This window comes from Acartia tonsa, chromosome 7 (genome assembly GCF_053477335.1).
Source record: "Acartia tonsa isolate MP-2025a chromosome 7, ASM5347733v1, whole genome shotgun sequence".
Lineage (NCBI taxonomy): Eukaryota > Metazoa > Arthropoda > Copepoda > Calanoida > Acartiidae > Acartia > Acartia tonsa.
In genome coordinates, this window is record NC_137266.1 from 6,310,633 (window position 1) to 6,420,500 (window position 109,868).

Sequence of the window (109,868 nt, forward strand, 5' to 3'; positions counted from 1 at the left end):
CCTACTCTAATCAAAAAACCTTGTGTATCTTATTTTTTATTAATTCATTTTCCAATAAAATTTAGCTTTTTAAAATTATCACTTTAATTTATTTATTGGTATATTTGTCCTTATATCCTACATCTCCTACTTTTTAAACTTTATCTGATACATTTTGACACTAATCGTTCGTGATTGGATGGGTAGTTTTTGGAGGATTAAATTTATTTTATAGTATTTTTTATATTAGTTCGCCTACTCTATGAATTTGTTTGCCTGTAAAATTAGAATTGAAATCAGTTTAATGAGATTTTTCCTCAGCAATTAAAACAAGGATGACAACATCCATAAGTAGCGAAGCATAAACAATTGAATAAGAATTTAGATATAGTTGACAAAAGCATGTATATTAGGAAAAAATCACGAAACCTTTTCAACATTTGTTTTTAATTTCTTAATATTTATTTATATTTCAGTACTATGACTAACAGACTGACGGTCAAAGTAAATTACATACTGGATGCTAAAAAGCGGTCCTATCGCCATTGATGTTTTATAGTTAATTGTGCTCCTTGATAATGTGGGCCTACCTCTAGCTTCTTAAATAGCATAAAACCCAGGGGCGTCCAAGCTTTTTCATTTAAGGGGGGTAAAAATTTGAAAATAAAAATTTTGGGGGTGCCTACGGCACCCCCTAGTTCATTTTTTTTTTGGGGGGGGGGTAATATTTATATCAAAGAGGCAAGCTTTTTCATTAAAGGGGGGGTAATCACCCCTTTACCCCCCCCCCCCTTGGACGTCTTTGATAAAACCTCCCATTTATTATAATGCCAAACATCTATTTTAAAATTTTACTGCTATTTACGTGTGTATTTAGAGGCTTATTATTTCTAAAAATCATGTTTGTAAATGATTATTTGGCTAAGCTAATTCTAGATGATACCATCCTTGTTTCTAAATATAGAAGTTTTAACGAGTTAAACCTTTTCTTGTAAAATTTCTTTACAAAGATCTTGAAACTTTCTAGATTTTTAAACAAAGTTTTTATTTATTTAATTATCACGCAACCTTTTAATTAAATTTTTAAAAATATTTTTTAATATGAATATATGTATTTGTTTTGAGTTTAAGATCTTCTAAACTGCCAAACCTGTATTCAAATATCATTTGATATACATCCACAATGATGATACACAAAATAATCCCGTTTACAGATTACAATTAGTGTTTGAAACGTTAGGACCGTCATTTTAATAAACCAACTAATCAAAATTCAATAAAAGTTCCAAAGGTTGTTAAGCCAAAAAAATAAGAAAACGTTATTATTAAACTTTGGAGTCTTGTATAATAAGCAGCCCAATGTCCTCTCCCTCCCTTATACCAATAAATTATTTATTTACAGAACAATTGTAAATCCTTTAGTTTTATATTTCAGTAATATAACTTTTTGACAAATCAGTGTTTTTACGAAAATACTAAATTTTTTGATAGCAAGTTTTTTTTGTTTTTAAAGTTCTAAATATCAAACTGTTTAACTTATAGAAAACTTCACTAAAGATATAACTTCAGAAAATCTTTGTTTATAGATTCAAATAACCAGACACTGTCTACAAAGGGATAGTTGCATGAAGTGCATTTAAAAAGTTTGATTGCAAGCATAAGTTACAAGAATACCATCATTTATGTTGCCATATATATCAAAAAATTATTTTCAGGTCTTGATTTTTTTAAAACTACCTGGTAGAAAATTAGAATTCTTTCATATATATGTCCTACAGAAAAAAAGTTCACTAAATTTAAGTTTAAATGCACTTTGTTAGTTTATTTTTGGTTACATAGCATGCGCTCCGATTTAAATTTCCCCCCATTTTCTTATTTGACTATCTACCCTTTGTTTACCGTATCTATAAACGTTCAAGACGTCAATCCACCCCGCCCCCCCCCCTCGTCACAATGAACTATTTATGGAATTTTAATGATGTTGTGTTGTCTTAACATTCCGTACTCCTAGACGTCAAAGTTTGAAAGATTTTTAGGAAAAGTAAAAAATAAAAAGGGATCTTATTTAAAGTTTGGTAACAATTAGTTACCAACTAATATGCGTCTTCTAAGTGTTTAAGCCAACGAAAGAGAGACCTTTGTTTAGATAATGTAGATAAAATCTTTAGATTTTTTCAAGTATAGTTGAGCATACAAACTACATTTAATTCAAATATGCTTTGGTTGTATGTTTTAAGAATTGTTCAAAATTTTCACTGTGCCCGAACCCTACATTCCCCCCTTTTTCCATTTCTATTTTCCCCTTTCTATTTCTTGAAAGGCACATATAAGAAATAAATACTGCACATATGCCCATATGCAGTACTTAGGAGCTTTTATACGGAGTTCCCATAATTCAGTAAAAGTTTATTATTAGCAAAATTTAAAGTCTGTTCAAAGCGAGTATAACATACATACAGTCGTTAGCGAAATCTAAATTAACGGATAGACTGAAAACCTTAAAAGTTATTACACCATCAATTCACTAAGATTCACCCAACACAGACGACGTAAAAGAGATTTTATAACGAATTTTAAAGCCAGGTTTTCAGCAGCTACAAGACTGAAAAATGAAAAGCCTTTAGTGGCTTTTCATAAAGAGTTAAAGACTTTAGGGGGCTAGGTGTCGCTTGGGGTACTAGACCTCTCTCCATGCACCTTGGAACATGCGTACAATACTTATGATTGCGGTGTTAAGCGTCCATCTCACAAATCAGACAACCAACTCTCTGAGATGCACGACCTTTGCCTGAGAAGTCCCAACTGTGCATGGTAGCGAGTTGCGCCTGTTTTGGGCCAAGGCATTCCCCCCACTCTAACTCTTTACGTCGCGCATCTGACATAGTAGCAGTGGGAACCATTTTTAACATCATTAGTTGTGACGCGGTGTCGGACCGAGATTCAAACTTAGCACCTTTCCGACGACGAGTGGATGCGGTACGTGTTGAGCCACGGTCGCGGGTTTTTAGTGGCTTTTCATAGTAATATTTCATTTTTAGTATGGTAACTTTTTCTGCTACATTAACAAAAGTATAGTTTTGAATTTCTAAACTAACTCTTTGTTGCATCGTGGAAACACCTGGCGTTTACACTAAGATATGAATGAGTTATTTATTCTTCACAAATATATATATTTAACAAATTTAGTTATTAGTAAACACTTTAGGTGACAACTTTCCAATTGGAAAGAAAATCGTCAATTGTTTTAACAATCAAAAAAGATAGATTTTTCAGTTTTAGTAAAAAACTTTCAGTGAAAAAGACAAAATTACAAAGACCCCAAAAAGTGACAAAAATGAAAATTTTGTTATAAATCTAAAGTGATTCAAAATGATTTTGGTGTTATTTGTCCTGAGTTTTTCACATTTAGTTTTGTCAGGTATATTTTTCAATTCCCATATTATAAAGTATTATTTATAAACACAGGTTATTTTTTAACATTGTATTTATGGAAGACAATTGTTTCACTATTAAATAGATCATCAGTTCCAATTAAGATGTATAAATAAGAGTTTTAAAAAATATATGTCTTTGCATTTTGAATCCTTTGTAAGCTTTTTTGTCTTTAGCAAAGGATCTTGTTAACTGCTTAACTTGTTAATGGTTCTCTTTTACAGAGAAGCTTCATACAGGTTCTGAGAGGGTTTTGGGCTACTTTATTATAAAAATAAATCCGGGTATGGATTTAGGCTATTTTTCTGCCCTTCCATATCCCTTCAAATATGCTAGGTGCACAGCTGCTAATAATATATGAATGCACATCTTCTGCTTAATTCGTTTTATATGAAAAATTAAGCATCTACTTTATCTCCCAATTGAAATTGCTCCTCTAGATATAAAACCCCTTAAATTTAGGTTTAACTTGTTTCGTTTTTATTAAAAGTCAAAGTAGAGGGTAGATGGCACATCGTAATTGTTCTTAACTATTTTTTTTTATTTGATAAAAAAGTCAGCAAAAGTCCGTTTGTTAAGCCTTATAAAACTTTTCTGTTCTTACTTTAACCTAAAGGTTTTCTCTCTTATTCTGAACGAACTATCAAGGCTGCATTTTCCAGGGAGGAAGTGGACATTGGTCTGTAAATTATACTGGTCCCCAAAGTATTTGTAAACAAAACCCCTCATTTGTAAGCTTCAAAAATAGGTTCAAAGTTTTCAACCATTAATTTAACCTACAGAAGAGGTTTATCATCATTGTCTTATCCCTTAAGATCCCTGCCATTTTCACTCTCATTGATAAGAGTGAATGGAAAAATACATCTGAATTAATTGAAATGAAAGAGTCCTTGCAAAATATTATATTTGCATGTATTATTTTATATTTTCTTTGTTTTCATGTTTCTGCGTTTTATTTAAGTTTTTCTTAATATAAAATCAAAAATGGACTTTAATTTAACAGGATATAAAATTTTCACTTATTTAGAGATCGAATGATGAAAACATTTATTAAAGCAAAGCTTCCAAATAAAAACATCAATAGGCTTATATTACTAAGACTAAGCGATTATATAATTAAAATTGGGCTAATACAATAGTTTCTAATATTTAAAGTCTTATTATAAAAAAAATTAAAATATTGACTGACATACCCTTATCATAGAATTGCTGTGCTACTAAACCTTATTAATTGTTTGTAAACTGACCTTTATGAGTAATATTTCCTTTCTCTTGGAGAGGTAAAGGGTTCTTTGGATGAGAGCGGGGGAGGGGGGAGTCATATTCTACTAATTCTTTTTTCCTATTCCTTCGACTTCCAAAGCAATTTACATTTATTTATTTAAATTCTAAGAATACTTATGCCCATTGCACCGAAAGTTTGTGAGCTAACGAATATTTTCAAATTACTTAAAATAAAACTTTGTGTACCAGAAGTAATGTTTAGTCCAATGTCATCTTCCTTACTGCCTATTTAAAGATTTAATGCGCTTGAAGACCAGGGAGTAAGGGAGGGGACAATGGATCGAATATTCAATTTTTAAGAGTCACAGGCTTTGGGTACTGGCTTAAAGGGAATGTGCAAGAATTCAGCAGGTCATACCTGACTTTGGGTACTAGCGCATCAATGCCCCGCTAACTAGCTAAATTAGTTTTGAATATAGCAGACAGAAAAATTTGTTGTTAGATAGCTGGTTTTAACAAATATTTTTCCCAAGAAAATGTCATTTCATGTATAGAAACTCTACTGTGATAGTTATGTATTAACCCTTACAGATCGGGCCCCTATTCCCACCTTAATAGATCGGGGGGGGGGTCATATTGACCCCCCCCTCTATCTCGGCTTCTGTTACAGATAAAGACGTAAAATTTTTTTCTGGTGGTTCATGTGTATTTTTTGAGAAAATTACTTTTTCTAGTCATAGCAGTCAGGCCGCTCCTTAGCCGCTTTTTAGCGGCCAGCCGCTAAATTTTAAAACAGCTGTAGAGCGGCCAATTTTGCTGCTAGGATGGCAAAATTTTAGGACGAACTTTTATTTTTCATAACAAAAAAATTACTTTTTCTGATCATCGCCGAAAAACGGCAAATAACGGAAACTGCCATTTTCGGCGGTTACGGCGGTAAAACGGCGGTTGGCGGCGCCAATTATTATTTTTATCTGTTTATTGTTGCTCAAGGATTTACCAAAAAAAATTATAGGTCTCTAGCTGTAATAGAAGCCACGATATTCATGATGTATGTCTGTAGTAAAAGCCGGACAAAAATCGGTCATAAAGTCGGTCAGGGAGCGGTCAAACGGTCATAACACCACTTTTCTCATAAGGTCATTGATATCTAAGTATTCACCAAAAAAAATTTAGGTTTCTACCTTATACACAAAAGTCATAATGTAGAAATTAAGATTTATTTAGAATTTTTTTTTAATTTTGTTGCTACCCAACCGACTTTGACCGGACACCACGACCGACACAGACCAGCTATCCTTATGAGATCAACTCTTGCCGACGTATAATTACTAAACTTAAAAAGTCATAAAGTCACAACTCTCTATCTTACCTACAAAAAAAATGACATTGAAAAAACTAGAGGGGGGGGTCAATATGACCCCCCCTCCCGATCTGTAAGGGTTAAACAATATAAGACCCCCTTAAATTTAGGTGGCATATAAAAATATATGAGAAGGGTTAACAAAGTTCTAAACACAATTTTTCTTGTGATTAATTACAGAATATTACTACATTGGATGTACTGGTAATTTAATTTTCACGTAAATAATTTTTTTTTAGAACTAATTTTGTTCTAAATTATATTACCATGATCCCTTTACAATTTTGGTCAAATTTTCTGGATAAATCTGGTTTTCATTGCTTTTCAGCGAAAACTCTTATATTGAATTAATTGCTCATTGTCCCCTCCCTTACTCCTTGCTTGAAGACTCTATTGAAATCTCAAAATCTTTTTAAAAACTAATTTCAACCAATCTTTTGGCCAGAAAAAAACATTTTACTATCTTCTCTGTTGACAGTTATAGCACAACATTTCAAGAAAGCTAAAATTTTAATGACAATAATTTTTTGTACAATTTAATTTGTATGTGAAATATCCGTTGCACTATGATAATATTGAAGTGCGAAGTTTATAGATTTACCGCGATTGTAAACAATTTGACCTTTATAAATCTGCCCCAAACTAGAACTAAACCTGACCTTATTTTACCTAACTTAACGTTTGTCTAAAACATTTAGAATCACATAATTGCAATCGAAACAAGTTTGAATTTATTATTTAGATTTTAGCAATAAAATAGAATAAAAAGTTGTTTATTTATTTACATAAAGCTTAATTGTTTTTTTAACAAGAAAAAACATACTCATTGATTTAAATTAACTAAATAATAATTTTAAAAAATAACTCTTTTTTATCATAGTTACTTTTAAAGATGTTATTGGGCGAATACAAACCAACTCTACTTAATTTTCTCACTGTAAAATAGCCTAAAACCTATCCAGAAATATTGCAATATAAATTTGAAAATTTAAGATTTAAGAAAAACAAGGATGACAACATCCATAAAAGCGAAGCACTGAAACGGTAGGACAAACGGACATTAAAAATCGGAACATAAATGTATAAATGTATAAATGTCGAATCAAAATTGTAGGAAAATTTGTTGAAAAACTGCTTTAAAACAGGATAATGTTTATGGACATACTTACATTTTTGGACTTGATTATAGAGTTGCTTCGCTTATAATATTGTTCTTTGTTGTCCCAGGAATCAATATACCAAAAATCAGATCAAACGGATAATTAAAACACTTGAAAATTTGTTGTTAAAAAAGTAGAAGAATCAACATGTTTAAAATGGACGTACGGACATTCTGGTAATGATTATAGAGTTGCTACGCTTTCTAAATCGTACCCAACTACTACAGGAATCATCATGCAAAGTTTGAAATCGATAGGACAATTCTAACATGCCTAAATTAACGAATAAAAGCTATCTATCTCGGACGGACGGACGTACGGACGGACGGACGGACGGACCGACCCTAATTATAGAAAAGCTTCGCTTTTAAAAAACATTTTAAGTCACACACACAGACAAAGATAGTACTAGGGTTGGGCTGGATACTTTTTTTTCTGGAAATCCGGCCGATTTATAATACCGGATATCTGGTATCCGGCTGGATATTGAAAATGGCCCCATACCCGGCAAATTACCAGAAATTAGGACGGATAACCGGATATCCGTGATTATAAATCAGCCAGATATCCGGCCGGATATCCGGTCAAACTCTAAACGATATATTTTACTTCCTTAATAAATGAGACAGTAATTAATGAATTATAGAGCATCTTTATCTTTATTACTGTAAAATATTGACAAAAAGATCAAACGATCAAAAATCAATTAATTTAATGACTTATTTTGTAATTAAATTGGCGTATAAAGTGAGTGTTATTTCTCTTTAAAAAGAATTTCTTTTATAAATATATCTTATTTTAGAGGATATTTTAAATTAAATATTTTTTACATATTTCTTTTTAATTTCAATACCATTTCCCGTTTTTTCCGTAAAATTTGCTTTGAATGTTTTACTAGAAATTCAGTGTAAAATAATTTGCACTAATCTTTATTTTAAATTATCTAAAGGCATGTCGTTTGGTCTGTAAAGTTTTTAGTTAAATCTTGTGTTTTATTTAAGAAGGTTTTATGCTATTCTATGGGTGTAGGTTAAACACTCCTGGAATTCTTAAAAATAAATTAAGCCAAGGAAATATACTTCCTTGCACCATTTTAAAACAAATAATATATCTATAATACAAAGTAGAATGATGTCTGTCTGTACGTCTGTCTGTCCCTAAAGATCTCGGTAACCACTGAACCAATAGGATTCTACTCTTCAGGGAATATACCTACTGGTCCTGTGGTCGTTTTAGGCTATTTTCTTGGGGGGTGGGACTCCCCCAACACCCCTCAAAAACAAAAAATCCCCCCCCATTTTTTTTGCTTAAGATTTCCTTGGTCCTTTTTTTTGCTTAAGATTTCCTTGGTCCTTTTTTTTTTTGCTTAAGATTTCCTTGGTTCTTTTTTTTTGCTGAAGATTTCCTTGGTCCTTTTTTTTGCTTAGGATTTCCTTGGTCCTTTTTTTTTGCTGAAGATTTCCTTGGTCCTTGTACGAATTTTGCCAAAATTAGTTTTTTTTATCACTTCTTGGGGCAAAGCCCCTAGAGGCTAGGGGCAAAGCCACTAGTTGTATTAAAACAAGGATGACAACATCCATAAAAGCGAAGCACTGAAACGGTAGGACAAACGGACCTTAACACTTGTATAGTATCTGAACTGAAAAATCGGAACATAAATGTAAATATGTCGAATCAAAATTGTAGGTAAATTTGTTGAAAAACTGCATAAAAACAGGATAATGTTTATGGACATACTTACATTTTTGGACTTGATTATAGAGTTGCTTCGCTTATAATATTGTTCTTTGTTGTCCCAGGAATCAGTATACCAAAAATCAGATCAAACGGATAATTAAAACACTTGAAAATTTGTTGTTAAAAAAGTAGAAAAATCAACATGTTTAAAATGGACGTACGGACATTCTGGTAATGATTATAGAGTTGCTACGCTTTCTAAATCGTACCCAACTACTACAGGAATCAGCATGCAAAGTTTGAAATCGATAGGACAATTCTAACATGCCTAAATTAACGAATAAAAGCTATCTATCTCGGACGGACGTACGGACGGACGTACGGACGGACGGACGTACGGACGGACGGACCGACCCTAATTATAGAAAAGCTTCGCTTTTAAAAACAGAGTATGAAAAGCTGTCTTCCTTTTAAAATGTCATTAATTTTAATGTCATTACTACACCCTTGTTTTCTCCATTTCATATATAAACAAGGATGACAACATCCATAAAAGCGAAGCACTGAAACGTTAGGACAAACGGACATTAACACTTGTATAGTGTCTAAACTGAATTATCAGAATATAAAAGTATAAGAGTTGAAGCAAAATTGTAAGTAAATTTGTAAAAAAACTTCTTGATACAGGATAATGTTTATTGAGTTTATGGACATACTTACATTTTTAGGATTTGATTATAGAGTTGCTTCGCTTAAAATATTGTTCTTTGTTGTCCCAGGAATCAATATACCAAAAATCTGATCAAACGGATAATTAGATCACATAAAAATTTGCTGTTAAAAAATTAGAAAAATCAACATGTTTAAAATGGACGTACGGACATTCTGGTAATGATTATAGAGTTGATACGCTTTCTATATCGTACCTAACTACTACAGGAATAATCATGCAAAGTTTGAAATCGATAGGACAATTCTAACATGCCTAAATTAACGAATAAAAGCTATCTATCTCGGACGGACGGACGGACGGACGGACGGACGGACGGACCGACCCTAATTATAGAAAAGCTTCGCTTTTAAAAATGTTCAAAGTTTTTAAACAAATAAGCTAATCATGAGAAAGCAAAACTATTCTTTTCTATAAAGTAGTAAGATGAATGATTTTTTAAGCCCCGAAAGATCTCAAAAATTTTCTGGACTACACGTTACAAAATGTTCAGAAATTATTATTAGTATTTTTCCAGAAATGGTTTAGGTAATGGTTTGTCTGAAGCAAAGCTATCTCAATAACTATTTAACCAATTGGGTTCTTTATTTTAGGTAATCATCACATAGGTCCTGTGATGGTTTTTTGGCTATTTCATTTTCAGTTACAAGTTTGGGGAATGTTTTCAGCAATTTTTCTAGCCCTCTCTGCCCCTTCGAATATAGAGCCGTAGATGCCAAGGCCATCGTCGCTGGTATACAAAACAGTCATTAATCATATTAAAGTTTTAGGCTTTTTTATGTAAGCTAATTAACAAAAAAAACAAGAGAAAATAGTGTATTTATACAGTAGTTTTACTTCTGAAATACTTTTTTTTTCAGCAAACATTGAACCTAAACTACAAACATGTTTCCAATAATTTATCAGGAAGATAATTTTTCTTTCAACATGGACATTTAAGTAGCTTTATCCATAAACAGAGATAAGGATTAAGGAATTGGATAATAAAAAAAAATAGCAACTGCAACCTTACCATCTAGGGGCGTAGTCTTTAAAGGGTAAAAGGGGACAGAAAATATTCTAAAACCATCCTGGGACCCTTAAAAGGAAACCTAAATCAGTTCCATAGTTGTCGAAATCTTAAGCTTCAAACAAACAAAAAACCTAATATTTTAGGATTATTTTTTATTATATTATTGTATTCAGATATAATAATTTTTTTAACTCATATTTTGAATTCTTTTCCATGTTCCTGTATATACTGATTCTCATGACTTATACTTATTGCTTCTCGACAATTTACCTCAAAATGTTTAGTTGAGCAAAGAAAAAGATATTCTCCAAGTTTATTTTGGTTCTAATTGGTAAAGGGTAGCCCCGCAGGTCTAGGACACTGAAAATGTAGACCCAAATGGTCAAGCACCCGCTGTGTTTAGACTTAAAAAGAAAAAAACTTACCCCTCCTTAATTTCAATTGAAGGAAAGGATCTTCTTTATGACAACGGCAGATTGATAAATCTCCCATGCATTTAAAAATGCAGATTTATGTTTTTTAAGCTTGAAAATGCAGTCGCGTAAAAATATTTTTAAAAAACTTTTTAATTGGAATGTCATCCTTGTTTCAGCTTTGACGCAAACAAAACAAGTTAAAAAGTTCTAGGCATCAACTATAATGTTTTTTTAAAATATAAATTATCCTATTATATAAAGTAGTAAGCGTTTTTGTCTGTCCCTAAGGATCTCGCTAACCGCTTAAATTATATTGTTTTCCTTTACAGTGAAGCTTCTTATAGGTCCTGGGAAGGTTTTAAACTATTTTTGTGGAGGGTGTCTTCATCCCCCTCCCCCCAAAAAAATATTTTTTTTTACTCTTTTGAAACTCAAATTTAAAATGGAATGAGGTCGACTTTTCCCCCTCCTACCTTAAGTACCCCTAGAGGCTTCTAGGGGCGTAGCCGCTAGTAAGTATATAAAAGGGTACATGTTGGGTTTAAGTCAATAAAAATATGAGTTAATTGAGATTCCTATAACAATTTACATAAGAAAATTTTAAACCATAAAGTCAATTGTCAATATAAAAATGAGAATTGTTATTTTGGTGTGTGCTATCATAATTCCTAAAGCGATTAGGAAAGAATAAAAATATTATAAGCAAGTCTTCTTTTAGATTAAGTCTTAAAATGCAAGGATGTCCTGATTACTAATAAACATCCTCTATTTAAAAAGTGCTGACAATATACCATTGATGATATTCGTTTGTTTGATTACCTTGTTGGTTAAGCTTCGTTTTTATGCATTCTATCATCCTTTTTTTGCATACTCATAGTTATTTACAAGAATGACAACATCCATAAGTATCGAAGCACAAAAACATGTGAATTGAAGAGCAGATTTGTGAAGAACAACTGAATTGAAGAGCAGATTTTCATTGGGTATAAATCAAGAATAAACATCTCACTTATGTGTGCATATATGTTATTTGGTATAAAATTCAACCTACTACCTTGAATAGCAGCCAAGAAACCACATTCCCTGCATAACTGGCTGTCGGTCGGGGTATACAAAGTAAAATTTAAAGTGTCTTCTTTACTAATATCTTAATATTTCTTATTTGTTTAGAAGACGAGTGTATTGTACCTGAATTTAAGAATGGACAAATAAATGCGCAAGGAGACACCAGGGCTTGGAGTGGTAAGATTTATATTATTATATTAATAGTAAGGTTTGATTTAGAAACAGTAGCACTCTTATAATCGCAGGTTACTTAAGGGATAAGACAATGGACGATAATTTGATTACATTCCTAATGATGATATACACAATGTAAATTAGAATTATAGGTGGAAACGTATAGACACTATTCACTATTGGTTAAAACCAACCTATAAAAACCTAATTAAAGTAATCAAAGTTGTTTAGCCAACCAAACTGATAACGTGGTTGTAAAACCAGTGTAATCAAATTGATTATGCCCTTATTATTTGGCTTAAAAACTTAAATATTGATCAGTAACTTTATACTTTAAACTCTAAACTAATGCTATAAATATTTTTAGAAAAAGACATGTATGCATACCTTTTATGCTAAAAAAAGGCTTTCTGCCTTTTTTATGCATTTTAAGTGTTGTTATCCTTGTTATTTTGTTGTTTTTTAAACGTGTAAATGTTAGTGTGTGGGTAGGGTGACACATACACAACTTCCCAGTAGCTTAAACTTTTATGAATACTCCATTTTGTATTTCAATATCATAAAGACAAATTATAACTTATTAGTTCAGCAGAATACAGTTTAAATTAAAAAGAATAGTAATATATAAGACAGCAATACAATTTTTAGCAAGTGCAATTAGCTCTGTGTATGTACCGGCCTATATTTTAAGATGCGGGACAGTGCGAAAGTGGATGAGAATGCATAGCTATATCATTAATTGGCGTTCTCCTCTTATGTCTTATTTATTGTCTTAAAACGTTGGGTACTTTGATTCAGCTGTAAAGCCTTCAATGTTCAAACTGTTCCACCAAATAATAATTAACATAAGGGAATATTTGTTCATTGTTTTATCCTTTAAGGTTCCTGGCATACAGTCGCTCTTTGCTTGGTGTGGTTTTTAATTTTATTTGTAATATAAGAGGTTTACTTGAATTTAAAAGGAAATTGCATCTTATTCTTTGCAAATTGAATGCATGACATTTACTTTTACACTTATACTCCCCTTCAATTTTTTTTCTAAAATAGACGTAATGTTTAGAAAATCAATTTTTGATTAAAATGGACTTGAAAAACTTAATAAGGGCATTTGCACATGACAACACAGAGTTACCAAATTATAATTTATAATAAATCTCTTTATTTATATAGTCCGAAGCCGGAGCCGTTTTTAACAAAAATTACGGCTCCGGCTCCAGCAAAATATAGCGGCTCCAAGGCTCCCGGCTCCGGCTACGGCTCCGCAACTCTGCTTCTACATATGATGTTTGATTATGTTTATTATTAGCCTAGAGTGCCAATTAAACACTTCATAGCCCATAATTTGGTCAGATTGGTCATATACTATGTTATCATTGATCCAATTAGGAGATTTTTCATCCAGACTTTCTGCGTGTATTTTTCAAAAGCGAAGCTTTTCTATAATTAGGGTCGGTCCGTCCGACCGTACTTCTGTAACGGATAGCTTTTTTCGTTAATTTAGGCATGTTAGAATTGTCCTATCGATTTCAAACTTAACATGGTGATTCCTGTAGTAGCTAAATACAATTTAGAAAACGAAGCAACTCTATAATCGTTACCAGAATGTCCGTATGTCCATTTTAAACATTTTTTGTACTTTTTTACTAATAATTTTTTATGTGATAAAATCATCCGATTGATCTGATTTTTGGATTACTGATTCCTATTACAATAAGGTACAATATTATGAGCGGAGCATCTCTATAATTAAGTATTAAAAATGTCAGTATGGCCTTAAACAGAATTCTGTATTTAAGAAGTTTTGCAACAAATTTACGTATAATTTTGTGAAACCTTATTTTTTCATATTTTGTATATTTAGTTTTGACACTCAACAAAAGTTAACGTTCGTCTGTCATATCGTTTCAGAGCTTCGCTTTTATGGATTTTGTCATCCTTGTTATGGATCAAGTATAGTTTAGTTAAACTATAAAAACTAAGAAGAAATTTACAAATCTATAAGAATACGTCTATTATTTTCACACTTATAAAACACATTTTACATAATACACAAATATCATGCACGGCACAATATTCTAGAAAATAGCCTTAGAACAAGAATAAGATAATAAAATCCACAAGAAGCAGAGCTTAATGTAAAGATATGCTGAACAATAAAGCAAAGGTCAAAAACAATAATCCAGAACATTATCAATTTTGGAAATAAAAAATTTTGAATGCTCATCTTCGCATTAGCATAATGGATATTTAGACAGACAGAAGGACAAAAGTATTTAATAATGTGCATGTTTTTTAATTGGAGGAAAATATTAATAAAGTTCGAAATCTTATATAGCAGTCGTGAAAATTAAATATCTTACAAATTTTGTTATTCTCCATGGCCTTAGAGACAAACGGACAAATATTATTAGTAGATAATTCCGTTAACCGTTACAGACGAACATAAAAAACGGCGGTCTCTATAAGCAAAGATTTTGCATGTTTGATGTTTTCAACTTACTTAAGTTTTGTCTCTATCTCTGCAAATGTTAGCATGCAACTTCTTTACATGAAAAACAAATTAGTTCACTGCTCAGCCAGGGAAGTAGGCATTTGTAATTAAGCAAATTATGCAACAACAAAAAATTGTTTTCAAAGCAAAATATAAATTTTACTATTTTCTCTCTGTATCGTCCAAAATAATTAACGACGAAGCCCAAAATACATAACTTTTGCACCAAGTCGTCTTCTTGTGACGTCATATTCTTCGTCTCTTTTTTTAGGGATTTTCTTTCCTACTTCTCCTCTCATCTCCCTCATTGTATGACATCTCAGGAAGACGACGTGGTGCAAAAGTTAAGTATTTTGGGCTTTGTCTAATTCAATAAACAAAGATATTAATGTTTGGTCAAATTTTATTACTAACTCTTAAAGTTGCTAAGTACAAAATTTCTGGCACTACAGCCAACATTAACAAAGCAAAGCCGCTTGCAACTTAAAACAAATCAACATTACCAATTTAAAAAACAATATTTGGATGCTCATTAATATATTGATCCTTATATTCCTGTAAAAAAAAAGGGCTGGGATAACAAGAACAATGTATACATGTGTAAAATCTAAACTTTTTATGCCCTTTAAAATCTGTCAATCTAAGTTTCTTTAGATAATAGGCAAGATGACTAAAAGGGGTGATACAGCAAAACTATGTTTGTCAAGTAAATCTCACGAGTAAGAATTGTTTGATTGTCTTTCAAGATCTCACGAACCGCTGAAGTGATTTTTGTAATTTTAGCCTATTGGATTATAAGTTTAAGCCGTGGTTTAGTCCATTTTTCAGTCTTTATCGAATATTGAGCCCCTTGGGGCTAAAGTGTATAAAAAACGTTTTTATATCTCAACCAACTCCATAAGTAATTAATAACCATTAGTTTTGAAAATGTACCAATTAGTCACCTTTAAATTGTACCATATTTTTAAAAGACTTATTTTTCTATATTAATTTTCCAATCTGAACATAAAATCTATAAATGAAATTGTTATAAAATTTTGCGTGCAGAAACAGCAATTAAAAAACATCATACAACTTCTTAACAAATATCCTCCCACTTAGTTTTATAACAAGGATGACATCATTCATATCAAACAAGAAAAATGTAATGTGAGCATATTAATAGTTATTTCTTGCATCGTATTATAAACAGCTTTCAGCGGACATAAAAATGTACAATTATAAGATTAAAACCAGTTTTTTAGTCCGTGCCTTCGACTTTAATCTTATGATTGTATATTTTTAAAAGCGAAGCTTTTCTATAATTAGAGTCAGTCCGTAAGTCCGTCACAGAGGGATAGCTTTTTTTCGTCAATTTAGGCATGTTAGAATTGTCCTATCGATTTCAAACTTTACATGGTGATTCCTTTAGTAGTTAGGTACGATTTAGAAAGCGTAGCAACTCTTTAATCATTACAGGAATGTCCGTACGTCCATTTTAAACATGGTGATTTTTCTACTTTTTAACAACAGTTTTTATGTGATCTAATCATCCGATTGATCTGATTTTTGGTATGTTGATTCCTGTGACAACAAAGTATAATGTTATAAGTGAAGCAACTCTATAATCAAGATCTAAAACTGTAAGTATTCCATAAACATTATCCTGAATCAAGCAGTTTTTCAACAAATTTACTTACAATTTTCCTTCGACTCTTATACATTTATATTCTGTTATTCAGTTCTGACACTATATAAGTGTTAATATCCGTTTGTCCTACCGTTTCAGTGCTTCGCTTTTATGGATGTTGCCATCCTTGTTTATATTCGTAGACAGCTGGATATAATACGATGCTTTTTCGTATGGATGAGAACCGGTTCTTATCCACCGGATTCGAATAAATACGCGAAATTTTATTCTTCACTTTTTTTTTCTTCCTACCTTTTCAGACTATTGAGTATCTATGCTACTCCCTAAGTCTTTGAAAGCTTTTCATTAAGATTTTAAATTAAATGTGTCAAAAAGATTTTTTCTAAAAGAGTTAACAAATCTTTTATCAAATATCGGGGAGAGAGAAATTGATTAGTTTACAATTTTTTTCAATTAAAATTTTAAATAGAAAACAAGAGAAGTTGTTAGAGGGAACAGTTCTTACAAAGAAATAAAATTTTACGGAAAACAAGAATGACATTTTATAAATTAGCGGATAACGGATGTTGTATTTGCAATTTAAGGGAACACAAATGTCAATGCAATATTCGAAAATAATTATTATGCTATAGAAAATAATAGGTCTACAAAAAAACATATCTAAATTCTATGGATCATTTTACATCTACTAATCACTGAAAGCACCGACTAGCTGTTTTTTAGAAAATATCACAAAAGTTAGAAAACCTTCTTTGCTCGTAAATTGTTTTTACTCATCATTACAATAGCCATTAATCTAAGATTTAAAACGGTTTTCACGAGACTTATGACAAATAGATTAGTCGACTGTAGAGTAGCTTCGATATTTAAAAAGTTATAATCTTAAAAAGAAATCTCTACGTGTAAAAAGTTACAGGTATTCAAAAAAAAGATAATTAATCTTTTAAGTTCTAAAGTGATAGACAATATTGAGTTAACTACAAGATGCAGGGGATGGAAACTTAGATTCAAAGAAAATTTCGAGAGAAAAAAATGAATTTATAAATGTACAAAATATAACTATAGATGACAGTCAAATTCAGGGTATGGTTTTGTACAGTATATATTTTGTACATGGATAATTTAATTGCTCATTGCACTTATTTTGCGGATATTCTTTGACTTGTAGACATGCAAGAGGGGGGGGGGGGGGTAAAGGTGTGTATACTCCTCTCAAATGTTCAAACCACTTATTTTATTCCTGCTCAAAATTTTCAAAATATACATTAGATTACCTCCCTCAAACATATAAAATATCTCAGTTTATCCATATAGAAATAAAAAGCTTGGACGTCCCTGCTTGGAGTATTGGATATTTCTCACCTATCTTAATCTAAAATTTGTTTATCAATATTTAAATATTTGTCTCTGTTAGCATGTGAAAGAGTTTATAAGCTATATAAGCTTAATATGTACAGTAATACATACAATATGTATGGAATCTACATAGAGACACTTATAATAGAGTATACATTTTCAAGGTTTTGATTAAAAGTTTAAATATTAATTGAGATACATATATTTGAAACCAGGATAAAGGTATAGCCAACAAGCAAAATCTAAAATAATATTTGTGGGGCAAAAGGTCGTCAACAGCTGAAAATCACTTTTATTGTGATTTTTCAAAAATTAAATTTGATGATGGTATAAGCAGAATTGAAACAAGAATAATAATATGTAGCTGCAAAGGCCAGATTCTTCAAAGGCCAATTCAGCTACCTATCTTTTAACACAACCAAGAAAATAAATTTTAAATTTGTATGTGGTATTATTATCCAATTGATCTTATTTTTGGAATACTTATAGGACAACAAAATACAATGTTTTAAGCAAATAATCTCTAAAATAAAAACCAAAATATGTAAGTATCTCTTTGAACACTATCCTGTATTTCAGCAGTTTTCAACAAATAACTTACATTTTTTTCGACTTTTATAATTTTATATAATGATTAATGAGTTCTAATGAGTTTGTTTGTCCTACCATTTCAGAGCTTCGCCTTTTTGGATGTTGGCATCCTTGTTTTATATAAAACTTACACACCTACAAAAGATGTAAATCAATCATCTGAAACTAAACTAATCCCTCTGTGTAAATTGGATGCAAATGAGGACACATTGTAATCAAATCATTTAATTCCTGAGTAATTTTCAGAAATTTGTATGATGTATGAGCACTGCAAATATTACAAAATTTTCCAATATTTAAAAATGCCTCATAGAATGAAAGGTTTTAGATAGATTTATAGACTTTTCATACTCATAAATCAAATCTTGGTTCTTCCCTCAAATTCATTCTTGATTGAATAGAGAGACATGCCCCCATAGACGTCCAAGGGGGGTGGTAATGGGGCGATTACCCCCCCCCCCCAATCGAATTTGAGGGTGCCGTAGGCACCCCCAAAATTTTTTTCATTTTACCCCCCCCCCATTTAAAATTTACCCCTACCCTGGGGGTGCCGTAGGCACCCCCAACCATTTAGGAGGGGGTATTTACCCCCCCAAAATAAAAAAATAAAAAATTTTTGCCCGTTTCGCGTGCATTTTTTATACTAAATTTTTAATAAAATTTAAATTACCCCCCCCAAAAATTTTACCCTGGGGGTAAATTTTGGGGGGGGTAAACAAATTTTACCCCTGCCAACAGATTTTAGGAGGGGTAATTACCCCCTTCAAGCAAATTTTCCTGGGGTAAAAATTTTGGGGGGGGGGGTAAAAAAAATTCGCAGCACGCTTCGCGCGCTATTTTACCCCCCCCAAAACCGAATTACCCCCCCCCCCAAAAAAAAAGCTTGGACGCCCCTGCATGCCCCCCTCCCCTTTATTAAGAAATAGATTTAAAATAATAGGTTCTTTAAAAAAAGAAACATTTATGGAAAAGGTTGGCAGATTACTTTCTATACCCCTTTAAAGTTACAACAATCTTGAATGGAACCAAGTACAACTTAACAATAGCAAAGTAAAAAAGAAACAATTGAAATACAACTATTAATTAAAATCCTGTGTGGGGGCCTTTGACCCTCTGGGGCTTCTCTATTTTCAATATAACCTAGCCTATTTTAGAGTATGAAAAAGTTAGAAAAATTATATAAAGAACAGATGGGTGGTATGTTGTGGTCACTTTACGGAACAACCATTTACAATTTTGTTCACCTTGTGCACTAAAGTTTAAAGAAAAGATAATCTAAAATAACTAAGTTTTAAATCTGGTTTCACAACATGTTAATATACTCATCTCTATCTAACTTTTAAATTAGATTTTTAAATAGCTGGATGTTTCAGCAATGACACAACTTCCATTCACTAGATTAGAGGATAATCAACTCCTTTTTGCATTGTGATAACCTTTGATATATACAGACCATTATAAATAGATTTTTACCATAGATGGGATATATATAAATCATCTAACTGTAGAAAAATGATTGTTGCAGAAAAAGATTGAACACAGAAGGGAGTTTCATGTGGCATCAACCCCCAACTGAAACAAGTAAAAATGAATAATTCCTTTCCCTTTTTTGACCCTCAGTTATATATAGCTAATTTCTAGCCTGCTGCTTAAAAAAATCTTTCATCCAAACTTTTTTCTTAGGGGGGGGGGGGGGGTAAATATTTGTCAGGGTTCCCTAAAATGCCTTAAGGAAAACTGATCATTTATGAGTGCACTTGTGTAGCACTACGTTGCTACGCCCCGTAGTTGTAAATGGATGAAATAAAAAGTAATAACATTCCTCCAACTTAAAATGTGTACTTTTTCTAAACAATAATATGGCTAGATTGTTACTAAACTTTATTCTTATTGGTAGAATTTTCTGAATAAAGCTCTTATCTGTTTATTTCTTAATAATTGTTATAATTTTAAGGCTATAAATGTGCTTTAAACTGTGTGCATATTTTAAAGGAATAATTATAAACTATTAACCCTTACAGATCAGGCCACAATTCCCACCTTAATAGAAAGGGGGGGGGGGGGTCATATTGACTAAAATTTAAAACAGTTGTAGAGCAGCCAATTTTGCAGCTAGGATGACAAAATTTTAGGACGAACTTTTATTTTTCATAACAAAAAATTTCTTTTTCTGATCATCGCCGAAAATGGCAAATATCGGAAACCGCCATTTTTGGCGGATACAGCGGTAAAACGGCGGTTGGTGGCGCAGCTAATAATTTTATCTGTTTATTATTGCTCAAGAATTTACCAAAAAAATGTATAGGTGTCTAGCTGTAATAGAAGCCATGATATTCATGATATATGTCTGTAGTAAAAGCCAGACAAAAACGGTCATAAAGTCGGTCAGGGTGCGGTCAAACAGTCATAACACCACTTTTCTCAGAAGGTCATTGATACATCAGTATTCACCAAAAAAATTTTAGGTTTCTACCTTATACCTTAATGTAGAAATTAAGATTTATTTAAATTTTTTTTTAATTTTGGTGCTACCCAACCGACTTTGACCAGACACCACGACCGACACAGACCAGATATCCTAATAAAATCAACTCTTGCCGACGTATAATTACTAAACTTAAAAGTCATGAAGTCACAACTCTCTATCTTACCTACAAAAAAATGGCATTGAAAAAACTAGAAGGGGGGGGCGTCAATATGACCCCCCCCACCGATCTGTAAGGGTTAAGACGTTTTACATAAACAACAGAAAATATTTTTCTTAAATTTTGTCCATTCTTTAAACAAATAGATTTAAGACTACTTAATTCTGAAGAAATCTACTATTTTGAAGATTGTTATTTGACATATTAAGATCTTATCAATCAACGAGTTTTTTTCTTCATCCGTCAATTTTGATGTACAGACAAGTTTGAGAAAAAAATGAAAAATAAGGATTATATAAATGGGATTTATAACACAAGGATGACATCATTACATAGTTGTTATTAAGTGTTATCTATTTCTTTTTCACCATAAATGTGAAGCTACATTATAACGTGCTTTGTTCGCCATCATAAAATAAGCTTTAATCTGCTGCTACATAAAACAGACTTTTATTGTTACAGTGTGTCTTTCAGTTTATTTACTTTTATTATTTCAATAAAAAATTTGCTTTGTTCTGTTATGTTGTCATCCTTGTTTGACATAAAACACAACATTAATGTAACATAATTTCAATAATAACATAGTGATTTTAATCAAATCTTTGCCCTAGTTTTCTTTTATCTTTTGTTTATGCATGATTTTTTTTGCATAGACATGTTAACAATTTAAGTATGCCATAATGTTATTATCTTTGAAGATTTATTCAACGTTTCAAATACTGTGGAAATTAAAGCCTCTGGAATTAGTCATCAATTGGCAGTTTCCCTTAAAGTGACAACAGGACACAGAAACGCCTTCCTTATTTGGGAAAAAAAATTAAAATAAGGAGAAATGGGTATTTTTTCCTGCGTTTGTGTTTTATCTTAGGTTGGGTTTGTATAATTGGCGTGTGCAGGTAGGGGTGTGAAGGGGGGGTGTCATCACTCACCTTAAAACTAAAATCGGGTAGACCCCACTTTCTTTATTTTACCACCTAATGGGACAAAGACTAAAGTGTGTTACAAATCACCCATTTGACGTCATAAAAATAAGGGAGATGATACGAGTAGTGGGAAAGAAAACCCCCCAAAAAAGAGATGGATAATCCCCCATTTTTATGACGTCACATGGGCGATTTGTAACACACTTTGGTCTTTGTGCCAAATGGTTTTATATTCTTTGTGAATAGCTATGCACTCCACTCTGGTTTGGATATGTTAAATTGGGTTAGTTGAAACCCCGAAAGGCTTAGGAATGAAGTAAAAATAAAACTTTACCCCCAGTTATTCTATATTTATTTTGAAAATTTAATGGAAGGGGGGGGGGGGATGTTGGATATTCATATGTCGGATTATTTTACCAATAATTTTTAAACTTCTCAGTATATAGAGTTTCTACCATTAATCATTTACCTACACACAAAAATTAAAAATCATTACATGGCTTTAAGTACAATTAAATCAGTGACACTCCTAATTTTTTAATGAACAATATCAACAATTAAACTCTTGTTATTCTAAACATACAGTAAATGTAAGAAACAGTAAATTAAAGATAAAAAGCTTCTCCTTGCCTGAAAGCATTATTAAAAAAATGTTAAAAGTCATTAAATCAATTTTTGAAAACCCTCAATGATAATAAGCTAAATGGTTTGAAAGTTTAGAAATTGCTATTTTGAACCAACCAATCAAGATTAAATAAAAGTTACCAAAGTTTTTGGCCAACCCTGATTTAGGACTTTGGGTACTAGTATAATAATCAATCTCAAATGTCCTTTTCATATCCAATATTTGCTTTACGGATAGAATCACTTATATGTCTCAGTAGACAATTTAAATGTACAGACTATTAGTGCTAAAGATGAATCACTACATCTCCCACATTTATTTCTTAATGGGTAACAATATTTAAATTTCTCCTTGTTGCTTAGCACTTTTTAATAGCGAAGCTTTTCATTACTTAAAGTCGGTCCATCCTCCCGTCCATCCGTCTGTAACGGATAGCTTTTTCGTTAATTTATTTGCCCTAGAATAAAGGCGTATATGAAAAATTTAATAGGTATTAGGTATTGCTATTGTGAAATAGTCATTTAACAAGGATAAGAACAACAATAAAAGCGAAGCTCAACAAATTAACTAATATTATTATTTAAAAGTCTAAACGAAGATTTAGACTGTGTACCAAAATTATATTTATATACAGATTAAATTATACATAGGCATCGTTAATCAAATAATGTCCAATTTTCAAAGGAATTGACATTTCAAAAATCTAGAATATAAGATAATCAAACCATATGATAAAATTTAATAGTAAATATGTGGTTAAAGTGGACATGCGACAATAATAGCTATCCACCACGAACGTACGTTCGTTTGAAAGTACTGACGAACGAGGTCTAATTGTAGTTAAGCTTTCACTTTTAAAATGTACATGACTTTAGTGCACAAGTTTGGTTTCTTGCATTTTTTGTTTTCATTTTTCAATGAAACATTTGTTTCACACAAGTTTCTTATGGAATAGGAGTTTTTGTGATTGTTTTCAAGATCAAAAGATAATTATTGATGTCACTCTATGGCGTTTAAATCATGAATTCATCACTTATGTATTACTAGCGGCTACGCCCCTAGAAGACTCTAGGGACACCTAAAATTTTAAGTTTGAGTTTTGATATTTTTTTTTTTGGGGGGGGGATAGGGGGTGAAGACACCCTCCCCAAATTGTTTAAAACCTTCCCAGGACCTATATGAAGCTTCACTGTAATTGAGAACAATATCGGTTCAGCGGTTAGCGAGATCCTTCGGGACAGACAAAAAACGCTTACTACTTTATATAATAAGGATATAATAGAAAGATTATTCAACCCAGAATGACAACATCCATATTCCATAAGACAACAAATTATACTACATATTACATATTCATCGCTTTATAGAAATCTGAAAGACAGGCCACATAACTATATTCCGAAATTACTGTTCTTAATATGAAAATACTTTAATTTCAAGACTTGATTATTGAGGTGCTTTGCTGATAATAGTGTAACTAATAACTCTTAGGAATTAATATTCCAAAAACCAAAAAATAGAGGACAATAATATAATACATGTTTTTAAATTCAGGGCATTAAAATCATCATGTTGAACATAAACATTGACGAACTATTTGCCAATTATTATAAAGTTGCAACGCTTTCTAAATTGTACCTAACTTTAACAGGAATCATCTTAATGGATATTACATGAAAGAAAAAATACGACAATATAAGTAAAGAATAAACGAACGGACCGAACCTTTAATGTATATGATATGATTCTATAATGTTTAGGTCATTTTGAGTGTGATCCTGGCTACCTGTTGTATGGGCGCAAGATTCTTAAGTGCCGGGATGGAATATGGAGCTCCAATCCTCCTGTTTGTACAGGTAATAGGTTTTTGATAATAGATGGCCGGCCAATTAGAAACAATCATCTGTCCAACTTGGAAAAGAAACATTTTGACAATAAAAAGTTTTCCAAAAAAATCTTTACCCTAAGAAAATTGTTTATAGCTGAATTATTTATTAGATTAATAAATGAAATAAAACTGCCCTATCGTAGCAATATGTGTCATTGTGTACACTTTTCTACAGTTTGTTACTATTGGGTTAATTTGTTTTTCTAGTCTTTATATATTTATTGTATGGTTGCTTTGTTTTCGTAGAAATGCTACTTTGCACTATGTTCCACGGGTGACAAAAAATCGTTTTTTACATTTTGAAAAAATACACTTTCAAACAATTGTTTAGTAATATACACAAGTTTTTGTAAATAAAGCCGAAAGAATTAGCTCTTTACTATGAAAAATAAGAATTTTATGTGTAATTATACCAGAGGTATGGAATTAAGTTCCTTTTCATCATTGTAAACAACTATTTTTAAGGTCAACTAAACTACATTTCAAATCATCGTGGACCCTTTATTTTTAAAGCTATTTTTAAGTATTATATATTTTTGGAATCAGTATGTAATAATTTATACGTTTAGTCTTTAAAAGAAGTCAAATCTCCATTTTTTGTTGTAATTGTAGATGGTTTTCTTAGCATACCCGATTTCTGTAAGATAGACAATTTTCTTCTAATGAAAATTTTACGTTTGGTTCCAGATCTTTTAAGACCAAAAAAGTCCAAGCAAATCCTCTTACATGGTGATATTAGATGTATGTATAATATCAGAGAACTTTACCTTGTGTATGCGAAGCTATGCGAAGTTTGTTTTTTTAAGCCCTAAAGATACCTGGTCTATCAAAAAATAACAATTTTTTAAGATAAAAAGGTAATTTATTTTTCTATTTATTTCAAACACATATTCAATAAAATTAAAAGTAAAGAAAAGTTTTAAAAACAAATAAAAGATTATCCAGCGACGGCAGTCGGCAGGAAAATAGCGGCAGATTTTAATGAAATTTTAGTTGGTCGTGTATAGTTGTTAGAATAGCTTAAGTTTAAAAATTGAGGTATCTAAGTAAAAAATTGAGGTAAAAGGAGTTAATTAAAGATTTCTGGAGACCTGCAGGATCATACCTGGAACCGGAAATTGACTTGAACACCTGTATGTAGTAATATAGGATATTTTAGTATTTTGGTAAGATGAAATGTTAAGTTTAAGTCATAAAAAAAAAATATTTTTGCTCTTTACCTGTATGATTCTGCCAGGTATCCTGGCATCCTGTGCCCACCAGGATGGAGATATTTAACTTTCAGTTATGTGTCGTACCCATTTTAAACAAGTCACTCAGTTATAGCTCTCTATCTTTCACACAAAGAAAATGAGATAGAAAATACTAAAAGGGGGGAGGGTCGCCTCCCCCCCCCCCCCCCCCGACTATTAAGGGTTAACAAACATTGTTAGTTGGGTTGTGTAATATCTTTTGATATGATTCCCGTCAATGTTGCTTAGAAATAAAGGAAGTTCTGAAATGTGCTAATTAGACTAGCTTTACACCCCCCCCCCCCTTGACGCCCCTTGTGTAAAACCCTTATTATAAGTATTTTCACCATTATTTTAAAAGATATATGTATACTTATTGCTATTTAAATAAAATTTCATCCAAATTTTCAAATATACACTCTCTATGATTTTTTGTCATTTTTCGGGATTTCTGGAATACAGTGCTTTGGACATTTTAAATTGGGTACAATTTTTGTTGTACTTGAAGCAAGATCTTACCCAATGAACTAATCAACTACATGGCCAAATGATCTACAAAGTACCAACCTTTTAATTGAAAGGCCTTTGAACAGAAGACCTTATTATACCACAGCCTCAATCTAACAGCACATTTTACATTAAGAAAAAAAGCAAACTGCTATACAGTAAACTAAAAATCTAAAAACTCTCAGAAAACTTTAGAATCAATGAATTAATATCTTGCTTAATGAAATATTTAATATCTAAATATAAACATTATACATGACATAAGTAAAATTGTAGAAATCTGATATATTAATAAATCAAACTTTAAAATAAAATATTTATTAATATAACTCTCAAGAGACCTTCAGATTTATCTTATTTCTATCTGAACAAAAATTATATTAACAGTTTCTAAGGGTGTCCCATAGTGTAGTGGTTAGCGCACTACGCTGTGGTTGGGAGAAACCCAACATAGACTACACTTGGTTGACAAATTCTGTCGCAATTTGTCAGATTATGATCAGGCAACCTTCCCTAAGATGCCCTAGGGTTGTAATGGGGGAGATTTGTAGGAAGTTAGGATTTTACTAATCAAGCAGCTCTAACCATGCTTTCCCTCATCCATGCTCCTCGTATGTGAGTGCCATTAATTAGGGTGGCTTAATATGGTACACCTGCCAAAACTCTAGGCCAGGGTGATGTAATAATTGAGTAGCTTCTACGAGAATTACGGGTCAGCTTGTAATGTAACATAGAATACAATCAGCTGTGCGTAAAGCTTACCAATCTAAGATTGGCCAAAGGATTCTCACTTCCAGTCTCCGTGTGCATCTGAATCCTAACTTCAGAGAATCATAGCTACAACAACAACAACAACATTAACAGTTTATTTCTCTTGGTTTTAGTTGAATTTTTTTTCATTCAATTACTCTATAGCAGCACTTTTTATATCAGTTATCTTCTTTTTTTTTATATTTTCAGCAATTGGAATTTGTGATCCCTCGAAGCTGCCTGAAATCGCGAATGGAAAGAAAACTGAAATAAAACAGTTTCGTGGTGCTATTGTAAGGTAGGATGAATTCTAGGAGCAATGTTACTCTTCAAGGCTGGAGGTCAGTCTGTTTAAAATTTTATCTGCAAATCTGTAGCTATTTACAAAATATCAGAAAAAACTGCCTTCACTATTTTTTCAAACCAATAAAGGTTTTTCACCCACCACTGGTTAGGATACAGATTATGCACTTTTCTTCACTTATCCTGCCTATTCCCATCTTCTATCTTTACTCTCCCCTTCCCATCCCTGTTTTTTGATTATCCTTTCCTTAACTTAAATTTCACCTTTAATTTCCCTTTGATTTCTTTTTCTATTCCCCTTCACTTCCATTTTCCCTTCACTTCCGTTTCCCCTTCACTTCCATTTCCCCTTAACTTCCCCCTAAATTTCCCCTTTACTTCCATTTCCCCTTCCATTCCCATTCACTTCCATTTCCCCTTCCATTCCCATTCACTTACATTTTTCCTTCTATTCACATTCACTTCCATTTTCCCTTCCATTCCCATTTACTTCCATTTCCCCTTCCATTCCCATTCACTTCCATTTCCCCTTCCATTCCCATTCACTTCCATTTCCCCTTCGATTTTCTTTAACTTCCATTTCCCCTTAAATTTTCTTTAACTTTTATTTCCCCTTCGATTTTCTTTAACTTCCATTTCTCCTTCCATTCCCATTCACTTCCATTTCCCCTTCACTTCCATTTCCCCTTCCATTCCCATTCACTTCCATTTTCCCTTCCATTCCCATTCACTTCCATTTTCACTTCCATTTTCCCTTCCATTCCCATTCACTTCCATTTCCCCTTCCATTCCCATTCACTTCTATTTTCCCTTCCATTCCCATTTATTTCCATTTCCCCTTTCATTCCCATTCACTTCCATTTTCCCTACCATTCCCATTCACTTCCATTTCCCCTTCCATTCCCATTCACTTCCATTTCACCTTCCATTCCCTTTAACTTCCATTTCTCAGACTTCTTTTTTCACACTTTTAATTTTGTACAATTTGTATTGTAAAACAAGGATGACAACATCCATAAAAGCGAAGCACTGAAACGGTAGGACAAACGGACATTAACACTTATATAGTGTTAGAACTGAAGAATCAAAATATAAATGTATAAGAGTCGAACCAAAATTGTAAGTAAATTTGTTGAAAAACTGCTGGATACAGGATGATGTTTATGAACATACTTACATTTTTAGGACTTGATTATAGAGTTGCTTCGCTTATAACATTATACTTTGTTGTCCCAGGAATTAATATACCAAAAATCAGACCAATCGGATGATTTGATAACATGAAAATTTGTTGTTAAAAAAAGTAAAATAATCGACATGTTTAAAATGGACGTACGGATATTCTGGTAATGATTATAGAGTTGCTACGCTTTTTAAATCGTACCTAATTAATAAAGGAACCACCATGCATAGTTTGAAATCGATAGGACAATTCTAACATGCCTAAATTAACGAAAAAAGCTATCCGGTACGGACGGACGTACGGACGGACGGACCGACCCTAATTATAGAAAAGCTTCGCTTTTAAAAATATATAATTTGTCTCTTTTTAAGTGTATTTTACAGAAATTCTAATTTTTCCATTTATTTGCATCATGTTCCAAGAATTTGATTTTAATTATTTTTCTAATTTTCAATTTGTTTTACATGCACAGTTTTCAATGAAAGGAATATAACGTATGTAATTTAATCATGATTTATTTTTATGATCAAATTAAAGTAATCTTTTTTTCAATTACTCTACATCTATTCCTTTAAAACAAGAAAATTTTTTTTTTAAATAATGTAAAAATCAGATAAGGTTTGAAAAAAATACATTTCATATACATATTGTGCTTGAGAAAATTACAAACAGAATTATAATTGAGCTTCCCCTAAAATAGATTGAATTGTAATAAATATTTTAAGGATTTAAGAGGCAATGAATTAAAGAACTTTAAAACTTCGCCTGCAATTAGAATTCATATGCAAATATCCTTCCAGCTTTCAGTGAAAATCAATCGAATTCTGAAATTAAAGAATAGCTTTACAAAATAGTACATATCAAAAATGTCAATATCAAAAAAGTCGATTATTATATTAATAGATACAGAAAAATGCTTTTAGCTCTAGAGAAATACATTTTAGTTTTATTGACAGAACAAGAACAAAATTGTCATAAGCAGCGGATTATTGACTTGCTATTTGGCAAAATTAAAATTAGATATAAGTAAACTAAATTTCAAATTTTCTGATTAATATTTTGGCGTTTTTGTTTTTGTTTGGATGAATGAATTATACAAAATTGTGTGCATTACAAAAATGCTATCTATAAATCTTAAAACATAAATGTCAATATTTTTTTTTTCTTAAATATGATGATATTTAGTTTTTTTCTTGTATAATTTCTATGTACTTATCTTATGTTTTATTCAAAAGAAGAGCACAAAATTATACAAGTTGATTTTAAACTTCTTTTCCTTTACCTAACCTTTCAAATAAGTTTAGAAACAGTTTTATAACAGATTATGACATTTAAACTTTGCATAGTTACAAAAGGAACAAGGACAAATATTTTAAGATTTAGATTTAAAATGATTCATAAAAATGAAAAATAATAATATAATTTCTCGTATTCATTTGAATCCAGTGGATAGGAACCGGTTCTCATGAATACGAAAAAACTATGTCTAGCATCGTATTATATCCAGCTTTCTACGAATATAGAAATGTACAATCATAAGATTAAAACTAGTTTTTTTAGCCGGTGACTTCGTCACCTCGGGGCTAAAAAAACTAGTTTTAATCTCATAATTGTACATTCTATATCCGCGGAAAGCCGTTTATAATACTATGCGAGAGATAACTATTCTTGTTTTGTTGGCCTGAATGGGCCAAAAGACCGGATTAATAAAAGGAAATTATTCATTTTTTTGCTTTTTTAAAAGCGAAGCTTTTCTATAATTAGGGTCGGTCCGTCCGTAACGGATAGCTTTTTTCGTTAATTTAGGCATGTTAGAATTGTCCTATCGATTTCAAATTTTGCATGGTGATTCCTTTAATAGTTAGGTACGATTTAGAAAGCGCAGCAACTCTATAATCATCACCCAAATGTCCGTACGTCCATTTTAAACATGTTGATTTTTCTACTTTTTTAACAACAAATTTTTATGTGATCTAATCATCCGATTGATCTGATTTTTGGTATATTGATTCCTGGGACAACAAAGTATAATGTAATAAGCGAAGCAACTCTATAATCAAGTCCTAAAATGTAAGTATGTCCATAAACATTATCCTGAATCAAGCTCTTTTTCAACAAATTTACTTACAATTTTGCTTTGACTCTTATACATTTATATTCTGATTATTCAGTTCTGACACTATACAAGTATTAATGTCCGTTTGTCCTACCGTTTCTGTGCTTCGCTTTTATGGATGTTGTCATCCTTGGTAGGTAAGGTTGGGTAAGGAAAATGAAAGCATTTGAACTAGGGTCTTATTGGACAAGAGCTTTCATCATATGTATTTTTTATTCTTTTTTTGTGTACGTTTTATATTTTTAATAAAATTGAAGTAAGTTTTACAATTTACATGCATACTTTGAATATTATACAAAAGAAATATTTGAATTCTTTGTAGAATATATTGTATAATACTTTAGGTATGAATGTATCCATGGATACCGTTTACATGGGCAGAGACAGGTTCACTGCACCTCGGAGGGATGGAATATCGAAGAATATCCCATTTGTGCAAGTAAGATTTAGTTTAGCAGTTTCCCTTATTTAAGTTAAATTCTTAGATTAGGTTAAGTAAATGTTAAAAGAGCCCCGCAGAAATACTTTCCTTAAGGAAAAGACCTTGCAGGTGGTAGAACTTTTTGAGGAGAGGGCTGGGGAGTTCCGTTGTACAAATATATGTTAGAGTAAAGCAATTCTATTTTTAGTTTCTTTATTCAACTGCCTAACAGTCAAAAGTATACTATATACCTTGTAAAACACCAAAATGGTTTAGCCAACAAACATCACTTTTGTTAATTGTAAGATGAAATAAGTATCACTTTTTATGGGTAAGGTATTTCCTTGGGGGACACATGTCTTTGAGGAAGTTGAACCGACTACTAAAAAAAGCTTAAAATCTGGTAAGGGACTAAGCTGAAAGGGGCTTGTATTATAATTTCTGTCCCTTTTAATATTTTGGCTTTTAATAGGTTTGGATTGTGATGGATCATTAGTTGAAAGAATAGAACATGGACAAAGCAAGAAGTTGTCTAAAGGATCCGTCTATAGGTAGGAATATATTTGTAGATAGATAGATAGGTAGATAGAAAGATAGTAAGTACTGGTAGGAAGTTCTCTAGTGCACTGTAACTACAATATTATATATAAATTTCCAGGTATAAATATGAACCTGGATCAGTACTGGTAGGAAGTTCTCTTGTGTACTGATATAATAATATTATATACAAATATCCAAGTATAGATGTGAACTTGGATCAGTACTGGTAGGAAGTTCTCTAGAGTACTATAATATCATTTATAAATATCCAGGTATAGATGTGAAACTGGATCAGTACTGGTAGGAAGTTCTCTAGTGTACTAATAATATTATATATAAATATCCAGGTATAGATGTGAACTTGGATCAGTACTGGTAAGAAGTTCTCTAGAGTGCTATAATATTATACATATATAAATATCCAAGTATAGATGTGAAACTGGATCAATACTGGTAGGACGTTCTCTAGAGTACTAATGATATTATATATAAATATCCAGGTATAGATGTGAACCTGGATCAGTACTGGTAAGAAGTTCTCTAGAGTGCTATAATATTATATATAAATATCCAGGTATAGATGTGAACCTGGATCAGTACTGGTAGGAAGTTCTCTAGAGTACTATAATATTATATATAAATATCCAGGTATAGATGTGAACCTGGATCAGTACTGGTAGGAAGTTCTCTAGTGTACTATAATAATAATATTTTATACAATTATCCAAGTATAGATGTGAACCTGGATCAGTACTGGTAGGAAGTTCTCTGGTGTACTGTAACAATAATATCATATATAAATATCCAGGTATAGATGTGAACCTGGATCAGTACTGGTAGGAAGTTCTCTGGTGTACTGCAACAATGGAAAATGGAATGATACGGCTCCTAGATGTACAGGTGAAGAAAATGATGGATTAGGATAGATGCAAAGTATACTTCTATATTCCTAAAAAGTTGCTTTTAAGTAATAATAAGATACAATTTGAGTTTTTGGCTATGGACCTTAATGGAAATTTTCAATATTTGATTTCCTATTACTTTAGTTAGATGGACATTCACAAAACGCTTGCCCTATCTTAGCTTTTATAAATAGCTGTAAATAAATGTACTTTTTATGTTAATAAGGAAAATTCTATTTGAAATATTTGTTCTTAATTTTTTTGTAATTGATTCATATTTATAAAGGATGAGTTTCTATTTTGTAAATTGATATTAAAAGCTTTTTGTAGAGCTGTCGTTCAAATTTATATCTTTTTCTTTTTTATGCAATCTATACAATATAAAATAGACACTTTTGTCCATAAAAAATATTAACATACAGATTTACAGAGTAGTACAATTCGAGCATGCCTTAATGAAGTATAAGAGCTATTTGTTACAGACCCTAATTATTGAAAAGCTTCGCTCATAAAAAAAACTAATATTGTTAATGCTTTTAAAATCATATTGATAATTATCTATCAAAAGAATTTTGTTTTATCTCTTTAAAGATAAAATCAAGATTAAATAACGACAATTAAAAATGCAATCCAATTTAGAGTCTGTTTTTGAACAGTATATATTCTTTACAAATGGTTATTTCTCTAGCTTACTAGTTATAGAATGTAAAAAAATCTATTATAATTGGATTTTTGTTAGTTATTTGTACTTGTACTTTCTGTACTTTTTATATTTTCAGACCAATGTTTTTTAGTCGTTAAAATGTATAACTATGGAAGCATTGATTTTGAAAATTACTTAAATCAAAGACTAAAGACACCTTAGTTAGAAATATTTTGTTAATTTATAATTTGAAAATCTATAACAGGGTATCAAAATACAACTTAAATAAAACCATGGTTGGAGGGTACATTGAACTCTAAATTACGCTGGTACTCAAAGTTTTATAACCAAGTCAGCTCAAAAACGATGGGTACTTTAATTGAATTATGATTGGTTGGTTTCCAACTAGTAGTGTCAAACATTTCAACCAATAATTTTCATCTACAGAACAGTTAATTTGGTTTATCATCATTGGGAATGATGAGCAAAAAAGCTAAGCTGGAAAGATATAGGTTAAATAAATAATAATGAATAATACCACATCGTGATTATAACAATATTGTAATACAAAAGTTTTGTAAAGAAAAATAAGTAAATAATTATCATTTAATTATCATGCAACTGTATATAAATCTAGAATAGATGGACATGGAGTATTTTTATTGAATTTTTATATTTACATTTGATATTATATAATTAATTTAAATTCTTATAATTGCTTTTATCTATAATACAAAGTAGAACGATGTCTGTCTGTCCGACTGTCTGTCCGTCTGAAGCTTAAGATCTCAGTAACCACTGAACCGATTGGGCTCTGCTCTTCAGGGAATATACCTACTGGTCCTGTGATGGTTTTAAGCTATTTTCTTGGGGGGTGGGACACCCCCAACCCCCCCAAAAATTAAAAATACTCTCCCCCCAAAATTTGTTTTACTTTTTCTTTTTAAATCGAAAATACGAAAAATTAGGTTGAGCAAACCTTTTGGGGCAAAGCCCCTAAAGGCTAGGGGCGAAGCCGCTAGTACCCATATATAACAGATCTATAGTAGATGTTTATACAGATAACTACCGCCCTTCATTTTCAAAGACCTTATACGTCTGCTTCCAAATTTGTTTTGTGCTAATTGGCTGTGTTAAATTGTTAATATACACCACACCATTGGTTGATTTTCAATTTCCCAATTTTTAGTCGGCACAAGGACAGTGCGTTGGGAACATACATTTACCCCCTTTCCCCCTCTGGTGTTTTATTCTAATCCCTATACAACCCTCTTGGCAAGGGTCTACACCCATCTGATACACATGCCTAATACAGTCAAGTGGGTATTAAAAAATTAATAATTTAGGAAAACTTTTTATTCTGTTAAGTGAGGGGTGTGATCTACCCCCCCCCCCCTTACATTTAAAATACACCCATCTTGTTGTCTGTAATAAGGGGGGTGTCTAAATTTTTTATTTCTTACACATAAAGTAAGAGTTTCATATTTTAAGGTTTTAGCATTGTCTATAACTTAAACTTACTTCTTCCGTTCGACTTTATGTCCGCCTGTCTGTGCTGCAATGGGAAACAATTTTCTCACTTGCTATTTAAGCTAGACCTCAAATATTATTTTTTATTCCAAGTACCTTAGATATCTGACAACAAAATAAGAAACAGACAGAATTAAGAGACAAAATAATAATTAATGTGCAACAAGAATAAAAACTTGATAAATTCACTGAGTGAAAAAGTCTTTGATACTTCTTAGTTATTTATTGAAATACTAGCGGCTTCGCCCCAAGAGGTTTGATCAAACCAATTTTCGTATTTTAGATTTAAAATAATAAAGAAAAAAAAGATAAAAAAAATTTTTGGGGGAGGAATTTTTTTTTTTTTTTGGGGGGGGGGTTAGTCGACCCCACTATTTTAATTTTAGTTTTAAAAAGAAAATTTTTTTTTTTTTTTTGGGGGGGGGTATTTTCATTTTTTGGGGGGTTAGAAAATAGTTATAAACCTTCCCGGGACTTATGAGAAGCTACCCTGTAAAGGAGAACCTGATCGGTTCAGCGGTTAGCGTGATCCTTCGCTGCAAACAAACAGATAAACAAACAGACAGACATCGTTCTACTTTGTATTATAGATATTTCAGTGAACAATAACATGGCACACTCTTCAGTTTTGTAGTTTAGCTGGATGTTTTCACTATATAGAGGCTGCACCCCTAGCACTTGGAGTCTTTGTATTAGAGAACATAAAATAGCCTAAAACCATCTCAGAACTATATGATGTTATTAATATGTCCATTAGATAATATTCTTATCAGACAAACAAAAACATTTATAATTTGGTAAATAATTCTTTGCATTTAATAGATGAAGTATTGAGTAAGTTTTAGAGAAGCTACGCCACTTACTAGAGACACAGACAGAAAGTGTATCAGATTTCAATTAAAATAATAAAATCAAATATAAATTATATACATACATAAGTGTGTTCCATATTTATTTTAGCAGAAATATGATTTAGGAAACTTAAATATTATAAATCTTTCCATTTAAAATTAATTTTAAGTTAAGCTTCTTATTATTTGTTCTCTAAAATAATGTCGGTGGGGGTTTATTTCAGGGTTCAATTTTGTACAGCATATATATTAAAAACATGTTTGGATAATTTTTCTTAAAAATTACAAACATTTAAATGGTTTGCAAGACTGTAAAACCTTATTTCAATTACTAACGGCTTCGCCCCTGGCACCTAAGTATATCAAATAGGTAAGTGAAAAAGGGCTAATTTATAGCCTAAAACCATCCCAAGGCTTCAACCTAAAATTTAATACCATAAAACCATATCGGGACCTCTTTTAAGCTTTCCAAAAAAATAAGAACTCGATCAGTCCAGTTGTTATCAAAATCTTAAACTACAAACAAAACATAGGAATAACTCAACTTTTAAAGGCAATATTTAAGTGGTTATTTGCCCTTATACTTTTATTTGGACTAATGGGTATCTGTCATCAAATACTTGGGTAAAAATTGGATGTAATCGTCCTTGTTCTACTCAGTATTCATTTTATTTCATTAAAAAATTGTGTACTATTGTTAGTCAGTTACGATCTCGCTAACCACCGATACGATCCATTTATTTGAAGCTTTGTATAGGTCTCAGTATGGTTTCAGGCTATTTTACTACCATGCCTTCCCTATATCCAGTTTCTAGGATAACAAAATCATTTAGTTTTTTTTAAACTTTGGATTTTCCCATTCACATTGTATCTAAATCTTTTCAGATAATGCAATAAAAAAACTCTTTGGTAATTTTGTTCAATAAAAGAAAATTAAAAATTACCTAACCTAAATAAAACCATCAAATTAAGAACAAATTAAATTTTTTAGTAAAGAAAAACTTTGAGTATAGAAGTTTCAAAATCATAATAGACATGAGAACCAATTGCTTTTGTAAGATAAAGAGGACTATCCACGGACCAGAGCAAGTGATTCTAAGCATCTTCCAGCATTGACCCATTGTATATTTTAGTGAATATACTAGGTTTATATTTAATATTTGCTTTATCAACTGAAAAGTTAGTTTTCACCATGGTTTTATATGAAAAAAACTTTGAAATGTAAATCATTTTTTAAAGCAATATCATCAAATTCTTTGTTGAGTTCAAAGGACAAAATAAAATAACACTGCAGAAAAGCATCAAATGTTGTAAATTGCAAAAGCACATTAATTTAACTGTTTACAAGATACCAACCCTTTTTCTAAATATACATTTTTAATCACAATAATATACTTTGGTGTCAAAGCTTTTAAACAACAGTTTGAACTCATCAAAACATTCGATGATATTGCCACTAACGATGCTTAACATTTCAAAGTTTTTTTCATATAAAACCATGGTGAAACCTAACTTTTTAGTCGATAAAGCAAATATTAAACATAAACCTAGTATATTTACTAAAAAAATTCTATGGGTCAATGCTGGAAGATGCTTATAATCACTTGCTCTTGTTCGTGGATAGTCCTCTTTAATCAAGTTATAAAACGAATAAACTATTTATTTTTGTATTAAAGAAAAACAATAGAAGGGGAAGGGGTTAAATAACCAAATGTCCCCACCCCTGTGGGTCTTGTGCCGATTTTCAATTGGGTCTTTTAATATCAGTCATTTGTTAAGTTGGACCAGTGAGTGTTACAATATCTGCTCCTGACTATATTCACAGAGGAAAATCTGCTAGAATAAGGTAAATATCTTCCAGTATGGCTTTGTAACAGATCTATATTCATTGGATTAGAACTGGTTTTAGTCATACTGAAAAGTCATGTTTAGCATCGTATTACAGAATTTTTTTTACAATATATTAAAAAGTACTTCAAAATTTTAAATATAAAAAATGCTAGAATAGAATTAAAAAACAGTCTCGGATTATGTAATATATTTAGCAGGGCATTTTGAGTATTTCAGCTGCTTGATAATCCTATTCATAATTCTTATTTATAAATGCATAATAGATATAGTTATACAAATGTTCTTAAATTGTTCTGGTTATTTTTTTGCAAAAACTAATTTTCTAATTAGGAAGGTTGACAGTCTACTAACTTTCAGAAAAGTTTGAAACTTTTTCATCAGGGAAGAAGGGTACATTGAACTGTAAATTATTCTAGTTTCCAAAATTGTTTACTTTTTTGGCTTAACAAAAATTTGTAATTTGAATAAATCTTGATGTGTTCTAACTAAAAGTTTAAAAACTTTTAAACCAATTCTACAATTACATACTGGATAATTTGGTTTATTATCATCAGGGATATAAATAAATTTTTATTTCATTCTCATATCCTTGAGATATCAATAAATTTTAGATTTACTTACTTCTTTTTATGTTATGACAAAAAAGATTTGATACTAGGTTAAAAATTTATCACTATATAATAACGACATAAGTAATTAGCAAGCAACAACTTTAGACACTAAATGATTTTATAAAATAATATGTAGTTTCAGACGTATTTTGTTTAGCAATATTTAACTGCAGCCTTGCAGTTCCAATCATTTGCGGCTAGCTAATCTAACCATTGGCGGCTAGCTATGCCTGTCTTGACGTCTTAATTTTGTAATAAAATATTTTTTTTTGTTTAGTTGTGAGAGTTCTGAGTCAAATCCACCAGCAGAGATAATTTGGCAAGTTAGAGATCAACATGGACAAGATATAACAGAAGATATGGAGGTAGATACATAGATAGATAGATAGATATGTGTATCTATAGATATAATATGGCAAGTTAGGGATCAACATGGACAAGATATGCAGGTAGATACAAAGATAGATACATGGATAGATAGATACATGGATAGATAGATACATAGATAGATAGCTACATAGATAGATAGATACATAGATAGATAGATACATAGATAGATAGATACATAGATAGATAGATACATGAATACATAGATACATAGATAGATAGATACATGAATAGATAGATACATAGATAGATAGATACACAGATAGATAGATACATGAATAGATAGATACATGGATAGATAGATACATGGATAGATTGATACATGAATAGATAGATATAGATAATATGGCAAGTTAGGGATTAGCATGGACAAGATATTACAGAGGATATGCAGGTAGATACATAGATAGATAGATGAATAGATAGATACATGAAAAGATAGATATAGATAATATGGCAAGTTAGAGATCAACATGGACAAGATATTACAGAAGATATGCAGGTAGATACTTAGATAGATACATGAATAGATAGATACATGGATAGATAGATACATGGATAGATAGATACATGGATAGATAGATACATGGATAGATATATACATGGATAGATAGATACATGGATAGATAGATAGATGGATAGATAGATACATGAAAAGATAGATATAGATAATATGGCAAGTTAGAGATCAACATGGACAAGATATTACAGAAGATATGCAGGTAGATACTTAGATAGATACATGAATAGATAGATACATGGATAGATAGATACATGGATAGATAGATACATGGATAGATAGATACATGGATAGATAGATACATGGATAGATAGATACATGGATAGATAGATGGATAGATAGATACATGAAAAGATAGATATAGATAATATGGCAAGTTAAGGATTAGCATGGACAAGATATTACAAAAGATATGGAGGTAGATACATAGATAGATAGATCAGGAAATAATAAGTGCATTTTAATGTTTATATATATTAATGGTATACATTTGGAAACTTAAAGTATTTTATACATAGTTGTAATTTTCAATAAATAACAAATATTAAAACATTTACCTAGATCATAATAATTACTGTATAGAGCTATAGTAACTAGTAATATTATAAAAAAGGAAGAAATATGTTTTCCTCTCTAGATAACGCCAAGTCAAATAGATTACAAGCCACTGCTGAATGGCTGGACAGCCAGAAGTCAACTCGAGGTTCCAGACTACCTTACTTGGCAGATAAACAGGATCCAAGTCAAATGTACAGGTATGATTTCTATTTTCAGGTATCAGAAGGTCAAAAACTCTTTTTTTTAAAACCTGCATGTATTCGTTAAACTTCAATTTACCTTTATGGACAGTCAATAGAATTCCAAATATTATTGATTTAAAAAAGAATAAGCTTAAGAAATTCTACAGAAAAATGTATTTTACTTCATTCAAGAATAGAAAACTATTACAAGCAGCTGTGATTTAGCAAATTATTTCTATGCATCTGAAATTGCCGAAAATTTGAATATTTCAGTTGCATAAAACTAAATTTTGTGATGTTAACATAGGGAAGTGGGTAAGAAGGGAAGGGGGGGGAAGATATTGTGTTTTGTGAGGAAATTTTCATGTAGAAGTGTTTGTCAGAATCCTGGTCCCTTGTTCAGGGAAAAGGGAAAGTGATTCTGAAAAACAATTTTAACCCCTTACAGTCGGGCCCCTTGCCGCACCTTAATCGGTCGGGGGGGAGGGGGGGCGTTCAACGCCCCCCCTTATTATCTCAGTTCCTATTAGAGCTAGAGGGCTAAATTTTTTTGTGCAAGTCCATGGTTTGATAATGAATTTCCATAGAATAAAGAGGAATAGAAGTGAAAACCCTAAAAATTTCTGGGAAATTTGAAGGAATCTTTGACTTGCGCAGTAAAGACAATAATGTTAAAGTACAAATCACAATGACTAGTTGGACAAAATAAGAAAAAAGGAATTTATATCAAAATCTAATATATACTGTTAAAAATTGTTTTGATCTTCATGATTTAACAATATGAATTGTAGAGTAACACACTTGACATTAAAACAATATTAAACATATCTCTGTGATTAGAAGGTAATTATTTACCCTTTAACATATATATCTAATAGACTCTAACATCTCTGATACACACCTCAAAATGAAGTGAAGACAGCAAAAACTGCTTGGTCGTTTTAATATTTTTTGTAAATTTTCTTACATAATTAAATTTTTTAAGGCTTAAAATGCACATCAAATTCATTTTTAATCTATTGTGAATAGGGAAGAGAAAGGTGGAAGCTTGGCTACAAGGCTTTTAGTAAATTATTTCAAAAGGAATTTATTTTGAATATTTTTTTTGAATAATTACTGAAATCATGTTATTTACTAACAGCCTTATAGCCGTTTTTGTCTTTCAAATGTTCCAATTTTATTTCAGGCTAGCCAGGCAGAATCTTCTACCTGGATTCTATTCTATACTTTATCTTCTTTGTGAATTTCCGACCTTTTATAAGTCTAAGTCAATTTTCGCTTCCTTCACCCTTTTATTTAACAACCTTTGTTTTTAGGTCTTGTTTTACTTAAAAATTTCAAACGGCTGTAACTTTCTTATTTTTGAAGCTAGAAGAAAATTTTTTTTCCAGAAAATGTTTTTTTATGTAAATTTTACATTAGAAATATCAAATATAAGTTTCAGCGGCCGCAGCTGTACTTAGCAGCTGCCAGCCGCCGCAGTCGGCGGTCGGCGGGAAAACGGCGGTAGATCTGTATGAAATTTTAATACGTTATGTAGACATGTAAGAAAAGCTTAAGTTTAAAATTTGAAGTCTCTAAGTCAAAAATTACGGCCACAGGAGCCTTTTAAAGATTTCTGGAGACCTGGAGGATCAGGAACTGCAGGATCATACCTGGAACCTGAAAGTGACTTGAACACCTGTATTTTATATAAGGATGTACTACTAGAGGATTTTTTTTGTATTTTGGTATGATAAAATGCTTTGTTTTAGTCAAAAAAATATTTTTGCTCTATACCTGGATGACCCTGCCAGGTTTGCTGGCATCCTGTGCCCGCCAGGATGGAGATATTCAAAAAATTCCAACTCTCAGTTATGTGTCATACCAGACATATGTCTACTTGAAATCAATCCAATATATCTTTGACGATGGAAATTTGAAACCCACGGGTCAATATTTCTCAGATATTCCCCCTATTTACGAACTGTCCAAAGTCGTTGATAATAATTAGGGAAAGGGTTGAATTTGGACATGAAACAGAAATATTAAAATCTTTTCTAAATTTTTACGATCCTGAAAGTTAATATTTACTGATATTTTCCAATAAATTTTTTCGTTCCGTCAAAATTTGGAAAAATAGCCAATATAGCTGTCTAGAAAGAACACAAAACCTCTACACCTAATATTTTCTCAGTGTTTTTTTTTACTTTTTATACAATTTTTTTTTTAAAATTAAATATTGATGAGTTTTTTATTTTTATAGAATGAATTATAAAAAAAAATAATATTGGTTGATTGGTTTTTGTGATATCAGAACCATATTTTGTATCATTGTTGGGGATGTACATCAATTTATTGGCTATTGTCTTATCTCTTAAGATCCCTGATTTTTCTTACTTTTAATTTTTATTGCAAGATATTTTGACTTTTAGACTGACATAACCTAAAACATAAAAAGGGAGGCGGAAAAATTAATATCCAGGGAGGGAGGGGACAATGAGCTGTTGATCACACTATTCCTATGTTCAACCCCTTCCTTTCTTTCCCCCCACCCCCCATTAATTATTTATGATGATGATAATCCCATTTTATGGGGGGGGGGGGGGGGAAATGTATGACATGTATATACTCAGTCATGGAAAATTTTAGAAAGGATTACAAGATCCATAAAAGCGAAGCACTGATACAGTAGGACAAACGGATATTAACACTTGTATAGTGTCAGAAGAGTCGAAGCAAAATTGTAAGTCAATTTGTTAAAAAACTGCTTGATATCTCAAACATGCCTAAATTAACAAAAAAAGCTATCCATTTGTGACGGATGGAAGGACCAACCCTAATTATAGAAAAGCCTCGCCTTTAAAATGTCTAAGCTATGATGAACATAAGCCTCCCCCCTCCCCCCCCCCCCCAAAAAAAAAAACAAACAAACCTAATAATAGACTTCAGATGGACAACTCATATCATATTACCTTAGATGGGGGGGGAAGGGGTTGGAGGGGCTGTAGTCCTGTATTCTTTATATGAGATCTAAAGGGATAAGACAATGGCAGATAAATTGATTCACATCCCCAATGATCATACACAACCCCTTCTGTAAATTACAATTTTTAAAGTTTAATAATTATAAGTTTAACACATAATACATCTTAAGACAAAGATAATAAAAAAAACATGTATAGAGTCATGAAAAATTAAAAGTATATTTCTGTTTTCAATATCTATTAAAATGTTTAAGTTTTTAACCATGCATAATATTAGTAATGTTATAAGCGAAGCATCTCCCTAATCAAGTCCTAAAAATCTTATATGTCCTTATATTTATTTATATTCTGCCCTCAGTTCTAACACTCTACAACTTACAAGTAATTATAAAGTTTATTTGTCCTACCATTACAGAGGTTCGCTTTGATATATGTTGTCATTCTTGTATTAGTTCTAATTTTTCTAAATGTTAGCGCCTCTTCTTATTGTAGAAACTAGAAATCTTTCTCATTTGTATTTTGAAGCTAGGGAAATCAGAAAATTGCTTCAAAACATCCCAAGACCTAAACAATAAATTGAATTTTGATTGGTTGATTCATTTAATTTAGTGTCAAAATGTTTTAAACACCAATTGTAATCTACATTTGCCTATTGTAGAAAAGGATATATACGTGGATATTATGACAAGGGAGAAATAGTGGTCTATTTAGATTGCTAACAGTGAACTCCCTTGGTGGTTAGTTCGATAATTCATTAGGAGGGGAGGGGATGGGGTAGGGAAGGGAAGGGGAAGGGAGAAATCATTACTTAGACTGCTGCGTAATTGCAACCTAAATTCAAATTAAAAAGCTGAAATGTTATATGAGTCATTATAAAAGGCTTGAAACAAGAAGGACGTGTCTATCACCCTAAAAATTAATCTGTTATGGGCTTTATGGACAAACAAAATTATATATAGAAACAAGGATGACAACATCCACAAAAGCGAAGCACTGAAAGTGTAGGACAAACGGACATTAACACTGATATAGTGTCAGAACTGAATAATCAGAGTATAAATGTATAAGAGTAAAAGCAAAATTGTAATTAAATTTGTTGAAAAACTGTTTGATACAGGATAATGTTTATAGACATACTCAGATTTTTAGGAGGACCTCATTATAGTGTTGTTTCTCTTATAATATTGTACTTTGTTGTCCCAGGAATCATTATACCAAAAATCAGATCAATCGTATAATTAAATCACATTTGTTGTTAAAAAGTAGAAGAATTAACATGTTTGAAATGGACGTACTTACATTCTGGTAATGATTATAGAGTTTCTCAATCTTAACTAACTACTACAGAAATCACCATGCAAGAAATATATAGGACAATTCTAACATGCCTAAATTAACGGAAAAAGCTATCTGTCTCGGACAAATGGACCGATTCTAATTATAGAAAAGCTTCGCTTTTAAAAATCAACTGATGTTTAACATTATATTAAATTATATGAAAATAATTTTGTCTTTAAAGAAAATGAACAATAATAGTTATTTCTCGTATCGTATTATAAACGGCTTTCCGCGGTTATAGAATGTACAATTATAAGATTAAAACTCGGGGCTAGTTTTAATCTTATGATTGTACATTTCTATATTCGTAGAAAACTGGATATAATACGATGCTAGACATAGTTTTTTCGTATGGATGAGAACCGGTTCCTATCCACCGGATTCGAATGAATACAAGAAATTATATTAAACTAACTAAGAAGCATGGAAAAATAATCATGGTGATAACTTTAGTAGTTAGGTACGATTTAGAAAGCGTAGCAACTCTATAATCATTACCAAAATGTCCGTACGTCCATTTTAACCATGTTGATTTTTTTACTTTTTTAACAACAAATTTTTATGTGATCTAATCATCTGATTGATCTGATTTTTGGTATTTTGATTTCTGATTTTGATTAATGAAAAAAGCTATCCATCTCAGACGTACGGACGGACGGACGTACGGTTCAACCCTAATTATAGAAAAGCTTCGCTTTTAAAAATTTAAACTTATAAAATCATTAGATTAATTTAATATCCCTCCCATATTTCTTTACTAATACAACAACAGGAAGTTGAGGTTTTGATATGAGCAAGGGGTCCAACCTTACTTTTTATAAAGCAGGGCTTTTCTATACTTAGGGTCGGTAGGTCTGTCCTTTTAACATTATTCTGTATTTAACAGTTTTACAAAAAAAATAACGTATAATTTTGTCAAAAATAATCCAAAAATATTATGCTTAATTTGTTCTGACACTCTACAAAAGTTAATATCAGTCATTCCATTTTAGAGCTTCGCTTTTATGGATGTTGTTATCCTTGTAATTTTCTCAAAGTAGATAGTGTAAAAAGTAATGATAAATAATTGGAGGGGGGGGGGAGCAGTATTTTTAATTATCCTATTATATAAAGTAGTAAGCGTTTTTGTCTGTCCCGAAGGATCTCGCTAACCGCTGAACCGGTATTGTTCTCTTTTACAGTAAAGCTTCTTACAGGTCCTGGGAAGGTTTTAAACTTCCCCCCCAAAATATTATTTTTTTACTCTTTCAAAACTTAATATTAAAATGGGATGAGGTCGACTTTTTCCCCTTCTACCTTAAGTACCCCTAGAGGCTTCTAGGGGCGTAACCGCTAGTATATGTATATTGTAAAACTACAAAAACATGTGTTAGGTGTGATTGGGAGAAGGTTGGAACTTGCCCTGATTAGTTCTGCTAACAAAATATCACATAGGTTTTGGGGGTTGTTGATGGTGTCCCCCCCCCCCCCACACAATACAAATAGCCTATAACCACCACAGGACCAGTAGGTATATTCCCTGAAGAGTAGAATCCAGCAGCTACAAAGATCTTAAGGGACAGACAGACAGACATCATTCTACTTTGTATTGTAGATTGTGGGGGAGGAAAACTTTTACTTTTATTTATTATCCCTTCATTCTTCTGGGTTAGACTTAGGAGTTGACTTTCCAAACTTTCGAAGCTACTCTATATTTTGAAATGTCCTTCTGTCTTTCTATTTTTGGTGTTTATGGTCGGAATATCAAAATAAGCATAATTTAAATGTACAAGTGTACATCTAAATCACATTAAATGACCCGTGTATACATGTCATTCCCCCCCCCCCCCCAAATAGACGTCATATTGTAATTTGATAATTATAACATGACCTCCCCTCCCCTCCCCCATCCTTTCATGCAATAATAAAAACAAGGTTGACTAGATCCAAAATCATTGATAGAAATACATACAACAAGATTATTTGTGTATTGTAGTTTAAGTTATTTAATCTAGAGAGTGACATATTCATAGAAGGTAATTTTGTGTATCATTGTTGAGGATGTACATCAATTTATTGGCCATTGTCTTATCTCTTAAGAACCCTGATTTTTCTTAATATTGATTGCAAGATATTTTGACTTTTAGACTGACCTAACCTAGTTATAGAGCAGCTGTGCCACTAAAAAAGGGGAAAACAATTAGTGAGCAAAACTTAAAAGGATTTTGTTTCTTGTAACTAAAATTTGTTAGGGGAAGGAGGGGAAACTTTCTAACTTACTAGTAGCTTCGTCCCATGTTCCTAGGGATATCTTATATTTTATAGAGAAACTAGCTTAAAACCTGACCATTGATATTATTTATCTTCTCAATATTTCAACTACATACTACTTAACTTTTTAATAGCAAAGCTATTCTACAATTCTATAATGTATAACTCCTAACATTCGTCTATAAAAAGGTTACTATTAAAGATTTATGTCGGATTTTTTTACGAAGATTTTCATCAAATATACTTTTCAAAGTTCAAAGAGATAGGGGACAATGGGATGTTTATTACACTAATCCCAAAAGTTTTATAATATTTTCTTATTTGATGGCTTAACAACATGTTACTTGTAAGTGCAGCGCTGCATCTACAAGTTACATGATCCGAAGTTTTCAATAGGAAGACAATATCATTAATGATCAGTCTACAATTTTCTGGTCTGAATTATTGCTCTATCCCTGTATCTTAGGAATGCAATCTTAGCATTTCTTGGGGGGGGGGGGGGGGGGGGGGAGGAGTTAAATAAACACTCACTCTCTCTCACTTCATACATCCCCCCCCCCTAATAATTCTTCCTATAGGACAATTTTGTCAATTCAAAGTTTTATGATAACGTTTACTTATTCATTGGCTTAACAACTTTGGGGACTTTAATGGTTTGTTCATTAAGTTGAGCATCAATCTTTGGGGATGTAAATAAATTTATCGCTCATTGTCTTATCCCTTATGGTTTCCCTTAAACTATACGGGGACCTATATGAAGCTTACCTAAGATGGATAACTTAATTTTAAGGAAGCTGTTTAATGATTAACTGGCTAAACCTAATTATAGAGGAGCTTCGCTTCTATGAACTATATAAATGTAATATTTTAGATTTTATTGGCCTTGTTAGAAACTCTATAATCGTTACCAGAATGTCCGTATGTCCATTTAAAACATGATGATTTTACTTTTTGCCAAATTTTTTATTTGTGAAATGATAACTAAAATAGACATGTTACAATTATACTATCGATTTTAAACTTTACATGATGATTCCAATAATAGTTAGGTATAATTTATGAAGTGTAGCAACTCTATAATCATTACCAGAATCACATCCATTTAAAAACATGCTGGTTCCTTTTCAAAAATTCAAACAATGTTCAATATTATAAGCGAAGCATCTGTATAATCAAGTGTTTTCTTTCTTTATCTTTTATATTCATTTTATCTCTTTTTCTCTTTCTTTCTCTCTCTTTCTCTTTTGTTGGTTCTTTTCGTTAATTTAGGCATGTTAGAATTGTCCTAATGATTTCAAACTGTGCATGATGATTCCTATGACAGTTAGGTACAATTTAGAAAGCATAGCAACACTATAATCGTTACCAGAAAGTCCGTATATCCATTTAAAACATGCTGATTTTCTTGACACTTTGACAAAACAATTTTGTATGACATAATTATCTTATTCATCTGATTTTTTAAATAATGATTCTTAGTACAACAAGGTAAAGTATTATAATCAAATCCTAAAATTGAAAGTAAATATTAGAGAAAGGGAACAATGGGCTATTTATATCACATGTCCCCAAAGTTTTATAAAAAGCATTTTCTTATTTGTTGGCTTAACAACTTTGGGGACTTTTCCTGAATTTTAATTGGTTGGGATGTACATGAATTTAACAGCCATTGTCTTATCCTTTTAGATCCCTTCCTAACCTAAAAGTATAAAAGTCTGGGAGGTGCTTGCTTACATGTGAAGACCGGAGCACCGAAAACCCCCTCCCCCGCTTAGTTTTGACAAAAATCAAAAATAAGGGGGGGGTAGTTTTTTAACCCCCCGCTTAGTTTTGACAAAAATCAAAAATAAGGGGGGGGTAGTTTTTAACCCCCCCCCTTAATTTTGATGAAAATCAAAAATAAGGGGGGGGTAGTTTTTTCACTGTACAACACGCCAGAAAGTTGAGTGAGGTAAATCAAGTAAATCTAGTATACCAGAAGGGAAACCTTATTACAGGGATATTCATGTTTTGGGGCATAATTTCCTTATTTATTTATTTATTTTCCCAGTAAAAGGTTTTAATTTTGTGCGCACAAAATTAAAACCTTTTACTGGGAAAATAAATAAATAAATAAGGAAATTATGCCCCAAAACATGAATATCCCTGTAATAAGGTTTCCCTTCTGGTATACTAGATTTACTTGATTTACCTCACTCAACTTTCTGGCGTAATGTACAGTGAAAAAACTACCCCCCCCTTATTTTTGATTTTCTTCAAAATTAAGGGGGGGGTTTTGAACAAAAAGTCTTTGCCTTTCCCTGCACTTTTCCTCCTTGCCATTTTCCAGACATTAAAAAACTACCCCCCCCTTATTTTTGATTTTTGTCAAAACTAAGCGGGGGGGGGGGGTTTTCGGTGCTCCAGTCTACCACATGTAAGCAAGTACCGTCTGGGACTATAAATTAATAACTGAAATATCTTTAAAATGATGTTTCTTAGTTAGGGAAATTGATGGGTGCTTTCACACAAAGTACCTGTTAAGCACAAATACACCCCCCCATCCTCCTTTACTTATCATTTCTATAAATATGAATAAGGACCTAAAGAAATTAACAAACAGACATGGGGGTTTATCATTAATACACTTTCAGTGAAAAATCTATTTATATAAATCAGGGATCAGAAGGAATATGACGATGGCCTGTAAATTAACACACATCCCTAATGTAGATCACAGTTAGTGGTTGAAACGTTTTGACACAACTAAATGAACCAATCAAAATTCCCAAAGTTGTTAAGCCAACGAATAAGAAATTTAAAACCCTAGAGACTAGTGTAATAAACAGCCCAATGTCCACTTCCTCCCTGCCAAATATTTATTTGAAATTGCCGTGGTTAAAACGGTCATGAGTGTATCTTAACGGTCATTGGAATGTGTGTTAATCCCCGCCCCATATTAAAACGGACATTAATCTCCGCCCATTTATTTCCTAAAAAACGAAACGGTCAGGTATTAATCTCTATTAGAATACGGTCATAGACTATTGTCTCCGCCCATTTATTTTTATTTAATGGTTATGAGTTAATCTGTACTTGATTTTTAAAAATTGGGGTTAAACTACCCTCCCCCCCCCCTCTCTACAATCAAACCAGGAGAGGTTAAAAGCCTGCCCAGGATTTATATAATACATAATTATTTTAATAGAGATTTTGAACATTGTTGTCATAGGAATCAATATTCCAAAATTCAGATGAATATCACACAAAAAAATGTTGCAAAAAAAACGTTAAAAATCACCCTATTTTAAATGGACATTCGGATTTTCATAGAGTTGCTATGCTTTCTAAATCGTACCTAACTGTTATTGGAATCATCATGCAAAGTTTGAAAACAATAGAACAATTCTAACCCATCCAAATTACAAACTGATGACCGTGCAGACAGAATTAGAAAAAAATCTTGTCTAAAAAAAGGTTTTCAAGAAAGAAATTTAAACAGTATAATGTAATAATGGAGCATGTATGAGATCTAAAGGGATATGACAATGGCAGATATATTGATGTACAACCCCAAAGATGATACACAAAATTACCCCTTCTGTAGATTACAATTGGTGGTTGAAACGTTAAGACACTTATTGAACTAACCAACCATTATTCTTCAAAAGTCCCCAAAGTTGTTCGACAAAAAAACTTTGTGGACAAGTGTAATAAACAGCCCAATGTCGTCTCCCTCCCTGGTATAATATAATAAGGGAAGATGTATGTAGCCTTGATGTGCATAGGTCTTACAAGTTTTCACCAAAAATTTTAGCTTTCCATTTTAAATAGTAGTCAGGAAATTTATGTTTCCCCTTAGCCATACAGATGGACAGACGCACTAAGTTATTTCTAGAGTAGCTTTGCTAAAAAAAATATAACATTAAATGATATTTAAAGATTTTTTCATAACAAATTGTTATAATTTAACGAGGGCTCTAAAGGGATAAGATAATGGCAGATATATTGATGTACAACCCCAAAGATGATACACAAAATTACCCCTTCTATAGATTACAATTAGTAGTTGAAACGTTAGGACACTTATTGAACTAACCAATCATTATTCTTTGAAAGTCCCCAAAGTTGTTAGACAAAAAAACTTTGTGGACAAGTGTAATAAACAGCCCAATGTCGTCTCCCTCCCTGGTATAATATAATAAGGAAAGACAAATGTAGCCTTGATGTGCATAGGTCTTACAAGTTTTCACCAAAAATTTTAGCTTTCTACATTAAATAGTAGTCAAGAAATTCATGTTTCCCCTTAGCCATACAGATGGACAGACGCACCAAGTTATCTCTAGAGTAGTTTTGCTGCTATAAATATAACATAAGATGCTATTTAAAGGTTTTTGTATAACAAATTGTTATAATATAACGAGGGATCTAAAGAGATGAGACAATGGCCGATAAATTGATGAATATCCCAATTTATGATACAAAATGTAGATAACAAATAGTGGTTGAAACAGATGGACACTCAATTTAATCACCCAACCAATCACCCAATTCATTAAAAGTCCCCAAAGTTGCTAAGCTAACGAAAAGAAAATGTTATTATAAACTTTAGAGACTTTGGTTTACCTCGTAATTACCTCGTACGGGCGGAATTACAGTCAAGGACCTTATCAACTTGATGTACTGTCCAGGTCCTGGTCCAGCAATCCAGGAGAACTAAGGATGACTTTAACGCACCCTTCTCTGTCCAAACAATATTAGGTTAAGTAACATCCATCAGACAACCAACTCTCTGTGGTGCATGACCTTTTTCTGAGAAGTCCCAACTGTGCATGGTAACAAGTTGCGCCTGTTTTATATAAAAAATAAAAAACCTTCATTTTATCATAAAACGAGCAAAAATCGAGCTATCTGGCTAATTTTTTAATATGTTAGAGATTTTTTCATGCTTAACAACTTTGCTTTTATATTTTGTTTTGAAAAAATCATTTTAAAACCGGTTTATTTGGGCTTGAAAATTGATGTACCTAAAATCGCATATTTTTTTGTCCAAAAATTTAAATCTAGCCTAAAACCTGCCCAAATTGATTTCCTCTGATGGTATATGATAACCAAACATAAAAATATAGTTTTTAAAAAAATCGAAGGCTATGAAAATTTTAAGAAGAAAAAAAGCACAGTACCCTACCTTAACATTTAAAAAAATCAATTTTTGACCAACTTACGTAAGAGATAAAACAATAACCAATAATCCTAGAAGGCTAATTTTTTTATATGTTGTACTCAAAGCAATTCCTAACAACTTTGCTTTTCTATAAAAGTTGAAAAAAATCACGCTAAATATAATTTTTTTCCTTCGTAAGTTCGTATGGTTTATAAATTTCTTTAAAATGCAAAAATCTAATATTTTTTTATTTAGCGCCTATATGAATGCTCATCTGTCATTGGTTAATTTGTTTACCGCTGAAATTTTCTATTGGTTAATATAGTTTAGTGTGAGTGAGTTTCTCCGTCAAAAGTTATGCTAACTCTCTCTCTCTATCTCTCTCTCTCTCTTTCCTTCTAACTCTCTCTCCCTCTTTCTCTCTTTATGTTATTCTCTCTCTCTCTCTCTCTGACTCTCTCTTTCTCTTATTATCTCTCTCTCTCTCTGTCTTTTTCTTTCTCTCTGACTCTCTCTCTATCTCTCTCTGTCTGTCTCTTTCTCTCTCTCTCTCTTACTCTCTCTCTTACTCTCTCTCTCTCTGAATCTATCTTTCTCTTATTCTCTCTCTCTCTCTCTCTCTCTTTCTCTCTTTATGTTATTCTCTCTCTCTCTCTCTCTCTCTCTCTCTTTCTCTCTCTCTCTCTCTTTCTTTCTCTCTCTTTCTCTCATTCTCTCTCTTTCTCTCTTTCTCTGACTCTCTCTTTCTCTCTCTCTCTCTCGTTCTCTCTCATATTCTCTCTTTCTCTCTCTCTCTCTTAATTGCTTAACTACTCAATATTAAATTGTTAGGGAAGCTAAGTATTGTTGTATGGACAGGTTTCAGGCTATTTCTTTTTATTCGATTCTATCTATCTATGGGTTTATCTATCTATCTAAAAAGAACCTAAAAGTCTAATATATTTAGTAAATTTTATTTCGGAATTGTTTAACGAACATACTTCATTTAAGATTGCGTGATTTATTTCGAAATAGAAATATAAAACGTAAAAATTTATTATTTTTCAAAATCTTCTATTTATTTACGAAGTACTTCGTAAATAAATATTAAGAAATTTGAATATTTAGAAAAATAGAAATAGGGAGGTATTTTTGAACGAACGGAGAGGGGAATAAATATCATATTTTTGAAATAGAATTCTTGCCGACGTTAATTAATATTCCCCAATTTCAATATTTTCATGGCTCTAAATTCCCTTTTGATTTTTCTCGAAATACGATATGTTTAGGGTTTGGAATACTTAATATTTTAAATATGTAGTAGACACATCATTGTGTCATACCCATACTTAAAAAGTCAAGCAGTTTGGGCTCTTTATCTTTCACACACAGAAAATGAGATAGAAAAAACCGGATGGGGGGGGCGTTCAACGCCCCCCCCCCCCCCCCCCCCGACCGTTAAGGGTTAAAGAAAATTTCCCCCACAACACCCTTCTCATTTTCCTCCCCCTCTTACCCACCCCTCTTCAATTACATGAAAAACAATATATACTTCCACCTTTCTTTAAGAGGTTTCGTGATTTTTTGTAGAATTAATTGTTAGAATAGCTACCCCTGCCAAATTTACCAAAATTACTTGTATAGCATAATGAGTAATGCTGTTAATTTAAATATTATGAAATTTACAGTTATATAAAATACAGTATAGAAATAATGATACTGTTAATTAACAAGGATGACAACATCCATAAAACCAAAGCTCTGAATAAGTATAGTGTCAGAACTGAATAAGCAGAATGTAAATGTAAAAGAGTCAAAGCAAAATTGAATGTAAATTTGTTGAAAAACTGCTTAAAACAGGATAATTTTTATGGACATTCTTACATTTTTAGGACTTCATTATAGATTGCTTCCCGTACAATATTGTACTTTGTTGTCCTAGGAATCAATATAGCAATAATCAGATCAATTGGATAATAAGATCACATAAAAATTTGTTTTTATATACTACAGGAATCGCCATGCAAAGTTTGAAATCAATGGGAAAATTCTAACATGCCCAAAAAAAGAAATCCGTTCTGGACGGACAGCCCAACCTTAATTATAGAAATGCTTCGGTTTTAAAAATTGATTACCTAGATTCTAGCTAAGAGTCTTTGAATAGTATATTAGGATTTAACAATGTGGAATATACTTTAATTAAAAATTTAATACGAAGATTCTAGCTAAGTTGCTTTGAATAATATATTAGGAATTATGCTAAGAATTTTAAATATATATTAATACATTTGATATTTGCTTAATTTCTTGAATATGCACTATTTTGGTTTAACTGAATTAATTAGAGAATATATTAAATGATCAGATGCTTCAATTAAAATTTTAGCAATCTATCCTTGGTAATAGCTGAGAAAACAGATATTTCCTTTACAAATCTAAAGTTTTCGAGAGCAGTGCCAATCGACCGACAGACAATCAGCCTTAATATCTATAATACAAAGTAAAATGATGTCTGTCCGTCTGTCTGTCCGTCTGTCTGTCTGTCCGTCTGTCTGTCCGTCTGTCTGTCTGTCCGTCTGTCTGTCTGTCTGTCCGTCTGTCTGTCCGTCCCTTAAGATCTCGGTAACCACTGAACCGATCAGATTCTACTCTTCAGGGTCTACTACTGGTCCTGTGGTGGTTTTAGGCTATTTTCTATTTATAATTATTTAAAATTTGTGTGGGCATCTCCAGAGGTAATTATTTTTTTCTTAATTACCTCTTGGGGCAAGGCCCCTAGAGGCTAGGGGCGAAGCCGCTGGTTATCTTAAATAGCAGATGATATAGATTTACATTTAGTTAGAAATTGTATGTTCTCTCTAGCATTACAGACAGATATACCGATTAAGTTACAGAGTGTATGCACTTTTGTAATTCACAAAAAAAATAAGCCGTTTCTTCTTTAACGTTTTAGATAGAGGAACTGCAAACGTTTATCTGTAATAAGAGAATTATCGTCAAACGATCTTTCACTGATAGATTGACAGACAATATTACTACGTATACATACATACTTTAATTCTATAGTTGCTGTGCTACTAGAGAATGTATTAATAAATTTTTTTCCTCCAATCAGTTTTGGTATTGATAAATAAAGTTTTGCTGGGAAAGTTTCGGTATAAATCCTCAATAGATAAGGGTGTGGAGTCATTTCCGCATTTATGGCGCGCAGCGACAAGGATCACAGAATTTATAAAAGCAAAGATTGCAAAATCAAACGGTCAACCAAACGATCGTACACAAATATAGAGTAACAGCTCATCTGAAGTCAGAACAAAACTGTGAACATACTTTCATTTTAAGACATGATTATAGAGTAGGTTCACTTATACCTTTATGCCTACTCGTAATGTGAATCAATTAGAAACCATTATGCAAAGTTTGAAAAGGGTAGGATGATTATTACATGTATCAACTTATGACAATATTAAAAGATAGAATAGCAAATAAATCACATTAGTAGGTGTTTATTTTATTTATGACAGTTTGTAAAAGTTTGTGGTTCTGAAAATTGTATAATTGTATCGACACTTGTGTGGAAATGGTTGTACATCTACGTAAGAAAGTTATTCAACTATTATGTAATTGGTTTATCCTACTATTAAGTACACCAAAAGTTAGTGGTATGAAAAACCTCATGCCATAAAGTTTTTTTGTATTTGATATTCTCTACTTGTATACAAGTAGAAAATACATGTAGAAAGCTCCTGTAAAATATTAAATAGATTTGTAAATGGTTTCTATCATTTATAGTTCATTGTTTTGTCTGAAATTTATTTCCAAATTACGGTCATTGTAACTCTTTTTTGCGCTTAAACAGATAAGTTTTTTGGAGGGATAACCTTGAAATCAATGTAATCTTTTTTAACAATTTTTGGTTAAGATAAGGGGAAGGGGGCAGAAAAGGCCACAAACTTCAACCTTCTCCCTCACTCCCCTATAAAAGAAATTAGGTTCTAGCTGGTTGGAAATAAATGTAAACAATGAAAAAACGAATAAAATTTAATATAGTTTTGTTAGATTGTCTGTTTGCTGAGTCTTTATGCATCTTAACACACAAAAAATATTTTTCCTGTAGGTCTGAATGAAGAAGGACGAAACAGCGTGGAAAACATTACAGACATTCATGTTTATTGTAAGTATTTTATGAATTTTTAAAATCTATTTATGATTGAGGGCAGGATGGAATATTTGTAAGCAACCTCTACAACATCGACTCTTATCATATCTAGAGGACTTAAGGGTTTTCTGTGTTTTCCATGTTAGTGGTCTTTTTGCTTCCTTAACATTTTTAATGGGCATACTTTGTTCTTAACCACTTTTTTACTTATAAACATATTTTTGGGTTCTAGAAGGACCTTAAAAATAAATAAATTCTTAACTGTCACGGAAAAAAATAATCTCTTGTTTGTAAGCTTATGTAAAATTCAGTATTATGATCTTTAATTTTTGTTTGGATATATCAATGATTGATTATATTATTTGAGATCCACCTGCCTCTGTGCGAATACACGGGCAGGACCATGCTAGAGAGGGAACCATTCTGAACCTGGAGTGTGTATCAGCCCCCAGCTACCCTCCAGCTCAAATCTACTGGAAGGTTTTCATTGGGGATCAGGTCAAGGTTGAAAGGTAAGTTTTCTAAAATTGTTAATCCATTTCTGCTATTGATAGTAAAGACAAGGGGGGGGGGGGATAATTTGGCACATTAGCAGATGAAACTTATTATCATGCATACTATCTAGTTAGGACTTCCTTCTGTTCAATTGCAAAGGATTGGTCATCTCATAAAGGCATTTCCTAATACCAAATGTAATTTGAAATAATACAAACAATATGATGTATATGCTAGGATTAAAGCAATACGTTAAACCTATTTTTGTATGGAAAACTTTTTACAAAAACACTCTTTATATAAATTGAATTAGATTACTACATATGATTTTATTTCAATCCATCTTCAGGGGAGAAACCCATGTAGAAAGTCTTGGTGATGGTGAGGGTGGAGATGTAACCAGTTCTCTTCTTAGCATTGATGTGGATGCTCCTGAATTACCAGGGAAGTTTAGAAGCCATTAAAACTGAACAATTTATATTCAAATTAATATTTTTGTGCATACTAATAAAGGAAGTGTGTATATACAAGTTTAGAATACAAACAAATACAGGAAAAACATGAGTTGGTGTATGACCAATCAGTGAGAAAGTAAGAATCTAGGCCAATAAGGGAAGAATGATAGTGAGAGTAACCAATAGGAAAAGATTGACTATTTTAGTTACCAAGAAGAAAACAAAATATTATGCTAAAATCAATTAACCAATCAGAAAGAACAGCAACTGTGTTTGTGCAAATTAGCGCGGAAAAATAATTTTAAAAAAAATTGAGTGAAGACATTGCAGACGGAAAGAGGAACATAAAGACATACATATGGTTGAATAAAGATAAAGGTTCATTTAAAGAATATCAAACATCCCAAACAATATACCTAAGCATAAATTTATGTATTAAAGTCATTTCTAAACTTTTTTTTGTAAAACCAGGAGATCATATGATCAGAGCCAAGTGTATAGCAGAACATCAACTAATAACCCAGCCAATTTATCATCAGCTACAAGTTCAAATATTATGTAAGTTCTGCTTTTTTAGTAGCAAAGCTACTCTATAACTCTGATCATCCATTAGTGGAATTATGGTTTACTCTACTGCTTTCTGAGATAGGTATCTGTTACTTTGATGAATGTAACCCTGACAAAAAAATTAGTTACTCTGTCTAATTGTCTAACACTCTAGTAAGGTGTTAAGGTTTTTTTTATTTACACAGCCGCTATGTAAGAAATTCATGAAATATACATACTGGTCCTTTGGTGGTTTTTAGCTATTTTCTTGAGAGATTAGGGGGACGAAGTACCTAGGAGAACAATAACTTCCCCAATTTTCTGTAGGAAGTAAAAGTTATCAGGTATTAAATAATCAGTGGGGGGGGGAGGGTCTTCCCATCACCTCTTAACGCTTAGTGTCTAAAGATTAGGGGCGAAGCCACTATTTAAGGATATAGAATTTTAATTAGATTATAAAGGAGATGCATTTTTTTAAAATAAATAATTGATCTCATTCTTTCCTGAAAAACTTGCAAAAACTGTTGTCTAACATTTTAAAAACAATTTAGATAATTACAAGGAAAATAAAATAAGATTGTTGCAACTTTTTTCTATAATGTATTTTTTTAATGGTCAGTAATTTTTTAGCTAATCAAAAGTTGCATATTGGAGAGAATTCTTCTGAATCATTGTATAAGTTAGAATATCATCATTGGTATCATCAAAGTAAATATTACAATGACGTCTTAAGGTACGGGGGGTCAATGCAACCTCCACCCCAAGTTGAAAAAACCTATTCCCCCATTGATTCCCAAGAATACAAATTATTGGGAGTGTAGAGGAAAGGATTGAATATCTCCCCTCTTGAGAGAAGCAGCTTATAGTGCCTATAAAAAAATAACGGCAATAACAATACAAATGACCAATGTATACATTTCACAATTGGTCAATTCAAATTTATACTGGCCTATCATTGGTCCTTCAAGACGTCATTTTTTATAGGCACTATAAGCTGGTTCATCTTAAGATGTTTCCCTAACTTTGAAAAAAGCTTGAACGTTCTTATTCAATGTCAGAACATTTATCAATCAAATGATGAGGTTATTAAATGATAAAAACATTTATAAATAACTCTTGAAAAATTAACTTTCATTTAACATAATATTTGCTTTAAATTTGAACTAAATTAATTAAAATGAATGGTTTGGTGTAAATAACTACGGTAAGAAATTTGTTAACCTTTTCAAATTTTTGCATCATATTTATTTTCATTTAAGCTAGTATACAGGGATAGCTTAATGAGAGATAACTTTAACTTGTAATTTTTCCTGTAATAAAATTATTGAAAGGACAAGTCTTTAAATTTTACATAGTAGTCCTTAAAGTTTAAAAAAAACATTCTTCAATTCGTTGGCATGCAACTTTTGAGACTATTTTTTATCTTTATTGTACAAATTAGTAGTGTCCAAACCTTTCAACGTCATTTTTTCAGAATTGCCTTATCCCTTAATCTCCTTGCTAGACCAACCAGACACTTTTGGGATTAGCACATACACAAACATATGTAGTTAGTGTAATAATATACAAAGTAAATTTAATAATTTAATGTACTACCATGTATATGATAGTACTATGTATAATCAAAGAAGATAAAGTATAGAATAGAATCCAGGTAGAAGATTCTGCCTGGCTAGCCTGAATTAAAATTGGAACATTTGAAAGACCAAAACGGATATAAGGCTGTTAGTAAATCACATGATTTAAGTAATTATTCTGAAAAAATATTTAAAATAAACTCCTTTTGCAATAATTTACTAAAAGCCTTGTAGCCAAGCCTCGAGCTTTCTCTTCCCTATTTACAATGGATTAAAATCCTCCTTATTCTATGTGTATAATATATATAACTTTTTACATGGTTTATCCCTTTCAATTATGAATATCATTTTGATTACTAGAGGATAGAGGAATAAGACAATGAACGATAAATTAAAACATATTAATAAACAAAATTACCCCTTTAGTAGATTATAATTAATTGGAAGGTTGGACATTGAAGTTTTTTACAACCCATTCAAAATATTTCTATCATTTTTAGTAAGGTCACTCTAGATCACTCTAAACCCCTTACTTATTAAAATAAATTGAAAATAAGAAGGAGAGTAAAAGAGTTGTTTCTGCCATAACTTACTCCTGCGAGAGACAAAACCCTGTGGAGGTACCAAGTACCCAATATGACCTAACCCTATCCTATGATAATTGCATCCATTAAACCATCTACTTTGTAATACAAACTGCACCCCTAGCATCTAGGGTTTTTGAATTCAAAGGGGCAATAAAAATAGCCTAAAACCATCATAAATTTCAAATCTGTAAATGAGACCATCGATATGAGGACCTGTGTAAAGCTAAACTAAAAAAGTAGTTATTGAGATCTTAAGCTTCAGACAAAGAAAACCTTACTACTTTTTTATAATAAGATATAGCTTCATTGTATTTATATCTAGGTCCCCCTGGGCAGCCAGAAATCTACACAAACAAGGTGGACCAGTCCAAGTTGACCTTTGGAGAGCCAGAGCAGCTGGTGTGTCGGTCACGTGCTGGCAATCCTCCAGCCAGGCTTCACTGGTTTAGAGGACAACAAATGGTAAATTCTAAATACAGGTAAAATCACCGAATCAGAACTTGCCAAATTTTGGGATTTTTAGAATAGTGTCCAAACTTTTCCACCAAAAATAGAAATATAAAGATGGCTAAATTAGTTTGAAATGATTTGGGACGTCGTATGTTAATTTATCTTAATAATAATATGCTGTAGTAATAGTTATCACCAAAGAAAATAAGAAGTACATTTTCTTCTAGTAATACTCTTTTTATATTAAAAAGATAAAGAAAACTTCTCATTATTTGACCTATTTACCAAAATAACCAAAATAGTTTTGCAAGATAGAAAATAAATTGATTAAATTACCACTAAAAGCAAATGTAATAAGATATTCACAAAATAATATATCATATAATATAATACAATTTCTATTTTATATATATTTTCTTAATAAATGGATTATATGATTTATCATACCAAAGAAGATAATGTATATAATAGAATCTAGGTAGAAGATTCTGCCTGGCTAGCCTGAAGTAAAATTGGAACTTTTGAAAGTCTATATGGCTGTTAGTAAATCACATGATTTCAGTAATTATTCTGAAAAAAATATATGACATAAATACCTTTTGCAAAATTTACTAAAAGCCATATTGACTCGCATCAAACTTTCTTCATCCTATTCACAATGGATTAAAATTTAATTTTAAGTGCAACTACTTTCCAAAATAATATAATTGTGGTTAGTTGTAGTTATCAAAATCATTACTGGTTGTGTCTTCTTTAGTCAGACATCAATATTTATTAGGGGTCCTAGAGTACCTTCTAAACATTGAGATTAAATAAAGAATAAAGTCCATAACCCTGCAGGGCTCCAATTCATTAACATTTTATTTAGGTTTGAAGGAGAAAACGTAGTTTCAGAAATAACTTTTGTGCCCACCATGAATTTTGAGGAGCTAACTTGTGAGGCCTACAATGAGGCAGTCAGTCAGCCAGTTAAACAGACAGTACATGTAAGGTTTTTAGTAGCGCAGCTATTCTATAATTATTTCATGATTGTTCGACCACGATTAAAATGTGAGGTAGTATAATATTCCCAAGTTTTATAATGAGGCAGTCACATAAGTTACTGTTTTATAAGAGCAGCTATACTATAAATAAAGTAATAATGGAAGTTTGTCAATGCAAATGTAAATTTAAGCAGTTGGTTAGTAGTTAACATACACTATAACTAAACTAGGTTCAGGCTATCCATAGGAATGAGAACAGAACTATGTTTACGGCATCTAAACGTCAAAAATTTGTATTATTTTACTTATTATGTAACATTCTCATACAGATTATAGAAAAGTTTTTCTTAAAAATTATCTGATATTTTCTAATTTTAACCGATTTATTTATTTAGGGCATTATTAAAGAAAAATTATAAGATAATTGGTAACTTTAAGTACTTTCAATATTCTTTTTTTTTTGTAGCAAAGCTACTCGTTATGCATACTTATTTCAGTTTGTTCCTTTGCGTGGAACTTTTGTAGTATTATTAAAGTTATTGCATATATCTAAGGTAGAAAGGTATATTGAACTCTAAGTTATACTTGTCCCCAAAGATTGTATACATTTGTCTTTTTTGTTTGCTCAAATTTTTTGGACTTTTCCTTTATGGGTTAGCGCAAGCTAGTTGTGTCCAACTTTTCCGCCAATAAGGTTAATCTATGGAAGGGATAATTTCGTTTATTATAATTGGTAATACATATAAATTTGTCGCCCATCGTCTCATCTCGTTCCCGAAACTTTTGGATATTTTAATCCTTGTTATTATTTTCTTTAATTCAGAAAAAATCAGAAATAACTAGTACTATTTAATTAATGCAAAAATGTATTAAAATTCTAATTATTTATTCAGATAAAATTAATTGAAACAAAAATCAACAAAGGGTGTTAATTAATAATAGACAAGAGATAATTAACAAGGATTTTTCCCTAAGGTCAACTCAACCTTGTTTGCTGGAGGCAAATTTACCCTACAGTTTACCTAATAAATCTGTTTGTTCGATGCTAATAAAATGAGTTTCTAAAAGTCTGTTAGATTTTTTATATGTTCAATCATTTATTTGGCCATAATCCTGTCAAAAATGCTTTCAAAACAGATCTTTTTTGACCTAAGATACTGAAACAGTTTTTTTATAAGCCCAAAAAATCAGTTTTAAAATATTCTTTTTTTTATGGAAAACTAATAAAAATTAAAAAAAAAACATGCAAATTTGAGGGTACATATTAATAAGTATGGAAAGCATGCATTGATAGAAAAGTCACTTTTCTATAGTTACACGTGTAAGCGGGGAAATTTTGTTACGCCACTTTTGACATTAATTACCTTGTTTTAATAATAAATTTTTTATTTTAGCGTTAATCATAATTAAGACAAAATAGAAAAAGTATCTTTACTTTCGATGTTCTATTCTTAATAAAATACTTAAAGAAAAAGTTAAAGATACAAATTTTATTAACAAGTAGTTTTTTTTGAAAATAAAAACATCAATAATTGCTTTGGCTTTACAATGGTAAACCAATTACTTTAACACTTTCCGAGTTATTTAGATATTGCTGGTGACCTGGAGGTTCAGAACCTGCAAGATTATACTAATAGTTGAAATTAACTTCATCACCTATATTTTTACATTTTGATGTACTGCTATAGAATATCGTAGTATTTTGGTTACCTTAAATGTTTTGTTTAAGCCAAAACAATATTTTTGCTCTTTACCTGGATGACCCTTCCAGGTTTGCTGGCATCCTCTGACCGCCAGGATAAAGATATTTAATCAAATCAACTCTCAGACATGTGCCATAACCTAATTTTAAAGGTTACGTATTTAAATGTTTGTGAGTGTACATGTACAATGAACTCTTTTGTATACAGTACTTATGTATAAAAGCTTAATTTATGTTTACTAATTTTTTAATTAATTTGCTTATATTGATATAAAGATTAATTGTCTTTCAAGTAGCGTCTTTATTTTATTTGCATATGTTTTTCTTTGTTTATACATAAAAACTAAATTTAAAATTTCGCAAAAAAATTTACGATAAGCTAACTTTAAAAATTGCTACACTACATTACTTTTTACAATTTCTTTGTTTTTGAAAGTACGTCAGTCCGTCAGTTCATCCGCAACGGTATGGGAAAATTGTGATTTTCTCAGCTGCTATTTTATATAGACAGCTGAATTTTTAATCTCTATTCCGAGTACTAAATAGCATTCGGTTAATAATTTACTTAGTTTGTTGGTCTGTCAGTTAAAAAAACATAGATACTGAGGTTTTGCGATTTTCTTTTAAATATCACACATTCTCTTTTTAACATCATAAATTCTCTCCATATCATACTTCGTCAATGTTAATACTTAATTTCATTGTGCTCCTTTGTTTATTGTAGATGTCGCGACTCCTTTTTTTGTACTTACTACAAATATTAAATTTGTTTTTAGAGGGAATTCATTTATAAATAATTGCTCTCGATTATAAAAAATCTGTTCTGATCAATGTGGTATATTTGTATATTATGTTTATTTCAAATTGTTTGCAAAATTGTCATAAACACATTTTTGTACATCTTAAAAACTATTCTCTCTGTTGTACTTTTGTTGCAGGAGGGTTGGGGGTTTGTGATTTTGACGGGCGTGGGAGAAGCTGAATTCATTCCCCCTGTTTAGCTGTTTTTAGATCTTAATGATTCAAAGACACAAGTGCCTAGTGCATAAAATATCTTTAATCAGTCTAAAATATTGCTTGAGCTGGGAATTACTCAGGGAAAAGGGAATGATATTCTGACAAACAATTCTAACGGAAAATTTCCCCACAACCCCCTTTCCCTTTTCCTCCTCTTCTTACCCACCCCTCTTCAGTTCGATGAAAAAAAAAAAAAATATACTTCCACCATACTTTAAAATGTTTGTGATTTTTTGTAGAACTGATTGTTAGAATAGCTACCCCTGGGAATTACTACGTTGTCATGGTTGGAAAAGTTAGAGGCAATACAGTTTATCTTGGGGTGAAATTTGTTGTTTTGTATGAATTATTTTTGCAAAGATGTGACATACACATTTGTATAATCTCTGTGTAACATTATAGTTTTAAAAATTTTAAGACGCAATATTTGTTCTATAATACTTATTTCCTTCACTATGTAGCAGAATGGATGTAAAATACGTGGATATTTTAAGAGATTCTCGCATACCCTGATAAAATATTTTCTCCTAGCTAGCTAATACAATATTACCCCCAATCCTACTCCCCCCCCCCCCGTATGACCTTACACCATTCCATTACCACAGAAGAACCTATTGATTGACCAATATCTGAGGACTATATTAGCAACCTTAATTGACCATAAAAATATCCTAATATCCTCGTATTCCATATCCATTTGTTGCAGTAGCCATGGTATCTTATTGAAACTTGTGTATTTTGTATAATCACCTTTAAGTTTTGCTTTGCTTTTAGATTATCATCGATACTTTATTATCATTCCAATCATTATAATCTTTTGTGCATTCGTGTTTAATGCTTAGTTTTTCCGTCAGTATGTCATTAAGAAATAGGTCTTAAAGTTAATTTGGATTGTAAAGATGATTCTTGCAACTATTATGGATTAGCAAATATAGCTCCCAAAATATAGCTTAAAACCACCAAATGACCAGTAGGTATATTTCCAGAAGAGTAAAGCGGTTACCAAGCTTAATCTTAAGCTTCAGACGAACAGATAGACATCGGTCTACTTTATATTATAGATTTCATTTTTTCTATCTTTTGACAGCAAAGATTTAAATGATAGAATTTTCCGAGATAGAATCAATTTTATAACTCATTCATTAAAATTTATATTAAATTTGCTTAATAAAGATCCGTTTTGTTTAATAATCATGGACGTAGCAACATTTAAAAAAAAAACTTAAATACATTTATTGGGGCAAAACGTAATTTTAGATTTTAGGACCAGAGATAATTTATCTGTAAGAAAACTGTATTTCTATAACTTTATATTTTTGCCAGTATATAAAAAAAATCAAGTAAATGTAACCAGATTGTAATTTAATGTATGCAAAGAGATAGACTGCATAGATACTGTGTTTAAATTTGAAATTTGAGATATTAAATTCCCTAATTTTTGAGTAGTAACTACATTTTAAAACGTGCAATCTAGTATTTTATCACGTGTAATTTATAAAACATTTTTGGGTATAAATTTATAATTTTAGATAGCAAAAGATAGGGCTTTAAAAGCTTTAAAATGGAATGAGGATAACTTTTTCTCACAAACTTTACTGTTAGCACAATTTACCATAAAACTACTTAATTACATCGGATTAAATTACAGTTTAGTAACTAATTTTATAGATTTTGTTTTAGGATATAAGGACAATACAAAGTATTTTAGCTGTTAGATAACGTCCGATCTCCATTGTTTTAAAAAAATAATATGATGTTTTTAAATCAAAATATAACATTATGTTTTATCATGTATAAATATAAATATGTTTATAATATGTAATATTATCATATTTGATTTGTCTATGATTTGTCTAATAAGAAGAATAAATCATTTAAAACACATATGAAATAAATGATAAAAATAATTTTAGTAGTATATAGTTAGGCGTTATCTTCTTAGAAATGTTAATTTCAATTTTTAAAGTTTTTATACCTCATCCGCCCCCCATCGACAGAACTATGAGAATAATTATGTTTACAATTAGGCTAGGTTAGGTTACAGGCTAGGGGGCCGAGCGCTGCGGCTAGGTAGGAAAGGGTGCCGAGAGGCCGCGGCTAGGCAAGCTAGGGGGCCGAGCGCTACTGCTAGGTAGGCAAGGGTGCCGAGCGCCGCGGCCAGAGTTCAAAGTTAATTTTTAAAAATTGGAAAAATATTTCTAGTAAATTCATCACATATGAAGTCTGATTTTTAGTATTTACCCAAAAATGTTAGCTATTTTAGAAATATTAAATCAATTCTGTAATAAAATAGTTATTAAAACTGTTAATTTGATTGTGATATCATAAATATATCAAGCAGTGATTATTTATAAATCAAGCAATATTTCTAGTTCTAAAGACATTGTTATAAAACTATCACAGTTAAAACTTTAAACTTGGTGTTACTCTTACTTACCTGAGAGATATTTTGCTTTTTGAAAAATGGCAAACCCTGAATTATTTGTGTTTATTTCATTTTCTTAAACATCAAATGTACAAAATTAGAAGCAGTATTTCAGCATTTTTTGCCCTGGTAATTTTCAAACTAGCGTACATTCTTTGACTGTTAGGCACCTGTCTCCCAAAATATGAAATGCAGGGAAGGTGGGGACATTGGCCTGTTTATTTCACTAGTCCCCAAAGTTTGACAATAACATATTCCTATTCGTTGCCTTAACAACCTTGGGGACTTTTTTTTAATTTTGATTGCTTTGTTAATTGAGTTAAGTGTCAAAACGTTTCAACCACTAAAAGTAATCTACAGAAGGAGAAATTTTGTGTATAATCATTGGGAATGTACATCAATTCATCGGCCATTGTCTTATCCCTCTAGATCCTTGCATAAAATGTATGTTAGAGTGAACGTTTATGTCATATGATCATATTATGTTTACATAATATAAAATCTTAATATTCATGTCTACAGTATTGATAGACAGGGTGTTAATACAAAACCAAGGATAATAATGTACTTAAAAAGCACAGTATCTTGTTAGGTAAAGTTGAATTTAAGAAACTTTTTATAGTGCCTTTAAAATGTAGCCATAATGGTCTACTATTGGTCGATTAAAATGTATACTGGCCTGCAATTGGTTATTTAGTCTCTGTATTGGCCTATCAATGGTTATTTATATTTTATATAGGCACTATAAACAGCTACTATATTTAAATTAACTTTAGATTAAACGAAAATAGATCATCTATTTGTAGTAAAATAATTACATTTTTATCGTTTAAATTCAATATAACTATAAAGAATAAATCAGACCTTAAAGCTATCATTTTTACACTTTATATTTACGTCGACATTAAGACCATTACACATAATAAAAATAATATTCTGGTGTTGATTATAGTAGGAGCCACCAATTTTATTTTTGCTATTATATCATTTGTATTAAATTAGAAAACACTTAGACTATATTGAAAGGGGGTAAGGGGAATCTTTACACGATCAAAAATGAAATCTGTCTAGGGGGTTATTTATTTATGATAAGAGTGTGGGGGAGGGGGGGGGGGGGAAGGTCAGTGACCCTTTATAATCCCTAAATCTAATTTTGGATTGATTAAGTGTTAATTTTCTAGGCTTATATTTCACTTCTTGACCTCTACTTAATTTAATTTAGTATTTATAAATAGTTTTATGTTGTAAGGAAGGAAGGGAACATTGGGCCGAAAATAATACTGGCTTTTCTTATTTGATGGCTTGTAAGGAGTTTGGGGTCATTTCTTATGTCTTATTTGGGATGTGCAATCAAACGGTGTCTAAACTTTTCTACCAATTGTTTTAAACTACAGAAGATATAGAATTTGTTTAAGGTGTGCATTGTCTTATCCCTAATATCCCTGGATGTAATACAGTATACGTAGTAGGTGTTTAGAATATAATTAGAAATAAAAGAAATAATAAGAAATAGAATTGAAACATGTGCAGCAAGAATGTAAAGATAGTATGATAGTAAGCAGCATATCAAAACGTTAAAAATGTATCTTATTCCGTTTAATCATGATTTATTTTATTTTTATAGTAGATTCATTTTTCTTTTATATTTTAAGCTTCGATTTCTTCAATCCTATTTGAATATATTTAAATAAAAATCCATTTCAATTATACAAAATTCATTAAAACGAATCTCAAGTTTCAATTAGATATGATTTACCCATAACAATGTTCTATCATGCAAAAAAACACTATTAAAAATCTAGGTAAAAGAATGATTTTATCATGTAAAAAGTTGTTCAAAATAACTCAAATGGTATTACAGACTTTCTGCGTGGCTGCGTCTCTTGCAACTACGAAAAGAGGAACAGATCATAAAATAGCTTAAAATGCAATCAAATAGAATTTTTAAATTTATTTATATTTTAGTTTGATGTTGAATTTCCTACAACAACCACTACAACAACTACTACTACAACCACCACTACAACTACTACATCAACAACTACTACTACAACTACAACAACCACTAAAAGAATAAGAATGAGAAGTAGTACCACCAAACCCCCCTCAGTAAACATATCCCCAAACACAATTGACAATGAGCTGATTAGCCATGCTCATGATACTACTTACAATAGTTTAACTGATGAAGATTTCTATTATTATGATTATAGCCATTTTGATTATGTAAATGAGGCTATGAATGCATCATTTCTGGAGACAGTTAAAGAGGTGGGGGATGAATATTATTATATAAATCCTAATATTCATATTAACATTGAATCAAATGGTAATGAGATGCTTGCAGAGGATATGAATGATATTGAGAATAATGAGACTGATGAACATGGTCCTGTCAATAGTGTTGATCAATTATTTGATTCAGGTTGGAAATTTTAATAAGATTATTTATAGTTAAACTACTTTATAGTTTTGTATTTCAGGAATAAAAAAATTAAAGATAAATTTATGTAGATTTCCAATACCAATAAAATAAAATTACACCTTTAAAGATTTAAATTATTGGTTGAAAAGTTTAGATACTGATGATTTAAACCAGCCAAACAAGATTTTTTAAATAAGTTTTAAAAGGTTTTGTTTAAGCAAACAAAACAGGGTGTCTAAATCCTTCTTTCTATTTTCAAACTTATATTAAAACCAGGGAGGATGGGGACATTGGACTTAATTGTGATGATTTAATGAACAAGTCATCTCAATCCTTGGGATGCTGTAGGTATTGGTGCAAAAAATGGGGACAATTTTTAAATTGATTTGACGGGGCTGTTTATTTACGTCACAAGTGAGGGGAAAGAAAAGGGAAGGAGGAAAGAAACCCCCTAGAAAAGAGATGGGGGTATGACGTCACACGCCAAAACAATTTGAAATTTGTCCCCATTTTTTGCACCAATACGTACAGCATCAATCCTTGGTTTTAAAACGTTGTATATTTTTAATTTAATCTTTAGCTTCCAATATGATGTAAATAACCAATAATTTTAACTCTAGGCGTATAATTTACAGTATACCTCACTGATTATACACACTATCCCTTAATTCATGATATCAAATTTTTTCAGAAACTGAAGAAAGCCCCACAACATCACAAGAAACTAGTATTGATTATCTGTACAACAATGTCGTAACAGAGGATAACATTATTGTTGACAACAGTTATGATTATCAATACTATTCTAATAATGATAATCAACAAGTTATTCATCATCAATCACCAGCACATACAGCAGAAGATGTACATACAAACAAAATTGAACATACAATACATGCTTCAAACGAGGAATTTAAGCATGGCCAACACATGAACGAGGAAGTTAAACACAAAATGATTGATGATAATGACAGCAGTAAGAAAACTTTTAGTGACAATAAAGACGCATTGTCCAACGATGGGAAAAAACAGCGGAAGGGCAATTATCGCGAAAATGAGACCTTTGCCAAAGGCTTGAAATCTGTCAGACTTGGGGAGGGGGAATATGAACATTCAAACAATGGCTTCTCTGTTAGAAGTTCCCTGTTTATTTCTTTTGCTGTTCTGACCCTTTCTTGCCTCATGCAGGGCATTCATTTGTGATTTTACTTAAGTTTTACAAAGGACAGGTACATTTATGTGAAATATTAAAAATACATACATTTGCTTAAACGAAACGAAAAGACGTTTTATAAGCATAAAACTTTTTTCAAAGAAAATGTTAAATGTAAAATTTACTGTAAAGTGAAAATTCATGGTTTCTGAGTGATAAAAACTCGGATTTTTTTCGAAACTTGGTGACGATGACAAGTAATATTCATGAAGATGAAAATTTAAAAGCTTACAAGTGAACAATATCAGAATATACATTGTATTTGTATTGCAGCTGCTCTTTAACTGGGGTATGGATGTACGTCGTACATGAATAAAAGTAACAAATCTATCCGTAATGGTATGTTTCGGTATGTCCTTCATGGTACTTTAAGTTAAAGATTTATGAGCTTTGCCATGCAATGGTGAATTCTTCTTTTAATTAATTATATTTTTTTGCAAAATTTTGTAACCTTGTTATATTGCTGCGCTTCTTTTGGATAATTACACAATGTCTTAACAATTTATTAAAATAACTAGCGGCTACGCCCCTAGAGGCCTCTAGGGGCACTTTAGGAGGAAAGAGTCGAATTTAATAATTCAATTTCTTATTTTAGATTTTAAAAGAAAAAGTAAAAAAAAAATACGTTTGATGTTTGTTTTTCGTTGAACTCTCTTTCTAAAATTAAGAAATTTAAAAAAATTGTATTTCTCTAGGGAGGGTGGTGGTACCCTCCCCCAAAATAGTTATAAACCTTCCCGGGACATATGAGAATCTACCCTGTTAAGGAGAACCCGATCGGTTCAGCGGTTAGCGAGATCCTTCGCTACAAACACACAGACACACAAACATCCTGTTACTTTATTATAAGGATATGTTTACAAAACTGTCGCATCTTTACTTATTTTCTACAAAACCATTTCCAGCAAGGCTTCATAACTGGTTCTTAGCCAGACTGAAAAATTATTTTTCGCATAGTATTACAATTGCCTACGATAAATAAAAAAATATATTATAGGAATAATCTCATAACAAAAATATCTCTTAGCTTATAATTTGGGCTCTGTTTTGCTTGTAATCCTCGTTTTAATAGATAATTAATATACATTTAATTTATACCTAAGTTAAGTTTTATTTTACAAAAAAATGACTTTAAAAATTATTAAACTCTTCTCTTTAATTAAATCTCATCAAATCTATACAAAATATCCTAATTAAAAATTTTGTAAACGAATTGTCAATTTTACAAATTAATTAAACTTTATTCAGTATTTGTAAACAATAGATTATCATAATATGGTTCACTTAACAACAAATTGTTTCGTTACAATTAAAAAGATAGAGAAATATTGAATTAAATTTTTATCAACTTGAAAATTACATCCTCTGTAGAATAAAATTAGTGGTTGAAAAATTTGAACACTAATCTTAATGAACCAACCAATCAAAATTCAATAAAAGCCTCGAAAGTTGTTTAGCCAACTAATAAGAAAATATTATTTTAAACTTTGGGGACTAGTGTAATAAACAATGTCTCCTCCCTCCCTAGCAATGACTGCTTTAAATCTTATGCGGAGAACTGAAGTAAGAGTAAAGATAATTTTGTCTTGTTCTACTAAATATTTGTCTTATAACCTATATTTTTATTTTCAATAAAAAAAACTAAACTGGGGTTTAATAAAGTATGATATTATAAATGTACCACTAACTTATTTTATATTATTTTTATGAATAATTGGTGCTTTTTATTTTTTTTTTACTTTTTTTTATCAATAAATTTTATATTATTTAGTAATCGATGTTTTGTTTTTTTTAGGTTAGATTTTCTAAATGAATATTATTTATTATATGCATTATGTTAAAAGTGAAGCAATTCTATAAGAACGCTTGAGCGTCTAATATCAATACCATGTTCCTTTAAACTATAAGCGTCGTAAAATACTTTTAAAAGAAAAACTTTCGTGAATGTTTTCATCCTTGTTTTTCTTACGACTTGTTGTTGTTAAAATGATTTATTTTTTATAAAAAAAAAAATCATACATAATGAAATAAGTAAAATACGAAATAAAAATTAGATATGTGTTAGTAGGTTAAGGGTTAGCTGTTATACTTATAAAATATCAATAACTAACATAAAGACTAACTACACAATTAAATTAATAATGTTTAAATTGGTTTGGTGTTTCAGTTTCAGTTTGTTAGAGTTGGTTGGTTTGATTGATAGCAAGTAGTTTGGGCAGGAGTAGATTATGGAGTTGGGGGGTCCCAGTTTCAGCTTACTGGGCTCTTTTGGGGTCTTACAAAATTGATGAAAAGTCAAAATCGTAAGGCAGTCCTATAATAATAAAGACTGCAAAGGTTCTTGTCAAAGATTTCTTAAAATTCACAAAATGTGACCTGCCCCTTGACATATGCAGGTAAAAATAACCCCATGATATGGGGGAGAATGCACCAGAATAAAAGGGAAATGTATTTCCCTTATCACACACAAATAAATAGAATAGTAATAAAACATAGACATCACGCGGGAAAAAGAGGTAGAACAGGTGTAGCAGAAGGGGTGATGACAGGAGTTGGAGGGGAGGGAGGTAGGTGAAACTGTTGTTGAAAAGGCGGGATTACTAGCGGCCATCTCGTCTCGGCTTGGTTTCAGATTTCAAAACAATATCTGCAGCACAAAAAATGGATATATAATAACCGAAAAAAAACTTGAAGCGGGAAAAAAGTAGGCAGACAGAAAACTGATTCTTCTCCAGTGATGGTAGAAATCGTCTGTGTCCGATTACCAACAATATCTTCACAGCACCTATCGGAAAACAACGAAGATTTTGTTATCAAACAAATAACAAAGAATGTTGACACAAATAATGTGTGCAGCGGTTAGAGTAGCACACATGATGTGTGTTACCCGCCCCGCGTCCCAGCGCATACTGCCCCGCGTCCCAGCGCATACTCTTTTCTTACGACTTAAAAGTATAAAGTTAAAAATATGTGCATATGTACATTGTTCAATATGATGTATTGCTCAGACATAGTTCCTTCAGACAACAAACTATACTCTTTCTCATAATCCACAGATCTCAGAGAATCACTTTCAAGACTTATACCTTTTTATATCAGGAATCTAAAGGGATAAGACAATGGCCGATAACTTGTTGTATATAACCTATGATGATACACAAAATTACCCCTTCTTTGATTAACCTATGATATTTTAGAAACAAAGTAATATTTGTCATGTATGTACAACATGTACTAATGTTTGAAGTGAGATTTGTCGTTCTTAATCTGAAATTATGTTTGCTATTCTTGTAATACGATTCACACTTACGTTCTAGGTGCTCATACATTCCTGCAAGTTATTAAATTTTGCAAAAAGATAATTATGCCCATAACAAAAAAAAGTGAACTGTTAGTGATAAGAGGTTGTTAATTAAAGACTCTTTTAGTATCAATAAACCACTGTATATTTAATTTTAGTTTTATAGTTGTTTTGTGAGAATAGCATAATTGAGATTAAATTCCCCGCGAAACTCTTCCTATTTACGTTCATTTGAACCTCCTTATATTTCTTTGACTTAACTCCTTCGGTGGCTATACAATGTTACTTAGAATTTTGTGTAGCAAATCTACTCAATAAATGTCTGTCTTTTCTTTTTGAGGTACACCAGAATTATTTCCTTTCCTGTATCGCTTCGAAACCGATTAATATCTGGTGGATTAAAACCGTATCATATCCAGTTTTCTACGAATATAAAAATGTACAATCATATTATTAAAACCAGTTTTTAGACCATACCTTCGCCATCGCGGGACAAAAAAATGATTTTATTATTATTATAAATGTACATTTTATATAACAAAATTAATAATATAAAGACTATTTAAATTATTTACATTTAAAGAATTTATTACTTATTTCAATAACTTTACTAGATCACTTTACAGACGGATTCACATAATTATAGAGTTTCTGTTTTGTTTATTAACTGCAATAAAGAAACTCCATATAATGGGTCAGGAAGGAAGAGATTATTAAAAAATAGTACTCAACGTTTTTATAAACCTCAAACAATTTGGGCACTTGACTTTTGTATAAACTATAAGTGATGAAACTTCTCCAATAATAATTCAATATGCATAAGTTGTAGTTTTGTTTATAATAATCAATTTATCTTATCCCTTATAATCCCTGCTATGGATCAAACATGCCTTATTTAGCATTAAGTATTGAATTACAATAAGACCTAAGAGTTGTACATCACAGACGGGCAACTGTGCCAGATGTTCGAATTTTGTGTGTAATGTACGCATTTTAACTTTAGGAAAATGGACTTTTAAGTAATGTACGCCCCCCCCACCCCTCTCCTCTTTTCTCTCCCCCCTCTCCCCTATTCCTTCCCCTTCCCCACAAATGTACATTGTACACATCAAAGGCCCAATGTACAAATTTTTTGTACACTTTGATCTAAAAAATATCTGGCAACTATGCAGACGGGGAACTTATTTGTTGTTTATCTTGACAGCGCGCGTAGCTTTTCTATTAATTACTCTTTGTATCTATGTGGTTGTATATTTGATGGGGGCTTAATTTTTATATTTTGTCTAGAGCTTTTTCTCAATAACTGATTTTAGGTAAGCTTTACATAGGTATTGTGATAGTTTAAGAATATTTTTTCAGATTTAAGTCTTGGAAAGGATTCAAGCTATTATTTTGCAACTCTATTATCCAGTAAAACAGAACTCCTAGATGCTAGGGCCGTAGTCGCTAGTAAACTAAAACGTAGAAATAAAAAATTAATGAAACTTATAATTTTTGCTCTTGGATTTGAAAAAAGAATAATACTTTCTCAGCCTTCTAGATGTCTTTAATATGAGAGCTAGTTGCCCGATATTTACTTCGATATTATGTCCATCATTAAAAGTATAAAAACACCAGTATTTGTGTTATCCTAATAATGAAAATAGGTTTGCCTTAGCATGTAAGTTGTCATCCTTGTTTACAAATGTTATGGACGTGTTTATTTAATAGATCGCGTTAGGCAATAATATGTTATTTATTATATACAAATCTTAACATTAAAAATTATTTATTCACAAATTTATATTTAAAAGATAAATTAAGCAAGGATGATGTCAACCACAAGTAGCTTTTCATAATGTATAGCCTTTTAAAAATGATACATGGTCTTCCTAACAGTAAAGTTCCTTATATGTCCTAGGAAGTTATTTACAAGAAGGGGGAGGCCCGAGGGGTCAGCCTTTTAAAAATAAATCGTGTCACAGAGTAGCTATAGTTTTATCTTTTTTATTTTGTTCTACCAGTACAAGTCTTCTGAAAGCTTCGCTTTTATTAACTATATCGTCCTTATTTATCTTTAATGTAATCAAAATTCTTACTTTTTTTGAGAAAAATAATTTACTATTTTCTGGAACCATTTCTGGAACCAGAATTATCAAGTTATCTGATTGATTTTAAGATTAACAAAACAAGAATGACAACAACCATAAAAAAACAGACGATATTACAAACGTCTGATTAATGTCTCACGTCTGATAAATGTCTCTAGGGACATTTACATTAGATGCAAACGAACTGATATCCCTACTGAGGACAACCAAACATTTGATTGCACTGTCTATATTCAAAGCCAAAGCATTGCTCCTACTCTTGTTGTTGTTTCCTCATCCTGATATCTAGTTGCCGAAAGTGTACGCAGTTTCCTGGGTGTTTCCTCATCCTAGCTCAATATTTACTACTAGCTACAAATCTTCAAACTTCCCTTTAAAAAATCAAAATTTGAATGTATAAACGATTTATACATTATACATTTGAATTTTTTAAATTTTGATTTTTTTTTTGAAGTTTGAAGCTTTTTTGGCTAGTAGTAAATATTGAGCTAGGATGAGGAAACACCCAGGAAACTGCGTACACTTTCGGCAACTAGATATCAGGCTATCTATAATTATCATGTTATGATAATACAATATTGTAAATTATACTATCTAGCTAATGCGAAATAACTGGACATTATTTTTACTAAGCATCAAATAATCAATAAATTTATCAGTTAAGTTACTATTAATTCCAGTGTTATTAAGAATTTTAGAAGCAAATTGAGCAATAAACATTGTCTGAGCAAAACAATTAAAATCATTGAATTTCAATATTTGTTCATCCTTGCTTATTTTTAATGATCTGTCTTTTGCTATAAGTGTTAAAATACTAATTTGAATATATTCATCATTTTGATATACAGGAAAATGTATATTGAACAGATAAAAGTTTTCTTTCAAAAAAATAAAATCTGGTTTACCATCATTGTAGTAGTCATCAAGAAATAATGCGAGACAATGCGTAAAATAACTAGGGAAGTAGCATTCCATAATTGAATGATCAGTGTCTGCTTTTACGTTACATTTCAAGCAAAGATTATTATCCAATAATTTCATTTCATACAATTTGTTTCTACTTATAAGAGTACGATTAAATTGTTCAAACAGGAAACTTTTATAGTATAAAACAATAGGTAGCGACAGAATTTTATTAAAGCTATTTTTGAAAACCTCAAAATCTGGATTGTATTTTTTATCCATTTTTCTAGTTTTAAATGAAGGGGGGACAAATTGATCTTGCAATAATTCTTTGTTTGTTTTTTAAAATGAAAGGTATATATTCTGGGAGAGTTTTCAAAAAGCTTTATGATAGGCTTCAAAACAAACTTTTGTTTTGATTCAGTTAAACAAATTAAGTTATTAAATTCAAAACCACTACACACATTTTCCACCACTTTTTGTAGTTTTAATAGAACTGGTTTCTCAGTAAGATTTTCTTTAATGGCAGAATTTAACAATGGCCGATATAAAACTTTGTGCTGTATTTTGATGAAATCAAGAATTGATGCAATGGTGTTTAGTCCATGCTCGTTTAGTTCCATTATATCAACATTGTTAAATTTGACATTTTTTGCCCAAACAGATGAAGTAATATTTGAATGAAGAAAGGTTTCTCTATGCTTTTCTAAAAGTACTAAAAATCCTTTGGCTTTTCTAAACATTAGTCCACTTTCTAATGGATAAAAGGTTCTAAACTTTTTAATATATTTATGAAAGATTTCAGATCCAAGGTTGTCAAAAATACTACTTGTTACTCTAACTATTAATGTCGCGCATCTGACATAGCAGCAACAGGTAAGGATTTACAATGGAAAGGGGGGAAAGTGTGTGAAGACTGTTACCACACCCCCCCCCCCTCCAAAAAAAGAGCTTTATCATTAGGTAAAACTTTCAATGTCTTATCTCCCTTTTAAAAAATGAAATAAATTTAAATCTGCCCTAATTATACCTAGAGCTATCCGTTTCAGACAGATGGACTCAATAATATGTAGAAAAGCTTTTCATCAACAAAGAAACACAGAAAATCTGTATGGGGGATTGAAACTTTTCAAATCAAAAATTTTCTATTTAACTAAATGAAATAAGATTGCGAGTTTTTTAAAAGGGAAAATCTTTACCGAAATAGAAAAAAGCATTCCAAATTTAATATCAAAATTGTTTAAAAGATAAAAATAAGCATATTAACGTTATGATAGAAACTATTTAGTTTCAACGTTTTCAAACAGTAATATTTGTTGCCACAGGAATTTTTCCAGCCTTATATATCATATACAGAAATGACAGACAAGCAGACAAAGTGAGATAGAAAGAAGCTTTGTTTTTAAAAAATCTACTTTTTTGATATTTACTTTTTTATGGACTAACGCTTGTATTCTTTATTGTGAGTAATGAAGCTTTTCTATAAATTCTATAGACTGTTAATTTTGTCAAAACAGTTCAATATATGTATGTGTAAATTAAATAAAAAAAACACTTTTTAAAAATGAAGCTTTTCTATAAATAGGGTAGGTCTATATGTCCGTCCGTTCGTCCGTCCGTCCGTCCAGAACGGATTGCTTTTTTCGTTAATTTAGGCCTGTTGGAATTGTCCTATCGATTTCAAACTTTGCATGGTGATTCCTGTAGTAGTTAGGTAAGATTTAGAAATCTTAGCAACTCTACAATAATTACCATCTATAGTTCGTACGTCCATCTTAAACAGTGGATAAAAAAATATTGCCAAAAATACAGCTAAAAACGAAATTGACAAAAACACACCCAATTTTTGTCAAAAACACAGTGGCTGTATTTTTGCTAGTGGTAAAAGTGGCAGCACCCCTCTTAAACATCTTGTTTTTTTTATTTTTAAAACAAATGATTATGTGATCTAATTTCCGATTGATCTGATTTTTGGTGCATTTTTTCCTGGGACAACAAAGTACAATATCATAAGCGAAGCAACTCTATGATAAAGTCCTAAAATGTAAGTATGTCCATAAACATTATCCGGGTTGTATCAATCAGTTTTTCAACAAATTTACATACAATTTTACTTCGACTCTTATACATTTACATTCTGACAGTTCTGACACTATACAAGTGTTCATGTTCGTTTATCCTACCGTTTCAGAGTTTCGCTTTTATGGATGTTGTCATCCTTATTTATCTATAAATAAGTATCTCAGAATTGAAGGATATAAAGTGTAAATGAAACCTTAACAAAAACATTGTAAGCTAAGAACCTATATGTAGTGACGGATTGATGTACAGACGGGCGGACACATAAACCCTAGTTATAGAGTAGCTGTATTATATAATAAGATAGATTCTACGTTTGCCGGTTGCATTACTTTTTTGACAATTTATTAATTGATTATTCAAATTTTATTGCTGAGCTTTTTATTAATTATGTCATCCTTGTTTTCTTTTGATTTTTTAGCAGTATAATATCATTTTACATGAAAATAATATCAAATTTCATAAACCTTTACAACTAACGCAGCTACTCTATAACTGTAAGTCCGAAAAATCAATTGGTATTTTTTTCATGTTTATATAATACTTTTTAAATTCATTGGGTCTTCGCAATCCTTTAGCGTTAATTAATATTTTCGTAATTATTGCACAATAAACTTTGATTTTTACCATTAGGGTACAATAATAGAGGGGGGGGGGGATATATAACTGTATGTCCCCACTCCGTGGACCCTGCGCCGACTTCCAATTGTGTCTTTGCATAGCCAATAGCGTCGAATATATAAATACAGACAAGTCGCTACAAAAGAGCAAAAAACAGTCTGCTAGTAGACGAAAAACATCCCCAACACTGGATCCAGGTAGTTATCTGAATTATATATCTATACTTATACATTTATTGTTTAAAGGTATCTGACAATCCTAGTTTATAATTCTAAATATACATAGTAAATAAAATTTTATTTAAAATTATGAATTGATTAAAATTCGTAAAAAATAACAATTTTATTGATGTCAATCATGTTTTGTAAGGAGATTTGTAATATATTCATTATGTTGATTTTCGTAGACCCACTTAAAATCAAACGTAGAATGTTTGTCATTTTTTTAACGAATCTTTTTTTATAATTAGTGTCTTCACATCCGTACGTCCTCCGTACGTAACTCTTTCGTTAATTTAGGCATTTTATAATGATATAATCATCCTATTAGTTTGATTTTTGGATCATTTATTCCCAGGAAAACAAGGTACAATAATTTTGGCGAAGAATATCTATAACAAAGTTCATTAAATTAAAGTATTATCTTAAACAGAATCCTGTATTTTCGCAATTTTGCAGCAATGTTGTGTTTATAATACAGATTAAGATTCTGCTCGAGATGTTTTGATACTCTACAAATATCTGTGTTCGTTTGTTCTTCATTTTGAATTCAGAATTCGCTTTTATGGATGTTGTCCTCCTTGTTTAATTAGGACTTGTGACATTTAACCCTTTATTTACATTTAAAACTTCCTACAATCCAAGATTTGGTTGGCTGTTGTGTGCTACTACGCCTACTGGTGATATAACTTTTCATCATTATTTTTAGATGATTAAATTTTATAGGAAAATCTAATATTTAGAAAAAATATAAATTTATATGTTTAAAGGATTAAGATTTGGTTGACAAAAAAAAGTCCAGTATCAGTCACCTGACCATTTATGTATGATTTATTTCATTGTTTAATGTTTATAATATATACAAAATTATTTATTTATTTAAAGCCAAAATTCCAAATAAATGCACTAAAATAATAAATAATTAAAATACTGCCTAAAGACTATTTAATATGCAATTAGCTATGGGGACTGGGTAAATCTTCATAAAATTTGTACCTGTTGTTAAAAAAGTTAAAATCAACATGTTTAAAATGGACGTACGGACATTCTGGTAATAATTATAGAGTTGCTACGCTTTCTAAATCGTACATAACTACTACAGGAATCACCATGCAAAGTTTTAAATCGATAGGACAATTCTAACATGCCTGAATTAACAAACAAAAATGCTATCAGTCTCGGACGGACGGACGGACGTACGAACCGACCCTAATTATATAAAAGCTTCGCTTTTAAAAAGTAAACAAAAACTTCGACTGGATATGTTACAAAAAAAGTTAGTACACATTGGGTTTTATTTTAGCTCTAACTCTAATAGAAGCAAAAGAAGCAGATTGATTGATAGTCAATCGGATAAAGCCAGACAGAAATTTTCCTTTCAATTATAAAGTCGTTTAATATAAAACTTTATTTAAGTACAAAATTCTTTTTTCTTCCTTTTATAAATGAAATTCAAAACTTTCCAAAGCATTTGAAACTTCTAAAATAATCTTTGTACAGACTAAGTTTCTGTTAAATATTAAAAATAGATTTGTTTCTTTCAATTTATTTGATTTTAAAATTAATTTGAAGCCTAATTAAAAGAAATAAACTTATTCCGTTACAAAAATAGAGTTAGATTTTATGCAACTTCTTAGCCTAAGTCTTATTTTAAGTAGAGCCAATTTTGAATATTGAACCTTTTTTTGCATTTTTGCAGAGAGGAAATGAAAATTGGACTATAAATTATTATAGTACCCTAAAATGTATAAACGCATTCCCTAATTCCTGTGATTATAAGTGGATTGGTTGGTTCAAACTAGCAGTAGCAATGTTTAATTTTTACATCTAATTACTTTAATCTACAGATGGGCATTTACATTAATTTACAATTAAAATTACGACAATAGATTAAAATTAGTGTAGCTAAAATTTGGAACTAACAAGTATTATATCAATTACATGTCAGCTATGACCACTTTTATAAGTCGGCATAAACAATGTGACTTATTTATGTTGATATAATGAGTTTTTAGACTTAACAGGTTTTTGTCATTTCTAACTTATGAATTTGGCTATTAATCCTTTTCTTGAATGAAGTTGAATTGACGAATCAAGAAAGACACAGCAAGAGGCCTCTTAATTAGTTCTATTTTAATATTTACGTAAAAGTAATTTTTATAATAAAAAAAAACATGTTTAAACTTTTTAATTGAACCTACCATTATTGATGACATACCTATATTTTTAAGACTTGATTATATAACTTTAAAGAGATGCTTCGCTTAAATTATTGTATTTTGTTGTCTCAGGATTCAATGTTCCACAAATCAGACGAATAGGATAATTATATCATAAAAAAACGTCACAAAATTAGCATGTTTTAAATGGACGAAACCGATCAAAAAATTGTCACGCTTTTAATCGAACCAATTTGTTTCAGAAATCATCATCTAAAGTTTTAATTCTAACATGCCTAAATTAAATAGGTAACCTTTACGCACGGACGAACAGAACCATATTATTGGAAAGCTTCACTTAAAAAAAAGTCTAGTACAAACTAGTTTCTTTAATAATATGGGTAGAAAAGCTTAATTGATATTAACTGCAGATAGGAGAGGAATAGTGGTCACAGAATTGCGTCATTTCGGACATTTCAAGCAGTTTGATGAATCAGTATTTTCTTTTTTTCGCGCATTTATGTGAGCTTCGATATAACTAGGCATTATTGAGTAATGGCTTTTCTTGATTCTTTGTATTGTATTGTTAAACGACCAAGCTAATATTTCTTTATTCACTTCTACAAGAGATGCGATTGATAATGAAGATTTTATTCTTTGAAATAATTTTCGTTATGAAGCAGCAGTAGTTACTAATTTATAAATGTTATGGTTGGGATAGATAACTGTTAAAAATTTATATTGCCGGCCTTCATTTGTAGGTTAAAATTTGGTTCGAACAAAATCTATATTTAAGCCGTTGGCCGTTGTTAAAGTTCGTAGATAACCGATCCCAGGAAGTGCACCTGCAAAATCCAAAGTTGCCAACCATACCATTAATCGACCTATATAACAGTATATAATAGGTTGGTTCTTTCAAAGGGAGAGGGATAAATAATGTAACTAATTTAAAAAGTTTAAATAATTTTTTCTCTCTCCAAATTTACATAGAATCTATATGTAATTCTAAATGCGGCAATAATTAAGAGAATTATAAAATTTAAGTAACAATTTCTTTATAAAAATATTTCCTTTTTCCATTATTCCATAGGAAGAGAAAAAAGTAATTGAAAGAGGTGTGTAACATGTGATTCGTGTCATTTTCCATTAACTCATTATTATGGAAAGGTAAGGGGATTCTAAAATTAGATTTATAATCTATATTTAATAACAGCCGAGAAAATCGCGTTTAGACTCGTGCGGAACTGCAATAGGTGTCAATCAAGGCTCTGATTTTGTATATCTTAAGTTTTGCAGATAATTAAAAAAGTGTTTTTGTAAAATGTAAAAAAATAAGATATTCTTAGTAGCAGCATTTTTAGTAATTATCTACCCTTGTGCTTTTCTGTATTCTTGCCTTATCTTAGAAATTAAGAGTAACCTAAACCTGCAAACCTTTTGGACAATAACAAACGATATTTTAAGATGTTTAATGTTTTTGATGTTTTGAGTATATTGTTCTTTGTCCCAATATACTACACAAATATATTACATATATTAGACTATATGTTTTGTAGAATTAATTTTGTTCTAAATAATTATAATCATGTTATGTATGTACTATTTTTTTCGTGGTGGAGCTATTCAATTATTCAAAATGTGTCTGTCTACAATATATTTATCTTGCATAAATTAAATTTGAATGATTAAAACACAGCATTGAGTCAAAGATGTTTGATTTAAAATTTATAGTAGGATAACAACATTGATAAGTAGTAACGCACAACAAAATTAAAATGAAAATGTCAATAATTTTTACTGGATAAAATCAATATATTTTGTTTTTACTTTTATTAGCATATTTTAATTTTACTTTACTTTGCTATTCTTTTCATTATTATAGCTGCACTATTTAGGTATAAACTCACCATTGAATTTTCTAAAATTTCATTTCAGAATACAACTCCTTTGTAATAACAACTCTAAGAGAAAGGCATACATATGTATGTGTTTGTTTATTTATTATTAAACTGTAATTCGAAAAAAGCCCCAAGTCATATGCCATATAATACAGCAAAGCTTAGTTAATCAGGGGTAGCTATACTAACAATCAGTTCTACATAAAATCACGAAACCTAAATGGTTAATGGTTATGGTTGATATTTAAGTATGGTTTAATATTTTATTTTTGCATGTAATTGAAGGGGGGTGGGTAAAAAAGGTTGGAAAAGGGGAAGGGGATGTGGGGAAATTTTCCTTTTCTCTGGAAAATAATAAGTAGTTTTTAAAAAATATCTTATTTCAAAACCAATCTTACCATTAGACGAAATCGTTCTTTTTGTACTTGGCTTCAGGACTATAGCCAACTTTGTTACAAAGAAAATAGCATAAAACCTACTTCTGTGAAATTTATAAATAACAGATTTAGTCCTTCTCAAAATTTAACTGAACACACTAATACATATTGTAAATCTGTTATAATTTGAGAACTCCTTAAAGATGTCATATGAATGAAGTGAAGACAGAGAGGTGTGGGAAGGAAAAATGATCCTTTATTTACATAAAGTAGAGAGTACTATAATCAGGGAGGAAGGGACAATAGGCTGTTTATTGCAGTAGTGCCCAATGTTTTATAATAACGTTTTCTTGTTCGTTGTCTTTACAACGTTGGGGATTTGAATTTTGATGGGTTGGGTTGAATTGAATTGATTGTCTTAACGTTTCATAATCTGCAGAGGGGTAATTTTGTTTAAAATAATTAAGGATGTACATGAATTTTTCGACCATTGGCCTATCCCTTTATATCCCTGACAATAATAGACTATAGCTAGAATAGGATAATTTCTGAACAGCTACGTAATTTAGGACAGGTACAAATCAAGTATTTTCCAGTTTAACTTTGAAACGGATTAAAATCCGCTGAATTAGAACAAAATATACCAAAAAAATGATATATGTAATTGTATTACAAACGATTTTCCGCGGATATTAGAATAAAATTATTAAACCAATATCACTTTTGTTATTCTGGGCTAACTTTTAATTTTTCGTTTTAATATTTGCGGAAAGCTATTTATAAATAATTATTCAGACTTCAGACTATATCATACTACTTTGCTCGCCCGAAATTGGTCTACAGTCACAATACAAAGTCTTCAAGTTTATTCATAAAAATAAAGCATTCAATGATTCTCTATAATTATGGTTTGTAAGCTCTTTAATCATTATTATATGAAAGTAACAGGATGTCTACCTGGCAGTGTATATATGTGTGTCTTTACCATAAGATCTTGCTAACCACTGGACCGATATAGCTATAATTTACAGTGAAGCTTCTGATTTGTCTAGGGTAGGATTATTACTATTTTGAGGTAGGGTTCCTCAGCCCTTCCAACAGAAATCCCACATAGAAAAAATCTCAATCCCATAAATATTTATATTCCTTAAGTAGCCCTAAAACGGTAAACGCTAGTAATAATATATATAAGTCGTTGTTTAATTTTCAGATGTTGTCATCCTTGTTTACAAAAGACAAAAGGGCAAAGATTTGAATATCTGATAAAAATACATGGGAAGGAAAAAGAGAGAGAGAAAGCGAAAGAAAGGAAGAGAGGGAGAGAAAATATAATGTTTGTTTATTTACTGTCAAAAGCCACAGCCCTTAAAGGAAAATATCCCTATTTTTTTACTTTGAATTTAAAATAATAAAGATTTTTTATGATTTTTCCAATTGTATATCAACTTATTTTATAAAGATAAACTACATTTGATATTATTGTTTTGTTAAATTAGCATGATAACATGCGACTAAATAAAAATATTTCATTTGCTACAGCCGTAACAAATTACTTTTTTCAATGATGGATTTAATCATCCTTGTAAAAGCGAAGCTTTTCTATAATTAGGATCGGTCCGTCCGTAACGGATAGCTTTTTTCGTTAATTTAGGCAGGTTAGAATTGTCCTATCGATTTCAAATTTTGCATGGTGATTCCTTTAGTAGTTAGGTACAATTTAGAAAGCGTAGCAACTCTATAATCATTACCGAAATGTCCGTACGTCCATTTTAAACATGTTGATTTTTTTACTTTTTTACATCAAATTTTTATTTGATCTGATTTTTGGTATATTGATTCCTTGGACAACAAAGTATAATGTTATAAACAACTCTATAATCAAGTCCTAAAAATGTAAAAATATCCATAAACATTATCCTGTATAAAGGAGTTTTCCAACAAATTTACTTAAAATTTTTCATCGACTCTTACACATTCATATTCTGATTATTCAGTTCTGACACTATGTAAGTGTTAATGTCCGTTTGTCCTACCGTTTCAGTGCTTCGCTTTTATGGATGTTGTCATCCTTGTTTATTTTAATTCAAATCAACGAACTTCCTATTGTTTCAGAAAGCTATTTAAAACACCTATTTAATACATTAATACCCCAAAAAATGTTAGGATTTTCAAAGTTATCTTTTGAGTAGAGTTAAAGTGTTTTGTGATTTGTTTTCTTAATCTCAAGATTAAATGTGCATGTTTCTACAAAATAACACAATTTCCCTAAAAAAAAACATTAATAGTTGGTTGTCAAAGATATCAATAATGGCATGATTCGGTGTAGCATACCCTAGAATTATAGAAACAAGGATGACAACATCCATAAAGGCGAAGCTCTGAAATGGAAGGACAAAAGAACATTAACACTTGTAGATTGTCAGAGCTGAATTAGCAGAATAACTATGCATCAGTACAAACAATATTGTAAGTAAATTTGTTGCAAAACTGCATAAATAGATGGTACTTACTGTTTAAGGATATACTTACATTTTTGGGGCTTGTTTATAGAGATGCTTCGCTTATAATATTTTACCTTGTTGTAAAAGGAATCAGTTTGTAAAAAATCAGAAGAATCGGATAATTTTAACTTACAAAAATTTGTTGTAAAAAAAGTTAAAAATCGACATGTTTAAAATGGACATACGGATATTCTGGTATTGATTATAGAGTTGCTAAGCTTTCTAAATTGTACCTAACTTAAACAGGAATCATCATGCAAAGTTTGGAATCGATAGGCCAATTCTAACCTGATTAAATTAACGAAAAGAGCTAACTGTGACGGATGGACGGACGGACGGACCGACCCTAATTATAAAAAAGCTTCGCTTTTAAAAAAGGACAGCCAATATAAGTTATAAAATTAAACGAACAAATTAGCAGAATTTTTATATAAATCATTTCTGGTTACTATGGATGGCCAGATGGACAAAGTGAGTTATAAATAATATGCCTTGAAGTCTTTTTAAAACAAACTTTTTAAATCTCTAATAGCAGCCAGGTAAATCACATTTACTGCAAAAGTACTTCATAAAATTACAGACAAACCGATGATCACATAAGATTTAGGAACAAGTGGTCATTGTTTGAAAAGAAAATATTTTTAGTCCCTATTTGGAGGGGGGGGGGGTTGAATAAATCTGAGGTGCCCTTTCCTTGCAGGGCTCTTCTAAACTATTCTTTACCTAAATAACCCTAAAATAGGCATCAAAATATCCCATACATAAATCTAAATATTTCCTTTTTTAGCTTTTTTTGGTTGTTTTATATCACAATCCAAATGTTTACTTTTTCCTAGATGGACAGGATTAGTTAGAAAAGTTAAGGAAGGAAATTCCTTTTAATTTTTCTAATCCTTAACATTTAAAACAACGTGCTTTTTAATATTTTTTTGTAGCATAGCTACTCTATAAGTAGTTTATATGGTACTTGCTTACATGTGGTAGACTGGAGCACCGAAAACCCCCCCCCCGCTTAGTTTTGACAAAAATCAAAAATAAGGGGGGGGTAGTTTTTTAATGTCTGGAAAACGGCAAGGAGGCAAAGTGCTCAGCAAGGCAAAGACTTAACCCCCCCCTTAATTTTGAAGAAAATCAAAAATAAGGGGGGGGTAGTTTTTTCACTGTACAACACGCCAGAAAGTTGAGTGAGGTAAATCAAGAAAATCCAGTATACCAGAGGGGAAGCCTTATTACAGGGATATTCATGTTTTGGGGCATAATTTCCTTATTTATTGACTTTGGCCAGTAAAAGGTTTTAATTTTGCGCAAAAAACTACCCCCCCCTTATTTTTGATTTTCTTCAAAATTAAGGGGGGGGGTTAAAAACTACCCCCCCCTTATTTTTGATTTTTGTCAAAACTAAGCGGGGGGTTAAAAAACTACCCCCCCCTTATTTTTGATTTTTGTCAAAACTAAGGGGGGGGGGGGTTTTCGGTGCTCCGGTCTTCACATGTAAGCAAGCACCGTTTATATACCTACCCCCGTCATGCTTTCAATAAGAGATGGTAAAGCAAAGTTATTTTTTTTATTAGTAGAATTTGTCAATTTCAGATTTTTCTATATCAACAAAACTGCCTTATGAATATTGAAGGTCCAATGTTCAATTCTCAAAATTTCCTTTACGTCTATGATTAAGTGTTAATTCCACCTTGTATATGATTATTATTTTTATCATAACTAGGAAGCGTCATACTAAATTAATTATGCATCTATAATTGATTTTAGCAAGAAGTTATAATAATTCATTTTTGTTTCTTGTAAAATTATCGAGGTAATTTTAATATGATTATTATTAACATCCCAAATTTTAAACATTGATTTGGAAAAATACAATCTTTTTAAAAGCGAAGCTTTTCTATAATAAGGGTCGGTCCGTCCGTCCGAGACAGATAGCTTTTTTTTCGTTAATTTAGGCATGTCAGAATTGTCCTATCGATTTAAAACTTTGCATGGTGATTCCTGTAGTAGTTATGTACGATTTAGAAAGCATATCAACTCTATAATCAATACCAGAATGTCTGTACGTCCATTTTAAACATATTGATTTTTCTACTTTTCTACAACAAATTTTTATGTGATTTAATTATCCGTTTGATCTGAATTTTTTGTATATTGATTCCTGGAACAACAAAGTACACTATTATAAGCAAAGCATATCTATAACCATGTCCTTAAAATGTAATGCTTCGCTTTTATGGATGTTGTCATCCTTGTTTAATCTAAAATGTAATTGATGATTATTACGTACTATTTTTTTGAATTATTTGTAAATCCTTAATTTTCTACTTCATAACAACGTAATAATTTTTCTAAAGAAGGTGTATCAACTTTTTTTTTTATGGCTAGCCGGTTCTTTTACTAAGTAGTAGATGTAAAATTTTTCATAGAATTCAGATATGCAATCGGTTTTTTTGTAGACCTCTTATTTTTTAAGTAATTTAAGTTTTTTAAAAAAATAATTAAGTCGGTTTTAAGGTACTAAAACGCAACAAAATAAAAGAAGAAAATGGCCAGTAAGAACAAAAATAGTAAGATCTTTAATTTGACACCTTACTTTTAAAATTCTGTTGAGTAATTATTGAAAAAATCTATTTTTTTAACCTCGGTTTAATAAAAACTTTAGACCTAAATATTTTCTCAAACAGACATAAAAAACATGGGTTCATATATACCTTTAGAATCAGAAAAATATTACGAATCCATTGTAAGCAAAATTGAAAAAAAGTAAAAAAATAAAAAATATAAAAATGGCCAATTGTATTTTTTGTTCTGGCAACACTATCGTCTTCCCTTTTTTACCCCCTCTTTACCCCCTCTATACCCCCTTCCCATTTTTATACCCAATTCAAAAGTTAAGACGTTGTCTGTACAATATAATATGATATTTTCATATAATTCCTTTTATTGTAGTTTATATACTATATTGTAAACTTTTTTTTTCAATTTTGCTTACAATGGATTCGTAATATTTTTCTGATTCTAAAGGTATATATGAACCCATATTTTTTTACTTGTGAAATGATAAAATTGAGTTCAAAGTTTTTATTCTCGTGGGTTTAAAAAAATCGATTTTTTCAATAATTACCTGACAGAATTGAAAAAGTAAGGTGTCAAATTAAAGATCTTACTATTTTTGTTCATAATGGCCATTTTCTTTCTTTTTTTTGTTGCATTTTAGTTCCTTAAAATCGACTTAATTTTTTTTTTTAAACTTAAATTACTTAAAAAATAAGAGGTCTACAAAAAAACCGATTGCATATCTGAATTCTATGAAAAATTTTACATCTACTACTTACTAAAAGGACCGGCTAGCTATAAAAAAAAAGTTGATACAACTTCTTTATCGTTATAATAAAGTAACAGGATGTTTGTCTGTGTGCATGTTTGTACCGAAGGATTTCGCTAACCGCTGAACTAATATGATTCTTCTTTACATGGTAGATTCTCATAGGTCCAAGGAAGGTTTATAACTATTTTGGCGGAGGGTACCACTCTACCCTCCCAAGAAAATTCACCAAACAAAAAAAAATCCCGTCTCCAAAAAAAACACTCCCCATTTTTTTATGTTTTTCTTTTAAAATCTAAAAAAAGGTATATTGTTTTCGAATTTAACTTCTCCTCCTCAAGTGCCCCTAGAGGCCTCTAGGGGCGTAACTGTTGGTAAATTATAATTATTAGGTCATGATACCCTCAAGTTTAATGGATATTTTGAAAAGGTTTATTTACTCTATATTACAAAACAAAATATTATGACTCGGCAGCGGCCACGTGTAAGCCTCATTGAAATTTAACGTTATAATTTATCTGGATGTCTAAACCTATTTCTTATAGGACAATCCATCTTTTTTAAAATTATTTTATGCACTGAAGTGGGTTTAAATTTGAGGCTTATATACGGCTGCCGAGCCCTTCAATTATTGATTAAATTTTCAGTAGTCATTTGGCATGAACTTTTAATATTAGAGTCTATTTTCTGATGGGAATCTGTAACTCTTTTTAATTAGTTTCATGGGTCTATTATCTTGTTTAATTAAGTTTAAAAGTGTTGTACTTCTTAAAATTGTGGTCATCATTGTTTCAGTAATCCTTTTAGAATTCTAAACTTGTACGTTTGTAAAACCATTTGACAAACATAAGATATTATTGATGAACCATAATTGGAACTGATGATTTGTAATTTTGCTCTACAACAAGTTTATTATTTAGTTGGTAGGTAACTTCATATTTTAAGTTCCATGGCTTGTATTGCCACATTATTAGAACCTTATAATATAGCAGACAAGTAAATCACATTTAAATGTATAATAATAAATATATATAGGTGTTAGAGACTGAGAGATGAAAAATTAGGTTTATTTAAATAATGTCTTTTTATTTTCCTTCAATATCAAACTAGAAAATTGCGTTTTTCCTCTGACAAAAATGAAAACAAGAATAGTTTCGCTATTATGAATAAGTTTCAATAGATAGATCAACAAACATTGTAATTAGGGTTGGGCCGGATATCCGGTCTGGCCGGTTATCCGGCCAAATATTGGGTCATTTTCAACATCCGGCCGGATACCAGATATTAAAACTATCCGGTAACATAATATCCGGCCGATTTTTTAGGCCGGATATCCGGTTATCCGGTAATTTGCCTGATATCGAACGTTGGCCAGATATCCGGCCGGAACCGGATATCCGGCATTAAAAATCAGCTGGATATCCGGTATCCGGTATCTGGTCAAAAAAGTATCCGGCCCAACCATAATTGTAAGAAGCAATCTATTTATCAGTATGTACGAAATGTACAATTTGTGGTTTACATCTGTAGTTCTTATTTTTTAATGATAAAATTAAAAGTTCATATTTTTTCCCACACATTTTTTATTGACAGAGGTTTTGTATCTGAAGCTTTAGATCTCAAAAACATCTGAACTGACAGGATTCTCTATTTTATGTAAGTTTCACTTTGATGTCCTTTGATGGTTTAGGGCCATTATTTAATTTTCAAATTTAAGTCTTGGAATAGTTGAAACTAACTGTCTAGCCCCTTTCTGCACCTTTGAACACGAAGACACAAGATACTAGGGACGCAGATGCTAGTTTTTATATAAATGCTTTATAACGTAGGAAGTCAATAAAATCCAACATTTCACACAATTATCACAAGATTTACATTGATTTAAACTGTTCAATATATGCCCCTAATCTTAAATTATTCAGATTAAGTCTCAGACTATTTCATTCCAAATTAAGCATGCTGCATTGAATCTTTTATCTATTATTTTTTAAAATCAGGGATCTAAAGGGATAACACAGTGGACAATATATTGGTAAACAGTACAAATTATGGGAAACAAATTTAAATTAAAATTATGAGTGAAAAAGTTTGGATAGTGTTGATTTGTACAAGCCAATCTAAATTTAACCCTCAAAATTAAGAGGGGAACGAAAGACATTATGTAATTATACATCTTTGAGTACCAGTTAGATTTACAAAAGAACGACATCCGCCATCTTAAGAAAGAAGTAATCTAAGTCTATTATGTAACTACTAGCGGCTACGCCCCCTAGAGGCCTCTAGTGGCACTTTGAATGTTTTTTTTTAATTCAAATATCTAACTAGATAAATAATTGGTTTATGTTGCGTTGAAGTCTCTTTTTTTGGGAAGGATAATTTTTTTCTAGGGGCGATTTCTCTTGGGAGGGTGGTGGTACCCTTCCCCCAAAATAGTTATAAACCTTCCCAGGACCTATGAGAAGCTACCCTGTAAAGGAGAACCTGATCGGATCAGCGGTTAGCAAGTTCATTTGCTACAAACAGACAAACAGACAGACAGACATCGTTCTACTTTGTATTATAGATATGTGATTGGATTGCGTCAATATCACGAACATTGTGATGTTATTTTTAATTACTTTTTTTCAAATTCTTTGAACCTTTTAAAATTTGTTAATTAGTAGTTAATACATTTAACAATAGTGAATTTTGTTAGATATAAAGTTTAAAATTTGATAACAAGAACTTTAGTTATTAAATAGAATTTTTCCTTACCAAAAAATACGGGAACGTATGTATCTAAAGCTATATACTCAAGATTAAAAAATACTTTTATTTATTTAAATTTTTTTTGTAAATTTTTTATTTTTGGTGAATAAACAAACTCTTCGCGGATTTTTAAAAATTCTCCTGATTTGTTAAAGAGCGTTGAGCCATGTCTTGACGCTCTGTTTTTGTAAAGTAAAATGAAATAAAAATATTATAGAGTAGCTGTACCCCTTATTAAAACTGATAATTGATTCCGCTAAATTTAACTTGAATGCATTTTCAGTGTCTACTGATCAAAAGTGTTTTAATAAACATGCTAAAAACATCAAGTTTATATAAATGAAATAATGGTTATTTCTCGCATCGTATTATAAACATCTTTCCGCGAATATAGAATGTACAATTATAAGATTAAAACCATTTTTTAGCACCGAGGAGCCGAAGGCACCGGCTAAAAAATCTGGTTTTGATCTAATGATTGTACATTTCTATATTCGTAGAAGGCTGGATATAATACGATGCTAGACATAGTTTTTCGTATGGATAAGAACCGGATCCTATCCACCGGATTCAAATGAACACGAGAAAGTAATTTATATACATTTTTATTACTTCAATGTTTGTATTATTAAACAGTTAGGGAGTTGAATCCATTTTTATAGAAGCAGAAATATAATCTATGATTATGGTTTGGACCCTCTAAAACTGTAATCTACCTTTCCACTTTCCCCTCTCTTGGTGAAGATATCTTCAACGCCTATACGATTTTTGAAATGTAGGATTCCACTTTCCCCTCTCTTGGTGAAGATATCTTCAACGCCGATACGATTTTTGAAATTTAAGATTCCACTTTTGCCTCTCTTGGTGAAGATATCTTCAACAAGAGAGACAAAAGTGGAATCTTATATTTCAAAAATCGTATTGGCGTTGAAGATATCTTCACCAAGAGAGGGGAAAGTGGAAGGGTAGATTACAGTTTTAGAGGGTCCAAACCATAATCATAGATTATATTTCTGCTTCTATAAAAATGGATTCAACTCCCTAACTGTTAAAGGATTGGTTATCTGCAAGATATCCTTTGCATCTAAAGGAGTTATATAGCCAATAAACCACGAAAAAAAACAGCCTAAATCCCTGTCGAGACATATGTCAAGCTTCCCCAAAATGGAGAAATAAGTCGGTTCATTGGTTAGCGAGATTTTAAAGGACAAACAAACAAAAACTTAATACAATTGAATAATCTTTAATTACTAAATGTAAATAAATATGTAATAATTAACTTGAATGTATCAGCGTCTATTTTAGACAGAGTCTGATTTTTGTGGTCAAGGAGGTATTTTTTTAGAACGTAGTTTAACAAAATTCTTTTAAATATCATTTTATTTTATACAACTCTACTCTAAAAAAAGTAATTAATAGGTATAATTCTTTACAAAATAATATTAACTGTTTTTTTTCTTTGTACACTTACAAAATATTTTTCTTTATTTTTCTTTATATTTTGAAAATTTGATATTAACATAGGTTTTTTATTTAAATTGTATAACATTTTCTCTCTTTATTAAACCTGTTGGCATTTGGTCTATATGGAGTTTTATTGGTTTGTATTGACTATATACATACACCACTGGCTTCTGAAAGTGAAGAAATTCTAGCTAGGGTGGTAGATATAATTAAAATTTTGTTATTTTGGGCAATTTGACAGCTTTTGTAAGCCGTTTGGCTGTAGTTGTAGCTGTTGCCCTGCCGGTAAAGAGGAATCCAATCCATTCAATGTTTTTGGAGGTTCCAGGAAAAACTTAGGACAAACGTCGGAGTGCACAATCACAAGAGTGTTTAAGATGATTAAGTTTTCTATACAGGTTAGGTTAGGTTTATATATGAGTATACAAATAATCTCCTCACAGGGGTTAGGGATTTAAAAAAAAAATACGATGATTTAAATAGGTTATGCTATGTTAATAAAAGTACACTCCTACGTTTATCAACTCCAACGTTTGTAACTCCTTTGTTTGTCCTATGACACTTTTAAATAAACAGAAACACAAACATTCAACTAATCTAGTATAAAGAATAATATTCCATATTAAAAAAGATATTCTGATCTAGGATAATTGCATTATTCTTTTATTGCATAAAGTCACATTCATTTAGTATACTAGATTCGTAGAAATTATATAGGTCTAGTTTTCCAATGGTCTTGCAGTAATATCCAAACACAGAATGCCGTTTTTCTGTCTGGATCGCTGTAATCGCTAAAAATCAATTATTCTATGCTTCTTAGGGATTAATCTACTGGTCCTCTGCTGGTATTAGGCTTTTTCCCTTTCTTTCTAAAATTCCCTTTCAATGGAAACTTTTTTTACATCTTAATTTCATCTACACAGACAATGCACAATTTTTTATTAACAAAAATGATGTGTTATAAAGGAAATTACTTGGATCTACTGCAGTTCACAAATATTGCTGGTAACAAATATTGCCAAAAATCTATGAATTTTCTACAAATAATATGGAACAGCCATAAAGCATAATTATTTCGCAGTGAAGAGAAATGCGCGAAAAAGGCCTATTTTACGCGTTTCTTCTCCAGTGAAGCTTTACCTGTGCATCATTGGATCTTGGCTATTCCAGATTATTTGTAGGCCTTCTTATACCGCTTAAAATAGTGTGCGGGTATGATCTGTACGTTCAGTGGCAGCTAGCAGCCTTTAAAATTCATAGATTTTTGGCAATATTCGTTACCAGCAATATTTTACCGTGAACTGCAGTAGATCCATTTTTTCCAACTGATAAATCTAAATATATAGTAGCTACGCCGCCAATAAGAAATAATACCAATAATTATTTTTTGCTCTACTTTTGGATGTGAACATCCTTGTCTGGGCATGACTTATGGTCTTGTAAGTGTCTTTGATTCTATCAAGAACATAGACAGAATTTTATATAAAGGTAGACAAATTGATTTATGTAGATACAATTATGTCCATAAGTAACAGCAACATTACTACAAAATGAAAAAAAATGTAAGCTGAAATATAGACCGGCTCTAATTAAATGTTTATAGACTAACCTTTAAGCTGTACAGATATTTCAAATATGGAGCATATCTGTCCGTTTGTCAACTTGTACTTACCTTTTCCTGACTTGTAATCTCTTCTTCAAATTTTGATAGACTTTTTAATATATAACCAACAAAAATACAAGAGTTATCACCAATGAATTGATTTAATTCTGCTTTTCAGGGAATATACAGCTTAGGCTGAGTTAGGCTTTTTGGTCTGTTGCATAAGGTTATAGCGGCTAGCTGTGTCTATGGCTACGTCTGCAAGGTGACTAAAAGTGGTTTCTAATGAGTCCTTTTAGGTGATATATTTAACCTGTGCAGCTGACAGATAAGTAATGTTCATGACTTTTTTGAAAATCTATACAAAACCTTGATGCAGAGTAGAAAAGGTATAAATGGTAAAATTCTAGGCAACGTACAGCTGTGCAAAACATAGATGAATTATAATCACAAATTTTTTTTCATCATAAAATGTCTTAATATTTTAGTATTGTTATAAAATGCTTTGTTAAAGTTAAAACTTTGCCCTAAGAATATCCAAAGACTTATTCAAAATAGCCTAAAACAATCGCGAGACCCATGTCAAGCTTTACAGAAATTGAGATCTCAATCAAATAAAAAGTTTTTAAAATTCATCAGACTATAAAATGAATTATCTATGGAACACATAGAAATGTAAATGTTCATAAATTAAGCCTTTACATCTAGGGACGTCTAATGGGGGGGGGGGTGAATTGGTGATACCCCCCCCCCCGAAATTTGGGGTGCACCCGCAAAATTTTAATTTTTTTATTTTACCCCATTCAAATAAAAGCTTGGACACATTGCCTCTATGATATAAAGATTACCCCCCTTCCCCCAAATAAAAATGCTAAGGCGTCCTTGTAAGTATGTAATATGGATTAACATTTCTGGCACCAGATGTAACACAAAATATACTGGATGGATATATTTCTCTATCTAGTAGCAAAATTTTTGTGTCTGTCTGTCTGTCCTTCTGTCTTACATTTAAAGGTATTGCATAAAGTTAACGACATTAACGTGTAGTACGGTAATTAAGGCGGTATTGACTAAAAAATCATATTTATGTCTAACTTTCAAACAAAATCAATAAATTATATTTGTCGGTATTTCTAAAAGACTTTTGTTTGTCTAAAATAATAATTAAATAAGACAAACTTCCTTACAAATTAAAGAAATTGTCGACAGATAAACAAATTTATTATTTCTTCAAAAATAAAAAGATAACAACGTTCGTGAAAGCGAAGCTGACAAATAAATTAATACCTTATTCAATATCAAGTAACAGCTAATAAGTATATACACTATATTATAGGTCAGCTTAACATTTGGTATAATCCCCTTAGCATTTTTTTTCAATTTTGAAAGTTTAGGTAACCCCCCGACATAACCATAACCCTAGCCGCGGCACTCGGCCCCCAGGCAACTTAGCCTGCTTAGCTGCGGGGTCTCGGCCCCATAGCCTATAACCTAACCTATCTTAACTGTAAAAAAAATTATCCATTTCGGAGGAGGGGGGTACCAAAATTTCAAAAAGGGGATAACGCCAACATTTTAACTATAGCAAAAAGACTATTTTATACAGATAAAGAACTATAAAAATTAAATTAAATATTTCAAAATTATTAATACATAAATATCCGATTTACGTTATGTCTAATTGACGTACAGGCCCTAATTATAGAAAAGCTTCGCTTTTACAAATTTGAGTAAAACTTATCAGAATAGAACGGACTCGGAATATGAGCTCGTATTTCATAACAATAGATTGGTGTCGTACAGTTTATGTATTTATTTATAAATAGATTTGGGAAGTTTTGAAGAAATCTTACATGCATGTTTTTTTTTCAACAAGGACAATACAATATTTAATGAGAAGACATTCCCAATGATAAGTAGGCATAGATAAGTCCATTTCCTATCGAAGAAGTTAATAAAAGAAAATAAACAGGGATGACAACATCTTTAAGTAGCGAAGCACAAAAATATCATAGATGGATATACATGGAAAATTGAAAATTACAAACTTTTTTATATGTTTTTTTTTAATCATAATGTTTATGACAGAACAAAAGGTCAGGTAAACTTAATAGTACCTAATAGTAATTGAATTTTCACAAGAAAATTTTAGATCTCTCTCTTGAATGATAGCAGAGAAAATGCTCTTTCCCACCAAAAAAAAGTAACTGCAAATGATAAGAAATATAATTCATGGGTGCTACTTAATTAGTAATTATTTATTGCACCAAAGGTTTGCCCATAAAATTTCACTTCATATGGACATAAATGTCTTTGTAGGTTTAAAACTTCGTGATACTAAAGGAAATATCGGAGACATAAAGAGAAGTAAGGAAGGGAGGGGGGGGGGCAGAATTGTGTGCATGACTGGGGAGGGGAGGCAAACTAAGGAGTTTGTTTAGAAGAAGGGTTAACATGTAGGGGTAATATAAAGTAAAGGATCTTGAGGTATAAGACAATGCACGATTAAAAAAATATAAACCCCCAAAAAATTATCTTAAATAAAAATTCAAAACACTAAAATTATTTGTGGAAAAGTTACTAAAAAAAACATTCCTGGTTTGAACAACCCAATAAAGATTTAAACCCACGAATAAGATAACTTGCATAGTTTAAATCCTAGTGTCCCCTCCCTCCCTGCTGAAGTATAGAACAATATGGGGGAGGAGGGTAATTTGCTTTTCCCTTAAAAGAGGTGCGAAAAAGAGAAAAACGGAATACAAAATCTCAGCCCTCCCCTCCCCATATTCATTATGTTAGAAGCCCAGCTGCTTTATAATTTTAGACAGTCTGTACGTCACACCCTCTGAGATCAATTACTGTACGACTTTACTTTGCTTATTTAATATCCTCTAAACTGAGGTGGATTCTTAAAAAAAACTGTTGCCTTACTATTTTAGTGAGAAAATGAGAAATTTTTTTTTTTTAAGATTTGACCTCTGTTTGTTATCTGGTTTCAACTTAGCTAGCTTTGGACATAATGGTCCTTGTTATATTATTCTCAACTTTAGCGCGCCGTTCGTCTCATTAGGGTTAATGTATTCCGACTTCCTCTCCCCTTCTCATATTTTGTCTCCTCGGACGACGATAAGGCTTCAAAGTATCGCAGCTACTCTTTTTTTTTCTTTGTCTGTATATCTGACAACCAAAATTAATTAATTCTACTTACAGAAAAAAAGAGAAAAAACATATAGTTTTCAAAAGAAATTTCTAGGTCAATCTAATGCTAAACGCCTAATCTAAAAATAAACTTTGAAAAGGGGTTTAATATTAAATTTCTATGGGTCTTTTGTGAATTAGGTTTTAAATCCATAATACAATTTTTACAGGAATCTTGATGAAAATATAATATAACTTTTTCTTATTTTTTCAAGGTACAAACAACTGATTATAGATGTTTTTATACTTGTTACAAGTACGCAATTGCCGATAGAAGAATTATTCTTTGAGTAATGATTCTTAGCTTCACTCTATTCAATAAATAGCCAAGACTATGGATTCGACCTATGTTTACTTAGATAACTGATTGTTTGAATATGTGAAAATTAAGTTCTTACAAACAGCTGATTCGATTAATTTACGGAAAGCTTTATATTGTCCCACATTTTTACTGTTTAGATGGGGTATTTTTCTACTACTCAAAGAGATGGCCCCATGGCCAACATTTGATTTAAACTTTTTTTGGGAGGGTGGTTAAATTTTGTTTTATCCAAACAGCCTAAAACCTTCTCTGAACTGTGGGAGAGTCAAGCCATTTATGACATTCAAACACATATTCATGTCTAGAAGAATAGGATTAATGCAACCTTTACTTGTACTACTTGTATATATTTTCTTGAATATATCTATTTATCATTGATAAAGGCTACTTGTGTAGCCGATGGATGATTAATGCAGGGTCAGATTTTGTACAGTATATATTTTTATCAATTGATACAGTTATTAAAAATAAATAATTATTTATCGCATAGTTTATAGTCAGCTTTCCACTGGTATTAATCTAGGATTATTATTTTAATATTCTTCAAAAAATATCTGTAATACTATACAATACATTATTTTTCAGTTTGGCTCAGAACCAGTTCTAATTGAAGGGATATTAATCAATTTTTAAGGCCATACTGAAAATTTACTAAAATGTAAAAAAAAGGGTTCTTAAGAGGCTAAGACCAAGTATTAATAAAATTTAAGAGGCACTATTTTAGGGTTATTGTACTTTAAACTTGCGTACATTGTTGGTTTACTGGGTGTCTTTCATCATGTAGCCTATAAATAATTAATAGATCCAGTAGTGTTACAGTAAGATTACAGTCTTATATATAAAAGGCAAATCTTTATGGAGAAATGAATAGAATGACTTTTGGAGACTATCTACAATAAAACAATCCTAAATCTTAAGTTAAAAAGACAAGGGCGAGGGGGGGGGGGTAAATTAAACTTTGACAGTTCTAATTGTATTGCTTAATTTAACCTACTTACCACTAATAGAAATAACAAATCATTGGCATTGTTCTTAAGAGAAATACACACTGTACAAGTCAAATAAATATTTGGTTATATAAATCTTTTTGTTTTGTACATTTTGGTAAATAAACCTTTATATAACAAAAAATTGGTTGAATCCAATGCAACTTTTAACAATTTTTAGAAATATGTTTTATATGATATATGCTAATGAGGTTTGGTGATTATTTTTAAGGTGGAAAGGTTTCGTGGTTTTAAAATGACATGATTTCTAATAAATCTAAATAAACCCATTTTTGAGCTATAAATAGTGCAGATATGAATAAAGATATTCGTAAACGATCGGGATGTTAAACTTTTTAAGGTGCTTCCCCCCCTCCACCCCTCCCCCCCTAATAATTGGTGTATATATGCCTGGGTTAATGGATATTGCTGGTTATGCAGGAAGCAATTACCTTATCTATCTACAACCTTATCACTCATGTAACACTTTTATATAACTGTAAAAATCCTTTTCCCATTTATAGTACAAATATAATGAGATTTGGCATTCTCTTATTGCATGAAAGTTATCGGCCATTATCTTATCCCGTTAGATCTCTAGAATGTTATTCTTTTGTATTTTTATGGCACAATTTATCTCAGTTTATTTGTATTGAGTTTTTAGATTATTTATTGCTACAAACATACACTATACAATCAAATGCATACAATAAAACAGGGTCAAATTTGTTCATTGTTAAAAGAACGTGTCCTAACTTTTGGGATTTAAAAAAAAATAGTTAGTCTGTGTTTTTGGTAAGTAGTAGATGTAAAATGATCCATAGAATTTAGATATGCAATCGTTTTTTTTTTTGTAGAACTCTTATTTAGAACCCAACAAAAAAAGAAGAATATTGCCATTATGAACAAAAATAGTAAGATCTTTAATTTGACACATTTTTAATTCTCTGGAGTAATTATTGAAAGAATCTATTTTGTTGAAGCCCGGTGAATCAAAACTTTGAACTTAAGGAGCTCGTCACGAATGGGTTATAAAGAAATCACAAATGTTAGGACACGTTCTTTAAAAATTATAATGATAAGATATAAACTAGATGATCAAAGGAAACCCGAATAAATTATAGACCTTGTGAACATTTGAATTAATGATGAAATAGTTAGAACACTGTTAGATTGTACAACACAATCAAAACTTGATGAAGTACCCAAAAGGTTTTTTGGTCAACGAATAAGATAATGTGTTTATACATTTTTGACAAATGTATTTCATCAGGTATAAGGTATAACCAACAAGCAAAATAAATCTAAAATGATATTTGGGGGCAGATAAAAAGGTCGTCAAATCTACTAAGTTTGTCCTCCAAATCACGTAAATTTATTTCGTTGTTGGTTTAAGCTCGTATTTTACGCTCTAAGACCTCTATCCATCTAAAAAGGACCTAGTATATAAATTGGCCCGTCTGACTTACATATTGAATTATAGATCAGCTTTTTCTCCAAAAAGTAATTTGTACCACGCACAGTTTTACCTTTTGTTACACAAAACCTACATATATCTCAGGCATTTAGAGAAAATTATTTAAACTTTTTAAAACAAATGTTCGGCTGTCCGTCAATCTGTCTGAAAGCTACAATTAGGAGAAATATAGTTTTTTCTCCTATAAAATTTAAAAGAAACGGTAGTTTCTTTGAAAGATTATCGACTTTTGAGCTTCTACTCTATAAAATACTTGGTCTGTTGGTCTAAGGATTTAACCAATGATGTGTCTACTAGATATTTAAAATATTAAGTATTCTAAACCCTAAACGTATCGTATTTCGAGAAAATTTGGAAGGGAATTTAGAGGTATGAAAATATTGAAATTGGGGAATATTAATTTACGTGTGCAAGAATTCTATTTCAAAAATAGGATATTTATTCCCCTCTCCATTCGTTCAAAAATACCACCCTATTTCTATTTTTCTAAATATTCAAATTTCTTAATATTTATTTACGAAGTACTTCGTAAATAAATAGAAGATTTTGAAAAATAATAAATTTTTACGTTTTATATTTCTATTTCGAAATAAATCACGCAATCTTAAGTATGTTCGTTAAACAATTCCGAAATAAAATTTACTAAATATGACTTTTAGGTTCTTTTTAGATAGATAGATAAACCCATAGATAGATAGAATCGAATAAAAAGAAATAGCCTGAAACCTGTCCATACAACAATACTTAGCTTCCCTAACAATTTAATATTGAGTAGTTAAGCAATTAAGAGAGAGAGAGAGAAAGAGAGAATATGAGAGAGAACGAGAGAGAGAGAGAGAAAGAGAGAGTCAGAGAAAGAGAGAAAGAGAGAGAATGAGAGAAAGAGAGAGAAAGAAAGAGAGAGAGAGAGAGAGAGAAAGAGAGAGAGAGAGAGAGAGAGAGAGAGAGAGAGAGAGAGAGAGAGAATAACATAAAGAGAGAAAGAGAGAGAGAGAGAGAGAGAGAGAGAGAGAGAGAATAAGAGAAAGATAGATTCAGAGAGAGAGAGAGTAAGAGAGAGAGTAAGAGAGAGAGAGAGAAAGAGACAGACAGAGAGAGATAGAGAGAGAGTCAGAGAGAAAGAGACAGACAGAGAGAGAGAGAGATAATAAGAGAAAGAGAGAGTCAGAGAGAGAGAGAGAGAGATAGAGAGAGAGAGTTAGCATAACTTTTGACGGAGAAACTCACTCACACTAAACTATATTAACCAATAGAAAATTTCAGCGGTAAACAAATTAACCAATGAGAGATGAGCATTCATATAGGCGCTAAATAAAACTTTGGGGACTTTCAAAGAATAATGATTGGTTAGTTCAATAAGTGTCCTAACGTTTCAACTACTAATTGTAATCTATAGAATGGGTAATTTTGTGTATCATCTTTGGGGTTGTACATCAATATATCTGCCATTATCTTATCCCTTTAGAGCCCTCGTTAAATTATAACAATTTGTTATGAAAAAATCTTTAAATATCATTTAATGTTATATTTTTTTTAGCAAAGCTACTCTAGAAATAACTTAGTGCGTCTGTCCATCTGTATGGCTAAGGGGAAACATAAATTTCCTGACTACTATTTAAAATGGAAAGCTAAAATTTTTGTTGAAAACTTGTAAGACCTATGCACATCAAGGCTACATACATCTTCCCTTATTATATTATACCAGGGAGGGAGACGACATTGGGCTGTTTATTACACTTGTCCACAAAGTTTTTTTGTCAAACAACTTTGGGGACTTTTGAAGAATAATGGTTGGTTAGTTCAATAAGTGTCTTAACGTTTCAACCACCAATTGTAATCTACAGAAGGGGTAATTTTGTGTATCATCTTTGGGGTTGTACATCAATATATCTGCCATTGTCATATCCCTTTAGATCTCATACATGCTCCATTATTACATTATACTGTTTAAATTTCTTTCTTGAAAACCTTTTTTTAGACAAGATTTTTTTCTAATTCTGTCTGCACGGTCATCAGTTTGTAATTTGGATGGGTTAGAATTGTTCTATTGTTTTCAAACTTTGCATGATGATTCCAATAACAGTTAGGTACGATTTAGAAAGCATAGCAACTCTATGAAAATCCGAATGTCCATTTAAAATAGGGTGATTTTTAACGTTTTTTTTGCAACATTTTTTTGTGTGATATTCATCTGAATTTTGGAATATTGATTCCTATGACAACAATGTTCAAAATCTCTATTAAAATAATTATGTATTATATAAATCCTGGGCAGGCTTTTAACCTCTCCTGGTTTGATTGTAGAGAGGGGGGGGGAGGGTAGTTTAACCCCAATTTTTAAAAATCAAGTACAGATTAACTCATAACCATTAAATAAAAATAAATGGGCGGAGACAATAGTCTATGACCGTATTCTAATAGAGATTAATACCTGACCGTTTCGTTTTTTAGGAAATAAATGGGCGGAGATTAATGTCCGTTTTAATATGGGGCGGGGATTAACACACATTCCAATGACCGTTAAGATACACTCATGACCGTTTTAACCACGGCAATTTCAAATAAATATTTGGCAGGGAGGAAGTGGACATTGGGCTGTTTATTACACTAGTCTCTAGGGTTTTAAATTTCTTATTCGTTGGCTTAACAACTTTGGGAATTTTGATTGGTTCATTTAGTTGTGTCAAAACGTTTCAACCACTAACTGTGATCTACATTAGGGATGTGTGTTAATTTAAAGGCCATCGTCATATTCCTTCTGATCCCTGATTTATATAAATAGATTTATCACTGAAAGTGTATTAATGATAAACCCCCATGTCTGTTTGTTAATTTCTTTAGGTCCTTATTCATATTTATAGAAATGATAAGTAAAGGAGGATGGGGGGGTGTATTTGTGCTTAACAGGTACTTTGTGTGAAAGCACCCATCAATTTCCCTAACTAAGAAACATCATTTTAAAGATATTTCAGTTATTAATTTATAGTCCCAGACTTTTATACTTTTAGGTTAGGAAGGGATCTAAAAGGATAAGACAATGGCTGTTAAATTCATGTACATCCCAACCAATTAAAATTCAGGAAAAGTCCCCAAAGTTGTTAAGCCAACAAATAAGAAAATGCTTTTTATAAAACTTTGGGGACATGTGATATAAATAGCCCATTGTTCCCTTTCTCTAATATTTACTTTCAATTTTAGGATTTGATTATAATACTTTACCTTGTTGTACTAAGAATCATTATTTAAAAAATCAGATGAATAAGATAATTATGTCATACAAAATTGTTTTGTCAAAGTGTCAAGAAAATCAGCATGTTTTAAATGGATATACGGACTTTCTGGTAACGATTATAGTGTTGCTATGCTTTCTAAATTGTACCTAACTGTCATAGGAATCATCATGCACAGTTTGAAATCATTAGGACAATTCTAACATGCCTAAATTAACGAAAAGAACCAACAAAAGAGAAAGAGAGAGAAAGAAAGAGAAAAAGAGATAAAATGAATATAAAAGATAAAGAAAGAAAACACTTGATTATACAGATGCTTCGCTTATAATATTGAACATTGTTTGAATTTTTGAAAAGGAACCAGCATGTTTTTAAATGGATGTGATTCTGGTAATGATTATAGAGTTGCTACACTTCATAAATTATACCTAACTATTATTGGAATCATCATGTAAAGTTTAAAATCGATAGTATAATTGTAACATGTCTATTTTAGTTATCATTTCACAAATAAAAAATTTGGCAAAAAGTAAAATCATCATGTTCTATAGGAAGAATTATTAGGGGGGGGGGGGATGTATGAAGTGAGAGAGAGTGAGTGTTTATTTAACTCCTCCCCCCCCCCCCAAGAAATGCTAAGATTGCATTCCTAAGATACAGGGATAGAGCAATAATTCAGACCAGAAAATTGTAGACTGATCATTAATGATATTGTCTTCCTATTGAAAACTTCGGATCATGTAACTTGTAGATGCAGCGCTGCACTTACAAGTAACATGTTGTTAAGCCATCAAATAAGAAAATATTATAAAACTTTTGGGATTAGTGTAATAAACATCCCATTGTCCCCTATCTCTTTGAACTTTGAAAAGTATATTTGATGAAAATCTTCGTAAAAAAATCCGACATAAATCTTTAATAGTAACCTTTTTATAGACGAATGTTAGGAGTTATACATTATAGAATTGTAGAATAGCTTTGCTATTAAAAAGTTAAGTAGTATGTAGTTGAAATATTGAGAAGATAAATAATATCAATGGTCAGGTTTTAAGCTAGTTTCTCTATAAAATATAAGATATCCCTAGGAACATGGGACGAAGCTACTAGTAAGTTAGAAAGTTTCCCCTCCTTCCCCTAACAAATTTTAGTTACAAGAAACAAAATCCTTTTAAGTTTTGCTCACTAATTGTTTTCCCCTTTTTTAGTGGCACAGCTGCTCTATAACTAGGTTAGGTCAGTCTAAAAGTCAAAATATCTTGCAATCAATATTAAGAAAAATCAGGGTTCTTAAGAGATAAGACAATGGCCAATAAATTGATGTACATCCTCAACAATGATACACAAAATTACCTTCTATGAATATGTCACTCTCTAGATTAAATAACTTAAACTACAATACACAAATAATCTTGTTGTATGTATTTCTATCAATGATTTTGGATCTAGTCAACCTTGTTTTTATTATTGCATGAAAGGATGGGGGAGGGGAGGGGAGGTCATGTTATAATTATCAAATTACAATATGACGTCTATTTGGGGGGGGGGGGGGGGGGAATGACATGTATACACGGGTCATTTAATGTGATTTAGATGTACACATGTACATTTAAATTATGCTTTTTTTGATATTCCGACCATAAACACCAAAAATAGAAAGACAGAAGGACATTTCAAAATATAGAGTAGCTTCGAAAGTTTGGAAAGTCAACTCCTAAGTCTAACCCAGAAGAATGAAGGGATAATAAATAAAAGTAAAAGTTTTCCTCCCCCACAATCTACAATACAAAGTAGAATGATGTCTGTCTGTCTGTCCCTTAAGATCTTTGTAACTGCTGGATTCTACTCTTCAGGGAATATACCTACTGGTCCTGTGGTGGTTATAGGCTATTTGTATTGTGTGGGGGGGGGGGGACACCATCAACAACCCCCAAAACCTATGTGATATTTTGTTAGCAGAACTAATCAGGGCAAGTTCCAACCTTCTCCCAATCACACCTAACACATGTTTTTGTAGTTTTACAATATACATATACTAGCGGTTACGCCCCTAGAAGCCTCTAGGGGTACTTAAGGTAGAAGGGGAAAAAGTCGACCTCATCCCATTTTAATATTAAGTTTTGAAAGAGTAAAAAAATAATATTTTGGGGGGGAAGTTTAAAACCTTCCCAGGACCTGTAAGAAGCTTTACTGTAAAAGAGAACAATACCGGTTCAGCGGTTAGCGAGATCCTTCGGGACAGACAAAGACGCTTACTACTTTATATAATAGGATAATTAAAAATACTGCTCCCCCCCCCTCCAATTATTTATCATTACTTTTTACACTATCTACTTTGAGAAAATTACAAGGATAACAACATCCATAAAAGCGAAGCTCTAAAATGGAATGACTGATATTAACTTTTGTAGAGTGTCAGAACAAATTAAGCATAATATTTTTGGATTATTTTTGACAAAATTATACGTTATTTTTTTTGTAAAACTGTTAAATACAGAATAATGTTAAAAGGACAGACCTACCGACCCTAAGTATAGAAAAGCCCTGCTTTATAAAAAGTAAGGTTGGACCCCTTGCTCATATCAAAACCTCAACTTCCTGTTGTTGTATTAGTAAAGAAATATGGGAGGGATATTAAATTAATCTAATGATTTTATAAGTTTAAATTTTTAAAAGCGAAGCTTTTCTATAATTAGGGTTGAACCGTACGTCCGTCCGTCCGTACGTCTGAGATGGATAGCTTTTTTCATTAATCAAAATCAGAAATCAAAATACCAAAAATCAGATCAATCAGATGATTAGATCACATAAAAATTTGTTGTTAAAAAAGTAAAAAAATCAACATGGTTAAAATGGACGTACGGACATTTTGGTAATGATTATAGAGTTGCTACGCTTTCTAAATCGTACCTAACTACTAAAGTTATCACCATGATTATTTTTCCATGCTTCTTAGTTAGTTTAATATAATTTCTTGTATTCATTCGAATCCGGTGGATAGGAACCGGTTCTCATCCATACGAAAAAACTATGTCTAGCATCGTATTATATCCAGTTTTCTACGAATATAGAAATGTACAATCATAAGATTAAAACTAGCCCCGAGTTTTAATCTTATAATTGTACATTCTATAACCGCGGAAAGCCGTTTATAATACGATACGAGAAATAACTATTATTGTTCATTTTCTTTAAAGACAAAATTATTTTCATATAATTTAATATAATGTTAAACATCAGTTGATTTTTAAAAGCGAAGCTTTTCTATAATTAGAATCGGTCCATTTGTCCGAGACAGATAGCTTTTTCCGTTAATTTAGGCATGTTAGAATTGTCCTATATATTTCTTGCATGGTGATTTCTGTAGTAGTTAGTTAAGATTGAGAAACTCTATAATCATTACCAGAATGTAAGTACGTCCATTTCAAACATGTTAATTCTTCTACTTTTTAACAACAAATGTGATTTAATTATACGATTGATCTGATTTTTGGTATAATGATTCCTGGGACAACAAAGTACAATATTATAAGAGAAACAACACTATAATGAGGTCCTCCTAAAAATCTGAGTATGTCTATAAACATTATCCTGTATCAAACAGTTTTTCAACAAATTTAATTACAATTTTGCTTTTACTCTTATACATTTATACTCTGATTATTCAGTTCTGACACTATATCAGTGTTAATGTCCGTTTGTCCTACACTTTCAGTGCTTCGCTTTTGTGGATGTTGTCATCCTTGTTTCTATATATAATTTTGTTTGTCCATAAAGCCCATAACAGATTAATTTTTAGGGTGATAGACACGTCCTTCTTGTTTCAAGCCTTTTATAATGACTCATATAACATTTCAGCTTTTTAATTTGAATTTAGGTTGCAATTACGCAGCAGTCTAAGTAATGATTTCTCCCTTCCCCTTCCCTTCCCTACCCCATCCCCTCCCCTCCTAATGAATTATCGAACTAACCACCAAGGGAGTTCACTGTTAGCAATCTAAATAGACCACTATTTCTCCCTTGTCATAATATCCACGTATATATCCTTTTCTACAATAGGCAAATGTAGATTACAATTGGTGTTTAAAACATTTTGACACTAAATTAAATGAATCAACCAATCAAAATTCAATTTATTGTTTAGGTCTTGGGATGTTTTGAAGCAATTTTCTGATTTCCCTAGCTTCAAAATACAAATGAGAAAGATTTCTAGTTTCTACAATAAGAAGAGGCGCTAACATTTAGAAAAATTAGAACTAATACAAGAATGACAACATATATCAAAGCGAACCTCTGTAATGGTAGGACAAATAAACTTTATAATTACTTGTAAGTTGTAGAGTGTTAGAACTGAGGGCAGAATATAAATAGATATAAGGACATATAAGATTTTTAGGACTTGATTAGGGAGATGCTTCGCTTATAACATTACTAATATTATGCATGGTTAAAAACTTAAACATTTTAATAGATATTGAAAACAGAAATATACTTTTAATTTTTCATGACTCTATACATGTTTTTTTTATTATCTTTGTCTTAAGATGTATTATGTGTTAAACTTATAATTATCAAACTTTAAAAATTGTAATTTACAGAAGGGGTTGTGTATGATCATTGGGGATGTGAATCAATTTATCTGCCATTGTCTTATCCCTTTAGATCTCATATAAAGAATACAGGACTACAGCCCCTCCAACCCCTTCCCCCCCCATCTAAGGTAATATGATATGAGTTGTCCATCTGAAGTCTATTATTAGGTTTGTTTGTTTTTTTTTGGGGGGGGGGGGAGGGGGGAGGCTTATGTTCATCATAGCTTAGACATTTTAAAGGCGAGGCTTTTCTATGATTAGGGTTGGTCCTTCCATCCGTCACAAATGGATAGCTTTTTTTGTTAATTTAGGCATGTTTGAGATATCAAGCAGTTTTTTAACAAATTGACTTACAATTTTGCTTCGACTCTTCTGACACTATACAAGTGTTAATATCCGTTTGTCCTACTGTATCAGTGCTTCGCTTTTATGGATCTTGTAATCCTTTCTAAAATTTTCCATGACTGAGTATATACATGTCATACATTTCCCCCCCCCCCCCATAAAATGGGATTATCATCATCATAAATAATTAATGGGGGGTGGGGGGAAAGAAAGGAAGGGGTTGAACATAGGAATAGTGTGATCAACAGCTCATTGTCCCCTCCCTCCCTGGATATTAATTTTTCCGCCTCCCTTTTTATGTTTTAGGTTATGTCAGTCTAAAAGTCAAAATATCTTGCAATAAAAATTAAAAGTAAGAAAAATCAGGGATCTTAAGAGATAAGACAATAGCCAATAAATTGATGTACATCCCCAACAATGATACAAAATATGGTTCTGATATCACAAAAACCAATCAACCAATATTATTTTTTTTATAATTCATTCTATAAAAATAAAAAACTCATCAATATTTAATTTTTAAAAAAAAATTGTATAAAAAGTAAAAAAAAACACTGAGAAAATATTAGGTGTAGAGGTTTCGTGTTCTTTCTAGACAGCCATATTGGCTATTTTTCCAAAGAAGTTGTATCAACTTTTTTTTTTATAGCTAGCCGGTTCTTTTAGTAAGTAGTAGATGTAAAATTTTTCATAGAATTCAAATATGCAATCGGTTTTTTTGTAGACCTCTTATTTTTTAAGTAATTTAAGTTTTAAAAAAAAATAATTAAGTCGGTTTTAAGGTACTAAAACGCAACAAAATAAAAGAAGAAAATGGTCAGTAAGAACAAAAATAGTAAGATCTTTAATTTGACACCTTACTTTTAAAATTCTGTTGAGTAATTATTGAAAAAATCTATTTTTTTAACCTCGGTATAATAAAAACTTTAGACCTAAATATTTTCTCAAACAGACATAAAAAACATGGGTTCATATATACCATTAGAATCAGAAAAATATTACGAATCCATTGTAAGCAAAATTGAAAAAAATTAAAAAATTAAAAAATTACAGAAATGGCCAATTATTTTTTTTGTTCAGACAACACTATTGTCTTCCCTTTTTTACCCCCTCTTTACCCCCTCTTTACCCCCTTCCCATTTTTATACTCAATTGAAGAATTAAGACGTTGCCTGTACAACATAATATGATATTTTCATATAATTCCTTTTATTGTAGTTTATATACTATATTGTAAACTTTTTTTTTCAATTTTG

The 109,868-nt window shown here is 31.1% G+C and overlaps 1 protein-coding gene across 1 annotated transcript; it reads left to right on the forward strand.

Moving 5' to 3' along the window:
* The first annotated feature begins 3,170 nt into the window (after positions 1-3,170).
* On the forward strand, positions 3,171-69,219 carry LOC145324743 (uncharacterized). Its single transcript, XM_080167350.1, has 18 exons — positions 3,171-3,397; positions 12,164-12,235; positions 24,254-24,349; positions 27,081-27,168; positions 30,817-30,911; positions 31,366-31,444; positions 32,242-32,333; positions 37,139-37,205; positions 38,099-38,186; positions 39,366-39,483; positions 55,262-55,318; positions 55,671-55,815; positions 56,148-56,237; positions 56,720-56,811; positions 59,286-59,442; positions 60,282-60,399; positions 67,506-67,965; positions 68,657-69,219. Exons 1-18 carry the CDS (start codon positions 3,349-3,351, stop codon positions 69,166-69,168), a joined length of 2,475 nt encoding a protein of 824 aa, XP_080023476.1. The 5' UTR covers positions 3,171-3,348; the 3' UTR covers positions 69,169-69,219.
* The last annotated feature ends 40,649 nt before the right edge of the window (positions 69,220-109,868 follow it).

Excerpts from the sequence above, each read along its gene's own strand:
- LOC145324743 (XM_080167350.1), top strand. The coding sequence starts at position 3,349 with ATGATTTTGGTGTTATTTGTCCTGAGTTTTTCACATTTAGTTTTGTCA. Across the intron at positions 12,236-24,253 it reads AGACACCAGGGCTTGGAGTG|GTCATTTTGAGTGTGATCCT; the intron begins GTAAGATTTATA and ends TATAATGTTTAG. Across the intron at positions 67,966-68,656 it reads TGATCAATTATTTGATTCAG|AAACTGAAGAAAGCCCCACA; the intron begins GTTGGAAATTTT and ends AAATTTTTTCAG.